The 101,069-nt window shown below is 41.5% G+C and overlaps 1 protein-coding gene across 1 annotated transcript; it reads right to left on the bottom strand.

The window, feature by feature from the left end:
• Positions 1 to 2,934: 2,934 nt before the first annotated feature.
• CCDC170 (coiled-coil domain containing 170) lies at positions 2,935 to 66,436 on the bottom strand. The gene is made up of 10 exons (XM_030316600.1): positions 64,138 to 66,436; positions 61,835 to 62,091; positions 57,568 to 57,712; positions 52,387 to 52,572; positions 40,218 to 40,535; positions 31,755 to 31,955; positions 26,329 to 26,502; positions 23,717 to 23,959; positions 5,983 to 6,219; positions 2,935 to 4,253 (listed from the first exon to the last, which is right to left on the bottom strand). Exons 1-10 carry the CDS (start codon positions 64,420 to 64,422, stop codon positions 4,092 to 4,094), a joined length of 2,208 nt encoding a protein of 735 aa, XP_030172460.1. The 5' UTR covers positions 64,423 to 66,436; the 3' UTR covers positions 2,935 to 4,091.
• Positions 66,437 to 101,069: the final 34,633 nt, after the last annotated feature.

Below are 101,069 nucleotides of genomic sequence, written 5' to 3'. Positions count from 1 at the left end.
AAGGCTAGCAGGGAGAAAATATGAGAACCAAGGAAAGCCAAAGAGCACTTACGTGGGGTAAGAGATAGAGGTCTGCAATGATAAGAGTTTATGGAGATTGTAAGATTTTAGAGGTGGAGAAGTTGCAGGTGATTAGAAGATCCTAAATTTGACCAAGGGTCATAGATGTGTGCCGTGTGCCTGTCCAGCTTTCCTTCTGTCATTACATGTGGTTTTGGTTGAACAGATCACCTTGGAACCTCACCCCACCCCACCTCACTGCAGGCCAGTTGGATGCATGGGATGCAGGCCAGTGAGTTCATCCCTTGGCCACAATGCTTGGTTCGGAAGGAGTGCGTGGCCAAGAAGACATGATCAGACTCTTCTTCCCTGATACTCCTTCCATGAGTTTTGGAGGCAGAGAGTGTCTCCTTTTCTCAGCTCATGAGTTGAAAAGACCATGTAGCTGCTGGTTATCATCTTTGCTGACAGCATGGAGAAACCCATCACCAGAAGGAGAAAGGGAGACCAACATGCAAAGACAAGCAAATCAAGGAGAAAAGGAAGATGGGTAGAAGCAAAAAGAATCCAAATAACAATTTTAAATCCCTGCGTCTAGCCGTGCTGAAGCTAGTCTACTCCTGAATCTTTCAAATGAGTACCCCCCCCCAAATTCTCTTTGACTTACAGGAGTTTCAATTGGATTGCTATAAACTGCAATCTAAGGTTTAAATAGCTGAAACAAAAGAAGGTAAAAGTATGAAGGTCAAGAAGGCCAAGAAACTAAAGATAAAACGTTGTATGAATTTTCCTTATGGGCACTAAAGTCACCCGAGAAGAAGGCAGCACTTAATGTGGCTGGAGAAGACACCTATGAACCATCTTTTTTTTTAATGTTTATTTATTTTTGAGAGAGAGAGAGAGAGAGAGAGAGAAGACAGGTTAAGGGCAGAAACAGAGGGAGACTGAGGATCCAAAACAGATCACAGAGCTCAATGTGGGGCTTGAACCTACGAACCGTGAGATCATGACCTGAGTCGAAGTTGGATGCTCAAGTGACTGAGCCACCCAGGAGCCCCACTATGAACCATCTTTAGTAGGAAGACATACAGGATGTTAACAGGTAACTGCAATGAGGACCAAGAGAAAAGTTATATTCAGTTAGCAAGGAGCCTCAAATGAGCAATGATTTTTATACGAAGACACGGGCATAACAGTGTGGAGGCAGCATAGAGGAGAGGGAAGCATACAGACCCCACTTACTGAGGAGAAGCTAAGTGGGGTTGTACAATAATGTGGATAAAATCACTATTGCATAGAGTGGGCAAGAGCCTTCCCGATCAAAGGTTATGTAGCCATGAAATGGTTCCCAGTGAAAATTAAACTCCACATCCAAGTCCTAAGTGTTATTACAATATAAATAATATAGACATTCTTTAACCACTTTCCAGCCCACCACCCCTTGACCTTGAATCACCCTCTGTTCATCTGTAAGACAGACAGACTATAAGGTAGAACTGATTGGGTTTAATTGTTTTTTTTTTCCTAATGGAGATATTTTATGCATGCATTTAAATGTCCCAGACAATGACCAGAATAATCATCTCAAAGGCAATTATCACTCAAGTGTATTTGGTAGAAGAGTTAGTGTTAAATATTTTAAAACCCTATTTAGAAAATCTCATCAACATAACACGTTTTATTGGCCAACATAAAATATACATGGATATTATAGAAGAACAAAATCTAACACAAAAATGTGAGGTTGGTCTGCCAGCTCTAGAATGAATGCCATGGAGGGAAAGCCAACAACCAACTGGCATTTCAACAAGGAGGAAAATGGCTTTATTAAGGGATTTCAGTTTGTCTAAATGACAAATAGTTAATGTGCATATGGACCATCTACATAGATAGAACTTATTTTTCTTATGTCACGAAATGGAGAAATATTTTTATGAGTTTATGCTTTTATTTTATTTTTTTTTTCAACGTTTTTATTTATTTTTGGGACAGACAGAGACAGAGCATGAACGGGGGAGGGGCAAAGAGAGAGGGAGACACAGAATCGGAAACAGGCTCCAGGCTCCGAGCCATCAGCCCAGAGCCCGACGTGGGGCTCGAACTCACAGACCGTGAGATCGTGACCTGGCTGAAGTCGGACACTTAACCGACTGCACCACCCAGGCGCCCCGAGTTTATGCTTTTAAAGTGACGTCGAATAGTGTTGAAAATAACTTCACAGAGAAGATAAATGAAGTTCGTTAAAGACTGTATTTGGAAAATGAGAACAGAGATATAAAACAGGGGTATAAAAACAACCTCTCCATCTCTGAACACCCCCCCCCCTTTCTATGGCATGGCTGAAGCAAAGCCACTCAGCAATTCAGTCCTCCAGAGACCCAGACAGTAAGGTTGCCTCCTTCAGTCTGAGTGCGTATGGGTCCAGAACAGCAGCCACTGTCTCTACAGAGCATGTGAGGGGATCTTCAGAGATGACTTCTGCGGGGAAAATACAATTCTGCCTCTCCAGCCTGTTGCAGACCTAGCTCGTGTCCTCAGTCAGGGCTGCGAAGGTGTGTTTATTCAGTTGCAAAAGGTACTTTATACTATCCTTGCACACAAGGGAGAAAGCCAGGCGACCATGACCCATCTCCCAGAGGACATCCTTGCTTCCTCTTCCTCTGTGTGATCTGTCATCAGTAAGTGTCCAACTCATTTCCTTTCCTCTAGAATTTGCTTTTTCTCTCTTTTTCTAAAATTTATTTATTTTGAGAGTAAGAGAGCATGCATACGCATGAGCCAGGGAGAGGGAGAGAGAGGGAGGGAGAGCAAGAATCCCAAGCAGGCTCCTTGCTGTCAGCGCAGAGCCTGACTTGGGGCTCGATCTCAGGAACTGTGAGATCATGGCCTGAGCCAAACTCAAGAGTCAGAGGCTTAACCAACTAAGCTACCCATGTGCCCCGCAGAATATGCTTTTTCTCTTAATGTTCGGATGTAATCTGTTTTTCCCCTCTCCTTTAATTAGACACCAACACTTTTTTCAGAAACTGTTTAGAAAATTACATATGGCAAAAATAAGGTAATCGACCAAAAAAGTAAAAGTTTCTCTCAATAAAGTTAAGAATATGGCTTCCTGAAAAATATCTGTGAAATACAAATTTAAAAAGAAGGCAGAAAATGACAGAAAGTCATAATAAAATCCCAATCTGAAAAAAGTACCCCTGCTGTCAGTGCATCTGATAAACTGGTGAATAAAACTGTACAGGATTTCATGTGACAGGTTTCACATTAAAGGTTTGACTTTTCAAGGACTGAGATCAACCCTGCTCCAACATGAAAAATTGCCACCAAATGTGATCTGGCAGCCACATTTAAAACAGGTAAATTTCTTACAGGACCTCAGACCCTGTGTATGTTTTACCAAATAATTTGGTATATTGCCTTTTAAAGAAATCATATGGGTAACATTCATAAATCTGTTACTTTGGGGGCTTCAATTCTTGATTCTATGAATGTCTGCCTTTCTTTATGGGGGCAATTTTCACCAGGATCACAGGAATTCAGGAGAAACAGGAGGAGTGTGATGTAACAGAGAAGGTACAGCCTTTGACCCAGAGCCAGCATGGTAAGACTTCTGGTTCAATTGCTAACCAATTGCAATCTTGGGTAGGTAACACCCTCTCTGAGCCCCAGAGAGGTTGTAAAATCAAACACTAAACCTTCTCCACATGGCTATTATGAGAATTAAATTGGGTAGGAAAGCCCCCAAGTCATAAAAGGAATCCCATAAATGTAAATTCCCTACCACCATTGCCCATTCTAGGTTTACAATCTACTGGAACTCTTCTGGGTCCCAAAGTGCTAGCAAATAAAAAAAATAGGTGTTTTTAGCGTCAGACATTTCCCTACAGCTGGCACCTCTGAGATCCTTTTTTTGCAAATGACGGATCCTCGCTCTATCATCAAAGTATATGGTATTCGCATACTGATCAAATTTCAAAGGTTTCGGGAATCAGTGAAATCGAGAATTGTGTGCCATCACTTAGCTCTACCTCCTTCAAGAGACATGGTATTCAATTAAGGAGTTTTAAGTGGCTTTGTGGGTGCCTGTCTCACCCAAGCGTCACATCTTTGAGGCAGGCACAGGTGACAAAGTGATGCTGATGTAAATGGATCAGTCTTTCAAGACATTTGATGATTTCATAGTCGGGAAGTGCAAGACTGGTCATGTTCAAGCCCAGCATCTGGGAAACCACTTCCCTGAAGTCCACCAGCTGCAATATCAAACACACACATTAAGGGTGAGAACAAAACATGCTGACTACTGTTGGTCTGAATGCAACCAACCAACCAAACAAAACCCTGTGGAAAACCCAGAGGTACATGAGGTAGGCAAATTACTTACTGTCTTTTACCTTAGTCCTCTCGTTTATAAAATAAGAAGGCGAATCTACTAACTTCCCCCCACGGTCCTTCCGGGCACCAACTGTCAGTGATCTCACAGCCACTTAGTGTGGCATTTCATGCCAGGGAGTGTGGCATTGGCTACCAACTCAAGAATCTCAGTGAAAAGCAACCATGAATGAGACCCATGTTCTCACTTCCTGACGGAAATAACCACATGCCTACTTCCCAGAGCTGTTCTGAAATTCGGATCAAATGAAACAATGAATGTGTACGTGTTCTGTATACTAGGAAGTGCTTTACAAATGCTGTGGCTGTGCACACCGTTGATAAGTACGTGGAATTTTAAGTGGGCATGGAACCACTTAAATAAACTAAAGGAAGAACAAAGGGCAAGAAAGTATGAGCTGATGAAAAGAGAAGAAGCTCTAAATAATGACCAGATGACATCACATAAACAGCCTCCTCACAAACCATAACATAGGACCCTCCGGGACTACTCTCTGTCGATCGCAAAAAGAAACATGGAGAGGTGACGAGCTTGGAGAAAATGGATGAAAAGATGCCTCATAGTCCTTCACATTCTCATCAACTGTGATTCTGCGCTAAAGCAGGAGCAGATACTAGCAAGTAGTACCCCTTGCTAGAGGTACCTTCCATTTTGGAAAAGATGCAATCCAACCTGAAGACAGATGTTACCTCCAGGAAAACTGCCTTCCAAACATTCTCACCATGTGTTCATTCACATCCCAACCTCCTTCCTACGCTGAGTCCAATTTGGAGAACATAATACCCTCTCCCCCCTAGTGTCCCTGGTGAGAAAAGTGGCCCTCAAACTTTTCTCCCCTTTCAAATATGGTCAAAGCTCTTAATTCCTGAGAGGGTTCCCTCTGAGAACACACAGTTTATAGTTTGGCCTTCCTCGGCTCGGCCTGACACATGAGCCAGAGCAGAGGCAGCCAAAGAGAAAAAATATCCTAGGATGAGAGTCCACTCTCTGCCCTTTTGAGCTTCAGAAAGAGAGCGAGATGAAACCCAAAAGCAATGGGGGTCAGGCTGCCCGGTACAGCTCTTTGTGCGTGACCTCCTGATGTGCTCACCAGATAAAACTCTCCTCCTTGCAACCAGCCAGCGAGTGAGGACTGTTTTATGGCTTCCATCTGGGCTAGATTGGCCATCGAGTCTGGGTGCCACTGTTTGAGAGTTGGGACTGTTTCCTGCCACTGATCTCTGCTGGAGATAAGCCTTCCCTCCTGAGGCTGAATTCTGGGATGATGCAAACTTCAGAGGCAATCGGTGCACATAATAAAAACCTCTCCACAACCAGAAACTGGCATTTCACAGGCTTTCCGCTGCTTTGATAAGAACGTCTTTTTTCTTTTCTACAATTCATGCCATGAAAATGTGAATTATTATTCTTAGCAGAGTAAATCATTATGGCTATTTTAGTGCCAAAAAGATGCTAGAGGGTAGACAGATACATTGAAATGATATAGAAAGCTTTGTAAATTGGTTTTGAAGAAGCATATGAATAATTTTCAAGCTTTTGAATTGTCCTATCTTTCCTAAACAAGATGTCACCACCAGATCTCTACCCACCTGCTTTTCTCTCTTTTCTGCTTCTTCCAGAGATTTTTTTAGTGTCTTCATTTCACTGGTTACCACTTCTATCATGTTCTTGGCTCTCTCTTTATCCTCCTTAGCCTCATGCTCTGTAGAATCCAGTTCTGACTTGACACACATTAGTTTTTTCTCAGCTTTCTCCTTCATCTTCTCAAGTTTGTCTCTGGATTTATTTAGGTCTTCAATGGCTTTGGTCTGTTCCAAAGTTTTAATCTAAGAAGTTAAGAGAATGCCAATAATTTCTTTTGTATTTATTTAGGAAAATTGTATCAACAAGATAAACCAGAAGTCAATGAAATTCACTTAATAACTTTTTTATGAATAAAGAATGGAATTCATCCCAGTTATATAGACTTTGCTAAGCATACATGCTGGGCAAACATGTCTTAAGGCAGTTATAGTTTATAAACATGTCAGAGTACCATTATTGGAGGATGTAGAGTGTGAGGCTCTTTGTCTTTATTAGCTTAATATGTAAAATTTTTCCAGATTTGCTTACAAAAGAGTATGAATAAAAAGGTTGAAATTCTGGCAAATACTACAACATGGATGAACCTTAAAGACATTACAATAAGTAAAATAAGCCAGACACAAAAGGACAATTATTGTATAACTCTCTTTATATGAGGTACCTAGGATAGGCTAATTCACACAGAAAGTAGAATAGAATTCCATCCCCAGTGGAGGAATGTGGAGTTATTTAATGGGCACTGAGTTTCAGTTTAGGATGACAAAAAGTTCTGGAAATGGATCGTGGTGATGGTCGCACAACACTGTGAATGTACTTAATGCTACTGAGTTGTATGCTTAAAAATGGTTAAAATGAGGGTGCCTGGGTGGCTCAGTCGGTTGAGCGTCCGGCTTCGGCTCAGGTCATGATCTCACGGTTTGTGAGTTCGAGTCCCGCATCGGGCTCTGTGCTGACAACTCAGAGCCTGGAGCCTGTTTCAGATTCTGTGTCTCTCCCTCTCTCTGCTCCTCCCCTGCTTGTGCGCTCTCTCTCTCTCTCTCTCAAAAATAAACATTTAAAAAAAAATTTTTTTAATGGTTAAAATGGTAGCTTTTATGTTATGTATATTTCACCACAATTTAAAAAAAAAAGAACTGGAGGCAGTTTTCATATTTGACACAAAATTTTTAAAACTGACCATTAAAAATAAATATGAATGAGCCAGCACTTAACCCGCACTGGGATGACCATAACCAAAACGAGACACAATAACAAGTGTTGGCAAGGATGTGGAGAAGTCGGAGCCCTTACATACTGATGATGGGAAGCAGCTGGTGTAGCTGCTATGAAAACCAGTTAACCAGTTTTCAAAATGTTAAACACAGAGTTAACACAGGACCCAGCAATTCCACATCCAGGTTTATATATTCAAGAGATTTGAAAACTTGTGTCATACAGAACCTGTATACAAAAAAAACTGTATACAGCAGCACTATTCATGATCACCAAAAAGTCAAAACAACCCAAATACCCATCAACTGATGAGCAGATACATAAAATGTGGTCTCCCCATGCACTGGAATGTCATTTGGCAACAAGAAGAAATGAAAATCCTGACACCTTGGACGAACCCCAAAAACATTATGCTAAGGGGGAAAAGTCAGTCACAAAAGACCGCTGACTGTATTAGTCCATTTATATGAAAGATCTGGGAAAGGCCAGGGACTGGTGGGAGGGGAGATTGGGGAGTAACCGCTAATGGGTTTTAAGGATGATGCAAATGTTCTGAAATTAGATAATGGAAATTTGGTTCCATCCACTATAACACACACAACTTCTTAAGAATTTAGCTCCTTTTCCAGCAGAGAGGAGGCTGATGGCAGACATGCTTGGACAAACTCAAAGCTCCGAACTGGTTCCATGCAAGAGACAGGTAATCCTTGGGAAACTGACAGCTGCTGTGGGACTTGCAATCAAGAAGGCATAAAAACTACCACTGCAGCTTGGGAAATCCGTAGGCCATAAGATGTCAATAGTTGGTGGAGAAAGGAACTCTGAGTCCATTTTTGAGCCAATGACATGGCACTAGAAGACCTACCACTTGAGTCAACTTAATGGCACCCACTAAGTGCAGGTCTACAGAGGTGGACCTGGCAGATCATTCATGGATTTCAAGTTTTCAAAACCCACATCTGAATATGCCTAGCATATTAGATACAGTATAATAGAGTATCGCCTCGACGGTGCTTCTCGAGTGTGATGATGTACAGTGGTCACATAGAAGAATACTCTTGGTCTTGGGGTGCCTGGGTGGCTCAGTAGGTTCAGCATCTGACTCTTGATTTTAGCTCAGGTCATGATCTCACAGTTCGTGAGATCAAGCCCCAAGTCGGTCTCTGTGCTGATAGCATGAAGCCTGCTTGGGATATTCTCTCTCTCTCTCTCTCTCTCTCTCTCTCTCTCTCTCTCTCTCTGCTCCTCTCCTGCTTGCTCGCTCACAGACATGTGTGCTCTCTCTCTCAAAATAAATAAACATTTAAAAATAAATAAATAAAAGCTTTAAAATAATTTGTGACATGGCCCAGGAACTATATAAAATATCCATAATTCAGCAATTTGATCATCAACTTAAGAATTTAAAAAGAAGGAGGAGGAGGAGGAGGAGAAGAAAAAGAAGAAGAGGAGGAGGAGGAGGAGGAGTATTCTTGGTCTTAAGAGATACCAGGCAAGTATTTAGGGGTAAAGTGTCATGATGCATGTAACTTACTCTCAGATGGTTCAGCAAAAATGAAAACCTCCCACCCTCATTAGGCAAAACACAGCAATCAGTAAAATTTAACAATTATTACATAAATCATTATGTGAAGAATAAAATACTGTCCATTATACTACTCTTGCAACTGTTCTATAGATTTGAAATTCTTCTTCTGACAAGAAGTCAGAAAAGGGAAACTTCCTCAGCCATAGCAATTTCTTACTCGATACATCTCCAAAGGCAAGGGAATTAAAAGCAAAAATGAACCACTGGGACCTCATGAAAATAAAAAGCTTCTGCACAGCAAAGGAAACAATCAACAAAACTAAAAGGCAACCAATGGAATGGGAAAAGATATTTGCAAATGACATAGCAGACCAAGGGCTTGTATCCAAAATCTATAAAGACCTCACCAAACTCCACACCCGAAAAACAAATAATCCAGTGAAGAAATGGGCAGAAAACATGAATAGACACTTCTGTAAAGAAGACATCCAGATGGCCAACAGGCACATGAAAAGATGTTCAACGTCACTCCTCATCAGGGAAATACAAATCAAAACCACAATGAGATACCACTTCAAGCCAGTCAGAGTGGCTAAAATGAACAAATCAGGAGACTATAGATGCTGGAGAGGATGTGGAGAAACGGGAACCCTCTTGCACTGTTGGTGGGAATGCAAACTGGTGCAGCCACTCTGGAAAACAGTGTGGAGGTTCCTCAAAAAATTAAAAAGAGATCTACCCTATGACCCAGCAATAGCACTGCTAGGAATTTACCCAAGGGATACAGGAGTGCTGATGCATAGGGACACTTGTACCCCAATGTTTATAGCAGCACTCTCAACAATAGCCAAATTATGGAAAGAGCCTATATGTCCATCAACTGATGAATGGATAAAGAAGATGTGGTTTATATACACAATGAAATACTACTTGGCAATGAGAAAGAATGAAATATGGCCTTTTGTAGCAACGTGGATGGAACTGGAGAGGGTTATGTTAAGTGAAATAAGTCATACAGAGAAAGACAGATACCATCTGTTTTGACTCTTATGTGGATCCTGAGAAACTTAACAGAAGACCACGGGGGAGGGGAAGGAAAAAAAAAAAGTTAGAGAGGGAGGGAGCCAAACCATAAGAGACTCTTAAAAACTGAGAATAAACTGAGGGTTGATGTGGGGCAGGAGGGAGGGGAAAGTGGGTGATGGGTACTGAGGAGGGCACCTGTTGGGATGAGCACTGGGTGTTGTATGGAAACCAATTTGACAATAAATTTCTTATTAAAAAAAAAGAAAAAAAAGAAAAAAAAGAAAAGGGAACTTTCCCATGCATGATCAATACAACACACATCCTACTCGTAAACGTTTTAATATATATATATTTATAAATTATATAAGCAGCTGCTCTAAATAATATATTCCATGGATTATCAAACATTTTACAAATTGGATACATTACATGAATGAAATCTATCAATTTTAAAACAAAGCTATCTCCCTTTAAGACAGAGATTCCCCTCATATGCAAACTATCTCCCTGCTGCAGAGAAAATGGACAGCAAAGTGGGAAGTTGCTGGGATTGGGATATTGAATTCAAAACCTTGTATTAACAGATACATGCAGCCTTTCTGCTCAGACTGGAAAAACATTTACAGTGGGCTATCTACCAAAAGTGACAGAACACAGCTTGGAGAGCTGGAAGTACATAAATCAGGTCCTAATGAGAAGAATTCATAGCCAAGAATTTCTGAAAAATATGAGACATTATCACAATCCTAAGGGCTGCCTCAGTTCTTGTCATTGGGGAGCAAAGGCGAGTCAAGGAGCTCTGAGCCAAGCCACCAGAAACAGAACTGAAAGCCAGTGGACAACAGAGACCTCAGACTCCTAAATCAAACCCAACAAACAATCGAGATTCCTGGGAGTGGGGGCGTGGCTAAGCTGGTCTCTTAGTTCCCCCTAAAGGAGCCTCCCAGATCCGGCCCAGAGTTCAGCAAGAGCCTGTGCTGCTAATGGTCTTCCGGTGGGGCAGAACTGATCATAAACAAGACTGACATGCCACCCAGAGCCCAGCAAGGATGGAGAAGGTTCTGAGTGTCTTCTTGAGAGAAAAAATTTCAAAATCTGGTGAACAATTCTCTGTCATGTCAGAAGGTCTGAAGGCCCTCAAAGAGATGGTGATTAAATTTAAAATCTGATGTGTTGAATTCCCTCCCCACCCCACTCCCCAACCCCCGGCCTCGAGGATCTAAATTCTCTAGCTGGAGGGTTTTCAAGAAACTGCATAGAAAATGCAAACCTGCAGGAAGGAGCTAGGCACCTCACACAGACTGCTTGAAGACAGTGGGGTAGCACAGCAGGAGAGTATCCCCACGGCCCAAAAACATGTTATGTCTCTACTAAAGAGAACCAACCACAGGTATCTTACTAGAAGGAAACTGAAGCTGAAATTAAAGGAAGGGGTTCATTTGACGTTGCAATCTGAGCACACTTCCACTTTTCTACAACCCATTCTTTAACCCATTCTACAACCCAAGAAGTTCTTCTTTGTAGGTTCTCCTTGGTACACACATTCAAAGTGAGGAGAGCTCAAAGCAATTCCAAGCCAGTGGACCTACCTCCATTGAATCCAAGATGGTAGGTTACAAAACTATACATACAAAGAAAGGCTGCCCTGACTGGGTTGGATATAGTTCTGGAGTGGAGAAGGAGCATGAGGAGAAGCTATCTTGTGTGGGAGATTATCAAGAGAGGTAGCAAGAGGGAGAGGCCTTTGCTGCTGGCTAAGGAGTGTTATTCCCTTTTGGTGTTTTCTTAAGACACTACAATGAAGATAACAATGGCTTTTCACTGAGTTTTTGTCCCTTTTGTTGTCTGACTACTGATTTAAGGGCACAGCTCCCTACCAAAATTGGGCCACATGGTACATATGGAAAGCTGATACCTTTCCACCAAATATCTATTCTTTCTTTTGTCCTTCCTGCCCAGAATAGACCCATTTCTCAGGCTGACTTCATCTAGGTGAGGTCCAGGGACTAACTTCTGGCCAATGGAGAAATGCAAAGCATTTTATTGTTCCTGGAAAGTGGCCTTCAGGGTGTCCTCCTCCTTTTCCTCCTCACAGGTGGCTGGAATGAGGCCAGAGCCCCAGCAGCCAGCTTGTGTCAAGAAGTGGCATTGAGGATAAAAGCTGTTGCTAGGACAGTGGAGCAGAAAGAACAAGCCAGGGTTGCTGATGACCCCAGAGCCATCCCACTAAGCATGGCATGTCTTCCTTTCCATGAGAAAGGAATAAACATCTCTCCTACCTAAGCCACGGTTATGAGGGGATCTTTCAATATATTTAGCTGAAACTGATCATAACCAACACAGGCTAAGAAGCAAATGGTGCTTTATGAGTTACACAAAGCGTTTTCTGGATCCTCTGGAGTGCTGCCACATGATGTCAGTGCCTGTGTTTGCATTTGTGCAAAAAACCTACGTTTGTACCAATTAGTAGTACTACTTTAATTATTCTAGGTTAATGAGAGAAGAGCAAAGGTGGAGTTAATGCATAAATAATGTGTTCATGCCAAATGAAGTCTAAACTATGTCATGGTGCGTGTGCAAACAAAATATCTGAAGCACTGAATTAAATCACAGGGTAGCATAAACGTTCTGTCCTTAGAAAACATAAACTCAAAAGAAACTGTACTGTAAGCAACTGACACTACACATTCTTATTCACAATGATTGTAGGGGAATAACATAACCTGGCATATTGAATTTATGTCATTAATGTGTTTATTTTTATACTTCACTGTTTTTCTAAATCTGTTCGAAATTTACAGTGGTAAAAATGTACCAAGATTAAGAAATTTCTATACAGCGTTAAGTTTGTATATATGAAAGCGATATTGTAATAAAGTTATTTTGACTCAACACAGGGAGGGGAATCTATAAAATAATATTTTTCTTTCAAAAAGAGATTTCTATAGTAATCAGGTTTGCCTGCCGACTTCAAATTTAAAAGCTCATCTGGAGAGGTCCGTTTTTTCCTGGTCAAGAATTCAGGGGGAAATTTACTGCATGAGTCTTTAAAAGGGAGATTGGGATAACCTAGGAGTCAAGGTCTTTGAGCGCAGTTTTGCAACAGACAGAGAAATGCACAGAAAAACTCCACACAAATGTTGCCAACAGCCTTGTTCATAATAGCTAAAAAGTGGAAACAATCAAAATGTCCTTCAAATGCTGAATGCATAAATGAAGTGTGGTATATCCAAACGACGGAAAAGTATTCGGCATAAAAAGGTACTGTGATGGTTAACATTATGTGTCAACTGCGCTGGGCCACAAAGCCCAGATATTTGGTGAAGCATGGATATTTCTGTGAGGGTGTCTCAGGGTGAGATTAACATTTAAGTCAGTGGACTTTCAGTAAAGTAGATCTCCCTTCCATAGTGTGAATGGGCTTCATCCAATCATTCAAAGGCCTGAATAGAACAAAAGTGACTCTCCCCGAGCAAGAGGGAATTCTACCAGAAGACAGCCTTTGGACTTGAACTGCAATATCAGCTCTTCCTGCCGCCCTATCCCCAGATTTTAAACTTACCAAATCCATAATCGTGTAAGCCAATTCCTTAAAATCAGTCAATCTCCCTGTAGCCCTCACTCTCCTTCTCCCTCGCCCTTCTTCTATGATATAATAAAATTAAGCATCTCACACCTGTCAAAATGGCTAACATTAACAACTCAGGCAACAACAGAACTTGGCAAGGATGCGGAGAAAGAGAAACTCTTTTGCACTGCTGGTGGGAATGCAAACTTGTGCAGCCACTCTGGAGAACAGTATGGACATTCCTCAAAAAATTAAAAAACAGAGCTACCCTACAACCCAGCAATTGCACTACTAGGTATTTACCCAAGGGATACAGGTGTGCTGTTTCGAAGGGACACATGCACCCCCGTGTTTATAGCAGTGCTATCAACAATAGCCAAAGTATGGAAAGAGCCCAAATGTCCATCGAAGGATGAATGGATAAAGAACATGTGGCATATACATACAATGGAGTATTACTCAGAAATCAAAAAGAATGAAATCTTGCCATTTGCAACTATGTGGATGGAACTGGAGGGTATTATGCTAAGTGAAATTAGTCAGTCAGAGAAAGACAAAAATCATATGACTTCACTCATACGAGGACTTTAAGAGACAAAACAGATGAACATAAGGGAAGGGAAACAAAAATAATATAAAAACAGGGAGAGGGAGAAAACAGAAGAGACTCATAAATATGGAGAACAAACAGAGGATTACTAGTGGGGGTATGGGTGAGGGGATGGGCTAAATGGGTAAGGGGCATTAAGGAAGATACTTGTTGGGATGAGCACTGGGTGTTATTATACATAGGGGATGAAGCATTGCATTCGACTCCTGAAATCATTATTGCACTATATGCTAACTTAGATGTAAATTTAAAAATCTTTAAAAATAAGATAAAATAAAGAAGTTGAAAGAAAGAAAGAAAGAAAGAAAGAAAGAAAGAAAGAAAGAAAGAAAGAGAAAGTCAGTCCATGGTTTTACACCATGTTCTCCAACCAAACTTTTACCTAATAAAGCTGACATTTGGATTAAAAAAAAAAAAAAAGTGAGGGGCGCCTGGGTGGCGCAGTCGGTTAAGCGTCCGACTTCAGCCAGGTCACGATCTCGCGGTCCGGGAGTTCGAGCCCCGCGTCAGGCTCTGGGCTGATGGCTCAGAGCCTGGAGCCTGTTTCCGATTCTGTGTCTCCCTCTCTCTCTGCCCCTCCCCCGTTCATGCTCTGTCTCTCTCTGTCCCAAAAATAAATAAACGTTGAAAAAAAAAAATTTTAAAAAAAAAAATAAAAATAAAAAAAAAAGTGAATTTCACAGCATGTGAATTATATCTTGACTTTTTAAGACATAGAAATGAAATTCAAATGATTGTTTTTAATGTTTATTTTATTTTTTGAGAGAGACAGAGACAGAGCACAAGCAGGGGAGGAGCAGAGAGAAAGAGAATCCGAAGCAGTCTCCAGGATCTGAGATGTCAGCACAGAGCCCGATGCAGGGCTCAAACCCCCTAATGGTGAGATCATGACCTGAGCCGAAGTTGGATGCTTAACCAATTGAGCCACCCAGACACGCCCAAATTATTATTTTTTATACTGATCCTGCATAAATGGTGAAATTAATTCTTAATTTACTAAGTGTACTGGGCTGAACAGTGCCCCTCCCCACCAAAAATATATATGTCCACCCAGAACCTCAGAATGTGCCTTATTTAGAATAAGGGCCTTTGCAGGTATAATTAAGGTAAGGATATCATGATGATATCATCCTGGATTAGGGTGGGCCCTAAAGCCAATGGTGGGTGTCCTTACAAGAGACAGAAAAGGAAGGACACAAGAGTGGAAGGTCACGTAAGGATGGCAGCAGAGAGGGATTCTGCAGGTGCAAAAGCCAAGGGCTGTCAGCAGCAACCAGGAGCCAAAAGAAAGGCATGGAGAGGAGTCGCCCTCAGGTTCCCCAGAGGGAATCAACCTTGTCAACATCTTGGTTTCAGGCTCCTGGCCTCCAAAATTATGAGAAACCATTTCTATTGTATTAAGCTACCCAGTTTGTGGTCATTGGTTATGGCAGCCACAGAAAATGAATATAGAAAGGCCATCTTTGCTAATGTTCAGTAATGTTACCTTATGAATAATAAATACAGGGACAAGCACAGGCAATGTACAAAGATGAATAATTGATATCATTAGTCTGTCTTGGGCACTAATATTATATGTCTCAAACCAAAAAAAAAGTCATTTGTAACTAAAATCTCTGATAAATTCATGAAGTTGGCATTCACTGTGTTAGTTAGATCTCTGTTCTCCACTGGAAGGCAGACTTAGCTTAGCATCCTATTTAAATGTTTAGGGGCCTGAGTAATTGTTGAGCCAGTCAACAATTCTCAATAGGAATAAGATTCCCTATAATCTTAGCTATAAAAAGGTGTGGATCTCTTTATGCAAAATAAAACAAATGAACACACAAGCCAACTTTATTTCCTTTCCCAACTCTTCCCTTTTTCATCCAAGAATTCCGGAAGAGCAGGCCACTAACTTTGTGTCTTCTCCTTCATCCCTCAGCATACTGGAATTTGGCTTATTCTCCAAGCCCTCACCCACTACCACTACAATCTACACTACACGTGCCTGAGCCATAGATGTCCCAATGCCAAGTGCAGTGAATAGTCCTTTGGGTCTCTACCTTACTGCTACTCTTGATGCTATTGGTCATAGTCTCATTCTGGAGACCCCCTGCTCTCTCAAATCCCTCGGGTTCCTTTTAGTGTCTTCCCTGGTGACTTCACTCTCCTGTTTGAAATTCACCAGTGGCTCCCCAGGACACAGAGGACAGGTCTAAGCATCTTAGGAAATTACACAAGGCCCTGGATGATCAGGCCCCTGTCCACTGCCCAGCTTTTTCTTCCACCACTCCTTGACTCTGGAAATCATCATGGTGTCAGCAGCAGCCAATTAGAGCTTCTATTCACCTGCTTACTGCATCTAATTACCACTAGTGGGGGCGCCTGGGTGGCGCAGTCGGTTGAGCGTCCGACTTCAGCCAGGTCACGATCTCGCAGTCCGTGAGTTCGAGCCCCGCGTCAGGCTCTGGGCTGATGGCTCGGAGCCTGGAGCTTGTTTCCGATTCTGTGTCTCCCTCTCTCTCTCTCTCTGCCCCTCCCCCGTTCATGCTCTGTCTCTCTCTGTCCCCAAAATAAATAAACGTTGAAAAAAAAAAAATTTAATTACCACTAGTGTTATCCCCTCCTCCAATCTCTTTGTCTATAGCTCATTTATTCCCATTCCACCTCCACAATCTTGGCCATATCCATGTATCACCTATGGTAATCATTTTTTTTTAACTCAACCACCTTTTTAACTTACCTGAATTTCTTTTTTTTAAGTTTATTTATTTATTTAAAGAGAGAGAAAGTGCAAGTGAGAGAAGGACAAAGAAAGAGGAAGAGAGAGAGAATCCAAGCAGGCTCCACACTGTCAGCATGGAGCCTGACACAGGGCTCAAACTCACCAACCATGAGACCATGACCTGAGCCTAAATCAGACACTTAACTGGCTGAGCCACCCAGGCGTCTCTGAATTCACTTCTATTAAAAGGAATATTATACGATTTCACTAGAATTTGCCACAACATGGTACAAAAACAGACACTCAGATCAATGGAACAGAATAGAGAACCCAGAAATGGACCCACAAACATATGGCCAACTAATCTTTAACAAAGCAGGAAAGAATATCCAACGGAATAAAGACAGTCTCTTCAGCAAGTGGTGCTGGGAAAACTGGACAGTGGCATGCAGAAGAATGAACCTGGACCACTTTCTTACACCAGACACAAAAAGATACACAAAATGGATGAAACACCTAAATGTAAGACAGGAAGCCATCAAAATCCTTGAGGAGAAAGCAGGCAAAAACCTCTTTGACCTTGACCACAGCAACTTCTTACTCAACACGTCTCCAGAGGCAAGGGAATTAAAAGCAAAAATGAACTACTGGGACCTCATCAAAATAAAAAGCTTCTGCACAGCGAAGGAAACAATCAGCAAAACTAAAAGGCAACCAACAGAATGGGAGAAGATATTTCCAAACAACATATCAGATAAAGGGTTAGTATCCAAAATCTACAAAGAACTTATCAAACTCAACACCCAAATAACAAATAATCCAGTGGAGAAATGGGCAAAAGACATGAATAGACACTTTCCAAAGAAGACATCCAGATGGCCAACTGACACATGAAAAAATGTTCCACATCACTCATCATCAGGGAAATACAAATCAACACCACAGTGAGATATAACCTCACACCTGTCAGAATGGCTAACATTAACAACTCAGGCAACAACAGATGTTGGCAAGGATGCAGAGAAAAAGGATCTCTTTTGCACTGCTGGTAGGAATGCAAAGTGGTGCAGCCACTCTGGAAAACAGGATGGAGGTTCCTCAAAAAACTAAAAATAGAACTACCCTATGACCCAGCAATTGCACTACTAGGTATTTATCCAAGGGATACAGGTGTGCTGTTTCAAAGGGACAGATGCACACCGATGTTTATAGCAGCACTATCAACAATAGCCAAAGTATGGAAAGAGCCCAAATGTCCATTGAAGGATGAATGGAAAAAGAAGAGGTGGTATATATATACAAAGGAGTATTACTCAGCAATCAAAAAGAATGAAATCTTGCCATTTGCAACTACGTGGATGGAACTAGAGGGTATTATGCTAAGCGAAATTAGTCAGAGAAAGACAAATACCATGTGACTTCACTCATATGAAGACTTTAAGATACCAAACAGATGAACGTAAGGGAAGGGAAACAAAAATAATATAAAAACAGGGAGGGGGACAAACCAGAAGAGACTCATAAATATGGAGAACAAACTGAGGGTTATGGGAGGGGTTGTGGGAAGGGGGAGGGGCTAAATGGGAAAGGGGCACTAAGGAATCTGCTCCTGAAATCGTTGTTGCACTAAATGCTAACTGATTTGGATGTAAATTTAAAAAAATAAAAAATAAAACAAGTTAAAATTAAAAAAAAAAAAAGAAGATGTGGTATATATAGACAATGGAGTGTTACTTGGCAATCAAAAAGAATGAAATCTTGCCATTTGCAACTACGTGGATGGAACTGGAGGGTATTATGCTAAGTGAAATTAGTCAGAGAAAGACAAAAATCATATGACTTCACTCATATGAGGATTTTAAGAGACAAAACAGATGAACGTTGGGAAGGAAAGCAAAAATAATATAAAAGCGGGGAGGGGGACAAAACACAAGAGAGACTCTTAAATATGGAGAACAAACAGAGGGTTACTGGAGGGGTTGTGGGAGGGGGGATGGGCCAAATGGGTAAGGGGCATTAAGGAATCTACTCCTGAAATCATTGTTGCACTGTATGCTAACTTGGATGTAAATTTTTTTAAAAATTTTAAAAAGAAAAATATGGATTAATAATGTCGAAGAGTTGGGGACAACTATGAATACCACTTTCACAGGGTCTTCTGTTGTAGGAAGGAGAGTATGACTATTACTGCTGTACTTACTACTCATCTTTATTGTGTGGGACAAATGCAGTACAGAATCCAAAAATGTAGGAAACCGTGCCATTTGATTTTGGACTTTACCAAGACCAGAGACTAACCCTACCTTCTCTTTTGCGTAATAATTAGAGAACAAAAATAAATGGGAATAAAACATATAAAATGACCAAAAAAAAAAAAAAAAAAAGGATTTGCCACAACAGGAAGACATCAATAAAACCAACACAGGGGCCCCCGGGTGGCTCAGTCAGTTGAACGTCTGACTTCAGCTCAGGTCATGATCTCACGATCCACAGGTTCAAGCCCCGTGTCAGGCTCAGTGCCAACAGGTCAGAACCTGAAACCTGCTTTGGATTCTGTGTCTCCCTCTCTCTGACCGTCCCCCGCTTGTGCTCTCCCTCCATCTCTTAAAAATGAATACACATTAAAAAAAATTAATTAAAAAAATTTTTTAATTAAAAAAACAAAACAAATATTGTACAACTTATTGTGAGGAGCACTGAATAGTGTATAGGATTGTTGATCACTGTATTGTACACCTGAAACTAATGTGACACTGTATGTTAATTACAGTGGAATTTAAAAAAATGTTTAAAGAAGAAAAAGTCACTATACAATAAACACAAAACAGCATTGCTAGGTACTATTTCTTGTGCTCAGCACTGAGCTTAAGGCTTATTCTTTGCTTGAAAAGCAGACCAGCAAATGTTCTAGAGGCATAAAAACATAATAACCTCTAATTAAGATTTTCTCCTTGATGGGGAAAGAATTGAAAGAAAAATTAAAGGGAATCCATCTTTCACTTCAAAGTGAACATTACATAGTGCCACCTAGAAGCATTTCACACGCCACAGGGGGTACATGCCCCACGCTTGAAAACGTTGCTTTATACCACAGACACAGGAATACAAAATCGTTCGATCAGACACTACCCCAGAACCACCTGTGGCATAATCCTACCAGCCAAAGAGCAAAACTTAATTACAGAAATCAGGCTTGCTTGTGAAAGGCTAAGTGGAAAGACCACTTGCAGATAATTACAATAATCCAGGTGACATATGGTGCAGAGCTGAGGCAGAGGTCGTTGAGACCAGACGGGAACGTCCTCTATAGACACAGGACCCAACTTCCACTGGCTGTTTTCCAGCTTCTGCTACAGCAAGTGTGGGCTACTCTCTCCCCAACACCGTTTCCGATACACAGGGTTGTCTCAGCTAGGGGGTCCCAGCCCTACTGCCAATACCCTTAGCCTGGAAGATGCCCTCCTCGGACCCACGGCCCCAGTGGGCCCCCACACTGCCATTAGCCAGGAAGTGCCCCACCTCTAAAACCACTCATCACTCACTCTCACCCAGCGGGTGCTGGGCCCCATTCCTGGGTGTCACCGATGGGGAATCCCTTGTCCCATCATCACGTCCTCTGTTGCTAGACTGAGCGCCGCCGTGCTCCGTGTAAGCCAACCTTATTCAGCCTCCTGAGTTATGGTAATTCTGAAGGCGCAGAGTATAACTGCCACCCATCAGCAGTGACAAAATTAGCTAAAATGGCAACTAATTGTTGTACCATGTTTTATAGAATATTCATTCGCCACATTATTATATTTTAGCTTTACAGTATCTGGAAACACGCATCAAGGTAGCTGGAACCCGCAGGTTAATGTCAGAGTCCTGACATTAGGGCCCAGCCGGCTTCATTCAGAGATGGAGTCTCAGTTCTTGGAAACTGGAAAAAGCAGGGCAGGCCTCTAGTATCAAGGGAAGCAAGGGTCTCTGAGGTTATAAGGAGATGGGCGGAGTAGAAAGAACAGAGCGGCAACCCAATTATGGGGAACAGTTGCTCCGATGTCAGCCGCAGAAGCAATGCACATTTCAGAACTAGGTTAGCAGGAAAATAAACCGCGAGGTTGCATCAATCCTGACTTGTTAAATTAAGTTTCGTAATTTCTCCTGAGGACAGAAAACCGCACTCTATGAGACGGGGAAAATTTGTTGGTAGGAACCAGATGTCCTCAGCTGTAGGGCGGAGGGGACTGGGGACAGGAGGCCGGGCGGCTCACCTGCAGCTACCAGCATCACCACACATGGTTTCAGAAACACAGTGGTGGTCTTATTAGGACATCCTCGCTTGAGTCCTTCCTCTAGGCGGCCAGCATGCCTCAGCTTCCTGGGTGTCACTCCCCCTTAGTTGTCCTTAGGAATCACCCAGACTGCTCCACATTCTCTTCTCCTCTGGCTTTGTGGAGTTCAGCAAGCTGGGTGTATGAAAATCCCCAGTGCGGGGCCCCTGGGTGGCTCAATCAGTTAAGCATTGGGCTTTGGCTCGGGCCACGATCCCACGGTTTGTGAGTCCGAACCCTGCTTCGGGTGAGCCCCCCCTTCTCTCCCTCTCTCTTCATCTCTCTCTCCCTCTCTCTCTGCCCCTTGCTCACTTGCCCCCTCTCAAAACAAAACAAAACAAAAAGCAAAAAAAGAGTGCTGTTTACCCTTTCCTCATATCACAGATTTCTCTGAAGAATTTGAACTATTCCACCGAAACACGCTTATAATGAAACATGTCCCTTTCCAGATGACGGAATTCATCCCCCTGTTTTGAAATCCTGGTTCACTTTATTTATCATTCCTAGTCTGTGTTTTGGTACCTGAATGTTTAACACCAATTATGGGATCCATCCTCATCTTTCCTTCAACACGAGGAAGCCAATGAATAGAAAAGAATCTTCTTAGGGGCGCCTGGGTGGCGCAGTCGGTTGGGCATCCGACTTCAGCCAGGTCACGATCTCGCGGTCCGTGAGTTCGAGCCCGGCGTCGGGCTCTGGGCTGATGGCTCAGAGCCTGGAGCCTGTTTCCGGTTCTGTGTCTCCCTCTCTCTCTGCCCCTCCCCCGTTCATGCTCTGTCTCTCTCTGTCCCAAAAATAAATAAACGTTGAAAAAAAAAAAATTTAAAAAAAAATAAAAAAAATAAAAAAAAAGAATCTTCTTAGGCCCAAAGTCAGAGGTATAGCAATAATAGTAGCAAAGACATAGTAACTTCTTTCTTTTTTTTTCAAGTTAGTTACCACACAGTGTAGTCTTGGCTTCAGGAGTAGAACCCAGTGATGCATCTCTTACGTACAACACCCAGTGCTCACCCCGAAAGTGCCCTCCTTAATGCCCGTCACCCATTTAACCCAACCCCCACCCCCAGCAATTCTCAGTTTGTTCTCTGTATTTAAGAGCCTCTTACGGTTTTTGCCTTAATAACTTCTAATTAAGATTTTCTCCTTGACAATGGAAGAATTGAAAGAAAAATTAAAGGGAATCCATTTTCCACTTCAGGGCTCAACATTATATAATGCCCCATGAGACACCACCTAGAAACACTCTGTATCCACCACAGGACATTTGTAAAACCTGGTTTTATGACACTGATGCTGCCTCAGCACTCCTGCCGCTTCCAGCCAGGGCAGAAGCAATGGCATGCTGACTTCAGGGGTTCTACCCCCACCCCAGCACACACCCCCCCCCAAAGATAAGTCTCAAGGTGTGAGGGGGTGTGGGAGATGCTTACCTTGATACTTGCTCCCCAGCCTTTGTACCCCATCAGATGCCTTCCCTTGCTTCCTGCTTCCCTTATTTTTAAATATGTTCCCTCCCCTGGGCTGTGTCTGCCCTGTTTTTTTTTTCCTCTGGGGAAAAAAGCCTCAATTTAGAAAGGTTTCAGGAGAGGGGAGCCTGGGTGGCTGTCTGTTAAGCGTCTGACTTCAGCTCAGGTCATGATCTCATAGTTAGTGGGTTTGAGCCCTGCATTGGGCTCTGTGCTGACAGCTCAGAGCCTGGAGCCTGCTTCAGATTCTGTGTTTCCCTCTCTCTTTGCCCCTCCCCACTCGCACTCTGTCTCTGTCTCTTGAAAATAAATAAATGTTAAAAAAATTAAAAAAGAAAGGTTTCAGGAGAAAAGAGCTAATGACTCAGAAGAAAAAAAAAAACATACAGTAGGAAATATTTCCTAAAATATTGTCCCCACTACATATATTGAAGTGTTAGCTTAATTCCAGATTCCTTTTCCCTGCTGGTCTGTTTCCAGATTCAGAAACATTCCAGAAGTCCATTACAGAGCACTCATCTGTAAAGAGCGAGGACATTATTCTCATCTGTATTCATGACACGCATTTCTGCCAGAAAGGATATGTGCATATGAAGTTACATATTCTTTCCAGTGGCACACATACATGACATTTAAAGATTTTGATTAAATTCTTTTATGTTTTAATTCCTTTCTTCTCTGTAGCCATTAGAAGTTGAACCCTCCAAATCCAGGAAGCACACTGCCCCAGTCAGGGACCCTTCCTCACTTCTGGGTACACGGACGGCATCTCCAGGCCATGGGACACAATGCTGGCTGACTTCTCAGTGAAGAGCTGTGCTCATTTTCTCATTTCTTGCTAAGCAGATTCCCGCGTGATAAACCCCTGATCCCAAATATCATAGTCACCCACACTTGGAAGAAATGTTTATATTTTCTTTACTTAACATCACCTTTTTTTTCTTTTAATTCCAACGTAATTAACATCCGGTATTATATTAATTTCAGTACAGTGATTCCATACATCCCTACATCACTCAGGGCTCATCAAGATAAGTGTCCTCTTAATCTCCGTCACCTCCATCACCCTTTTTTGATGGGCTTTTCACACGGCAACTATGGCTCCATTCCAAGCATTGAAGAGACGCTAAATTGGCCTACTACGCTGATTTTGTGTACTATTTGCATTTTTCCCACAACTCCAGAAGATCACAGAAAGCCCTTATCTCCTTTTCTTTTCCGGCGTGTCTGTTATAAGACTGCCACCCTTTCACATAAACCTCAATGGCAACGTGCAAAAATCAACAAGGGAGTGAAGATGGGCACTTGCCTTAAGCTCATGGGTGTCAGCCAGCTGGGCTTTGAGCTCCGTGTTCGATTCTCGACACACACTCAGCTCCTTCTGCAGCCTCTCCACCTTCTTTTGCAACTTCCTTAGGGTGAGATTGGCCTCGTCCCTCTCTACCGCCAAGGCCGAACGCACCTGCTTCTCCTGCTCCAACTGGGCAATTTTCTGCCGGAGAAGGTTCACATGCAGTTCTTTGCTCTCCAGTCTTTCTTTCTGAGTCTTGAGCTGATGTGACACAAACGGGGATCTTTTTTTTTTAAATAATCACCGAGCAGTCAGTAAATATAAACGAATTACTCAGATAACGTTGATCTTTATCTGCACTTCAATTAGACTCATCTATAAACCCTCAGAAAAGGTTATTGGATTCCTTTTCTTGATTGCATTTTTTTATTCCTGGTTTTCCAAGAACTAATTCTGTAGCTGCAAAGCATGAGACAAAAGAGCCACAGAAAATGCACAGAGAAGTAGGCTTTCCACCTCTGATTCCCTCCAACATTATGTACACCATAACAGACATGTACAATTACTTTCAAAGCTACGAACATGGGCTTATCAAGGTCAGAATAGGGTAGAGAGACAACATCCTGTCTACCACCCCCTGGCACTGGTCTTTGCTAAAAGAAAATAGAGTGCATGTTAGCACCAAAAACCGAGACTGAGTAATTTCAATCCCTTGGAACCAGACCGAGTGATGCCAAACATGAGAGTTGTTATCTTTTTAAAGTAAGTTATATCAGGGAGCATTTAAAGAAAGCTGTGCTTATATGTTTAAAATCTTTGAAATGGAAAGGACTTCAAGAAGGTTCCAGTTCACTGGTGTCTTTATCATCTGCCTGGCCTATACCGGCCACAAACCAAGCAGAGAACAAATTCTTCAAACAGCACTAATTACTGACAATCAAACTTGATGAAGGAATTTATAATGGATTTTAGAAAAAGATTATGGCCTCTAAAGGGGGAAAAGAAATCCTCCTGGACTGTGATGTCACAATTAGTGAGGAGAATATTAAGTACAGAAACCTCTTACATCTGTTGCAAACATTGGGGATTGGAATCGTGCAGAATTCTAGAATGTTAGAGCTGAGGACCGTCACATTTTCCGTAATTATATACTCTGCACTTCTCAGAGGTGTGAAGGACAGACTGAAATGCAGCCTTGTGTATCTTGTCTAACGATGGTGGCAGCATTCATAGCCAGGTCCATTCTTAACAAAGCCCGTTTCGTGTCTCTCTAGCCAAACTCCCTTCCTCGAGCTTCTTCATGTCAAATTCCCCTCGACTGCACAATTACCCTGGTGAGTCCTGTGCAGCTGGTAATTTCAATTATTATACAATATGTCAGAAGGAACGATGTTGGAGATCGGGGGGAAAATCAATTATCTGAGGAGACCTTCAGAAAGAACTGTAGCTCAGTTTAATGTCTCTGACAGTCACAGGGGTTATCTGCTGTCTTTTATAAAGTATTCCTCAAAATCTAGTATATGGAGAAGAGATCAAATGTGAATATAGCTCAGTCTATGAGCCAAGAGTTTAAAAAATGGGTCTTGTTAAAAATAAACAACCTCATGAGGTAGATATCATTCCCATCTTAAATATGAGGAAATAGAGACAGAGAGGCATGTAATTTGTCCAAGGTCACACAGCTTGGTGGAACCAAACTGGAATCCCAGATGTGACCCATGACACAGCCTGTACACTATAATTCCACCACAGAATTTTCTCCTAAGAACTATTATAAGAACACATCTGTGTTTTGCTCTTTCTTTCACCAATGCCAATAATTATATAACTAATAATTATATTTTTATCCTTTTCATCTACTCATTCATTTATTTAGTCTAAACTGTTTTTAATTCTTCCTTTGAGTCAATGAAAAGTAAATGCTTCTCCTCGCTTTTCTCTCCAGTGCCAGAGAGTTTATCAACTCGGAGACTGCTAGATATTCCCAAGTTCTCCTCATCTCCCTTAATAATAGAATCAGTGAGTTTCGTAGGTAGGCAAGTGGTTACCTAGGGAAAGGACTACAGTGTCCAGCTTCCCTTGAATTAATTTCGGTCATCAGAATCATGGGACATAAACACAAGTTCACGTGGCAAATTCTGGAAGCCTCCATCAAAAGACAGCTCACACATGCTCTTTGCATCCCTCTTCTTCGTCCCTTCCTTCTCCAAACTTCTGTCTGGAACCCATAGGTACCATTTTGAACCATAAAGATATGAACCACCCTAGGGATGGGAGATTAATGAGCTGAAATGAGCCTGGCTCCTGGAAAACTTCACAGAGCAGACTGGCCACGCTCACCCTGAGCAGTCTACTTCTAGAAACTTATGGGGGTGGGGGTGGGGGTGGGGAGGAAGCACATCCAGTCATATAAGCCACCATTATTTTGGGTCTCTATGACTTACAGTCAAACATAACCTTAGGTGATAAACTTACCATCCCTCAGACTTGAAACAGAGACTCAAATTATAAATACATATTTATGTTTCCTAACCACAGTGATGAATACAAGGGGAAGTAAACTATTTTTCAATATTTAAGTGTCTCAGCAATTCTTTCTCTCAACACTAGCAAGTTTCAGTATCCCCTACCTTTCTCTGTAAATTGTGAGCGATAGTTTTGTTTTCAATGACTGCGTTGCTCTCGAGGCGGACCAGCTGCTCTGTGCGAGCTAAGACTACATCCAGGCGCATGTCAAAGCCAAGTTCAGCAGCCATCTGGTCCAGTTTCATTTTCTCTGAGAGCTGATCCAGAAATTTAAGATACTAAACCCAAGAACAAAAATGAAAATGAGACACAAAAACGAAGTTAACAGGTGATCTCACAGACTCCTTCTCTTTCTCCCAAACTTACAGATAGGTCTCATTAAACCCAGGATGGAGCCCGACCCCTGACCCCAGTGTTTGGTAATGAATTCCAGAACCACCTTGCCAGCTCCCTGCCCTGCTTCCTGTCCAAATTCACTTGACTCTCGCGGTCAGTGATCTTGATGTTCAACGTAACATGAGACACTCTTCTCAACCCTGCCATGTGACAAATCTGGCATCCTCCGGACAACATCTGCATCTCTCTGCTTTGGCGACAGGCTGCTGTCCCTTCCAGGCTAATCCAGCTTCTGGGATCTACTCATCCACAAACCTTCCATGGCAACTTTTCCATCCTAAGTGGGCCCTGGCCTCAAATGTGGAAAAAAAACAGGACAACAGTGGCCACTTTACTCCCCTTGGATTCTACAGATCACTCCAAAATCAAAGCTCTCCATACAAACACACTTGGACAACGTTTTTGCTTTTTTTTTTTAAACTTAAATTCCTATACCAAAAAAATGTCTTAAAGAGTTTTTAACGTAACATAGTTTAAGGAACAATATTGTAAAACACAGCCGTATCAATGAAGTCAAGATTCATTTTTTAACAGGTGAATGTTACAAAATTGTTCCAGGATCTTTCTCCACTTGATTTCTTTATTTTTCTTCCAAGTTTTTATTTAAATTCCAGTTAGTTAACATACAGTGTAATACTAGTTTCATATGTACAATTTAGTGCCTCAACAGTTACATACGATGCCCAGTGCTCAATACGACAAGTGCACTCCTTAATCCCCATCACCTATTTAACTCATCCCCCCACACACCTCCCCTCTGGTAACCATCAGTTTGTTCTCTAAATTAAGAGTCTGTTTCTTGGTTTTCCTTCTTGCCTTTCCCGCTATGTTCATTTGTTTTATTTCTTAAATTCCACACATGGAGTGAAACCATATGGTATTTGTCTTTCTCTGACTTACTTCTCTTAGCGTAATACTCTTGAGCTCCATCCATGTCGTTACAAATGGCAAGATTTCATTCTTTTTTATGGCTGAGTAGTATTTATTTATTTATTTATTTATTTATTTATTTTACACACACACACCACAATTTCTTTATCCATTCATCAGTCAATGGACATTTGGGCTCTTTCCATGATTCGGCTATTGTTGATAATGTCGCTAAAACATCAGGGTGCATGTAGCCCTTGAATTCAGTATTTTTTTTTATATCCTCCACTTAATTTCTGTGGTTTATTGGGCCCGACAGAGGAATGCTTACTAAGCACTTGTTGGATGAGTGAACCAATCAATGAACTTTCTGTATCATCACTTCATGATTTGGGTTCTGTCTTTGAAACTTTCTTCCCACTGCAATAAGTCTTCATCTATCTGGCATTCTGAGGCGACTATATGTTTAAATAAGTATGATTCCTGGGTGACTGAAGCATGCCAGTATTAAATCCCAGAACTATCGATACTTTTAGTCATCGAGATGAAATTATTTGTAAGTGAGTACTTTCAAATTTTGTTGAGTGGCATACCTACAATGTAATCTCTTCTTTGTAAGGCACGGTCACAGGAAGTACTGCTTATCTGCTGTGCTACACGGTGGTAGGTTGCTGTCTTGGGCTACAAGACCAAGACCAGAAGCTACTTTTGTTTCCACATCACCAGTTTCTCACTTCTTCATGCTGTGTCAGCACTCCCCTTGGAATTATTCATTTTGAAGGTATGGATGAAAGTAAAAATAATTGCTATTGTTTGTTTTGTAAATAAAATAGAACCAGGACCCTCCATGTGGAAGCATAAAGTCTCTCTTGCTACGTCTACATGTGACCCATCCACGTAGCATGCCAGGATCTACAACTGGCAAAATGGGATAAGGACAGGACCAAGCCACACCCCACATAGCAAGGGCCCGTTTCAAAGATCTCTGCTATGCCTCAAAAGGGTAGGGTCACTGGAGGGATTTCCTGGACAACTTATTTCTTTGAATCACAGTTTAGCATAAATATATTCTATTCTGTGTGCACCTCAATTACCTATATTTAAACTTAAACTCTGTACAACTTTGCTTTTCACTTTTACATGCCTGTCATCCGTACTAGGACATGCAGTTCAGAGGTGGTGATCTACGGAATATTCACCACAGAGGAATCCATTTACATAATTTGCTTTCGTAACTGAGAGTTCTTTAGGCACAAGCTCAGCGAAAATTAATGAGTCATTACAATGAAAAATAAAAAGGGAAGAGACACCAGTCTACCTAAAATTCTTGCTTTTTAGATCTTTCTTCACAATTTAAATACTATTTATTGACTCTTCCCTAATTGCTGGAGAAACCAAGAAAAAAGAAAAAAAAAAAGATTTCCTCTGATCTCAAGAAGCTTGGAGTTGACTGGAGAAGACGGAAGACATTAGGTCAGTAAGTGCTGTGACAGACACACGCACATGTTGCATGAAGGAAAACTAAGTCTCTAAGGAAGGGGAAGGAGGAAGTGACATTGGAACTGAGTCTTCAAGGGACAGCTATTACCAGGTGAAGAAGGTAAGGAGAACTTTTTCTCGGAGAGAACAGCAACGTGTAATATAGGATGCCAAGGAGGCCCCCAATTTTTTTTTTTTTTTTTTTTGCCATCCAATTGTTTTTTATAAATTTGAATGTGGATGTCTTCAGGCTCAGAGATCAATCACCACACACCCTTGCAGGGCCCTGTTAGTCCCCTGAAGCCTGGAGTTTGCCACCGTAGGCTGGAGGGATTACGGGTGATGGAAAGCCTGGAGAGGGGATCTGGCCAGGTCACAGAATGCTTAGCCATGGAAAGAAGAAATCTGTAGCTGAGCCTGAAGGCCATAGAGAGCCCCTGGCCAATTTTAAGAAAAATTGGACACACATTTTATTAAGACCTCCCTGGCAGCAGTGGGGAGCTGTTGGAAGGTTGTTTGGACAGTCCATACAAATGATTATAATGTTTGGAGTCAGAGCACTGCCGCTAAATATAGAGATGGGGGGGGTGACATTTGAGATATGTTAAGGAGATGGAATTTACAGTGTTTAGGAATTGGTTAAGAAGAGGGAAGCATTAAGAATGACCCTGGGGCTTTTGTCTCAGGTGGCTGGAGGCAGATTACATCATCATCCCTGAGGCAGGAGGGGGCAAATTTGTAGAGAGGTGATCATTTCCATTTTGAAAATGATTAGTGCAATGTGTTCATGGGACATCTAGGTAGATAGCCCAGCAGTCAGATTTCTTCCAATTTAACACATTATACTCAGGTGCAACATTTCCTTTCAAACTCAAATTTTCAATCAACACATCTTTTTCAGATACTCTTCACCCTCCCAAATTTGTCAAATCTACCCCTTCATTCATAACCCCACTACCTGGTCCAAATCTTTATTACCTACTGTTCTATTCTATTCTAATTATCTATTCTAACAATCCCCTAGCCGGGCTCCCTACCTTTCATCTCTAGGCCCTCAAAGCCAGTCTGCCTTCGGAGAAATCTTTTCTTTTATTCAAAAGCCTTCTATGGCTTCCCATTGTCTACAGGATAAAGCCTTGGGCAACTAGCCTTCCCTATCTCAATTATTCCTACACATCTCCAGAGCCACCTCACGCCTCTGGACTCACCAGGCACCATGTTCGGTCTCCCTGTGCCTCACTGGTCTCCTGAGCAGGTCACAGCAGGTCACAACAGGTCACACCTCCACTCCTTCCTTCCTCCTACTGTTCTCGATACTGTGAATCCCTTCCCCCACCTCTTCTGCCTGACAAATTCCTACTCATTCTTTAAAGCCTCTCGTGATGCTACCTCCTGTGTGAAGATGGCTCATTTCCTCACTCACAGAAACAGGAAACTTTATCCAACTTCCTGTTGAATTTTATACTTCCCTCCATTAATTAACTCTTGTGTTCTCATTTACATGTGTCATCCACTTAAACTAGGATTTCCCACAGACCTCTTACGTGTCTTTGCCTATCCAACCCTCCATGCAGGCATGATGCTTCCTTGGCTTTCCGAAGTGCTGAAAAATGGGGATGAATGTGTTTCCAGAATATTGTTTTTAACCTAAGCGTATTTATTTTTCATGCCAAATCCAATCCCAATCCCATTTCTTTTTTTCTCTCTCTCTTTTTTTTTCCTCCTGTGACTCACAACCATGTACCTTCCCCTTCCAGCCAATAAAATCTTCCTTCAGTCGTCTTGCTTCATGCCTCTTTTCTCTCTGGTCGCCAGACTTCCTAAGAATCTACTTCTACACTCAAACCTTTCCTCCGCACTCACCCCTCAGCCCGGAGCAAACTAGCTTCTGCTCTCCACCAGTCTAACTGCCTCTGGACGGTCACAGATGGTCTCCCCACGGTCAAGTCATAAGTGGGGGCCCCTTCTCATTGTACTCTCCTTCTCTCACACAGGGTTATCGCCATTAGCATTCCTGAGTCTGTCCCTGCTGTGACTTCAGCTTCACTGTGACATCGCGTCATCTTTCTAAAACACCGCAATGCTCAAAATCACTTACTACACTTAATACTCTACAGAAGCTAGAATAAAGAATCTTCATCGTCCAAACCATGCTAGTCTTCTCTCCTGCCACAACCCCATCCGGAATGCTGTGTTCCAGCCACACTGGAACAATCGCTCCACACTATGACTACACCATGCACTTAGGAGCTTTCACGCCTTTGCTCGCACTGTTTCCCCTACGGTATCCGCACCCTCGCTCCTCTAAAATCCTACTTATCCTTCAAGGGTGAACTCCATTGCCCTCTCCCCTGTAAAAATCCTCCTCTTATCCAGAAGTTATCATTCCCTTCACTGAGTTCCTACAGCATTTTGTCAATCAATACATCTGTTACAACACGTACAGCTTTATAGTCACAGCAAATGACTAGAATGTCTCCTCAAGTGAATTATGAGCCTTTTATGATCAAGAACTGTGTGTTACTCAGACCTTAGCCCTCAAACCTTCAGGGTCTCATACATAACCGGCATTCAACAAATACCTGTTGAGTTTAACTGGATTAATCCGAATCAAGGAAGCCCTAAGTACTAGGAAGACACCCCAAAACAGGACGTTGTTCCCTGACATTTACTCATTATGCAGACTTAACCATTCTACTGAAGTACTGTAAAATTCAGAACATTTTCAGGTAAAATTTTAAACTGTAACAGATGTTTCTCCCCACAGATACCCTCGGGTTATTACTTTTTGTTTCTCAAAATTCAAGTTATCTCGCAAAACATCTCCAGAAGCCAGCTCTCCCTCCAGGTATGTCAGCTGACCCTGAAGAGTCTCCAACTTGCTTTCTGCTTTCTGGGCCCTCTGAAGAGCTTTCTGGTGAAACCCAGACTCATTTCCCAACTGTTCAACAAGCTCAGATATTCGGGCTTCAAGCTGGGAGACCATCTGGAAACAAAGAAACAGACAAGAATAAGCCTTGTTTCGGATGCACCAAAGTGTTCAAATCTAGTGCTCAACCCAAGCAACATAACTATTTATAACACCAACTTCCAGATTCTTTGTAAAAATTAAATAAAAAACAGGTAATTTGATAGCTGTATCTGCCTCTGCTTGAAATAAGTCTGTATTCATTACCTAATAAAATATTTCTATTGGTATTTTTTTTCATTTTTATATAATTCCTTAAACAGGTTACTCAATAAATATTTATGGGTGATATTTACATACCCCTAAAACTGCCATTAATTTAGGAGCCTCAAAGCTTAACTGGAAAAAAAGTTCAGACAGAAAGTGCTTTTAAAACCTATGCAAGTGTCATTCTCCAGAGAAACTCCTCCACCATATATGGTGGATTAAAGACTACACAGTGAGTTAACTTTATAGTAAATTTATCCAGAATTCAAGTGCATAAAGATATTTTTTCAAGCTTTTTTTCAATTTTCCATTGAGTATCGGTTACTCAGGCACCAAAGTTCAGTGGTGCTGCTTCTGTGCTGTGTACTCATACAGTGATATTATCATTATAGCATTTGGAAGGTCAAACTTAACACAGCAATTCTACATGCAAGAAGGTGGGACAATCTGATTGCTACCTCCTGTCCCACAAAATGAAATCACAGTTTCTCCATTAAAGGCCCCCATTCTCTTCACACACTCCTAACTTTTCCAATGCTTCCATCCTTCCCTGGAGTTTCTCTCTTTGTCCTGACGTTCCCATAAATAAGAACGTAAGTTTACCAAAGACCTCGGGTACATGTCGAGAAGACTCAAACTGAGTCTACCTGATCCAGTCTTCAGGAAACATTGAATTTAATAAAGACACCAAGTTTGGGGTGAAAAATATGTTTTGTTTTGATGGTTAGTTTCAGAAGAGAAAAAAGAAAAAAGTAGACATTTACATATTACTCAGTACCATTCTTACAGAAACTGAAATATCTTGATGGTTTCAGGTTTATAGTTTCTGTTAAAAAAAAAAATTCTGCTTACCTATCAATAACCATTTTAAAAAGCAAGAAAACACTCCAGCCATCTTCAACTATTTTGTAAAGCTATTATCTGGAAGAACACTAGGGTTTGCTCTGAGTTGCCCTCAGAGCTTAAGTTAAGGACCAACAGGTCCAAATCAGAGAAATAATTCCACTTCAGTGAAAGGAAGAATTTTTCCTGGTCCCCAAAATTACAAAGTAATATATACTCATTATAAACGATTCATTAAAGGGGTGCCTGGGTGGCTCAGTCAATTGAGCGTCTGACTTCAGCTCGGGTCATGATCTCGCTCGCAGTCTGTGAGTTCCAGCCCCGCGTCAGGCTCTGTGCTGACAGCTCAGAGCCTAGAGCCTGCTTCAGATTCTGTGTCTCCCTCTCTCTCTGCCCCTCCCCTGCTCATGCTCGCTCTCTCTCTCTCTCTCTCTGTCAAAAATAAACATTAAAAAATTTTTTTAAATAAATAAAGATTCATTAAGGACAACAGAAAAAGTTTAAGGAAAAAAAAACCACTCAGAGGTTAACAACTATTAATATTTTCAAATAATTTATTTTTATGCCCTGTTAAAATACAGGTGAGATACTATATTTGCAATTTTATGTCTTTGTGTTTATCTCGTATTTTAAGCATCTTACTGTGGCTACAGTCAGGAAGGTTAGACTACTTCATCTCCAAATGCTCAAATCATGTGCTTCTGTGGCTCTCCAGGTCCCAGGCCTGTAATTCAATTAATTCTATGCTTCTGTGGGTGCTTGAAATCAAATATTTGATGGCAAGCTGCTTAGCACCACATCCAAGGAATTGTGTTCTCCAAGGAAATTTCAATTTTAATTACAGAATATGAGCCTCTGAGAACTCCTCATTTTGTACTTCCTACCATTGGCACTTACTAATAAGAGATGTGATCTCAATGCAAGAGAAAGGTATGCCTGTCTTGCTATAATATACAAAGTCACCTACAAAACAACAGCCATCAAACAACACCCCCAAGATACTGCCCGGGGGGAGGAGGGCTATTTAATGATATTATATTATACAAGGCAGAGCACATGATTCTGCGCAGTAGGAAATGTGTTTCACATTCGACTCCAAGTAGGAAGTGAGTCTTTCTACCTGGGAGTCCTTCAACACTTCTCCTACCCCATAGTTAACCTAACAAAGAGAATGAAACCAAAGAAAAAAGAGACACAGAAATCCTCAGCTGGAGAGATGGAGAACTGGGTAATCACTTAGCCACAGTCAGTACACTGAAGAAGGTCCCAGAGGAAAGCAAAGCCTGCCAGAGAAATTGATCAGGAAAGACTCCCATTTTGGGGGTGCATGGCTGGCTCAGTCGGGGGAGCATGCAACTCTTGATCTCAGGGTTGTGCGTTCCAGCCCCACATTGGGTGTAGAGATGACCTTTTTTTTTAATGTGTATTTTTGGGAGAGAAAGAGAGACACTGAGTGTAACGGGGGAGGGGCAGAGAGAGAGGGAGACACAGAATCCGAAGCAGGCTCCAGGCTCTGAGCTGTCAGCAGAGCCCGACACAGGGCTCGGACTCACGAACCATGAGATCAAGACCTGAGCTGAAGTCGGACACTTAACCGACTGAGCCACCCAGGCACCCCGGGTGTAGAGATTACTTAAAAAAAATAAAATCTGAAATGCACTAATGTGCAAATAGCCCGGTTACATTAAAAAAAAAAAAAAAAAAAAAAGCCTCCCATTTTGAGGATGACACCTCAGGCAATGGCTGAAAGTGTGAGTAAGGTAGTGATAATGACCCTGAAGAAAGAAGAGGACGTCCTGATGGAGACCAGACTGTGGCACGGGGTCTCTGGAGTCACACAGTCCCCGTCTCAAGTTCCCACTCTACTACTTAGCAGCATGTTAACTGAAGCAGGTAATCAACCTGTCTGAAACTTAGTGTCTTTGCTCTGACGATGAGATGATAATTTAGATAATTTGAGCAGCGCAGTATTTCACACCCGACTGAAGTTCAATGCACTGCATCCATTTTTACCATCAGTATTCCTACTCCAGTATGTTGGTTCAGTCACTCCCATGCTTCTGTCATAAAGCGTTAAAGGGGCCCTTCAGAAATTGTCCTAGATCGTGTTTCTCAAACCATCTGCAGCCCACAGAGCCTGTTTTTTAACTAAAAACCTTTCTGGGAAGGACAAATAAGGCACAATGTGCTATATCGAAGGTGACAAGGTTCCTCCCGCATCCTCACCCGGTGTGGACCCAAGAGTGCTCGACGAAACTTGACGGGTCAGCAGAGTATGACTTTTAAAACCACTGGTACGTAGACGGCTGAACCGTAAAGAAGCTGCAGACTCAAGATTCCGGTGTCCAGGAAGGAGCAAGCAGCTGGGAACCCCTCCATAGTCTACGTGTCCCAGAACTTAGCTTCATAAGCTTATTTTGGGTCTCAGTACATGTACGACCAATAGTTTTCAGAGCGATATTTACATAAACGTAGTCAAATAAATTAACATTCTAATCTGACTCGGTTCTCGGGAACATCAAATGCCAGCGCCTGGGTGAACATATGTGTCTCACCAAAACTGTGAAGTTGTGTTGTGTTTTCACACCGAGAACTCTGAAGAGTCAATAAGCTTTTCTTTTTTCTTTTTCCTCTTTTTCTTAGTATCATCTGTTAACATATCCCTAATATTCCGTGGGACAAAATGTGCCAGGGATTTCAACACGAGAGATGTAGGGAATCGAGGGAAAGGGAGAGGGATTATAATGAAGAAAACATACCTCACTTTTTTAAAAAAACAAAAACAAAAAGGCACTGAAGTAAATTATCCTTCAAAAACAAGGAGCCTGGTGTTGGGAAGCAAAGTCATAATGCCCTAAAAAATTTCAGTCACTTCCCAAGGACAAGTAGTTGTTGATTTCACCAGAGAGACACTTTTGCCCTAAGATTAAACTAAAGAAAGCACAAGGTTCTAAACTGAAGAAAGAACCACTTGGGTCACTTAAGGACCAGTGTCTTTTGGACATACAGCTCTTTTCTCATTAGTCAAGCTGTAATTTTCACTCAGGAAGTATATAAAATATGTTGTCAGGGACCAGGAATAAAACATCAATCAAATTCTCTTTCCTTATTATCGGTGTGTATGCTTTTTTTAGGGGGTGGAGAGGGACTGAGGGACAGAGAGAGAGAGAGAGAGAGAGAGAGAGAGAGAAGGGGAGGGAGAGAGAACCCCAAGCAGGCTCCACACTCAGCACAGAGCCCAACTGACACAAGGGTCATTCCCACAACCCTGGGATCATGAGCTGAGCTGAAACCAAGGGTCGGGCTCTCTCAACTGACTGAGCCACCCAGGTGCCCCATGTCGACTTTTGTTACAGGTTAAATTGGGTTCTCCATAAAAGAGGTATGTTCAAGTCCCCCAGTACCTCAGAATGTGACCTTATTTGGAAATACAGTCTTTACAGAGCTGGGCCCTAATGCAATATGGCTAGTGTGCTTATAAAAAAGGGAAAATGTGGACACGGAGACACATACAAATAGAAGGAAAATAATGTGAAGATGTAGAGAGAATGCCATTCATAAGCCAAGGACCGCCTGAGACTACCAGAAGCCAGGCAAGAGTCCTGGAACAGATTCTCCCTTATAGCCTCAGAAGAAGCCAACCTAGCCGACATCACGATTTTAGATTTACAGCCTCCAGAACTGGGAGACAATACAAACACACTTCTATTGTTTAAGCCACCAGGTTAGAGGCACTTTGTTATGGCCATCCTAGGAAATTACGACACTGTAGATGCCAGGAGAGCCAAAATCTCTATCTTTTCACTCTCCCAGGTGCCCCCATAGCTAGGTGTGACCATGTAACATAATTTGGGGCAATGAAATGACAGTGGAAGTCTGCCGAAGATTCTGGGTAAATGTTTGGTTTTGTGTATCGGGAGAATTAGGAACAAAGCAGAATGATCAGTTCAGATGAGGGAGCAGGGGGGTGTACAGCACGTCTCAGGTCCTTTAGGGCCTCAGGCTGGGTCCCCACAGCCCACCTGGAGCCACAGGACCAAGAAACACTCCAGTGGACAAAATAAACCCTTATGTGTGCCTAAAGAAGAACAAAAGAGCTGTCTAGATAATCGTTTGTAAGCCTGCATGAATTGTCTTCAATTTAGGAAATGACATAGAGATCAATCATGGTCCTGTCCTCTCTGTACATAATCACTTCTCATCCAGATGATGAGCTGGTTAGGAAACATCTAAAAGTAAGGAAGGGGTGCCTGGGTGGCTCAGTCGGTTAAGCGTCCGACTTCAGCTCAGGTCATGATCTTGCAGTCCATGAGTTCGAGCCCCACGATGGGCCCTGTGCTGACAGCTCAAAGCCTGGAGCCCGCTTCGGATTCTGTATCTCCCTCTCTCTCTGCCTCTGCCCCACTCATGGTCTATCTTTCTCACTCTCAAAAATGAATAAATGTTAAAAAAAAATTTTAAGTAAGGAAAAAAAATGTTTGCCTCAAAAACCTACACTAAAATCTGAAAATGTCACAACTTTCTGTCATTGTGCAAGACATCATTATTTCAAAAACACCTGTTACAAGTGTACTGAAATTTCAAGGCCAAACATCATCGAAACACTCATTTAGAATTCCTAGGAACCCAACAGCAGGACATTCCTTTAAGAGACTGGTTTCCAACCGGGGGTGATTTCATCCTCCAGGGACATTTGCCTGGAGACATCACTGGTTGTCACAAATTGAGAGGGAAAATAGTGGCATTGGTACCTACTGGGTAGAAGCCAGAGATGCTGTTAAATACCCTACAATGTACATACAAAGCAGCCCCATGACAAAGGATTATCCAGCCTGAAACGTCAATAGTGCCAAACTGAGAAACACTACCCCAAGAAACAGTAAAGCTTTTAAAAAGAGAATTTGACTTGGCTATAAGCAGAAAAGCCAGGAACAAGTAGAAGTGACTTACTGAAAGCGTGTGGGTGGTGTCCTGAATTCTACTGAGAACTGCAAATATAGGAGAGTAAAAATGAACAGCAACAGGGAAAATAAGAAAGGCAAGGTTCACAAAGTAGGAGTCTACATGAAGCGGCAAAATTTGCCAGGCCCGGCCTGAACCCACCACTGGGCCTTCGCATGGGTGTTATGCAACTGTTGAGTGTGTGTTTAAGCACGGCAGCTGGCAGGGGTGTATGGCCCCCTCAACAAACAGATTCATCAATCTGTAAAGCTCCCATTCTTTAGAAACATTTCTAAGACAATATATGAAATCCATTTTCTCCTGATTTTACTTGAAGATGAGTCACACAAGATGCCAGCTATACGCTTGATTTCGGGCTTTTAAATAGTGAGAACAGCTATTGAAAAAAATTACAGGGTAGAAAAGGCAGACAAAGGCACTAAAAAGACTCTGAATCATTCTGATTTTTATGGGGAGTAGGGGAAGGCATAGCCAGCTTAACCAATTTACATCATTTTGCTTCAGAAAATAAACATATACATCACGCTGACAATTTTATGCCATGCTTCACATGCTGAATTAAAATAGTTTCAGGAAAACATTTGGAAAACCAGAAGAGGGAAGCAATAAAATGAAATGGTTATGGACCATTAGCTACTGAAGTGCATCTCTTACTAGACAAGGTAAATAACTTAATGAAATTGTTCTCAGTCCTGGAAGTAATGTTCTTCTGCAATCCAGGACTAATCACAAGAAAAACGGAGTTACCCTCAGAGACCTGCACATTTTATATCCACAAAGAGAACCCTACACCTGGACAAAGGGGTCACCTGACTTGCTCCTAAGAGCACACACGAATTTTGGAGAATTTTTTTAAAGGGGATTGAAAATGTTTTATCATTAAAGGAAATTTTCAAATGCCACCCTGAACTCTGAGTTAGTGATGGCTCTAAGTATTTTAGAAACATCAAAAAAGGGAAAAATGCAATTTCTCCTTTGAACCAACATGCACTCACAGAGGTAGATCACAATGGAGTTACACCTAGAATTTGGATATTATTTACTTTAAAACCTCATTACTTAGGGCTTCAATAATTTGCATTTGATGGTAATTTAGTCAGGCTGAAGTTGACTCTGCTAAGCAAAGCTAGACAGTAAAGGAGAATTTTTTTTAAGTTTTTTAATTTATTTTGAGAGAGAGCGCGAGCAGGTGGGGAGGGAGACAGAATCCCAAGCAGGCTCCGTGCTGCACAGAGCAGGACGCAGGGCTCCATCTCATGAACCATGAGATTGTGACCTGAGATGAAATCAAGAGTCAAGTCGCCTAACCGACTGAGCCACCCAGGTGCCCCAAGGAGAATTATTAATAGTATAAACAAGATAGCAATATTAAACAAGCTTCAGTCATATATATGAATCCAAACATCTATCTCCGTTTGTTCAACAGGTTCCCTAAAAGACTGTTTCAGGCGCCAATGCATTATGAAGAGAAGGAGGGAGATGAGGAGAATCAAGGGTAGCGATAGTTAATATTTATCATCATTGTGTTCCCGGCACTGCATTAAGGACTTCAGAACAATCTTCTTTTTCATTTATTGCTTGCAACAAGCAATAACCTTATGGGGCAGATACTCTTACAGGCCCAGTAACCCTTGCGTGCAATTCCAAAATCCGAAAGTATCTGGAAACAGACAGCTTTTTTCATAACTCACTTGCTGATAAAGCTTGACCTGACCGGAGCTGGCAGAAAACCCTGACCCGAAGTGACACAAAGCTCTTCACAGTCCTGGTGTGTTCTGTGTGATGGATTTGTCACAGCTTCTGCTGCAGAATGATGAATCTGGTTCACTCTGGGGTGCTGCCTGAGACCCCACTGAGGAGGGATGTGTAAAAGAGAGCTTCCTCCATTACCGTTCCCTGTACTATTTCACCTTTCTAAACCCTGAAAAATTCTCAATTCAAAAACACATTGGGCCCCAAGGGGTTCAGATAAGGGGTGTGGCCCCTCAGCCCTCCCCGTCCAGCAGATGAGAACACAGAATCTCAAAGACAGGTTCTCAGGAGCCTGCCCATGGCACACCTGGAGTGAGCGAGTATTGCAGTAGAGACAGGATTCAGTACAGTCAGGTCTGACTCCAGAACCCCCATTGTCATTAGCTGTCATTTGAGTGACTCCCCAGGCTCCCTAACCATGACATACAGCTGAAAGTAATAAAAACCACACTTAAATGATACTTTCACTAACTCAGCAAACTACTGTCCTTAAGAATCTCAGAAGTCACCACTCACACTTTTCCTGCTCTCTCCCTGGCTGGTCATTTCTCGGATCCTTTCCAAAATAGCATCCTCTGTGGGCACAATCGTGCCCCTGTTGCCCCCGAGCAGCGCTGCGACTTTCTCCCTAAACGAGGAGTGCTGGTTTCTCGAGGCTGCCGTCGCATCCCGGCTGGCCTCCAAACTCTTCTCCAACTCGCAAGAGCTTTTCTTCAAGAGGCTCAGTTCCTGCTTCGAGGCATCCCAGACCCGCTGGCCAGCAAGCAGCCTTTCTTGGAAGAGCTTGACTTCCCTTTCAAGAGCCTCCTTTGTCTCTACAGCACTGAGCAGGTCCTGAAACAAGTACAGAAAGTGAAGACAGGTACCTTAGCAGCCACTGAGGGACACAAGCATTTGCTTTCCGTTTACCTTGCTTACTGACTTCACGGAGGTAGGATTAAATCACGACATTCCCTGTTTAACTGTAAATTCCCCACCATCTCTTCATAAAAATTGTAAATTTTAAAGGCTTAACATTAAAAAAGTTTTTAATTATTTTTTAATGTTTTTTTTTTTTTTTTGAGAGAGAGAGAGAGAGAGAGAGAGAGAGACAGGGACAGAGAGCAAGTGGAGGAAGGGGAGAGAGAGAGAGAGAGGGAGATACAGAATCCAAAGCAGGCTCCAGGCTCTGAGCTGTCAGCACAGAGCCGGACCCAGGGCTTGAACTTGTGAACTGCAAGATCATGACATGAACCGAAGTCAGACACTCAACCAACTGAGCCACCCAGGTACCCCAACATTAAAAATTGTTTAATTAAAAAAATTAAATTTTAAGGGCTCTGTCAGGTAAATTTAGGTGTCTAAAAAAAGAGAAGGGATAAAAAACCAGGGCCAAGAAAAGAAGGAAACTGGCATATAAGCCTTTTCTGTGTGAACCCCTGGAAAGACTTAACAAAAACAAGTTGTTGGCTAACATCTGGTAGAGGCAATCCATATTCAGAAAATGTTTACAGAATTATCTGCTGTAAAGTTTGATATACATGGAAATTGATTTTGAATAAACAGTAAACCCTCAGAGTCCTACCTACACTCTAAAATTGTTTGAATAAAGATGATTCCTTAATACTCTTTTAAATAATACAGTAGCATTTTCATAAAAACATCATTGCATAAAGGAGAATCAGATCTTGCTTTCAATATTCATTTACTGTGTATCTTCTTGTCTCATAAAACTGATAGAACCTGAAGAAAAGAGACAGAAATATCTATTTGGCGGGTGGGAGAAATAAAAGTAGAGGGAAATAAAGTACCATACTGAGAACAATAATTTAAAAAAAAAATTTTTAATGTTTATTTATTTTTGAGAGACGGAGACAGAGTGTGAGCAGGGGAGGGGCAGAGAGAGAGGGAGACACAGAATCCAAAGCAGGCTCCAGGCTCTGAGCTGTCAGCACACAGCCCAATGCAGGGCTAGAACCCACAAGCCGTGAGATCATGACCTGAGCTGAAGACAGATGCTTAACCGACTGAGCCACCCAGGTACCCCGAGAACAGTAATTTTAAAGAATATAATGTGTATTGTTAGGTTCACAAAAATAAAGGAAGGGCATAAGGGAGGCTACCTGTGTACCTACTTCTATTTACTATAATCCAGAATGGTACAAAGAGGCATAAAAAAAGGACAAGTTTAAAGTCATTTTTAAAAAATGGGGCGCCTGAGTGGCTCAGTCAGTTGAGCATCCAACTCTTGATTTTGGCTCAGGTCATGGTCCCAGGGTAGGCGGATCGAGCCCTGCATTGGGCCCCATGCTGAGCATGGAGCCTGGTTAAGATTCTCTCTTTCTGGGGTACCTGGGTGCCTCAGTCAGTTGAGTGTCCAACTTCGGCTCAGGTCATGATCTCGCGGTCCGTGAGTTCAAGCCCCATGTCGGGCTCTGTGCTGACAGCTCAGAGCCTGGAGCCTGCTTTGGATTCTGTGTCTCCCTCTCTCTCTGCCCCTCCCCCACTCTCTCTCTCTTTCAAAAATAAACATTAAAAAAAAAACAAGTTTTTAATACTATGTTAGAGTCAAAAACAACGAAAAGCGAACAGTATCTTTGAATAACAGATTCCACATCTAAACAGGCCAGCAGGCTACTAGTTAAAATGCACTCATCCATCTTGCATCAGAACTGGGCTTTTGAAAAGAATTTATCTCCACCAACAGCTTGAAGACAGGAAAGATGTTACTTCTTTACTTTTTATAAAAAAGAGAATATATTGTGGTTGGCTCCACAGCTCAGAGGTTAGAGCACCGGTCTTGTAAAAAAGAGACTATCTTACTTTTTTTTCCTTCTGATTTTTTAATCAAGGAAGTCTCCAGCAACAATTTGAAATAAAAGTCATTGAGTGGATAGGTAGTTAGAGAAGGCTGCCCTTTTCAGAGATGTAATGGCTAAACTAATTATGGATTATGGAACCTGTTTTGTGAGACACTTTGCTTCTCAAGGTCCTGGCAACAGCTTCGTTTCCCAGCTCCCTTTCGATTCTAGTCTTCCATAAGGAGAAGCTTCACTACTGCTAATTAAATTACAGCCCTTAAAGTAGAGTCAAGGGCACTTTATCACAAATACAATATTTTAAGACTTTACAGATTTCTTTCTCAGATAGTAATACAATAGCTGCTCCATTTGGATAACCAGTATCAGCGCTGGCGATAATAAATTAGAAACTACATGTTTTACTTAAAAACTACAATCTAGCATGTGGTTAGAAAACTGAAGTCCCAAATTCAGTGATACAGAGCTCTAAAAAAAAAAAAAACAAACCTCTAGAATGTTATATGTTGACTTTTATATTAAAAGAAAACCCCTAACGCAAAAGGGGAATTTCCATGACCGAGAGAGTGAGTGATATTTTTAACTAAGTACAAAAAGTTCTCAAAATACACAAAAAAACATATCAGACGCTTGAGTACTATAGACATACTGTCGGTGTGGAGTAGACTAACCAACCGGCAGCTTTCACCAAGAAGCCAATAAGCACAGTTAAAATATTCCAGCTATGAGGAACTTTTTTCCACCCCGATATCAGATTATTGTCTCCCTGCCCTCAAGACAAGAGCCAGTCCCTAACAAACCCAACACATGAAACTTCACGTCTGGTAAAAGTCAGAAAATTCATTTGTGATCATCAAATACAGGAGCGCATGTCAGCAGGCTGGATTTCTCTTCTGGACACGTTTCAGCCCAGCGAACTACATGCTGTTTCTCACATGAAGCGCAGGCCTTGGGAGCCAGTGACAGGGCCTTGGGGATGGCCGCTCCCTCGGCGCTCTGATTAAGCGCTTGAGGATTTCGGAGCACTGGGCTGATCTACTGGGAACAGATGTCCTCAGGCTGCAAATGCAATTACCTGTAGAGCTAGCAGAGAGAGAACTGGAGTGTGGTTGCATGGCTACCTCAAGGATACACTTGTGTAGTGTGACATCGGTATCACCGGCCAGGACCGGGGACTGCTGTCAGACTACACTGACACGCAGAGCAAGAAACAAGTGCTCTCTCTAAGCAAAATCAGGGCTGACCTCCACAGAGAAAATCACATTGGCAGACGAGGACAGGCCTTACAGAGACAGTGAGGGGATCTCTCTTTTTTTTTAATTTTTAATTGAGCTTTAGTCCTATTAATGCAAGAAATGAATAAGGACCCCTCCACAATTACTTTTAGCAAAAACAATTGTAAATAATATGATGAAGGTGTTTGAGTTAGCTTCCCAATTAAATGCATGTCTGCATCAATTCCCAATTAAATGCATTAAATAATAAAATCGTTCAAAGGTTTGTATTTATTTATTTTTATTGCAGAGAGAGAGAGAGAAGGGAAAGGGGCAGAGAGAAAGAGAGAGAATCTCAAGCAGACTCCATGCTCAGTGCAGAGCCCGATGCAGGGCTCAATCCCACAATCCTGGGATGATGACCTGAGCAGAAACCAAGAATCAGATGCTCAACTGACTGAGCCACCCAGGTGCCCCCAAAGGTTTGTTTTTAAAATACAATTGTCTCCTGTCTTAATCTTGCTGCCTACTATATGGATTTGCATATGCACAAGATCAAACTTCTTCTCAAAAATATATGACTAATTATCAACCTCTGGCTTGAGTTTAATTCATCCAACCCCAGACAAATTTTGCAAAATTAAAAACCAGTGGATTACATCTACCTACTGTAGTTAAATTTAACAAAAAAGCTCAGAAATTCTCCCAAAAAGGTGTTCTTATTCGTTATTGGTAGAAGTGTGAATAGGTGTAATTCTGATATAAATATCTAACAAAATAGGGGTGCCTGGGTGGCTCAGTCAGTTGAGCATCCGACTTTGGCTCAGGTCACGATCTCATGGTTCATGGGTTCGAGCCCCGCGTCAGGCTCTGTGCTGACAGCTCAGAGCCTGACCCTGCTTTGGATTCTGTGTCTCCCTCTCTCTCTGCTCCTCCCCCACTCACACTCTGTCTCTCTCTCTCTCTCAAAAATAAACATTAAAAAAAATTTTTTTAATCTAACAAAATAGAATATATGTAGGCCCTGTGGCCCTACAAGTCTAGTGTCAAGATTAGATCTGTAGGATAGACTACTAAATATGGAAAATTATGTACGTGCAAAGTTATTCCATTACAATACAGCAAAAGATTAGGTACTACACAAATATTCACTGCTATGTGATGGGTTAAACCAACATGAGACACCTGTACCATAGAACACTATGTAGTCTTAAAAAGAATTGAGTAAACTTTTTATGTACTGATATGGAAGACTCTCCAAGGTACAGTTAGTGAAAAAAGTAAGGTGCCTAATCAAGTGTCTAGTGCCATTTGTACCTACATAAACAGGATACCTCTCTAGAAACAAGCACAAGCAAGTGCCCATTTTGCTCATCTCTGGAGAAGGGACCTGTAGCTGGGGGGCATAAATGTAAGGAAGATATGACAGAACACTGACAACTATGAAAACACCCAGGAAATGCTGGTCCATGTAAAGTGCCGAGTCAATAGTGATAGAAACACACACACACACACACACACACACACACACACACACCCTAGGCTGTCCCAGTGGCATCATCAAACCTGGAAAATAATAAGAATTCAACTTAAGTTTGAAATTCTCATTATTGACAAACTCAATACAAGTTGACAATGAATTTAGCTGCTCGTGAGGCCGGCGTGTTCCTGGGCTTCACCACAGTACTGCAAACACTGTGCCCTGTAATGGTCAGATTGTACCTGGAGGACCATGGACAGTTCCCAGCTGGAAATTTTAAGAGGGACATTGTCAAAATGGAATGGATTCAGCATCCCATGGTGGGATTAGACCCATAATAAAAATATTTATGTACTCATGTTATTTTAAGTGCTGTTTTAATTTATTTTAAATGCATAGACTGAATCTAAAGTCAAAGTTTTAGAAGACTTTGGAAGACTTAATTATAGTTACAGAACACAACATAAGTATTACAAACCTTGACAACATAAATACAATAATAAAATAAAACTGGGAAGAGAGGGGAGTAAAAAAGCAGGAGACATTACATTCCTTCTACACTCTAGCAGAAAGTCTAAAAATACTATCTCACGTTGGTGAATCAGAAACAGAAATGTATCCCTTTTAAGTCTCAACAGTAACTATCAGAAGCTAAAATAGGAATGGCCCTCAAGGAATCTATTCCTGAAATCATTGTTGCACTATATGCTAACTTGGATGTAAATTTAAAAAAAAAATTAAATAAAAATTAAAAATAAATAAAATTTTTAAAAAGTAAATAAAGCAGGAATGCCCCATTGAGGCTGGAAGGAGAGAGGGTTTTAAATTTTACTTCAGAGTCTTAGGAATGGTTTATTTTTTATAATCTGAGCAGATATTATTTTAGTGCTTATTTTCTTTTTAATTCCTCACTCAGAGGCTAGAACTCTCCCAAACTAACAGATGATAAGAAATAAGATTCAAAGTTTGAAAGATACAGGCTGTTTAGCCAAAAGAAAAGACTTAGAAATCCATAACAATTGTCTTTAAAAGCTTGAAAGTTAGCCATAAGAAAGAGACTTCAGTTTATTCTATGAAGTTTCATTAAGAGAGAACCAGAATAGGATGTGAATTATGGGGATTCTGACCCTGACTTGCTACAATGAAGAACTGTGAAACAACTGAACTATACAGAGAACATGGACCTCCTTGTTCAGTAGTGAATTCCTTGTCTCTGGAGGAGTTCAAGGGGAGCCTGGAAACTAGCTAGACACTAACATTTTAATTTTTTTTTAATGTTTTATTTATTTTTAAGACAGAGGGAGACAGAGCATGAGTGGGGATGGGGCAGAGAGAGAGGGAGACACAGAATCTGAAGCAGGCTCCAGGCTCTGAGCTGTCAGCACAGAACCCGATGCAGGGCTCCAACTCACGAACTGTGAGATCATGACCTGAGCCGAAGTCGGATGCTCAACCGACTGAGCCACCCAGGCGCCCCCAGACACTGACATTTTAAATTTTTTTTTCTTTTTTTCAACGTTTTTATTTATTTTTTTTTGGGACAGAGAGAGACAGAGCATGAACGGGGGAGGGGCAGAGAGAGAGGGAGACACAGAATCGGAAACAGGCTCCAGGCTCCGAGCCATCAGCCCAGAGCCCGACGCGGGGCTCGAACTCACGGACCGCGAGATCGTGACCTGGCTGAAGTCGGACGCTTAACCGACTGCGCCACCCAGGCGCCCCGACACTGACATTTTAAAGATGATTCTGAAATAAATAAACGTTGAAAAAAAAAATTTAAAAAGGGGTGCCTGGGTGGCGCAGTCGGTTAAGCGTCCGACTTCAGCCAGGTCACGATCTCGCGGTCCGTGAGTTCGAGCCCCGCGTCGGGCTCTGGGCTGATGGCTCGGAGCCTGGAGCCTGTTTCCGATTCTGTGTCTCCCTCTCTCTCTGCCCCTCCCCCGTTCATGCTCTGTCTCTCTCTGTCCCAAAAATAAATAAACGTTGAAAAAAAAAAATTAAAAAAAAAAAAAAAAAAAAAAAAAGATGATTCTGATTTCACACAGAGAGTTACATGATCTAGATTCTAAAAGACCTCCGGGTCACTTCCAACATCATAATTCTAGGATTGTGAAGAGATCTTCAATTTCTTTAGTAATTTATCCTACCTAGTAAGTCCTTACTTCCAGAAACTTATTTCCATATGCCTATACTCTTAAAATAATGTTACGTTTCTTTGGATCCCTGAGTAAAAGTAAATAACTGGAAAAAGAAATAAAAACACTGAGCATTGGGGCACCTGGGTGGCGCAGTCGGTTAAGCGTCCGACTTCAGCCAGGTCACGATCTCGCGGTCCGTGAGTTCGAGCCCCGCGTCGGGCTCTGGGCTGATGGCTCGGAGCCTGGAGCCTGTTTCCGATTCTGTGTCTCCCTCTCTCTCTGCCCCTCCCCCGTTCATGCTCTGTCTCTCTCTGTCCCAAAAATAAATAAACGTTGAAAAAAAAAAATTAAAAAAAAAAAAAAAAAAAAAAAAAAAAAAAGATGATTCTGATTTCACACAGAGAGTTACATGATCTAGATTCTAAAAGACCTCCGGGTCACTTCCAACATCATAATTCTAGGATTGTGAAGAGATCTTCAATTTCTTTAGTAATTTATCCTACCTAGTAAGTCCTTACTTCCAGAAACTTATTTCCATATGCCTATACTCTTAAAATAATGTTACGTTTCTTTGGATCCCTGAGTAAAAGTAAATAACTGGAAAAAGAAATAAAAACACTGAGCATTGGGGCACCTGGGTGGCGCAGTCGGTTAAGCGTCCGACTTCAGCCAGGTCACGATCTCGCGGTCCGTGAGTTCGAGCCCCGCGTCGGGCTCTGGGCTGATGGCTCAGAGCCTGGAGCCTGTTTCCGATTCTGTGTCTCCCTCTCTCTCTGCCCCTCCCCCGTTCATGCTCTGTCTCTCTCTGTCCCAAAAATAAATAAACGTTGAAAAAAAAAAAATTTAAAAAAAAAACAAAACAAAAAAAAAACACTGAGCATCTTCAGGTGATGGGCATGTCCTGAGTACTTCATGTATATCATTCAATGCTAAAACTAATTGTAAGAGATAGGTCCTTAAATTATTTTTCTATTTTACAGACAAAAAAACTGAGGTTCAAGGAGGTAAGGTTGTATGCCTCAGATCACATAGTCAAATGATTCTGGAGCCTGGATAAAAACCTGAGAGCCTAGCCTCATAACCACTCCACTCCCTGTTTACTGTCTCATGCTGTTCTCTCTTACATTTACTGCTTTAGGGTAACACACCAGAGAAGCAGAGGGGACATCCTTCCAAACCAGACCTGCCTAATTCCAAAACCAATATTCTTTCTTAGCTTCAGTTCTAGCTACCAGAATTAAAAGAAAATGTGAACAGTGTGAAGAAAAAGGCGCTGTCTGAAATCCCATATGTAAATTTAATTTCTGACCCACTGAGCTGAACTTGTACAGTCTATGGGAAACGTATGTGTAGCTTGTGTAGGTAAAGTGCCTATGTCTTTCAACACTGAATTATTTCAAAATAACCAAAAGAAAAGGTGCCAATCTTTGACAGTTGTTAAAACATACTTCAATACTAACTACTAAAGATTTTTAAAGAATATAATTTCCACATATGTAATAAATCACCTGGACTTTTATTTGGGAAATTTTTTTATAAAGTAACCTAAATAGAGTAATTAAGAAAGTCAGAAAAATTGAGTTTGGTAAAAACAGCACCACAGCCGGTGGAAACCACTCCTTCTGCAGTCATTCTGGGCTTCGCTAATAAAGTAAGTTTCCTACCTCAAAAACAGAGCTTTAGAAAGCATTATGAAGATTCTTCCTGAGGCCATTAATGTGTCAGCAAAACCACTAGTCAGTATTTTTCAGCAGTAAATCTTTGGAGTCATAATCCTATGAATGAGCACTTTATTAAAGACCTCAAGTTTTTTTACTGTCCGTATTTTTTTTTACAATTTTTATTATTTTGGCAGGAACTTCATCCCAAAATGAATGTGTTTCCAAGCCTGAACAACATTGCATCATTTACAAGTTAAGATACATATAAGAAAAGGAATAAGTTCTGTTTTTCTGATGTGCTCTTATAACACATTTTCATTTCCTACTGCTAATCTTCAGGTGTGCATTTTCATAAATAAATATTAAATTCTTCCTAATTTTCAAGGCTTGATAATTTAACAATTACTATTTGTGATTGAAGTTATTCATTCACTGAGGAAATCTGCATAACTACAAATTGTTGTAGTTCCACTGACAAATAAGTTTTAGCATCAGACTGGTATGCAGGATATAGCTGTGAATATACACGTAAAGGGATTATTGTTAACAGCATAATAATTTAATGACCCAAATCCCAGCTTTGCTACTTAATAGCTATGTGAACTTGAGCAAAGTACATAACTTCTTTGAGCACTTAGCACGACTATGCTAATGGTAAGTGATGTATAAACAGTGACTATTATACTATATTGCTGATAGTATTACAGTAAAAAATCTGTAAAAAAAAAAAAAAAAAGGGGGGGGGGGGTGGGTGCCTGGGTGGCTCAGTCAGTTGAGCGCCTAACTCTTGATTTTGGCTCAGATCATCATCCCAAGGTTGTGGGATCGAGCCTTGTGTCAGGCTCTGTACTGAGCATGCAGCCTGCTTAAGATTCTTTTTCTCTCTCTCTCTCCTTTCCTCCCTCTCTCTCTCGCTCTCTAGGCACGCCTGGGTGGTTCAGTTGGTTAAGCGCCAACTGTGGCTCAGGTCATGATCTCACAGTTCATGGGTTCGAGCCCCACATCAGACAGTGCTGACAGCTCAGAGTCTGGAGCCTGCTTTCGATCCTGTGTCTCCCTCTCTCTCTGCCCCCTCCCCCGCTCACGTTCTGTCTCTGTCTCTCTCTCTCTCAAAAATAAAGTAAACATTAAAAAAAAATGTCTCTTTCTCTCTGTCCCCCCTCCGCTCCTCCCCCACTCCCACTCAAATGCTCTCCCTCCTCTCCCTCTCTCTAAAGTTAAATAAATAAATAAATAAATAAATAAATAAATAAATAAAGTAAGAAACCTGAGAGACTTAAACTTCACTCAGAAGTCTTACTGGTAGGTAAGAGATTAAAAGCGTAATTTTGAAATAATTTTTTATATATTGAAAGACAAAGCAGCAAGTAAGTAAATATTACGATTAAGATTCAAAACATACTACTATAAAACAAAAGATATTTTAAAAACTCTAAATATCACTTTTAATTTAAAATACCAGTATCACTTTATTACTAAAACATACTTCTAGCTCTGTCCACTGAAAGAAATGACATCCCAACAGCAATGAGCACACCGAAAGCCTAACTCTTGGCTTTCCGCACCATCCTCCAGTAAAAGGCACCAAAGCTCCCTAAAGAATAGGTTGATTGTAGTTCTGTGGTCTGAAAGACCCTAAGATGTCCTGTGTTCTGTCAGAAAAAGCAAGGAAATGTTAAAAGACTAAAGGGATGAGGTTCAAGGTCACCGAGACCATCCTGAAGGGGCTGCTGCTGCTGGGCCAATTCAGTGAATTTGGAGCACCAAAAAAAATAAAAATAAATAGTCACTGACTATAACGATAAGTAAATAAAAATCCATGTGTCCACAGAACTGAAAAGAAAAGGAATAAAAAGCTTTTCTTTACAGAAGAATGCCAGCTAATAAGCAAAAGGAGTGGTAAGATTAGAATATTACCTTTTTGCCACCCCTGAGGTAATTAATCCAGGCAAGAATCAACGACGATAACACCACTTGGTAAAGTCAGTGGGGAACAGAAATAACCTGCCAATTATCAGAACTAATCTACCCAGAGATAGCTTACTTAACTGCAAAAGAAAAAAACGTACCTTTATGCTACAAAGAGCAGTGTCAGCAACAAGGAACGATCTAGCATTCATTACTTGCCTGTGATACGAAGTATACACCTTCACCTTTGAACTACCCTTGCCGAAAATATTTAACCTGAATCCAATCCAGTCATTACCTAATTTTAAACCACATCTCCTTTATCACTTGTCTTCTATGCATTTTGTTAACTGATTGCACTGGCTCACTTTCACTTGTGAAAACTCATCGTTATTATCAATCCCATGATCAGTTTCTTTGTCACAAAAATATAAAAATATAATTGAAGGGTTCTATAATGTTAAAAAGCATATAGTATTTATTTGCATGCTCAAACAAGTTTTAGGTAATTTGAAGAGATCAAGCAATTCATTGTGTAAATAAAGGGTCAGAATTAAGAGATGCTTCCTTTTAACGGTCTCTCTCTAGATAATACCTACAAACCTTGACCCCGCAAGGATACCTCTAGGGTTTTGTCTTACTGATACATTCTCATGCATGACAATATAAGATTATTCATAGCAACCTTGTTTATAATAGTGCGTGGTATATTACCATTTTGTGTTAAAAATAAAAAGAGAAAAATATAATGTAGAGCATGCTTCCATTTGTATTAAAATTAAATAAAAAAAGAGTGCCTGTGTGGCCCAGTCAGTTGAGCGTCCAACTCTTGATTTTGGCTCAGGTCCTGATCTGGAGGTTCGTGCGATCGAGCTCATGACCAGGTCTACACTAACAGCTCCCTGTTTCAGATATTCTCTCTCTCTCTCTTCCCCTCCCCTACTCACTCACTCTGTCTCTCTCAAATTAAATAAATTTTAAAAACTAAATAAAAAGAACACGTATATACGTGTATATAGAATATTTCTAGAAAAGTATATAAAAAATTGTTAACAGGGGTTGCCTCTGCGAACAACTGGGTGGCCAGAGGCAGTGGGTGCAGGGAAGACTTTCCCCATACACCCTTATGTCCATTTAGAATTTTGAACTTCAGAATGTTGACGCATTACCTATTTGTTCAAAAAAAAATGAATGTTTGAATTTTTAAGATCCTTAGAGTCTAACTAAAGTAGGGCACATTCTCTGTAAACTCTACGTTTAAATGTGTCGTATTTCTTTTTTTTTTTTCTAATTAGACAAAAATGCGTATCAAATGGCCCATTCAGGTCACTGAGTCCCGTGCTGCCCCCCCACCCCCAGCCCGCCTGCTGACAGCAGCCCTTTGAAACTGTGGCCAGTAATGCTAGTGTGCTCGCCCACATCTGGTTTTCAATTTCTGCTTCGTAAACACCATCACAGATGCACACGCACACTTCACATACTGTACCTGGCCCAGTTTGTCTTTCTCTTCAGTGCAGGAGGCAGCTTTTTTCTGCGCTCTGTTTACTTCTGAAACCAGCCTCATGATGGTTTCTCTGCTAGCTTTTGCTTCCATCTCATGGACATTTACAGTCTCTTCAAGAGTAACGATTTGTCCTTTTACAAATGCATTTTCCTTGCACAGTTCTCTAAGCTGAAGAGGAAGCAATTACAGTTGTCCTGTAAAAATGAACAATTTGAAACCACTTCCTCTAAGCACCTCTGATCTACATACCCCACTGACTGCGTTATCGAGACTAGTGCAAGCAGGGTCCCTCCATCCACTCAAAGGAGCACATTTTCAAAAGCAGCCTCTAACACTGTTGTTATGAGCAGACCCACAGATCAAATTAAAATTAATCAAGAGATAGCTACAGGGCAACACGGAGGACAGTCCTGCCAAATGCTTCCCAACAGAGCGAGTGACAGAGTAAGCATCAGCAAGCCCCTGGCTTCAGTAATCTGGGGGAGCTGATATTCTACAGAGATTACAGTAGGTGAGGAAGCAAGGGAATTCTATTCTGCCCCTGTCTCATGGCACCAACTGCCTCCAAGGCACTACCTGGCACGGGGGGTGGGGGGTGGGGGGGACCCTACGGAGATGAAAGCAGGATTCTCTTTTGAAAAAGAAAATCCTTCTAATTAATATCAGCATAGAAAAATCTGGAATAACACGCTCAAACAGTGGCTATCATTGGGATTAGGAGAACTTTTCACTCTGTGTTGTTGTGCATTTGGGTTGTTAGCTGGAAGCATTAATAAGATTTGTAAGATGTATGAGGAGGGAAAATGAAATCAGACAGGATCTTGGCCCCGAGGAACAAGCCCCCCACCCCACCCCACCCCCCTCTGCAGAGCTCAGTGGGTAAGTCCCTGAGGACGCCCATAGGAAGGGCTGAGACTTCACACTCCCGAGTCAGCATTTGTGTTAGGGCTCTGGGGGGGGGAGGGGGGGAAGTGACCCATCCTTAAGCCTCAGAGCTTTGTCAACGTGGTGCCCTGCTCCCACCCCAGGGCTGTTTCCTCTTTCCTGAGGGAATACTGTTCCGCCTGTGTGTACGCTCAGTCCCCAACAGCTTCCAAAAGTCCCACCTCAGAGGGGCGCTCCTTGGTCAGTCTACTACACTAGCCTCCCACACCTCTAACCTGCTTCCCTCTGTATCTCCACATCCCGACTGGTTTTTTGTCACCTTTTCCTACATGGCAGAATACTAGATATTTATTTCCCCCTCATCTTTATCTCACAATAACGAAAGCTCTAGGAGAGCACAGATTCAGTCTTATCTCATTCACTGCCGCACCACCAGCGCCCAGAACCGTGCCTAGCATATAGTAGTCACTCACTAAATATCTGCGAAATGGACAAATGCCAAATAAGTCTCCTTGGAATGCCTCCTTGGTTTCCTGGGAGTGTACATGCACATCAGGAGAGCTTTAAAAATGAGAAAGTGGAGGCACCTGGGTGGTGCACTCGGTTAAGCATCTGACTCGATCTCAGCTCAGGTCATGATGTCACAGTTCATGAGTTCAAGTCTCACATCAGGCTCTGCGCTGATGGTGCAGAGACTGCTTGGGATTCTGGCTCTCCTTCTCTGTGCCCCTCCCCCAGATGTGTGCGTGCAAATAAATACATAAACTTTAAAAGCCAAAATAAACAAATAAACTTAAAAGAAAAATAAAAGTGAGGACACAGCTTTGAAACTGAAGGAGTGCTTTTGTCCCACTTCTCAGGGGAACACCTCGTGAGTGTTGATCAAAACAGCAACCTTTGTGCACCTTGTCCAGTGATTTTTTTTTAAATACCTGCTCACGTATTGGGGATGCTAAAGCCCTAGGATCCCAATATGTGTTTTAAAATACAGTTTCTATCACTCTTTGGGTATGGTGAGGCCAACAGATCCGGAGAGAGCTGCCGCTGAAAAAGAGTCTGTTGCTCAGTGCTCAAGAAGAGGGGGCAGGCCACACCACACGAGGCCACACGGGGAACAGCCAGGTCAGTCAGGAGACACAGAGAAGCAACAGATAACAGGGGCAAGTCTTTGTGGCAGTTTCCACAGGAAGGAATGAGCAAGGTGGGGTACGCAGGCTTGGGATTGGCTAGTTTGAATAACAGCAGGAGCGCAGGGGCTGTCCCCACTTGTCTGGTGCCCAGCCCCGCGGTGATTAGGGAAGGGGGGCAGTGGCCCAGAGGGTAGAGCCTGAGAGAGCAAAGGGCTGGGATGTGGGAGTGGTTGGTTTGCACAGGAAAACCATGCTCCCAGGAGCCTCTTTTACGAGGAACTGGTTAACCCCGGGAGACAGTCTCTCCTGGGTCAGCAAGGCCCCACATGTCAAAGCATCTGGAAAACAGAAAATCATAAGGCATAATGAATGCAGCACTGACACCCGGATTAGCACCTGGAGACAGTCTCTGATGTGAGGAAAGGGGGTCATGAAAGGAGTTTTTTCATTCTCTTTGCTTCTCCCTATCACTTGGCTTTAAAAATAATCCCCCAAATGACCCTGCACAGGGGACTTTGACATCCAGGCTCCCGGTCACAGGTGAGCAACCGGGAGGGGGAAGAGATGTGCCCAGCATCCTGGAGCTCATCGGGTGCACTCTAGGCCTGGACTATCGAAACCCATCGGTGAAGAGGAACACTTCCCGAAGGAAAATAAGATTATTCTGCAGCTGTCAGCCAGTGCAGTTGGGAAGCTTATTCCTACAACTTTGAGGCATGGTCTTTAAGACTGGCAGCATGGGGGCACCTGGGGGCGTCAGTTGGTTAAGTGTCCGACTCTTGGTTTTGGCTCAGGTCATGGTCTCATGGTCTGTGGGTCAGAGCCCTAAGTCAGGCTCTGCACTGACAGCGAGGAGCCTGCTTGGGATTCTCTGTCTCCCTCTCTCTCAGCCCCTCCCCCACTTATGCCCACGTGTGCTCTCTGTAAAAAATAAATAAACTTAATTTTAAAAAGTGGGCAGATGGGGTGCCTGGGTGGCTCAGTCGGTTAAGCAACTGACTTCAGCTCAGGTCATGAATTCATGGTTCCTGGGTTCGAGCCCCACATCCGGCTCTGTGCCAACAGCTCAGAGCCTGGAGCCTGCTTTGGATTCTGTGTCTCCCTCTCTCTCTGCCCCTCCCCCACTTGTGTTCTGCCTCTCTCTCTCAAAAATAAATTTAAAAATGTAAAAAGAAATATTTTTAAATGGGCAGAGGACCTGAATAGCCGTTTTTCCGAAGATGACCATCAGACCCATGAAAAGATGTTCAACATCATGAATTATCCAGGGAATACAAATCAAAGGCACAATGAGATTTCACTTTACATCCATCAGAATGGCTAATATCAAAATGATAAAAAATAACTATTGGTGAGGATGTGGAGAAAAAGGAACACTTGTGCACCATGGGTGGGCATGTAAATTGGTGCAGTCACTGTGGAAAAACAGTCTGGAGGTTCCTCAAAAAATTAAAAATAGATTTACCATATGACCTAGGATTCCACTTCTCAGTATTTATTCCCCCAAAATAAAAACACTATTTAAAAACATATATGTACCCATATGTACACTGAAGCATTATTTACAATAACCAAGAGAGGGAAACAACCTAAGTGTCCATCAACAGATGAATAAAGATGTGAGACTATATAAATGTATAATATTATATATCATATAATAGAATAATAATTCTAGTATATATATAATAGACTACTACTCAGCCATAAAAGAGAATGAAATTTTGCCATTTGTGACAGCATGGATGGACTTAGAGCGTATTATACTAAGTGAAATAAGTCAGAGAAAGACAAATACTCTGATTTCACTTACATGTGGAATCTAAAAAACAGAACACATGAACAAACAAAACAAAAAGGCTCATGTATATGGAGAACAGAATGGTTGCTACCAACGGGGAGGGGATTGGGGGGATGGTGAAATGGGTAAAAGGGGGTGAGAGGTACAGACTTCCAGCTGTGAAATGAATAGGTCATAGAGATGTGGAGTGAAGTAAGGTGACTACAGTCAATGGTATTTAGTACATATTTGAAAACTGCAGGCAAGCAGATCTTGAAAGTTCTCATCACAAGAAAAAAATAATAAAATTTCTGTAGCTTTTTCTGGTGACAGATGGGGACGAGATTTACTATGGTGATCATTTCACAATGTATATAAGTATCGAATCATTAGGCTGTACATCTGGAACTAATATAATATTGCATGTCAGTTACACCTCAATTTTAATGAAAAAAGATTGGCTGCAAGGAAATCTGTGAGGAAGCAAGGATATGTAAGGTGTGAAATGAGCAAAGATATGGCGAGAGCCCCAACACTTTCAGGTGCCCTAATGAATCACTATGTGCCAAGTGAATTATTCACTTGATAGAACTAATTTAATCTTACTCATAACCTACTATTAAAGTAGGATTTTTATTATTTGATTTCAACAAAAATTTAAAAAGTACTTTAGAACTAATCTTGGGGCGCCTGGGTGGCTCAGTCGGTTAAGCGGCCGACTTCGGCTCAGGTCATGATCTCGTGGTCCGTGAGTTCGAGCCCCGCATCGGGCTCTGTGCTGACAGCTCAGAGACTGGAGCCTGTTTCAGATTCTGTGTCTCCCTCTCTCTGACCCTTCCCCGTTCATGCTCTGTCTCTCTCTGTCTCAAAAATAAATAAACGTTAATAAAAAAAAAATTAAAAAAAAAAAAGAACTAATCTTAACCTTCTACTCAAGAAGTATCCCAAAAATGACACAGTTGGTTTTGGTTTTGGTTTTGTGTGTGTGTGTGTGTGTGTGTGTGTGTGTGTGTGTGTATGTGTGTGTGTGTGTGTGTGTGTGTGTGTTTCTGTCTGTAACTAAAAATACTCTCCCCCAAAATACATTGTTAAAATGAATAATTAATCGTATTTGGCAACCTGAACATATTTTAGACAAAACAATTAATCCTTTGTGGAGGGCAAGTAATCCCAAATAATGTTAGAAAGGATTGTGGAACTGAGTCAGAGAGGTGATTAAGGTTTATCTCAGGTCACACAGTCAAGTAATGCTATACTTGGGCTACTGTTCCATTCTCCTATCACCCCCACACTCTACCACAACGTTTCCTTTCATGGCACGTGTCAGAATGACCGCTACATTTATCTTCTTTTTCATGTGCATACAAACACCTTTAGAATTAAATCTTCATCTGACGCCTTTTCATTCCTCTTGTCCGGATCTAAGCAGTCACAAAGTTGAGCTAGAAATTCTTCATGTCTCCTGCAATTCTTTGAGACTTGCTTCTTATTCTCCTCATTTTCCTTTAAACACTTTCTATAGGGCAAATTAACAAATAAGTCAAGTTTTAACGCCACACGAGAGATCATTCATCAAAGTTCAAAACTTAAGTTCTCTATAATCCTATCACCATTTTCAACACAATACAGTTTCCCAGACACAGAGCACATCGTTGTCATGCAAGCCCCATAAGGGAAGGAGAAAAGTGAAAAACATCCTGGGTATCTACGCTTTGCAGAAATGTAGAAAAATCTTCATAGCATCTTAGATCTAGTAACAGCAAAGGAAACAGACTCTCTGCCTCTTGTCCTCCACCATTTAGGATTTGCAGAAGCAGCAATAAATCTCTAGATCACACATGGATATATATAGTCATGGGTCTCCTTTGGGTTTTCATGAGTAAAAAGGACAGTGCTGCTATATTTATTTTTTTTTTATTTTTTATGTTTATTTATTTTTGAGAGACAGAGAGAGAGCGTGAGTGGGGGAGGGACAGAGAGAGAGAGAGAGAGAGAGAGACAGAATCCAAAGCAGGCTCCAGGCTCTGAGCTGTCAGCACAGAGCTAGATGTGAGGCTCGAACTCACAAACCTTGAGATCATGACCTGAGCCAAAGTTGGATGCTTAACCGACTGAGCCACCCAAACGCCCCGCTGCTATTTTTCTTCTAGTGCATCATCCTTTGTTTTATTTTCAGACATTACACAGTGATCTATAAGGGTTAGTTAGGGCATTCCCTGGTCCATGGCCAAGCATAACTATAATAAAAAATATATCAGGAGCAGGGGATGTTCCCCCTCTAGAAAAAAGAGATGTTAAATCACCAGCAAAGACTATTATTAGTTTTCACACATCCAGAGTTTTTAAAGAGTACTGATATGGGCCGGTCAAGGAAAATCAGTTGATTATGCTTTGCTATGAATATTTCATTTCAAATCTCAGATAGGTTTGCTGAAATAGTATGGTCTATTTCTAATGCTTTCAATGTTAGAGACTAAGAGATCATAAAAAAAATAGACACACTTTAAAGACAAATTAGAATCATTTCAGTAATTTGGTATCATTTTTTCAGTACCCTAGATAATAAACATGATTATTGCTTTCCCTTTTTACCATGTTGAGTGTTTACTGCAAATTCTTTCACTCTATTCAAAGATTCACAAAGCATGTAATTGCATATCCTCAAAATCATATCATATTTCTATTTAGAAAAATGTATAACAATAAAAGACTAACATCAGTATATCTCTAAGTTCTTATTTTCAGCATCTAAAAGGTAATATTTAGTCATCTCTCTGACTCATGAAAGGCACAGTTAATGCTATGATTCTGATTGATTTACATGTATGATTCCACACATTCTCTCCAAGATTTCAATCTTGTTTCTCAATCCTAATGGTTGCTGAACTATTTCCACTTCTATTCGCATTTCACTTTGACCCAACAAAGTTCCAGGAATCTACCCTAAGGACATAATCACATAAATTTGAAAATACGAATGCACATGAATATTCATTGCATCTTGGTTTATAATAATTTTTTGAGTAGAACTAACCTAAGTGCCTACAGGAAATAGCAAAGAGAACTGGTTAAGTAAGTTACAATATCTCACGCAATGGGTATCATGGGTTATTAAAAATGATATAATGAATGCCTTTTTAAAATATCTACAATATATTATTCAGTAAAAAACAGTTCATTACATGATATAATTTATGTACAACTATATGAAAACCTGTCCACCAAAATGTTCAGTATAAACTCTTGGAGAATCATAAGGTCTTGAGTAATTTTAATATTTTTGGCAATCTTCTATATTAAAAAAATATTTTCATTACATATCATTTTCTTACTCATTTATTTAGTAAATATTGATTGGGTACTTACTATGGACCAAGCCCTATTAAAGATACTCAAGACATAGTAGTAAATAAAACAGATGAACATCCTTGCCCTCATGGAGCTTATGTTCTAGTTGGGAAGATGGACAATCACCAAAATTAATGTATGTAAAATATATACTATGTTATTTAAAAAGCTGGAGGGAAGAAATTAAGCAGGAAAGGGGGTGAGAAATATTTGGGGGGAGCAGGGTAAAATTTTAGATGTGGTCACTCATGGAAGACCTCATAAGAAGGTGACTTCTGAGTGAAGATCTAAAAGGAGCAGAGGGGTAACCATGCAATACTTGGGGGAAGAGCTTTCCAGGCAAAGGTATTAGCAAGTGCAAAAGTCCTGAGGTAGGATCACACCTGTTATGTTCAAAGGACAGCGAAGATGGAAAGAATAAGAGAGGGAATGGAAGCAAAACCAGGTCAGGATGAGCCTTCTAGGTCATAGAATATCCTTTGTCTTTACCCTGAGTGAGAAGTCATTGAGGATTCTGAGCATAGGACCGAAAAGATCTAATTTGAATGTTTTTATAGGATCACTCTGGCTACGAAGGGCACAGGTGAAAGCAGGAAAATCACTTAGGAGGCTACTACAAAAATCCAGGAGAGAGATGGTAGTCGCTTGAATCAGGTTACTGGCAATTAGGGCAGCAATGGGAAGTACTCAAAATTTAGATTTATTTTGAAGGCAGGGATGATGGGACCTGTTGAAGGATCAGACATGGAGAGTGAAAAAGCAAGAGGACTGAGGATGATTACCAAGACTGTTGGCCTGACGGACTAGAAGAATGGAATTATCACTAAAGGAGACAAGGCAAAGAGCAGGAGGATTCTGTGGAAATAGCAAGAGTTTCGTTTCAGCCATGTGAGGTTTGAGATGCCTGTTGGACATCCACATGGGGATGCTCAGTAGGTAGTAAAATATGTGGGTCTTGACTCTGAGAAGAGATCTAGGCTAGACAGAGACGTGTGGGAGTCACTAGCATTTAGATCATCTTAACGTCATGAGACAAGATCACCAAGAGAGCGAATTTAGATAGAAACCAGAAGAGATTCAAGGACTGAGTCCCGGGGCACTCCAGTCTTTGGAAGTCGATGAGAGGAGATGGGCAAAATAAAAGAGACTACAGCAGGGCAGCTAGAGAGGACAGGTACAAAGCAGGCATGTGTAGTGTCCTGGCAGTCAGAAGAAGAAAGTGGTTCAAGGAGAAAGACCAACTGTGACCGATGTACTGGTGGGTCAAGTAAGATAAAGACTGATCATTTAATCTGTAACATACAGTCACTGGTCACCTTAGTGAGAGGTGTCAGTGGTGTAGACCCAAGAGAGGAGAGGAGAAGAACTGGAGACAGTGAGTCTATACACACATTTGAAGGAGTTTTCCTGGAAGCAGAAGGACAAAAAGAGGACAAGAGTTGGAAGTGTTGGGTTTTTTTTTTTTTTAATGTTTATTTTTGAGAGACAGAGACAGAGTGCGAGCAGGGGAGGGACAGAGAGAGAGAGTGAGACACAGAATCTGAGGCAGGCTCCAGGCTCTGAGCTGTCAGCACAGAGCCCGACGCGGGGCTCAAACTCACGGACTGTGAGATCATGACCTGAGCCGAAGTCAGACGCTCAACCGACTAAGCCACCCAGATGTCCCAGTGTTGGGGTTCTTTTTCAAAGATGGAATAAGTAAAATAAATATCAAGTATCCGATTATTAAAGTTATTTAAGTTATGACACATAGAATTTTAAAAGTATATTTTAGGAACAACTAGTTCCCAGTTTTGTCTCAATAATTACCTTTTGCCAGAACTAAGTGTGGAAAACCCAGATTTCATGAGTTCTCTGCATAAACTGGCAATAAAATCTAATGAGGAGTGTTCGGGGTGGTCTGGAGTGGTCTGGGCTTCTGGGGTATTTTTACAGCCAGCTTCTGAATAAACACCTCCCTCTCTGTGTATTCCACCACCTCTGGTTAAACCTCTACTTACAGAAAATCTTCCAAATTATGTATATAGGCATTTGCAGCCCTAATCAATTGGACATAAACATGCTTAGGACAAGGCCTTGTTTGTCAAGGTTCCTGGTAACACTGAGAAATGAGCTTGAGAAAAATTTTCAAGACTCCAAAGACATTTGAGGTCAGTAACGTTTTTCTCCTTCAAATTGAGTTTCAGGGCCAAAGAAGGCAAAACACCAGTACCTTCAAGCATGTGTCCTGCTATCAGAAGCTAGTATTTTAACGCTAACTCAACTAACAAATATATCGAAATACCCTTACTGTAAGTTCTCATCTAGTTCCGCAACTTTCTTCTTCAACTCCTGGTTCTCCTTGATTGCGGTGTGAGCTGTGATTTCGGTTCTAATTTTAGAAGTGGCAAGTGCTGCTGATTCTTCTTCCAGCTCCTGAACTCTGTGTCTCAGAGAGGTGAGGAGAGATGATTTTCTAGCATGATTTTCTTTGTAATTCTCCATTTCAGCTTTCAACTCTTGACAGGAGGCTTCTTTCGAAAGCATCTTGGATCGGAGATCTCGAAGCTAACATAGAAAGCCCATAAAAGGAGGAAAAGGATTTCAGTGGCATAAGTTCGAAGTACCTCTAAGAAACCCAAAACCATGGGGTGCCAGGGTGGCTCAGTTAAGCGTCTGACTTTGGCTCAGGTCATGATCTCACGGTTCCTGAGTTCGAGCCCCATGTTGGGCTCTATGCTGACAGCTAGGAGCCTGGAGCCTGCTTCAAATTCTGTGTGTCCCTCTCTCTCTGCCCCTCCCCTGCTTGTGCTCTACCTCTCTCTCTCAAATATAAGTAAACATTAGACAAATTTTTTTTAATTTAAAAAAATAAAGAAACCCAAAACCATAATTTCAAATCTCACACGTTTGTACATGACCTAATCCAACTTTTATTTTCTTTTTTTCCTATTTGCGTCTGTATCACCAGATGAGAAATTATGCCTAAAGAATGGACTTCATACTATGTCTCTTTCAAAACCATTGGAGCAATGTCTTGGGGGTGATTCAGTGCCACTCAAGAGACATTTGTGGTGTTTTTTTGCAAAAAGCAATAAAATATTTTGCAATGGTAATTCATTTTCTAAATCTGTGTTGCTGCTATTGCTGCTGACAGACAATGAAACAAGAAACTTAAAATACTTGTCATTTCATGGCCACAAGTGGTTCCTAAGTAGATACAGACTATTTGACATATCACTGTATTTCTTCCACTTGCCTTCTAGATCCTTATTGTGGGCAATAAAATAATAATAATAATAATAATAATAATAATAACAACATTTCCAAGAAAAATATGGAAGAAAAGAAAAATCCTTACAAGATGTATACAAAAGAAACATTTTAACTTATGAATTCTGTGCCATCAAAATACTGAACGATGGGGGCGCCTGGGTGGCGCAGTCAGTTAAGTGTCCGACTTCAGCCAGGTCATGATCTCGCGGTCCTTGAGTTCGAGCCCCGCGTCAGGCTCTGGGCTGATGGCTCAGAGCCTGGAGCCTGTTTCTGATTCTGTGTCTCCCTCTCTCTCCGCCCCTCCCCCGTTCATGCTCTGTCTCTCTCTGTCCCAAAAATAAATAAAAAACGTTGAAAAAAAAAATTAAAAAAAAAAAAATACTGAACGATGTCTGTGCCCTAATAGGATGTCAGGCCCCCCCCCCATAAGAAAACTTTATGAATGCATGTACTGATTTGGAACCGGGAGTATACATGCATACAATTTTTCACACACATACAAGGTATCAAATCATCTCTCAGTGGGGTCCCAGCAGCCTAGTGAAAACACTAGTTATCTCCCAGGCAAGCCTAAGACTCCCTCAGGGCCACCAGGCTATGAGCAGAATGGACCTAGAGAGACTCTCTCAAGAAACTCCATAATCGACCAGATCCAGCCAGGAGGGTAGATGGATCCCAATCATCATCCTAGAATCTCCCCAGCCACTCAGAACTACCACTATCCCAGGAATCCAGAATTCCATCCTAAGAGCTCCAGATTGCAAACAGTCCACATTAAAGGAACATATTCAGTAAGATGCCAAAAATGCCCCAAAGCCAAGGCAGCTTCAACCAAAGCCATCAGGTGTCCCCAAGTCTCTCAAGGCTGTGAAGCCCCTCTGACATCCAGAATGCAGCCCACGTCACCTCGCTTTGCACCACGGCAAATGCATAACCTTTCAGGAATTCCCTACAAGGGGAGTAGGTGCACCATAACGGAACAAGTATAACCTTCGCCGAAAGTTGTAAAGCTGTATCCCCCCCTTCCTGTTTCTTAAAGTTTCTTTATTTATTTTGAGAGACAGAGAGAGAGCATGCACAAGCAGGGGCATGGGGGCGGAGAGGGAAGGAGAGACAGAATCCTTAGCAGGCTCCACGCTGTCAGCACAGAGCCTAACATGGGACTCGATCCCACAAACCATGAGATCATGACCTGAGCCAAAGTCAAGAGTCAGATGCTCTTGACTGAGCCACCCAAGCAGCCCATCCTAGCCTATTTCTAATCACCTCTACACTCTGCTTCACTCAATAAGAAACTAAAATGGCCCACTTCTGAGTCATGAAGATGCATAATCTTACCTCAGACTGAGCACATTCAAATTTGACCAAAGTTGCAGCAAGGTCACTTCGAGCACTTTCGGCCACATTCCGATAGTGGTGTAACTGCTCCCTAGTGACCGGGACTTCCAAGAGACGGTCGTAAATTTCCTGACAGGGTTCCCCCAAAAGAGAAAATATAAAGAAGAGTTTTAAACAGTCTTTTCTGTGCAGCTGTAAAAAAAAAAACGAGATTAAGCACAGAGCATTCTTTGTGGTCCAAACATCTCGAAAATGCTGCCCAGGGAAGTGTCTCATCCAGATCATTTCATTCTCAAAATTCCGAAGGAGGCGGGAGGCAGCCCAGGAACGAATGATGTGCTCCCCCAGGATGGCATTTAAGAACTGGCCTTTGCCACTTTAGAAGGCTTCTTTCCGCCCAAGTCAAATGCTATTTGACCTCTTTCCAGAACTGATAGAGTCCACAGAGAACTGTCAGAAGAGACGCAGTGTGACAAGGTCCACAGCAAAGAGGGAGTTTTCATTGTCCTTACGTTTCCAGGTAACAAAAATCATCAATTCATCTCATCTTTTGAATAAAGTGTGCCATGTGTTTATCAAAGAGATCATGTGAGTTAAAAGTAAAAGACGGTCCCCTTCGCAATTATTCACCATACCACTTATTCTCAACCTCACAGCCTATCTCAAGGTCACGATGGTGACTCAGATGAATGCAGAACATCGGTGATGGCACGGCAGTGCCTGGGGAGTCTCTGTGGAGACTCAGCTCCGCTGATGGCTGCCAGTGCAGAAATGTGGATCCCAAAGTGGCCAGATTTTTTCCAATTTTTCAAGCAAGTCATATATCCAGACTTTTTGAAGTAAAAATTCCCAGTTTTTGCAACTTGGCAACTAATTTAAATGTTTAAAAAAGAAACACCGTGTGATCCAAATAAACACATCTGCAGAGCAGATTTGATGGGTTTGGCCTGTGGGTCATAGTCTGTAACCTCTGCTTCTGTTTCTGTCTTACTCAGAATTATTCCTGAGCTTGGATGGATACCTCTGCCCACCTCTGTGAAGTTTCCAGGGCCTGTGGTCTTTGTGAAAGACATACAGGAGAGCCATTCATTTTTGAAGAAATACGAAAGGGGTCACATAAAGGAGGGTTTCCTGGAATTATCCGAGAGGCCTCAGGGGACACACTAGTAAAACTGGCTTATGGCTGCCCAGCTACTGAACTGCCAGAGACTACTGTTTGGAAATATTCATGAATGCAAAAGTCATCTCAAAGCCCTTCACTGTGTAACAAGCGTTGTCATGACTGGTGTGTTTCGATCCACAAAATGCCAAACAAAACCTCCAGTGCACTTAGTAACAGCCAGTGTTTGCCAATCACAACATATCCAAGAAGATGGTAGGTATGTACTTCTGGGGAGAAAGCATAAAATGTTTAACTAGATCTAATAAGAGAACCACATCCTGTTCGGCCTCACTTAATATTCAGAAGTAACTTACCCACAGCAATAACCACCACAGCAGTATTTTCTAAAATAGGCCACATGAGGACCTTTGGTCCCTTATGAGTGGTTTGAACCAGGATACGTACAGCACACGGTTTTATAAAATTCATTAGGAAAATAAGTTCTTCGATAGCTATGATTCTTTCAATGACTAACATCCTTTTTCAGTAACTGATGTAATCATTCCATAATGTCCTTCTTATGAAGGACATACCTCCTTCTTACCTCCTTCTTATGTCATAACTCCTTCTTATGAACACATAGTGTCCACTGGACATAATATTAAAAGGCACGCAAGACCATTTTAGCTATGGCCCTTCATTTTAGGAGGTTACCCTCTAACGCAGAACACTATCAAAAAGCATTTACATCTTCAAATGTGCACGGGTGAAAGAAACAACCCATTAAGATCTCATTATCTCTGATACTGGAACGGGACCCACACCAGGCAGACTCCTGATTATTGAGTTTAGAAGACAATTGTTGGGTTTAAATCACCTTTTAAATCAAGCAGACTGGAGATTATTCACCAACACATATTTACTGAAAACTTACTCAAGGTCAGGCACTGAGCTTACAGCCTACTAAGAAAAAAGAGCATTTATCAGACATCCTTAATAATGATTATATAATTACAAACTGAAATACAAGCAAGGAAAGAAAGAAGCAGAAAACAAAGGAAACTGACATATGATCAGAAAAGAGGGAAGGAAAGCTTTCCCTAAAGAAGTGATGATTGAGTAGGCATTAAATAGGCAAGAGGGGGCGCCTGGGTGACTCGGTTAAGTGCCCATTCTTGATATCAGCTCAGGTCATGATCTAAGGGTCATGAGATCGAGCCCTGAGTGGGGCTCCACACTGGGCACGGAGCCTGCTTAAGATTCTCTCTCTCCTTCTCCCTCTGTCCTTCTCCCTCACACAATGTGTGCTCTCAGTACATTAAAGAAAGAAAGAAATAGCAGGAGGTACGGAAGCAGGTGCAACACACATCATTCAAATAGCCAGAAGTCTCAGCAAAGGTCCTGTGGCAGGATCGTACTCTGTGTGGTCCACGATCTGAGCAAAGGCAGAGAGGCTGCAGGACAAGAGCAACTTAAGAACAGTGCCTTGACAGGCAGCTCTGAGCTCATTCACATATGTTAGTGCCACATCGGCACTATTCTTTTTCAGAATATTCCTGGCTACTCTAACTTATGCCTTCTGCCGTGTGAAATTTAGAATCAGCTTATCAAATTCCCAAAAATCCTGTTGGCATTTTTATTGGGATCGAGTTAATTTTACAAATAAGGAGTACTGACAACTTTTAAATATGGAGTCTTCCAACAGAAGTCTTTTTTTTTCCCATTTGTTCGGGAATTCTTCTATGTCTTGGTAGCTGTGATGATTAATTTTATATGTCAGCTTGACTGGGCCACAGGGCTTCCAGATACTTGGTTCAATATATTCTGGTCATGTCTGTGAGAGTGTTCCTGGTGAGGTTAGCATTTGAATCGGTAGAAGACTAAAGCGGATTGCCCTCCCCAGCGCGGGTGGGTCTCATCCAATCCTCTGAAGGCCTGAATAGAACAAAGAGGCTGAGTAAGGATTCTCTGTCAGACTGTCTTCAAGCTGGGACATCGGTCTTCCCCTACCTTTGGACTGAGACTCAGATAGGGGCTTATTCCAGCTCTCCTGGATCTCCGGCATGCTGACTGCAGATCTTGAGATATCTCAGCCTCCATTATGCACAAACCAATCCCTTATCATAAATCTTCATGTATATATTCTCTCTCTCGCGCGCGCGCGCGTTCTCTCCCCCCCCCCCACCCCACCCCCTGGAGAGAAAACCCTGGAGAACCCACCTGAGCCCTAGAAACACCTCTGTGCTAAGAAGGCTCTGAAGTGTGCCACAGAAAGCCATTCCTTCAAGATGCTCTGAGAGAGCTTGACTGAGAAGAAATGAATGGCAGTGGCATGAGAGGACGACAGGGACATGGAGAGACCATGCAAAAGCTGAAAGAAGAATACGTGAATGTATTTCTTTATGACTAAGCTCTTCCCTCTTAGCCCTGAAGTCACCCTATATAGATCCTTATGCAGTGTTCATAGCCGTCTCCTAGATACCTCCTGTTTGGTTTGGAATACTTCTTTCATCTGAGTCAAGAGCTTGGTTGTTGTCATGGCTCTTTATTTTCTGGGTTTGTGATGGTTTTCTACTTTATTACACTGCGCTCAGAGCACATCGATTGCATTCTGGGCTGATGCTCGCTGGCGTACCCCAGTGTGGTGGACCAGCGTCCACTCTGGATTGGGTCTATTCGGACTGGAAAGTGCTTTGGTATATGAGCCATTAACTATTTTCCCCCCATCATCCTTGTCTATGTTATTTCTACTTCAGGGAATTTATTGAGGTTTTGTGAATGCTCAATTTTATGAATGTCTTATGGGCACTTGAAAAGAGGGTGCCTTTTCTATCTTTGGGGCTTGGAGCTCAACATCTATCAATTAGATAGATCTACCTTACTCATTATTTTCATTGGGCACTCCTAGCCCAGCCTTTCTTTTTTTATTTTTTGATTTTTTAAAATTTACATCAAATTAGTTAGCATCTAGTGCAACAATGATTTCAGGCGATTCCTTAGTGCCCCTTACCCATTTAGCCCATCCCCCCTCCCACAACCCCTCCAGTAACCCTCAGTTCTCCATATTTATGAGTCTCTTCTGCTTTGTCCCCCTCCCTGTGTTTATATTATTTTTATTTCCCTTCCCTTATATTTATCTGTTTTGTCTCTTGAAGTCCTCATATGAGTGAAGTCATATGATTTTTGTCTTTCTCTAATTTCACTTAGCATAATACCCTCCAGTTCCATCCACGTAGTTGCAAATGGCAAGACTTCATTCTTTTTGATTGCCGAGTAATACTCCATTGTATATCTATACCACATCCTCTTTATCCATTCATCCATCGATGGACATTTGGGCTCCTCCCATACTTTGGCTGTTGCTGATAGTGCTGCTATAAACATGTGGGTGCATGTGTCCCTTTGAAACAGCACACCTGTATCCCATGGATAAATGCCTAGCAATGCAACTGCTGGGTCATAGGGTAGTTCTGTTTTTAGGTTTTTGAGCCTAGCCTCATTTCTATCCTTTATTCTGTCATGAGCTGAGTCCAACCTCCCATTACTACCGTAATTCTATTACTTTGTAGCTCTTGTTTTCTTGCCTCAGGAACACTGGTGCTGAGTTGGTGCAAAGATTCAGAACGTGATCTTCATTGCAAATTGTACCATACAGCATCGTAACATGCCATTACTCATTTCACTTACTCCTTTCTTGCTCTGAATCCAGCCTTTTCTGATAATGAGACCGTGATCCCTGATTTCTTTTTGTTTGCATTTGCCTACATACACCTTTGTTCCCCATTTTTATTTTCAACCTTTCTGGATCACTTCGTTTGAGATGTCTCATATGTAATAAGGTTAATTTTGGCTTTGTGATCGATCCTAACATTCTTTTTCCCCAGCCTGGATGACTCTACTTTACATGTGTTAACGTGACAGATAAGTTTGGTCTTAGTTCTGCCGCATTCTTTTATGTTATGCTTCTTGTTTTTATCACTCTTTCAAAATCGTTCACCACAAATCTGTTTGCTTTGCTTTGTTTTGTCTGATAACCGGGAAGGTTTGTATCTTTGTTCTAGTTTTGAATTTATAACTATAACTTTAAATAATACCTTTAACATCAGCTAATTCATGATAACAGCATATCTTCTCTTCCTTGCCCCTCTCGTCCCTCCCTCACAACTTCTAATTTTTTATTTTTATTTTTTTGAGAGAGAGAGAGAGCACACAAGCTAGGGGAAGAGGAAAGGAAGACGGAGCGAGAGAATCCCAAGCAGGTTCCACAGCGAGCAGGGAGCCCAACACAGGGCCCATGGCGGGGCTCCATCCATGACCCTGGGATCATGACCTCAGCTGACATCAAGAGTCAGATCTCCTCTCCTTGTTTGCTGCATCTTTCTTGAAGTCCTGAATCTCTGCTTTCTGAACATGTTTCCGGTATGTGTTGGCTTTACTCGATTGTTCTATGCATGATGAATGTTACGTCACTTCTCTTCCCATCACAGCAATAGTCTTCTGGTAGGTATTCTTCATCTATCATATCTGGGGAGCAGGAATCTTGTCATATGTTTTTTAACATATTTTTTAATGTTTGCTTATTTATTTTGAGAGAGAGAGAGCGCATGTGAGGGAGCAGAAAAGGGGCAGAGAGGGAGGGAGAGAGAATCCCAAGCAGTCTCCTCCCTCAGCATGGAGCCTGATGTAGGGCTCTGTCTCTCAAACCTTGAGATCACAACCTGAGCCAAACCAAGAGAGCGGAGGCTTCACCGATTGAGCCACCCAGGCGCCCAGGGATGTTGCTCTATCTTTAAATAACTCCTGTGTTGTTTCCTTTTCGATTGCTCATTAGAAGGTGAGTGCTTGCTGGGCCGCCTGTGGAAGAGGTCTATGTGCATACAGGGATGGGAATGTAGTGTCACGTTCTAGACAATAAGGAGTTTCCCTATGACACAGGATTTGTGTATAACTGCATTAGACCCATCTTTCATTCCAGCCCGTGCACAGAGGCAACCAGAGGGCTTATCACTATGCAGCCTCTCCATGCGCCCCCTGTTCTGCAGCTGCCTACAAATCTGGCTCCTGGCGTGATTTGTATTTGGCCCTCCCGCTCCTACTTTTTGGAAACCGAGCAGGTGCAGAGAAGCTCCAGCGGCCAGTCCACACACCTCCATCCTCTCTTGCAAACAAGAGATTTCCACTTGACTCCTCTGAGTCAGCCACTCACCTTGGCAAAATAGTCTTTCCCAGCTCTTCCTACCCTCTGCAGCGGTGCTCCCAGTACTCCCCCCGCCCCTCCCCTCAACCGCTGCTGCTTTGGAAAGGCCTGCCGCCTACTTCATGTTACAAGATTCCAGCCATCTCCTGGATGTACCAAAAGTGGAACTTGTTTCTCACTTTTTTTGTCACTTGTGGCTAATTTCCAGGAATAGAAGGGAGAAATGCTATCTGCATGCCACCACTTTTAAACTAGAAGTACCGGGGCGCCTGGGTGGCGCAGTCGGTTAAGCGTCCGACTTCAGCCAGGTCACGATCTCGCGGTCCGTGAGTTCGAGCCCCGCGTCAGGCTCTGGGCTGATGGCTCAGAGCCTGGAGCCTGTTTCCGATTCTGTGTCTCCCTCTCTCTCTGCCCCTCGCCCGTTCATGCTCTGTCTCTCTCTGTCCCAAAAATAAAAAATAAAAATAAAAAAATAAAATAAAATAAACTAGAAGTACCTACCTAGACAGGTTGTTTTTTGTTTGTTTGTTTGTTTGTTTGTTTCGTTTTTTTAACTAAATGGTCTTAGAGGCATTAGGAAAAAAATGCCCTGTTAAAAATTCTCATTTTGAAAAAAAAATCTAATTAAAACAATGTGATATCCAACAGGAAATCAACAGAAAGATCCATAGAAACGCCAGGAACAGTCTTTAGTCTCTGTGCTCAGAAGAATTTAGGGTATGAAAAAAAGAGGCATTATAAATAGTGGGGGGCGGGGAGGGTGGAAATATTGGTTAATAAATAGTGAAGCTAGGGGCGCCTGGGTGGCTCAGTAGGTTAAGTGTCCAACTCTTAATCTCAGCTCAGTTCTTGACCTCAGGGTCGTGAGTTCAAACCCTATGTTGGGCTCTGCATCCAGTGTGAAGCAGAAAAGAAAGAAAGAAAGAAAGAAGGAGAGAAAGAAAGAAAGAAAGAAAGAAAGAAGGAAGGAGGAAGGAAGGAAGGAAGGAAGGAAGGAAGGAAGGAAGGAAGGAAGGAGGGAGGGAAGGGGGGGGGAGGAAGGAAGGAAAGGGGGGAAGGAAGGAAGAAAGGAAGGAAGGAAGGAAGGAAGGAAGGAAGAAAGAAAAGAAAGGAAGGAAGAAAGAGGGAGGGAAGGAAGAAAGGAAGAAAAAGGAAGAGAGAGAGAAAGAGAGAAAAGAAAAGAAGAAAGGAAGGAAGGAAGGAAGGAAGGAAGGAAGCAAGAAAGCAAGAAAGCAAGAAAGCAAGAAAGAAAGAAAGAAAGAAGGCACCTAGGTGGGGGTTAAGCGTCTGACTTCGGCCCAGGTCATGATCTCACAGTTCGTGAGTTCAAGCCCCGCATCAGGCTCTGTGCCGGTCATGTACAAAAACCTAGAGGTATAGATCACTAAACATCAGGCTAAAAGAAATTGTTTCATGTATATCAAACAAAGGATTAAAACTTAGAATATTTTGAACACCTACAAATTAATAAGAAAATCACGACAATAAAAATGAGTATGTATATAAATCGAGAATTCTCATTAAGAGAAATACAAATGGCCAAAAAATACATGAAAAGATGCTCCAACATCCATAACAATCAGGGAAATAAGACTTAAAACAAAGGCACACCATTTTTGGTATATCGGTTTGGAAAAAATAAAAGGTTTGATAATGTCAAGTGTTAGCAAAATGTGAGGAAAGGGTTATCTTCATATGTAGCTGCCAGGAATACGAAACGGTTAAACCCTTTTGATAGTCTCACTAGTTTCACTGTATTAAAATCAATGTACTACATCTATTAAAGGCAAATACCATCAGGCCCAGCAGCTCTATTCTCTCCACAGGAAAAATGCTCATACATGTACATAAAAATATGTATAAGGATATTCATTATACCATTATTTGTGATAGAAAAAAGGGAAGGGAGGAGGGCTGAAACCATATAAATTCCCATTGACAGGGCAATCACTAAAACAAGGCATTTCCAGGGGCACCTGGGTGGCTCAGTCAATTGAGTGTCCAACTTCAGCCCAGGTCATGATCTCACGGTCCATGAGTTCAAGCCCCGTGTCGGGCTCTGTGTTGACAGCTCAGAGCCTGGAGCCTGCTTCAGATTCTGTGTCTCCCTCTCTCTCTCTGTCCCTCCCCTGCTCACAACACTCTGTCTCTCTCTCTCTCAAAAATAAATAAAGATTTACAACATTTATTAAAAAAAAAAAAACAAGGCATTTACATATGGTGCAACACACAGTATGAGCTATGTATGTTTGAACATAATATTATCTCTAAGATATATTGTTGAATAAAAAATAAGAGAGTGTAGATCCATGGCTTGATACTCTTTTTCATAAAACATATAAAGGGGGGAATATACTATGTATTTTCTATAAATATATTTACAGGGAAAAAAAAGAAAGTGGTCTGAGAGCATATACATCACCTCAATAACAATACAGTACTTACCTCTGGAGGTAACACAAGAATTAGAGCTGGGGGTGAAGAGAACGCAATGGTTTGTTTTTTTCAAGACGGGTGTATTTATGCACTCTTTGCACAATTAAATATGATTTAAAGAAAAGATAAATACTGGAAGGAAAATGTTAACTGTAGTTATCTTTTAGTTATAGAACTAGCTGTTATTTTCCTTATTCTATATTTCCATATTATCCAAATCCTTGACGATGACCACATATTACTTTCATAATCAGAATAAATGTCTCCCCCTTAAATTAAGAAAAAAAAAAGGAGCAAGGACAAGGACAGACAAAAATCACCAACCCTACTCAAGTGTCTTTATGAGGAACGTGAGCACAGAGAAGCCACTCTAGACAGCACAGACGACTCAACCCATGTGACAGCAGACACTTCAGGGGTTTGCTCTCTTAATTAAGCCTTTGTGTAATGAGCAAAATTTTGTGAAAATTCTTCAACTTCTTCTATAAGTATTAAATAATCTTCACTTTCAAAAAACTAATTTTACCCTATTCAAAATGGCAAGATTAAAAATTCACCCATTTGTCCTCACATGAGGACAATCTAAGTTATTAGGTATCTCTCAGCTAACCCAGGAAGCAATTTTATATTAATTTTAGAAAGCCGACTACATATTATTTGATGCTACTACCGATATTATTATGATAATGATCGAAATTGCCTCACAGGGTGGCTCACAGTCTTTTCAGAAAAAAGGGTGGTTTCAAAGCTCAATGGCATAGAGAAGAGATAAGCTTATTCATAATTTAGTACCCAATGTGCCCAATTATCTGACCTGGGGGCAGTGTCTTGGGCCAGTCTTGCTACTATGATATTTAGTTGTCTTATTATCCCACGGACAAAAAAATGAGAAGAAAATCACTGCCTACCACTGACACACAAAAGCTCCTAATCCATTCCTATCTCCCTCTCCCATAACCAATCTTTCCTTTTTTTCCCAGCATTATTCCACGCTCTAGCGCACAAGTGTGTGACTGAGTCTCTCCCAGTATGGGATGCTTCCGGTAGACTCTCTCTGTCTCTCTCTCTCTCTGTGTCTCTCTCTCCCCACTCTTCAAGCTTCCAGTGCTGTCCCAGTAAGCAATCCCTTCTAAGACCCTTTCCCCTACTTTCCAACTTCTTTTCACCAAGTGGTTTCTTCCCTAATTTACAGTGCATAAATTAAGTTTTGCGAATTGCATTCCTCCAGCATAATCAATGCTCCAGTCAATTTTTGACCACTCATCAGTTCTTCTCCCTAATTTGAAGGACTTTCCTGGTCCTCCTGCTTTTCTTTCTTTGCATATGTGGATTTGGTCTCTGGGTCTCACTGGTGCCTGCAGGGCATAGTGTGAGGGGTGTGGAATCCAGGAAACAAATCTGAGTATCTGCATCTTAGCAGTTGTGGGAAAAGTTTTAGCGAAGACATTTCTACACAAAATCAAGTTTTGTGGAAAAGCTGATTATTTTTACAGTATTTTCCAATCTTCTGCCTCTCGGATGTCACTCTTATTCATTAATTCAACTTCTGGGGAGCATGGCAGAGTAGGAGGACCCTACACTCACCTCATCCCATGAATACAATTAGTAACAGTCACATCAGTGTAAATAACACAGAAAATCACCCAAAGACTAACCGAACAGATTCTCCACAGTTAACTATAGGGAAGAGGTCACATGGAAGAGGACAGGAAGCACAGAAATCAGGAGCAAAGAGACCTGCAGGACTGTCCCCAGAAGGAAGGGATACCATAGGTGCAGAGAGGGGGGAGAAACAGGCTCTCATATGAGGGAGCCTACATGGGGAAGACGAATCCCCATAACATTTGGCTTTGAAAACCAGAGGGGCCAAATTTCACAATTTCTTACAATCGATGGGGTTTAAAACCTGGAACTTTAAAAACTTGGAACTGTAAAAATCAGCAGGCTGTAGGAGAGCCAGGAGCACAAAAGGAAACTGAGTCCCTGCCCTTAAAGAGACAGCACAACAAATAACCCCTGCAGAGATATAGTGTGGAAGCAGGAATTTTAAAAACGCCTGGGGTATACGGACGGAGATTTATTTACTAATTTCAGAGTATGTGCTAGTGGGGCAGGAATCACTGGGAGACTTCTCTAGGAACAAAGGAAGTGGTGTTACCATTTTCCTCCCCACACCTCACCATAAGCACAGGAACACCTGCGGAAACCATCCCTGGGCCAACACTCTAGCTACCTAATTTGCTAAAGGTGTGCCCTGCCCACACGTTTTCCTGCAGATCCAGGCCTGCCTCAGTCCTGGGGCCTGCAGGTCCCCTCCCACAGATGCCCAGTGTAAACCTTGCTAACACCACACATCCAGCCACTGCAGGCTTCTGCGAACCCACCTCCTCCAACCCAGTCTGCCTCGGTCCTAGCAGCTGGTGCAGACCTTGCCAGTACTGTGCACCCTGCCTCCACATTCTCCTGAAGTTCAGTGCTACTGCACCTCTGATAAATGCCTGGTATGACAACTTAAGCTCAATGTGACTTCAGACTGGCCAACTAACACCACAAAAACCACACACTGCCCACCACAATAGGTAAAGAGAGCCATTACAGATGACTGGTCTAAAAGCAAAACGGGCTCAGCCACAACAGAAGGGCATACACAGCACACATAGGAGACACCCCTATTAGCGCCAGGTTCTGGTAAACAGGGGAAATTGCACCACAGGGCACTACAGGACTGCTTCTTCATAAGGCCACCACTTTTAAGAGCAGGAGACGTAGCTGAATTTCCTAACACATAGAAACAGACACAGAGAGTTAGACAAAATGAGGAGGCAGAGGAATATGTTCCAAATGACAGAACAGGATAAGATCACAGAGACCTAAACAAAACAGAGATAAGATACATGCCTGATAAAGAATTTAAAGTAATGGTCATAAAGATACTAGCACTGGACTTGAAAGAAGAGTGAAGGATCTCAATGAGACCCTTAACAAAGAGACTGAAAACATAAAAAAGAACCAGTCAGAGATGAAGAACTCAATAACAGAAATTAAAAGTACACTGCATGGAATAAATAGTAGACTAGAGGAAGGAGAACTATCAGTGACCTGGAAGACAGAGTAATGGAAAGTAAACAAGCTGAACAGAAGAGAGAAAAAAATAATAATAATAAATGAAAATAGAGGCACCTGGGTGGCTTAGTTAGTTGAGTGTCTGACTCAATTTCAGCTCAAGTCATAATCCCATGGTTGTGGAACTGAGCCCCTCCTCGAGCTCCACACTGAGCATGGAGCCAGCTTGGGATTCTCCCCGCTCCCCCCACCACCACCACTTGCCCTCTGCCCTTCCCTGCTCACACTCACATTCTCACTCTCTCAAAAATATATACATGTGTGTGTATGTATACATATTCTTAAAAACATGAAAATAGTCTTAGGGAACTCAGTGACACCATCAAGCATAATAATGTTCACATTACAGGGATCCCACAAGGAGAAGGGCGAGAAAAGGGGGCAGAAAATTTATTTGAAGAAATAATAGTTAAAAATTTCCCAAATCTGGGGAAGGAAACAGAAATCCAGATCTAGGAGGCACAAAGAACCCCCAACAATATCAACCAAAAGAAGTCCTCACCAAGACACATAGTAATTAAAATGGCAAAAAGTAGTGATAAGAGAGATTTTTAAAAGCAGCGAGAGAAAAGAAAACAGTTACATACAAGGGAAACACCTTAAGGCTATTAGCTGATTTTTCAGCAGAGAATTTGCAGGCCAGAAGGAAATGGCATGATATATTCAAAGTGCTGAAAGAAAAAAACCTGCAGCCAAGCATACTGTATCCAGCAAGGCCATCATTCAGAATAGGAGAGACAAAGAGTTCCCAGACAAACAAAAGTTAAAGGAGTTCATGATCACTAACCAGCCCTACAAGAAATGTTAAAGGGTACTCTTTGAGTAGAAGGAGGAGTACGAAAAGTAGGAAACACAAAAGCTGTAAAAATAAGATGTGAAGTATGACACCCTATACCTAAAATGTGGGGGGATAGGAGTGAAGAATGAGTTCAAACTTAAGCGACCATCAACTTAACTGCTATATGCATGTTATATATAAACCTAGTGGTAACCACAGATCAAAAACCAATAACAGATATGCAAAAAATAAAGAGAAAGGAATCCAAGAAAGCCAGCAAACCATGAGAGAAGAGAGCAAGAGAAGAAAGGAACAAAGAAGGCCTACAAAAAAACCACCATAAAACAAGTAACAAAATGGCAATAAGTACCTACTTATCAATAATTACTTTGAATGTAAATGGACTAAACATTCCAGTCAAAGAATATAAGGTGACAGAATGGATTAAAGAAAAACAAGACCCATCTATATGCTGCCTATAAGAGATTCAGTTCAGACCTAAAGACAATGGAGACTGAAAGTGAAACAACAAAAAACATTTACCATGCAAATGGAAGTGAAAAGAAAGCCAGGAGAGCAATAATGACATCAGACAAAACAGACTTTAAAACAAAGACTGTAACAAGAGACAAAAGAAGGACATTGTATAATCATAAAGAGAACAATGCAACAAGAATATATAACAATTGTGAAAATTTATACGCCCAACATGGAAGCACCCAACTACATAAAGGAGCTAATAACAAACATAAAGGAACTAATAGATAGTAATATAATAATAGTAGGAGACTTTAACACCCCACTCCCATCAATGAATAGATCATCCAAACAGAAAACCAACAAAGAAACGGTGGCTTTAAATGACACTGGACCAGATGGATCTAATATATTCATAACATTCTACCCTAAAAGAGCAGAGTAAATACACATTCTTTTCAAGAGCACATGGAACATTCTCCAGAATAGATCACATATTAGGCCACAAAACAAGCCTCAGCAAATTCAAGAAGATCAAGGTCACCATTCATCTTTTCTAACCACAAGGCTAGGAAACTAGAAATCAACCAAAAGAAAAAATCTGGAAAGAGCACAAATACATGGAGGTTAAATATCATGCTACTGACACTGAGGAGGGCACTTGCTGGGATGAGCACTGGGTGTTGTATGTAAGCGATGAACCACGGGAATCTGCCCCAAAAACCAACAGCACACTTTACACACAGCATGTTAGCCAGTTTGGCAATAAATTATATTTTAAAAATAATAATAAAATAAAATAAAAATGCAAGAAAAAATATCACATACTAAACAATCAGTGGGTCAACCAAGAAATCAAAGAGGAAATCAAAAAAATATGTCAAGACAAATGAAGATGAACAACAGTTGAAAATCTTTGGGTTGTGGTAAAAGCTGTTTCAGGAGGGAAGTTTATATAGGTCGTTCTTTCACTTTTTTTTTTTTTTTTAGTATATTTATCTGGTTTTGGTATCAGGTAATGCTGGCCTCACAGAATGAATGTGGAAGCTTTCCTTCCTCTTCTTCAACAAGAAAAATCTCAAATGAACAATCTAATCTTACCCTTAAAAGAGCTAGAAAAAGAACAAACAAAATGACTAGACGGAAGGAAACAGATCAGAGCAGAAATAAACGAAATAGAAACTAAAAAAAACAAACAAAACATTCAATGAAACTGGGTGCTGGTTCTTTGAAATGATCAACAAAATTGATAAACCTTTAGCCAGACTCATCCAAAAAAAGAGAGAGAGAGAACCAGAGAGAGAGAGAGAGAGAGGGAGAGGGAGAGAGAGAGAGAGGACTCAAAAAAAATCAGGAATGAAAGAGGAGAAATAACAACCAACACCACAGAAATACAAATGATTACAAGAGAATATTATGGAAATTATATGCCAACAAATTGGACAGCCTAGAAGAAGTGGATAAATTCTTAAAAACATATAACCTCCCAAAATTGAATCAAGAAGAAATAAAAAATTTGAACAGACCAGTTACCAGCAATGAAATTGAATCAGCAATCAAAAAACTCCCAACAAACCAAAGTCCAGGACCAGATGGCTTCACAGGCGTATTCTGCCAAACATTTAAAGAAAAGTTAATACCTATCCTTCTCAAAATATTCCAAAAAAACAGAAGAGGAAAAGAAAGCTTCCACATTCATTCTGTGAGGCCAGCATTACCCAGATACCAAAACCAGATAAATTACCAAACTGAATCCAACAATACATTAAAAAATCACTCACTACAATCAAGTGGGATTTATTCTTAGGGTGTAAGGGTGGTTCAATATTTGCAAAGAAAATGAAAAAACTAATTTGAAAAGATATACACATCCCTGTGTTTATTGCAGAATCATTTACAAGAGGCAAGATATGGAAGCAGCCTAAATGTCCACCAATAGATGAATGGATAAAGAAGATTTGGGTGTGTGTGTGTGTGTGTGTGTGTGTGTGTGTGTGTGTGAGAGAGGGGGGGGGGAGAGAGAGAGAGAGAGAGATGGAATGTTATTCAGCCATAAAAAATAGTGAGATTTTTGCCATTTTCAACAACACAGATGGACCTAGAGGGTATAATGCTAAGTGAAATAAGTCAGACGGAGACAGACAAATACCATATGATTTCACTTCGAAGTGGAATTTAAAAAACAAAACAAACACCTGAACAACCAAAACACCAAACAGACTTTTAAATGCAGAGAACAAACGGATGGCTGCCAGAGGGGAGCTAGGAAGGGGGATGGATGAAATAGGTAAAAGGAATTAAGAAGTACAAAGTTACAGTTATAAAATAAATAAGTCACAGAGATGAAAGGTACAGCCTAAGGAAAATAGTCAATAATATTATAACAACATTGCATGTGATAGAAGGTGACACCACTTACTGTGGTGAGCACTGAGAATTGTCAAATAATTATGCTGTACACCTGCAACTATTCTAACATTATGTGTCAACTACACCTTAATAATAAATTTTTTTAAGGACACAGTATATATGTATAGGAACAGTACTATAAAGAAATGTACCAAAATAGATCAGTATGGTTTCTTTTTCATAATAAAAATTTTTAATTGATTGCACAGACAATTATTAAACACACTAGATAAAGCAAGATGAGAATGAGGGCAGGAGTAGTAATTGGAATAAAAATTTCTGCCTTGGTGCCACACGAAAGCTTCACAGAAAAGCTAATTCCGACTCTTGTCATGTGAAGAAGGAGCCTGGGAAGGAGGTGGAAGGCACCAGGAGCACGAAACAGTTATGCTTCAAGATACATGGCTAGTTTAGACAAATCTAATTTTTGCATGTGACTGAAGTTTTGTCTAGATATTAGACACTGGTCAAGTGATTTGGCTGACTTAAGGAGTCTGTTTATTCCTCACCTTATCTAAGTGAATAGCTTTTGCACAGCGGGAGGGACCTGATCAGGTCTGCATGTCACTGTGTCTCCTTTGTGGCACTGAAAAGGTTAGATCAGTACAAAGGGAGATAGGAGAAAGGGAGATCAGCCAGGAGGGGACTGCATCCGCCTACATTTATTTTCAGATGAAGCTTTGGCAACTCTATTTTGAAGCCTAATGTTGAAATGCCTTACAATTATTACATACATTACATATATGACATTTGAGGGCTTGGTAAGCTGGAGTTAGATAGAGGAGCCCTCTACCCTAAAGTAATAGGACATCCTTCACTAGTCTCAGCAGGAGGCTGGATCCAGATGATGAGGAATGTAGTCTTAATACCCAGATAAGAAGTTCAGAAATACGTTTCTGATATTAACTAAATTAATGTTGTCAAATGGTATTCAGAGGCTCAGCTGAAGAATGTGCATTCATGCTATGCTCTACTTGAAAATAATCCTTGACAAGCCAGAACCTCAGACAGGTGTCTAACTTGGACCCCATCGTTTTGACTCTACTATACAAGTGCTTTTACTGAACAAGGGCTCACATCATGCTTGCATTGTTTCATGGGTTTTGAAATTTGTCATGGTTTCCCACAGTGAATAAGTGTGCTGTTACCAGGCAACTTGTTTGCTTTACCTTGTGGTCCGAGTAAATTGTATGACTCCTGCTGATGCTCTTGGAAGACCTAAGTCAAACTGTGGTCCACCTCCTACAAGCGCACAGCACCAACAGCACGTGCATGATACGCTTTCACATCCTCTGATTTTTTTCCCTCTTTCCATACTTCTTTACTGTCATTTACTTACTTTCTTTTCTTTTTCATTTTTTCAACATTGGATAAGAAATAAACCTGAGGGGCGCCTGGGTGGCTCAGTCAGTTCAGCGTCAGACTCTTGATTTCATATCACGTCATGATCCCAGGGTCATGGATAGAGGCCAACATCGGGCTCCATGCTGAGTGTGGAGCCTGCCTGGAATTCCCTTTCTCACTCTCTCTCTCTCTCTCTCTCTCTCTCTCTCTCTCTCTCGCTCCCTTTCTCTCTGCCCCTTTGCCTCCCTCCCCCACTCATGCATGCTCACGCTCTGTCAGAAAGAAAGAAAGAAAGAAAGAAAGAAAGAAAGAAAGAAAGAAAGAAAGAAACCTGAAACTTTGGATGGAAGTTAGAAGTTCTCTGAGATCTAGACCTTTGGTAACCTGCAAAGATTATGGGAAACACTAGAAGGATGGGGATTTGCTTTTAGTTTATGATCCTGCCATGGTATAGAAGCTATTCAGTTCCTGGGGAGCATGTTTCAGAACACCCACAGAGTCAAAAGGAAGGCAACTCTTCTCTCGGGGTTCTGACACACATACATCCATGGTTTTTGGTTTGTTAATGCTACTGGAGAAGGATAGGCTGAAATGGGGCATGGTGGAAGAATCTGTGGGCTTCCTAAACCAGCCCACTGCTGGAGCAGGGGGCTCAGTAGAAGTCAATCAGCTGATGGAATCTGGAATAGCAGATGAAAACTGGACAAGATCTGGAGTGAATCAAATGGGAGGACCAAAGTATTAGTAAGAACAGTCCTCCATCCATTCATTCACTTATTCCACAAATAATTATTGAGCGTTTTCATTGTGAGGTCCTGAGTAGGTGCTAAGGACAGCTTAGCAAACATCACAGTCTTCTGAGGGAGGGGGACATGAAATACGTAATTACACACATAATTTATCGCTTGCCATTGCGTTAAGTGCCGTGAAGTGAAAGCCTAGGCTGCGAGGGAGGATAGCTGAAAGACAGCAGTGGTCAGTGGGAGTTCTGATTGGTCAGGTTCTGCAGAAAATTGGAGGAACAATGGGTTAGGAAGACTTCTAAATTGCAAGTAAGAGAAGAGTGAAGAAACTGCTATTAAGGTGAATATGCTGTCCACTAGTTGGTTTTCTTCCTTGGCTCTGATCCCTCCTTCCATCTTCCCCAGCCGCCTCCTGCTGTGCCCCTGGGGGGCCTGCATGGAGGATGGGATGCAGGTCCTGGGGAGGTGGAGCCAGCTCAGGTTATACAGATTATAAACAGGCTCCCTGTTTCAGAAGGAAGAGCTCCCGAAATGGGAGTCTTCTCACTTCAGTCTGTCCTACTGAGCGTGCCAGAGACATCCTTCGCCTCTTCGTTAAGCAACGAGAGTTGCTAAGCACTGAGGTTCAAGGTTTGAAATCGGCCATTAATCCAATCCATCCTGGACACAAAACAGAGAAAAATGAATTCTAAAAACTTAATTGTGGATCTTGCTTCGTCTCCTTGCAGGGACTCTTACAGGAAGGTGAAACCTGATTTGAATTCTTTTGACAGTGAAAGCCAGAGGGATTGTCTGTTGCTAACATTTTCCTGCCATTTCCTTTTTTTTTTTTAATATATATATATATATATATATATATATATATATATATATATTTTTTTTTTTTTTTTTTTTTTTTTTTTTTTTTACAAGGCAGGCCTCTGTGGAGGCTTTGTTACCATCAGGAGTGTGTAGGCTGGACTTTGCGGCTTCCTTTTTACAGAACAATATTACTAGAAGTGATGAAGCAGCATCGTTTTTATTGGGTTTTGTTAGGGCCGAGTTAAGGGCCAGCCACCTTGGAAGAGAAAGCATTTAGTGCAATACACAAGCTATTTTAGGTCACTTTCCTTCTCTGGGCTTGTCCTTTATTAGTTGGAGATCTTTTTACAGTTAATGAAAACATTAAAAATCATTGAATTCTCTTCTTTTTAATCCTTGAAGACACTATTCTGGCCATAATATTATTTATATTCTATTTATATTCTATTATATTCTATTATATAATATATTCTATTTATATTCTATTCTATTATATTCTATTTCTTTTCATGTGAATTTCCTGTCCCAAATGTAGTCAAAACGTTGTAGTTGCTTAACAAACTCATTCCAAGTATTGCTGGGAACTCAACGATTCTTCTTTCTGCCTCTGCCTTCTTTGTGCATGCAGAGGTTCAAATTTGGGGTTTCCTGTGGACTCCACAGCCAGGAAGGAATGCAGAAACACAGTACTCAGTTTCTTAAGTCTGAAGATTAGGATGTGACAGTTGAGAACCTAGTAAACTGCACTCTTTAAACATACTACTTTCAGTTGTCTTTGACTTAATTAAGAAATAAATTTTAACATTAAAATTAATAGCCACTTTTAAGAAATTGGAAGATGACAAATGTAGCTACAATTTCCTTTCTCCATGACCTCTTATTTTGACCTCTTCCTCCACTCCAGAGGTAATTATTAGGTAAGTTTGGTAAGTATTCTTCAGACTATTAAAGAAATATCTTTTTGCATTTTTGCTTATACCTAAAAAGATATATTATCTTATATAACATATATTTTTTTTAACGTTTATTTATTTTTGAGACAGAGAGAGACAGAGCACGAACGGGGGAGGGGCAGAGAGAGAGGGAGACACAGAATCGGAAGCAGGCTCCAGGCTCTGAGCCATCAACCCAGAGCCCGATGCGGGGCTCAAACTCACGGACCACGAGATCATGACCTAAGCCAAAGTCGGACGCTTAACCAACTGAGCCACCCAGGTGCCCCTTATATAACATACATTTTTAAACATAAATGACATCTGTTAGTTTTGCTCTCATTTACTTTATTTTAGAAACAGTATGTTTTTGGGGTCATTATCTCGTGGTTCGTGAGTTGGGGAGTCCCACATCGGGCTCTGTGCTGACAGCTCAGAGCCTGGAGTCTGCTTCGGATTCCCTATCTCCCCCTCTCTCTGCCCCTCCCCCACTTGCACACACGCACACTCTCTCTCTCTCTCAAAAATAAACATTAAAAAATATTTTTTTAAACAGTATGTTTTTGATATCTATTCACGTTGCCCTAAACAGATAGTTCTGTTCTTTTAACTGCTTTTTAGATTCCTATCTTATGGACATACTATACTTGACCATGTCCTATACTGATGGACACCACAAACTGTGAACACTCACATAGAATTCAAAGGAGAATTGCACTCGTAGACTGTGTGCCAAAGTGCCTCCCACACTGGCAGGATCATTTTACAACGTCCATTCAATAAACCTACCTAGATGTACGTTTTAAATCATACACCACAGAAAAGCAATCATGGCCTCTAGATCTACTACCAGTTGTTTATTTGGCTGTAGAATTTCCTTTTCAGGCCTTAATTGCCTCATTTTCAACGGTTCCTACTTGTGAATTGTTATAAAGAGTGAATGGAAATAGTCCCTGGCTCAGTGAGTCAGTTGGGATTTACATACATGCACACACACACACACACACACACGCACGCACGCACACACGCACACGCACACACATGCTGTATATGGGGTTTTTTTTAGAATTACATCAGGATGATATATATATAAATACATCTTAGAATTACATCAGGATTAGTACTTAAAGCAAATCTCCCAAAGGTTTGACCTCTCAGGTTTTTTTTTTTAATTTTTAATGTTTGTTTAATTTTTGATACATAGAGCATGAGCAGGGAAGGGGCAGAGAGAGAGGGAGACACAGAATCTGAAGCGAGCTCCAGGCTCTGAGCTGTCAGCACAGAGCCCTACGCAGGGCTTGAACCCATGAACTGCAAGATCATGACCTGAGCTGAAGTTGGACACTTAACCGACTGAGCCACCCAGGAGCCCCAACATCTCAGTTTTTCTAATCGCAGCTCTGCCTTACCCAATGAAAAGAAGACTCAATTTCTTTTAACAGAGCATGAGTATTAAGGGTATTTTGGAATACTGTATTTTTTTTCAATAGAGATATTGAATTAGAAGGGTTTTTTCTTTATTTTTTATTCCAGTATAGTTAATAGACAGTATTATATTAGTTTCAAGTGTACAATATAGTGATTCAACAATTCTATACATTACTCAATGCTCACCATGGTAAGTACACTTTTTTTTTAATTTTTTGAAAAAAGTTTATTTGGGGCACCTGGGTGGCTCAGCCAGTTAAGCATCCAACTTCAGCTCAGGTCATGATCTCACAGTTAATGAGTTCAAGCCCCGCGTCAGGCTCTTTGCTGACAGCCCGGAGCCTGAAGCCTGCTTCGGATTCTGTGTCTCCCTCTCTCTGCCCCTGCCCCACTCATGCTCTCTCTCACTCTCAAAAATGAATAAACGTTCAAAAAAATGTTTTAATGTTTATTCATCTTTGAGAAAGAGAGAGGGAGTGCATGTGAGCTAGGGAGGGGCAGAGAGAGAAAGAGAGAGTGGGGAGAAGCAGAGACAGGGGGACAGAGGATCCGAAGCAAGCTCTGCACTGACAGCAGAGAGCCTGATGCAGAGTTTGAACTCACGAACCATAAGATCATGACCTGAGCCAAAGTCGGACACTTAACTGACTGAGCCACCCAGGTGCTCCTGGTATACTCTTTTTTGTGTTTGTTTTAGATTTTAATTTTAAGCGATCTCTACACTCAATGTGGGGCTTGACCTCACAACCTGAGATCAGGAGTCACATGCTCCACCAACTGAGCCAGCCAGGCGCTCCACAATAAGTGTTCTGTCAATGCCCTTCACCCACTTCACCCATCCCCATCCCCCACCCACCTACCCTCTGGTGACCATCTGTTTGTTCTCTGTAATTAAGAGACTCTTTTTTGGTTTGTCTTTTTTTCCATTGTTTGTTTTGTTTCTTAAATTCCACATATGAGTGAAATCATAAGGTATCTGTTTTTCTCTGACATACTTAGTGCTATATTTTCTAGCTCCGTCTATATTGTTGCAAGTGTCAAGATTTCATTCTTTTTGATGGCTGAATAATATCCCACTTTATATGTACCACATCTTCTTTACCCATTCATCTATCAATAGACACAGGCTGCTTCTATAATTTGGCTATTATAAATAATGCTGCAATAAACACAGGGGTGCATATATCCTTTTGAATTCGTGTTTTTGTATTCTTTGGGTAAATACCCAGTAGTGTGATTCCTAGGTCATAGAGTAGTTCTATTTTTAATTTCTTGAGTAACCTTCATACTGTTTTCCACAGTGGCTGCACCAATTTATATTCCCACCAACAGTACAAGAGAGTTTCCTTTGCTCCACATCCTTGCTAACACTTGTGGGTTTTTTGTATTTTTTATTTTAGCCATTCTGACAGGTGTGAGGTGATCTTCTTGTAGTTTTGATTTGCAGTTCCCTGATGAAGAGTGATGTTGAGCATCTTTTCATGTGTCTGTTGGCCATCTGTGTGTCTTCTTTGGAGAAATATCTGTATGTCTTCTGCCCATTTCTTAATTAGATTATTTGTTTTTTTGGTGTTGAGTTGTATAAGTTCTTTATATATTTTGGATGCTAACCTTTTAACCAATATGCCATTTAAAAATATCTTCTCCCTTTTAGTAGGTTGCTTTTTCATTTTGTTAGTTTCCTTTGCTGTACAAGAGCTTAATCTGGTGTAGTCTCAATAGTTTATTTTTGCTTTTGTTTCTTGTGCCTGCAGAGACATATCCATAAATATGTAGCTAAGGTCAATGTCCAAGAGATTACTACCTATGTTTACTTTTAGAAGTTTTATGGATTCAAGTCTTACCTGTAGGTCTTTTATCCATTTGGAGTTTATTTTTGTGTATGGTGTAAGAAAGTGGTCTGGTTTCATTCCTTTGCATGTAGCTGTCTAGTTTTCCCAACACCATTTAATTAAACTGTGTGCTTTAAAAAAAAAAAAATGTAATTGGGATTACACTAAAACTGTAATTCTGTATCCTACATCCATCACTAAATATTAATGTTTCCCCAAGTATTCTTTAAAAATATTAAAAGCTGGGGGTACCTAGGTGGCTCAGTCAGGTAAGTGTCTGACTTCAGCTCAGGTCATGATCTCATGGTCCGGTCCATGGGTTCGAGCCCTGCCTCGGGCTCTGTGCTGACGGCTCAGAGCCTGGAGTCTGCTTCCGATTCTGTGTCTCCCTTTCTCTCTTCCCTTCTCCTGCTCACACTCTGTCTCTCTCAAAAATAAATAAAACATTAAAAAGGTAAATAAAAAATAAAAATACTAAAAGCCACACAATATTCCATCATAAAGTTGTAATTAAACCTGACTATTTTTTATCTGGGCATTTAGTTCTCTCTCCTATCTGTCACTATTATAAATCTGTTAGAATTTCTGATTGTTCCCTTAGGATAAATTCCTGGAAGGAAAATAATTGGGTCAACGTAAATTACAAATTTAAGGATTTGGGTACATATTGCGTATGAAGTAGCACCAACTTATATTCCCAGCAATTATCTATTATAATAGTTTCATGGCACTAGGGTGACAGCTTAACTAGTTCCTTCTCAGATGTTTCTGTATCACTTTGAAGATGCCTGCATTTATTTATCACATGAATAATAACAATGGTAACATCAGTTATCACTTTGTTGAGGACTTGATATAAACAGACACAATATGAGCACTCCACTAACACTATTGCAGTCAATCCTGACAACACTTCTGACAAAGGATGCAGAGCTCTGGCCTGCCCAAGGACCCACAAATAGCGAGTGATGGAAACTGACTTCAAACTTGTAAGGCTATCTAATGCTAAATCCATGCTTTCCTCCGGGGGTCTGCAAATGTTTTCGTTTATGCAACCTATCAGTATGAACTGATGGAAGAAATTTAAATATTTATTACACATAAATGATATAAAGTACTATACAGATTAAGTACATTACCAAATATACACAAAATATAAATAAAGTAAAATGAGATTAAGATAAATAAAAATTGAAATATTTTCTTCCTAAAACTCTCCTAAATAATTTTGTGCACCCCACACAGCCACCAGGCCAGTTTGGGGAACAGAGCCCTTACCTTCTACACTCATTTTTAGGTACACCACTTGAATGAAAGCTCCACCAGGGCAGACCCTATGTCTGTTTTTCAGCACTGCGTCCCCAGTGTCTACAACAGTGCCAGGCACAGAGTAGGCACTTGTGAAATACATATACAGTATTAATAAATGAATGAATGATGGGGCGCCTGGGTGGCTCAGTCGGTTGAGCGGCCGACTTCAGCTCGGGTCATGATCTCGCGGTCTGTGAGTTCGAGCCCCGCGTCGGGCTCTGTGCTGACAGCTCAGAGCCTGGAGCCTGTTTCAGATTCTGTGTCTCCCTCTCTCTCTCTGCCCCTCCCCTGTTCCTGCTCTGTCTGTGTCAAAAATAAATAAAACTTTAAAAAAATAAAAAATAAAAAAAAAATAAATAAATGAATGAATGAATGATTTGGCTACAAGGTTGTGGGTTTCAAGGCAGAATCTAGAAATCAATTATATTTGTATCCTTAGCACCATGTACCTTTCCTAGGATATGGTGAACACCTCCATAAATGTCTACTGAGTGGATATCTACTCAATATCTGTTGAATAAATGAATGGATGGAGGAGTAAACGGACAAAGAGAAAGGCAAGGCTTCTTCTCTTTGTTCACATCTCTAAGGGTAGCCTATCAAACATAAAAATACCTAGATGACACCAGAAACCATAAAATACCTAGGAATAAATCTAGCCAAAGAGGTGAAAAATCTATACACTGAAAACTATAGGAAGCTTATGAAAGAAATTGAAGACATCAAAAAATGGAAAAATATTCCATGCTCCATATTGTTAAAATGTCAATACTACCCAAAGCAATCTGCATATTCCATGCAATACCTATCAAAATAACACCAGCATTCTTCACAGAGCTAGAACAAACAATCCTAAAATTTGTATGGAACCAGAAAAGACCCCAAATAGTCAAAACAATCTTGGAAAAGGAAAATCAAAGCAGGAGGCATCACAACCCCGGACTTCAAGCTGTATTACAAAGCTGTAATCATCAAGACAGTATGGTACTGGCATAAGAACAGACACTCAGATCAATGGAACAGAGAACCCAGAAATGGACCCACAAACACATGGGCAACTAATCTTTGACAAAGCAGGAAAGAAGATCCAATAGAATAAAGACAGTCTCTTCAGCAAGTGGTGCTGGGAAAACTGGACGGCAACATGCAGAAAAATGAACCTGGACCACTTTCTTACACCAGACACAAAAATAAACTCAAAATGGATGACAGACCTAAATGTAAGACAGGAAGCCATCAAAATCCTTGAGGAGCGGGGCGCCTGGGTGGCGCAGTCGGTTAAGCGTCCGACTTCAGCCAGGTCACGATCTCACGGTCTGTGAGTTCGAGCCCCGCGTCAGGCTCTGGGCTGATGGCTCGGAGCCTGGAGCCTGTTTCGGATTCTGTGTCTCCCTCTCTCTCTGCCCCTCCCCCGTTCATGCTCTGTCTCTCTCTGTCCCAAAAATAAATAAAAACGTTGAAAAAAAAAAAAAAATTAAAAAAAAAAAAAAAATCCTTGAGGAGAAAGCAAGCAAAAACCTCTTTGACCTTGACTACCGCAACTTCTTACTCAACACGTCTCCAGAGGCAAGGGAAACAAAAGCAAAAATGAACTATTGGGATCTCATCAAAATAAAAACTTCTGCACAGCAAAGGGAACAATCAGCAAAACTAAAAGGCAACTGACAGGATGGGAGAAGATATTTGCAAATGACATATCAGATAAAGGGTTAGTATCCAAAATCTATAGAGAACTTATCAAACTCAACACCCAAAAAAACAAATAATCCAGTGAAGAAATGGGCAAAAGACATGAATAGACACTTCTCCAAAGAAGACATTCAGAGGGCCAACAGACACATGAAAAAATGCTCAACATCACTCATCATCAGGGAAATACAAATCAAAACCACAATGAGAATACCATCTCACACCTGTCAGAACAGCTAACATTAACAACTCAGGCAACAACAGATGTTGGCGAGGATGTGGAGAAAGAGGATCTCTTTTGCACTGCTGGTGGGAACGCAAACTGGTGCAGCCACTCTAGACAACAGTATGGAGGTTCCTTGAAAAATTAAAACTAGAACTACCCTATGACCCAGCAATTGTACTACTAGATATTTATCCAAGGGATACAGGTATGCTGTTTCAAAGGGACACATGCACCCCCACGTTCATAGCAGCACTATCAACAATAGCTGAAGTATGGAAAGAACCCAAATGTCCATCGATGGATGAGTGGATAAAGAAGATGTGGTATATATATACAATGGAGTATTAGTCAGCAATCAAAAAGAATGAAATCTTGCCATTTGCAACTACGTGGATGGAACTAGAGGGTATTATGCTAAGTGAAATTAGTCAGAGAAAGACAATTATCATATGACTTCATTCACATGAGGATTTTAAGAAACAAAACAGATGAACATAAGGGAAGGGAAGCAAAAATAACATAAAAACAGGGAGGGGGATGAAACATAAGAGACTCTTACATATGGAGAACAGAGGGTTACCGGAGGGGTTGTGGGAGTGGAGGTGGGCTAAATGGGTAAGAGCATTAAGGAATCTACTCCTGAAATCATTGTTGCACTATATGCTAACTAACTTGGATGCAAATTTTTAAAAAATAAATTAAATAAAAATACAAAAAAAAATACCTAGATGGACTTATTTACTGATTTATAATAACACTTTACTAGGGCTAAACAAAGGCCCCTTAGAAGAAGTTTAGGTGGAATTTCACTCACTTCTTGTAAAAATAGAAAGTAGTAAATCTCTTATTTTTTTAAATTAGCCTTGGCTAGAGACCAACCTAGAACAGAGACATGAGCTTTAGAAGAAGCTGGAGATAAGAGGAGATAGTTGACCAAGATACACTGGGGAGGAAAGGCCATGAATTATCCATCCACATATTATTAGACAAGGATAAAAGTATAAAATATTTTTAAATGCTTATCTTGAAGGAACCAAAATTATGTGTTAATCCTTGTTAGGATGAAGGTCCATTCCTACTTAATTTGTAATCTTTCTGAATCTTGTTATGAAAATATCTTAACTACTAAGTTTGCAATTATTTCTTTAACTCATCCTGCCTTCAGAAGCTTGTCAGGCCCTGAGAAACAGCCAAGCTTGATTTCAAGCTTTTATATACTAGATGTATATTACAGGAAATTACATTAATCAACTATCTATAACTTCAGTATCTATATTCTGTAACCTCGCTGATATTCTGTAACCTCGCTGATATGTCACTTAAATTCACTCATTAATTAGAAAACATTAAGATGTTTTGTTTTCCTTTTTCCCTCAGTTGTGACTGTAATAAACAACTCATTTCTAAAATTAGCATAAATGTGGAACTTTTCCCTGAAGCTCTTTAAGCAACTACCAGACCCTCTTATTTCCATTTTAAGGTGGATATTATCACCACACCTGAATTTAAACTCCAGGAGGGTATTATTATTATTTACAGCCACTAGGTAGTAAATACTTATTATGCTAGGTCTATATTAAACATTACTTAAGCATAATGCTATTGAATTCCGAGAGCAATTACATGAAGCCGTTACTACTATCCACATTCTATAAAAAATAAATTTAGATTCAAAAAGGATAAAAATTTTGATCAAACCTTACAGCTTCATTTTTCTGGCTCCTCTCCTCCCCCTCCCTACCCTTCTCCCTCAACTTCTCTTACTCTGGTTCGCTCTACCCAACCACATTATGGCCGGCTTCCAGTCCTCCAATTGGCCTTCCGAGCCTCAATCTAAATTACTCCTTGTGGTATTTGATTTCATGGCGCCCAGCACTTAGCCTTCATGTAATCACCAGCTGTAACTATTATTTAATTATACGATTATTTATTTCCTATCTACTTCCCCCACTAGACTATGAGGTCCACAGAGGCAGTAAAATGCCTGTTTTGTTTACCACTGTGTCCCCAGTAACTGGGTATCAGTTAAATACTATAGAATGAATAAGGGATGGAATGAATGGCTGTGTACAATGTTCAAAACCAAGACTGTCTGACTCCAAAGCCCACGTTGTTCCACATATGGAACATATATGGTTCAATCCATATCTGGTTAAATGTTGAAGTAATCATTTCTCCCTAAACTGAATTATTTTCACACTCCCAATATTGCTGTCTGAAAATCTCTTCGCTGTAGTAATGAGATGCCTTTTCATAATAAGGTTAAAGCTCAAAGAATATAACTTTAATAAATTCATAAACTTTCTAATTACTTTTTAGAAGATACGTTCTGCTATCTACAAGTTCATAAATGTTGTACAGGTCAGGTCCAGTCCATTTAGAAGCTAGGAGTTTAGTTCAACATAAAGTTCTACGAAGTTTTTTTAAATCTGTTTATGTCACCAAGATAACTTCTCTGGGCTGGATGCAAGGAAAATCACAGGCAAATTAATGAACTTCGGGCAGTATTCTGAGTGCGAGCAGTTTTTCAGCATTCATTGGATAGAGCTCCACGTAACACACTGGGTGTGGCTGCCAAGGCTAACAAATGCGGATTTGAAAACAGTCACATATGGGGGCGCCTGGGTGGCGCAGTCGGTTAAGCGTCCGACTTCAGCCAGGTCACGATCTCACGGTCTGTGAGTTTGAGCCCCGCGTCAGGCTCTGGGCTGATGGCTCGGAGCCTGGAGCCTGTTTCCAATTCTGTGTCTCCCTCTCTCTCTGCCCCTCCCCCGTTCATGCTCTGTCTCTGTCCCAAAAATAAATAAAAACGTTGAAAAAAAAAATTTAAAAAAAGAAAACAGTCACATATGGAATCGCTTCTGCAAGAGGAATGGTGGAGACAAAAATCTCTGTTGACAACCTGATGGGATATTTTATTTATCATTATCTTACACACATCTTTTCACATGTTAAAGATTCCAGAACTCTTCCCAATGGGATTTTTCACTCTGTCTGTTATAAAACACTTAATAAATTATTTTAAATTGAAAAAATTTTTCAAGGTGTATTGTTTTAGCTCCTATGCTGAGTAGTGTCCTCCAAACGTGAATAAGTTGTTTATTCAAACAGAAATATTTCCCTTAGAAGGCACTTGAGATATAATTTATACCATCTTCCAAAAGAGCAATTCCCTAACACCAAGAATTGTCATGAGGAGCCTTAATTCTTGTGGGACTTCATTTCAGTACTCAGCAGTTCGTGTCAACCTACAGAAGGAGCAAGCAATTTTAAGATACCCATTAAGATTACCCATCTCTTAGTATTACCTCTTCTATTACTCATCAATGCCTTCTAGGCAGTGTTTCTACAGTTTCATCTCCCTTATGTCATAAACTCGGATACACTGAAATAACTTTAATATTGCTTTCAAGGAAGTGCCAGCCTACCCATCTGCCTTCATGAACAGGAGTATAAGCATTGTTCTCTACCCAGATGGCATGATTTTAAAATCATGAACCAAAAAAGACTTAAAATACTTGGTTAATTACTATCAGGAAAAAACAAAAAAACAAAAAAACAAAAAATTTAACAGCCAATGTGGCCAAAACCATAATCATTGCTTTGGCAGCTATTCCCTAAAATTCTAATAGTCAATTCTAGATAATTCCATCAAGTCAACTCATTCCATTACTTAGAGTATACTCTGTGAATAGATACTGCCCATGGGCATGTCGCTCAGGTTCACGTCTAGAGGATGCACTAAGGCTTTCAAGAGCTATAATGCTCCAGATTTTCAGAACTGGGCTTTCTGAAAGAGAATCATTTAAAATTTCAAAAGCATGGCTTTGCATATAAATAATGAAGCCCTGAGGATTCACAGCACAAAATTTATTCCCGTAAGTTGTAGAGGAGAGAACAGACCAGGCTGGAGAATCATTTTCCCACCTGGAAGGGAGTGTGTGCTCCAGTTCGTGGAAGAAGGAGACATGACCAGCGCTTAGATGTTGCCCACCCTCTCGAGACCTGACACCTGAGATGAGTGGGGAGAATAATAAAAACACCAGCCAACTCCCTAGGTTCCCACAGTGTTGCCCATGGAGATGAATGTCAGCTGCACGGCCAGCCCACGAGGCTGCTTAGCTCCTGGGAGTGGGATGAGTAACAATGATAGATTGCTGTGCCCTTGGGGTCCCAGGGCAGCCCCGCCTCCTGCACTCACTCCTCAAGCAGGGAAGGAAGACCGTACCTTCATTTCCCATTTTTCCAAGGAAAGCAAAAACACACCGCACAGCTGGACCTTCAGAAGCCAGAGCAAAGCCCAGGGAATCAACAGAGACTCATGTCCAAGTCCCCAAGGGAAGCGGGAGCTGAGAAGGCAAAGGATGGTCTTCAGCCCAAAAGCTCCTCCCCCAGTGCCAAGATATTCAAAACCACACCCATCCCCACCTGCAGAAACTGAGCTCACCTACGGTACGGGAAAGAGGGAGTGAGGAAAACAATTGGAATAAATTCCTTTGAATTGACAAGTTGGTATTTTTCTTCTAAAGAGAGGACACAGTGTCTCCTGGATTAAGCCAAGTTATTAGAAAACATCTTTGCCCACCTAAAGATACAAACTTCATACTCACTACCTATGTAGTATCTGTACTTCAGGAACTCACGAAGAGAGCTATCTATCCTCTGCTAAATACAAAAAAAAAAAAAAAAAAAAAGTTAAAACTAAAAAAAAATCCTGATATGTGAACAAGAAAACAATAGAAACAGAGTAACTAGGTATTGCCCAGGATGTTTAAATCTGAGCAGCAGAAACTATTTCTCCAGAGAAGTAACTTCTTTAAGGCACAGGTTAATACACTTAAGCTTTAGGGATAAATGTTGTGAGAAACCTGCCTATAAAGAAAGTTTCTGCCCTGAAAACACCATCCATTGTGTACCATCATAATAACACTTCATATTTGTTTGGAAGGCCGTGGCCTGAAGTGGGGGGCGCTGGGTGTGAGGCTAACTTTAGCAAAGACTGACTCCTGGTTGCGTGGGCTGCCGTAACAAATCACCACAGACTGTGGCTTCAACTACAGATGTTTATACCTCACAGTTCTGGAGGATGGGAAGTCCAAGATCAAGGTGCAGCTGATTTGGCTCCTGGTGAGAACTCCCTTCCTAGCTCGCAGATAGCCATCTTCTCACAATGTCCTCACAGTGCAGAGAGAGCTCCAGTCTCTTCCTCTTCCTATAAGGACACTAATCCCATCATGGGGGCCCAGCCTCATGACCGCATCCAAACCCAATTAACCTTCTGATGGCCTCATCTCCAAACACCATCAAACTGGGTATTCAGTTTGTGAATTCACTGTGTATTCAACATGTGAATTTGAGAGCGACACAAACATTCAGTACACAACAGGTTCCAAGTTGAATTGCACAGACTGGAACGGGTGAATTCAAAGTATAAGCAGTTGCGGGGCCGTGGGGATTGAACTAGTTGGTCCACGTTTCCATTCATCAATTATTTCTTCCTGATTTCTTCCTACTTCCTAATCCATATCCGTATCTGGCAATTCCAAGCATGGAAGCTTCCAGAGGTCTCTGGAAAGAACAGTTCTACCTCCATTGGCTGCCTTTTCTGTCACTGATTTACCTGATGACGCCAGTGCCTTTGTAATTTTCCAGAACAGTCAAAAAAAAAAAAAAATTCTGGTCTTATTCCCAGCACTGTTGGCAAGTGATGCCATTTTTTATTTTCCTTGTCTTTTAATGAGGTTCAGAGAAGCAACGGACATAAGCACATGTGCACAGTCTACTATCTTGAGTGAAAAGCCCAGATCAAGTATTAATACACCAAAGAGGACACATTCATAAGGTCTCACCTTTAGCAAATTCTAGGGCTGACCTATGCCATAAGTTCTAACTTACTGTTTTATATATGTTTCTATTATAAAATATTTTGGAAGTTATGATTCGTGTATTAATATTTCTTAGAAACCTTGTAGTGGAAATGGACATAAAGAAACCAGACTTGGAATGATTAGGTGCTGTGCTCAAGATAACAAAGTCCGCTCATTTCAGAGTCAATAATATCCAGGTCTCTTTACTCCAAGGTTAATATTCTTCTGAGGTTAACAAATATTTGCTCAATAAATGAATAAATTGATGAGTAAACAATTTCTTAATAGGTGCCTATAACAGGAAGAATTTACTCCCTTGGATCCTTTCAGTTTTCCTATTTACTCCCCTTCAATCATCACATGGTCAAATTCAATGTTAATTTAAAAATTCCTCCTCATTTTCTCCCTAGAAAACCTCTTATTTCTCTGGCCTTCCTTTATTTGTGACTTCACAAACCATCCATGTGCTTATGAGCCCCAAATATATGACAGTCCCCACCCAACACCTCTCTATTAGGTTCAGGATCTCCATCTAACTGCCCAACGGACATAATCTGGATAGCACACAGACACCTCCCACCCTAACATGTCAAACACTGAACTCATGCTATTTTCCCCCAACCTGTTCTTTCTGCATCTCAGTGAATAGCGGCAGCCAACACCCACCCAGTTCTGTGAGCCAGAAACCCATGCTTTACAATCTCTCTCTCCAACTAGTTCCAACATCTCTGTCTTGATTCTCAAACCTAAGTCACTATTCACTTTCAACCTGCACACCTACTGTGCAAGTCTAGATTACCACAACAGCCTCCAGAGGGTCTCCCCAGCCTGAGATTTATCCCCACCCTCACCCCACACCAAGGTGCTAGTCCATTTGTGGCCAAAGGGATCTTTTTATTTGGTTTTTGGTTTTTTTGGTTTTTTTTTTAAGTAAGCTCTGGCCCAACATGGGGCTTGAACTCTGGACCCTAAGATCAAGAGTCACATGCTCTACTGACTGAGCCAGCCAGGTGCCCCCTAAACGGATCTTTGTAAAATGCAGAAATGTTCAATAATATATCCCAAGACTTCAAATTCTCCAGTAGTGTCCCTCACTTTTAGGACAAAATCCAAACTCTTTTTTTTTTTTTTTGTTGTTGTTTTTTTTTTTTTTTAAATTTTATTTATTTTTGGGACAGAGAGAGACAGAGCATGAACGGGGGAGGGGCAGAGAGAGAGGGAGACACAGAATCGGAAACAGGCTCCAGGCTCCGAGCCATCAGCCCAGAGCCCGACGCGGGGCTCGAACTCACGGACCGCGAGATCGTGACCTGGCTGAAGTCGGACGCTTAACCAACTGCGCCACCCAGGCGCCCCAAAATCCAAACTCTTATAAAACGTCTTGTATGCTCTGACCCTTGCCTACTTCACCAGCATTACTGCCCATGACTGTTCTCACCTCACTGTCTCCTCCAACCACACTCCAGCCACACTGGCCTTCTGCAGTCGCCTGAGTGGACTTTGCGTCCTCCTCTCCCCTTGCTGTCACCTATGCTTTGTGCTGTGAAGAAGACTTATCCGCCACCATCACCCTCCATCCTTTGCCTCCCTGACTCTTACCTTCCGAAGCTGAGCTTAAAATTCACTTCCTGGGGAGCACCTGTGAGGCTCAGTTGGTTAAGCATCTGACTCTTGATTTCATCTCCAGCTCAAGTCATGATCTCACGGTTCGTGGGATTGAGCCCTGAGTCAGGCTCTGGGCTGACAGCATGCTGCCTGCTTGAGATCCTCTCTCTCAATAAATAAATAACCTTAAAAAAAAAAAAATTCACTTCCTACAAGAAGATTTCCCTGACTACCAAGTCCAGAGAACACTTTTGCCCTTCACCTGACTTGACCTCCCTTTGGCAATGTGCCACACGGAGCACGCTCTCCTTGAACTCTCCTTACTCCTATCTCCCTCACCTCTCCTCTGCATCACTCCCTCCTCTGATTTACTCGGCCCTCCCCTCTCAGTCCCTCTGGTAGCTCATCCTCCTCCACCACTCTTTACCTGGGTATTCTCTGGACTTCTGTCCTCAACCCTCTGTCACTGGAGATACCCTCTCTGACCAACTTCCTGCCCTTCTGAGATTTCAACAACTTCCGGTGTCTGATGGTTCCCAAATCTGCACCTGGAGCTAGAGATGCCCATTCCCAACAGTCTACTGACCATCACCTGCAGGTCCTGCTGACACTTCAAAATCAACATCATCTCCCCACCACCTCCAGCAGCAAAGCTTGCCCACCTCCATCCTTGCCACCGGTCCCCAAGAGCACCCTGTGTGACTGTTTGTTTATATTTCCTGCTACATCCTTATCTGAGCCCGGGCACCCTTTTACTCCAGGAACCCTTTCCTCCACCCTTTTCTGAACTTCTACGTATTACCACTTATTGTTTACATAACTACACTGTGAGACCAATAGCTGGAAACAGGGTTTTCTCTGTTGTAACTCCATTTGTTGCAGGCACATGCTTTTTTTAAGTTTTATTGCTAAGTCCAAGTACATGCTTCACTTGGATTCACCAACTGAGAACATTTTGCCACATTTGACTTATTCCTTACTCTATGTGTTAATTACAGTTATGATTGCTAATTCATGGGTAATTTGCCAACATCATGGCCCTTCACCCCAAATACTTCAGCATGTATCTCCTAAGCGCAAGAATAGTCCTTTGCATAAAATAGTCAAATTTATGGGGTGCCTGAGTGGCTCAGTCGGTTAAGCATCAGACTTTTCATTTAGGCTCAGGTCATGACCTCATGGTTTGTGAGTTCGAGCCCCGCGTCAGGCTCTGGGCTGATGGTGCAGAGCCTGCTTGGGATTCTCTCTCTCTCTCTCTGTATGCTCTCTCTCTCTCTCTTTCTCAAAAAATAAACTTTAAAAAACAGTGAATTTAAGGAATTTACCAATGACACCATAATTATTCACTAATCGCCTCAATACTGTTCCTTGGAGCAGCTATCACTACATTACCTGTGTTGTCAACCACCTTCAGTCTGTTTGATCTGTAACAGGTTCTCAGCCTTCCTTTAACTTTCATAACATCAATAACAAGATAAACTGACATACAGCTCCTAACATGAGTAACACACCCCTCATAGAGAATTAGCATAAATTCCAAATATGATTAAGCTGAATCAATGATGAGGAAACACTGGACATACCCCAAATCAGGGACATTCTACAAGCTGTGCTCTTTTTTTTTATTTTTTTTTTTAATGTTTATTTATTTTTGAGACCGAGAGAGACAGAGCATGAGCAGGGAAGGGGCAGAGAGAGAGGGAGACACAGAATGTGAAGCAGGCTCTAGGCTCTGAGCTCTCAGCACAGAGCCCGACGCGGGGCTCGAACTCACAGAGTGTCAGATCATGCCCTGAGCTGAAGTCGGACACTTAACCGACTAAGCCACCCAGGCGCCCCAAGCTGTGCTCTTTTTAAATGCATTGCTCTCATTCTTGCCTAAGGGTCTTGTGATTTCTGAGAACATTCCTTCCTAGGGTCATTCACAACTCAGCACAGACATCATCTCCTTGGGGAGCCCTCCCTAACCATCCTTTCACCCCAGCCAATTTTGATCCTGTTTATCCTGCTTTATTTTCTTGTTAAAGCATTTAGCATTCTGTTTTTTGTTTTACCATAAATTACCTTATCTACTTTTTTTACTTTTTTTGTTATCTGTTTCCCTGCACAAGAATAGAAGTTTTTTTTTTGTTTGGTTTTTTTTTTTCAACGTTTATTTATTTTTGGGACAGAGAGAGACAGAGCATGAACGGGGGAGGGGCAGAGAGAGAGGGAGACACAGAATCGGAAGCAGGCTCCAGGCTCTGAGCCATCAGCCCAGAGCCCGACGCGGGGCTCGAACTCACGGACCGCGAGATCGTGACCTGGCTGAAGTCGGACGCTTAACCAACTGCGCCACCCAGGCGCCCCAAAATCCAAACTCTTATAAAACGTCTTGTATGCTCTGACCCTTGCCTACTTCACCAGCATTACTGCCCATGACTGTTCTCACCTCACTGTCTCCTCCAACCACACTCCAGCCACACTGGCCTTCTGCAGTCGCCTGAGTGGACTTTGCGTCCTCCTCTCCCCTTGCTGTCACCTATGCTTTGTGCTGTGAAGAAGACTTATCCGCCACCATCACCCTCCATCCTTTGCCTCCCTGACTCTTACCTTCCGAAGCTGAGCTTAAAATTCACTTCCTGGGGAGCACCTGTGAGGCTCAGTTGGTTAAGCATCTGACTCTTGATTTCATCTCCAGCTCAGTCATGATCTCACGGTTCGTGGGATTGAGCCTGAGTCAGGCTCTGGGCTGACAGCATGCTGCCTGCTTGAGATCCTCTCTCTCAATAAATAAATAACCTTAAAAAAAAAAAAAAATTCACTTCCTACAAGAAGATTTCCCTGACTACCAAGTCCAGAGAACACTTTTGCCCTTCACCTGACTTGACCTCCCTTTGGCAATGTGCCACACGGAGCACGCTCTCCTTGAACTCTCCTTACTCCTATCTCCCTCACTCTCCTCTGCATCACTCCCTCCTCTGATTTACTCGGCCCTCCCCTCTCAGTCCCTCTGGTAGCTCATCCTCCTCCACACTCTTTACCTGGGTATTCTCTGGACTTCTGTCCTCAACCCTCTCTGTCACTGGAGATACCCTCTCTGACCAACTTCCTGCCCTTCTGAGATTTCACAACTCCGGTGTCCTGATTGGTTCCCAAATCTGCACCTGGAGCTAGAGATTCCCATTCCCAACAGTTCTACTGACCATCACCTGCAGGTCCTGCTGACACTTCAAAATCAACATCATCTCCCCACCACCTCCAGCAGCAAAAGCTTGCCCACCTCCATCCTTGCCACCGGTCCCCAAGAGCACCCTGTGTGACTGTTTGTTTATATTTCCTGCTACATCCTTATCTGAGCCCGGGCACCCTTTTACTCCAGGAACCCTTTCCTCCACCCTTTTCTGAACTTCTAACGTATTACCACTTATTGTTTACATAACTACACTGTGAGACCAATAGCTGGAAACAGGGTTTTCTCTGTTGTAACTCCATTTGTTGCAGGCACATTGCTTTTTTTAAGTTTTATTGCTAAGTCCAAGTACATGCTTCACTTGGATTCACCAACTGAGAACATTTTGCCACATTTGACTTATTCCTTACTCTATGTGTTAATTACAGTTATGATTGCTAATTCACGGGTAATTTGCCAA

This window comes from Lynx canadensis, chromosome B2 (assembly GCF_007474595.2).
Source record: "Lynx canadensis isolate LIC74 chromosome B2, mLynCan4.pri.v2, whole genome shotgun sequence".
Taxonomy (NCBI): Eukaryota; Metazoa; Chordata; class Mammalia; order Carnivora; family Felidae; genus Lynx; species Lynx canadensis.
Note: the sequence above shows the minus strand (reverse complement) of the source record. Positions and strands in the feature narration are given on the sequence as shown.

Coding starts and splice junctions, on each gene's coding strand:
- CCDC170 (XM_030316600.1), bottom strand. CDS start 64,422: ATGATCTGGATGAGACACTTCCCTGGGCAGCATTTTCGAGATGTTTGG. Junction 57,713..61,834: donor GAACTAGATGAGAACTTACA/GTAAGGGTATTT, acceptor TTTGCCCTATAG/AAAGTGTTTAAAGGAAAATG. Junction 52,573..57,567: donor ATGAAGATTTAATTCTAAAG/GTGTTTGTATGC, acceptor CTTCCTCTTCAG/CTTAGAGAACTGTGCAAGGA.